Below are 113441 nucleotides of genomic sequence, written 5' to 3' on the forward strand. Positions count from 1 at the left end.
GATATCAAATATAAACGATGTGATTCTCAGCCTCGTTTTCTAGCGCGACCGGTAATCAGCTCTGCCTTTTTTCTTCTTTAAGCGGCAGAGAATCCTGATGCATCAACCTGGATCCCTCATTAAGAGAGTGTCTTTATCCTATCCGGAACACAGCTGGAATATAAAGAGACTTCAGAGAGGAATGAGCACTTCCTTCAATCTCAAACTGCCTGCTAAACCCTTCACATTGATCTGTTGAGCGTGGAGAGGCTAGATAGGCTTATCAAACAGGTCGCCGTAAAGGCAGTATGGGGGTGTCACAAAATCCCACCTGTCCAGGTGTAGTCAGATCTGTTATCTTCAAGATGCCTGATACAAAACTGCAGTTCTGCTAAGCCCATCAAAGCCTGCAGCTGTATTTATAAACCGATGGCAACAGACGCTGCAAGGGAAGAGGCACGGTGCCAACGAGGGCATTGGATTGGGCATCGCCAGGTGAGACGGGTTGAATGACAGATGGCATTTTGACCCACCACTAATGAGACACTTCACAGGCCGGCTGCAGTGTCACTACTGATGAGAGCCGTGTCAGGGTGATGTGGCGACGCCCCCAACAGGTGCTGCGCGTGCTCATTAACAGCTGCTCACATGCTCAATGTGGCGCTCATGCTCAGTGACTTTGAGAAAGAGACTTCGAAAGTAAGACAGAGAGGCATAATTAAGATACTGTACGGACACTGAGGCCAGGCTGCTTTTAAAAGGTCATAAAACAGAAAAAAATTATTGCACTTGCCGTTTTAAAAATAAGAGACATAAACAGTCCATCCAGGCTAATTATGGAAATTAAACTGGGAAAATGGGTAATAAAAATAATATTTTTCTAAAAGCTTTTTTAATATCATTATTTATTTGCAGTGATGGCATAGAAAAACTAATTTGGGTGCCCAAAAGATCCTTTTAGTGGATTCAAGGACCTTTCCCGATCCCACCCCCTGTCTCTCTCCCACTTTGCTTCCTGTCAGCTCTGATCTGTCCAATCATAATAATGAAAATAATGAAAATGCCAACCATAAGAATCATCCCATAAGACCCATTTGTTCAGGAATCAGTTAAATTGCACTGGTCATGCTGTTTGGGTTTGATTTACTAAACTAAACAGACTCACTACCTGACTCGTGTTATAAAGAACCAACTCGTTTTTAGCTCTTACAATTAAACAGCTGGTTTAATTAGAAAATGAAATGTTCATGCAATTTTAAAAGAACAAGAAACTGTGACTAATATTATAAGTGAACTTCAGTGTTGGAAAGAATTCTGAATGTAAAATATGAAACATTAAAAAGGATGTCATTAAATGAAGGTACAAAGATACCTGGACTATACAATAAAAATAATGCATCAGTGTGCCAGAGAGAATCAACGTCCAAATCTAGATGGAAATGAACTAGAGAGAAATAGAGAGACAGAAGAGAGGACAATGAGAGCGGCAATTTAAAAATTGTCACTGCAGACATTGCGTCTGTCATTGCTTTAGTGAAATGCTATGATTTTAAAGCCAATTTACCACCAAGATCACGCCACACACCACCAATACATGCTCAGTCTGTTTTGAAGACCACAACCATGAATTCAGTGTCTCATACGCAGTAGGACTATCAGTCTCATTCTAAAAGCTTCTAATCACACCAGTCGTGCCACAAGGAATCACTTCTATAAAAGTTCTGAAATTCAATTTAAAGCATAAGTCATAGCCATATTCCAATGGGGACTCCAGGGAATGTGATTTGAATAGTAATATTTTTGAAGTCAACCCTGCAAAATTCACCCACCGAATCACTTTGACAGTCTGCGCTGCTGAAGCACCGAGACAATTTAGCCACCGTCACATTTAATGTGGTCCAGGGCTTCCGAGCACATTGTTTAGGACAGTCAGAACCATGTGCTTCTGCAGAGGCGAGAAGAATCGCTAGAGATCTCACTGAAGAGTCTTATGGCTTACTGAAGAACTGCACCCATGGCATCTCTCAAGGGCGTATGGACCGTTTGGGAAGAATTTGCAAAACATGAGAGAGACCTCCATTAACCTTCAGAAAGTCTTGTAAAATATTAAAGTCTCCGAGGAAATCAGTCCTTATTATATTTCTGACTTCTATCATTTCTTTCCAGACGTTTGAGGGAAAATCCACCTGTGATAATTTATTCATCATTCACTGTTATTTTTTTATTGAGAACATTACTAAATGTGAAACTGACAAAAGAGTGAAGCACTTTATATTGATGTCATCTGATGCCAGCCTATTATCTTGTGATAATTTAAAAACTGCACTCACTATTACTAGCATCAGATGTTGAAAACTGCAACAACAACAAATTGTGAAATAGTATGGCCATTCAAAATAAATGTTTTCTATTGCTATATATTTTAAAATGTAATTGATTCCTGTGATCATTACTCCCGTCTTCAGTGTCACATGATCCTTCAGAATATTATTGTCAATGTGAGAAACAGTTGTGCTGCTTAATATTTTTGTGAGAAAAGTAATATGTTTTAGCATTCAGGAAGTTTAACAGAATATAACATACATACACTCACACACAGGTTATAAATATGCTTCATCATATTACCCATTCATAGAGGGAAACAAATAGATTTTAAGCTTCCTATTAAGTGGACATTTACAAAATAAAGATTTAACTCGGTTTAAAAAAAACGTTCCTTCCTTGCTGACTGAAGAAAAAGAAAACTATAACTAAAATGGATTTGAGACTTGACTTGGATTCAAGGCAGGTTTAAGCTGCGGTCACACAAGGCTTTGAGCATGCAGAATTACTTCAGACCACACAACACTGCAAAGCATGCAGCCTTCCGGTTCCCCGTGTCAACATGATGAGTAAGAACGAGTGTGAAGTGTGACCACAGCTTAAGACTTGGCCTCTCAGTCTCCACACCAGAAAACGGTCATGCATTAATCACTTCAATCACATCTATACCCAAAGTCTTTATCAGGTTGCTATTGGGTTTCAAAAAACCCTTCCAATTAACATCCATATTAAAAACGTGATCTCCCAAACTAACAGTGTTCATTTGCATATAACATTTATGAACGAGTAGTTAAGCAAACCCGTATCAGCGAAGCCTACCAGTTACGTGATACGCCAGCAGATCTTGTGCTGTTCTCTAATTAGGATTCAATGAGTGTTCCTTTAGAGGTGCTGCTGCAGATTTCATCTTTAACCTGGTGTTGAATTGCCAGAAACAGCCAGGGTCTGATGTTTATTTAGTTGTCCATGCGATTGTGCAGCAGTGTCTGTCATGTCTCAGGTTTATCCTATTTATTTTCATCTACTATGTTCAAATATTTTGACATGATAGCCTAGGAATGCATGGTTTGTTTATTTATTTATTCATGCAGTTTACCCCAAAATGGAAATGTACTGTTAATTTACTCACCCTGAGGCCATTCAAGATTACTTTTTTTCTTCAGAAGAACTGTAAAAAAGATTTTTAGCTGAAACCATGGTGTGTGGTTATTCATAAAATGCAAGTCAACAGCTACCAGCACTTGAGAATCAAAAAAAGCATAACGACAAAATTAATGTCTGCAGCTCCTGTCGATATATTGAGGTCTTATGAAGCAAAATGTTCAGTCTGTGCAAGAAACTGAACATTATTTGCACCATTTTTATCTGTAATCCGTGGCTTCAGGACATGGGAAAATCTGATTATTTTTCATAAAATGGTCCTTTCAGATACTTTTCTTATTATCAATGTGGAAAACAGTTGTTCTACTTAGTATTTTTTTGTGGAAAAAGTAATATTTTTTTTAGCATTTACAATGTGTTCCTTTAGCCGTGCTGCTGCAGATTTCATCTTTGCAGATTTTTAGTGTCCTGAAGCTATGGATTACAGATTGTTTTACAGTAAATAATGTTCAGTTTCTTGCACAGATAAATCTTTTTAGCATATTAAGGAGCCACGAGTATTAATTTTGTCTTGCCTGTATATACCTTTTTTGACTCTCAAGTGACGGTAGCCATTGTGTTGTATTTAATGAATCACTAAGGCCCACAGTTTAATCTAAAACAAAAAAAAATATTTTTTTGTACTTTTTAAAAGTCACCTACATCTGGCCTTAGGGTATGCAAATTTTCATTTTTGGTGAACTATCCCTTTAACTAGTGATCCATTTGCAAATATAAATACAGTGACATACCATACAATGAATATTTCATCACTTACAATGGCTGTCATTTCATGGCGTGAAAGGCCTTTGAATGGCAAATGTAATTCAATCTGTAAATAAATTCCTCTTCTGGGTTTATGTACTACACAATATTCCTGTCAATCAACGACTTGAAAATCAACGTTCAAAGTTGTTTATTCACCTCGAAGGCGTTTAATCCGAACTGTTATCTCCTCCTGAGCAAGCATATTTGTGCTTTTGTATTCTCTCGCATACCGCTGCCGCTTAGGCTGAATGAAATTGTGTCTCTCCCATATGCCGTTTACGAGGAGCTCCCTTGGTTGTAATTTCTGTGGGTGTGTTTGTTTGTTTGTGTGCTAGCTCTCCTGTCAGGCGGCTCTCTCAGGGGTTGAGTGGAAAATCCCTGCAACGGAGCTGCTGTCCCATTAACATTCTCCACCACAGTCAGCCTAAGCCTTCACACGCTGCCGCAGCAGAAGCATTTCTTTATCGCTATCGCTCTGCCTTTACCTCGCCACGTCTTTCTCTATCGCATTGTCCACCTTCTTATGCCTTTTCCCTCTCGCTCCATCTCTGTGACCCTCTCCTCCTGTCTGTATTTCTCAATCTTTGTTCATTGTCCTGTCGATTTACCTCAGAGAGGCGGCAGAAACTTGCAGTGCAGTGCCAGGCGCATTAAACAGTCCTCACCGTTTGACCGTTCTGCCAGGGGCAAGATTAAATCACCTCAATCTGACATCAAGAAAATGAGGTGTGATCCCTGCACCGCTACACATATGCACTAATAAAGTGGCTTAAAAGGTTACATCGAACAACTTTTTACTTTTTAAAGGGATGGTTCACCTAAAAACACTAAATTCGATAAGCCTCTTTTTCTATGGGACACAAATTTTACATTTTTGAAGGGTAAATACAGTTAAGGGAACTTTTTACAAATAAACAAAAAAAAACACATTTGGTCACAAAAACATGAGAGCCATGGCGTTTTTTTGTAGTCCATTCTTTGACCTTGTTGAACCAAAGTCATTGTTTTTTATGTATCTTGATTGATCACATCACCGCATTGAAACAAAATGCATTATCTTTATTCTTTCATTAAATTAATCTAACTAAAAACTGTAACAAAGGCCATGCAGGTGGAGAACAGTGTTATTTTAGTATTATTTATACACTTTTTATATACTATATTATAAGCCTACTAGTTTCTGAACAGATTTTTTATTTTTTCAAATTTCATTTTAATTTAGTTTAAGTTTTAATAATTCTATTACAGGCTTTTGTCATTTGGATTTTTTTTTTTTTTTTATATTTATATTTATTTTATTTCAGTTTTAGTAATTTTAATACTTCAACATTATTTCAACTCAAATTGTGAACACTAAAAATGTAAAAACTTAAATAAATAAAATAACTTAAACTTTGTTGAGATAACTTAAATAGCCATCTTAACTCAATTAAAGCTAACTAAACTTAATAGCACAGGCACAGATTTTTTTTTAAAGTTGATAACATATTATTACTTATTCTAATGTTAAATTTTAAGTTGTAATAACTAATTGCAGCAAATAATTTTTCCATCTAATATTTATATTTTATTTCAAATATATATTTCAATAATTTTAGTTAAAATAGTTTTAGTTAACAATAACCACACTGGTGGGAAATAATAATGTCACTGACAGTGATGAAAAATAATAACTGCCTGACACTGATGAATAAAATAAATATCCACTCAACATTATTCCATCTGAATACTGCATTTCACAAGAAAATATTACATTATGTTTGCAAAGTGTCAGTTGATTTCTACATAGTCAGCAGTACTGAAGTAAAAATGTGCAAAAAGTATTTTAATATCCAGCCTTATGCATAATATCCATCAATTATAAAAACCCACGCTAACACTTTAAACACATTAAACTACATCCTAAAGGAGTCTGCTTTGATCATTCTTCCGTTGGGAAATACACTTCGGCCTGCCACAGACTAACCTCAAGCGAAGCGAGGCCAAAGCAAACTATTTACCACAGGAACCTATCTAATAAATTCCTGTGATGGTAATTTTGATATATGTGGCTCTAGAGGACATATACGCTTTATCTGAAGAATCATAACTGAATCTGAAGTGCACCAAATCATCAAAAACTCCTCGTGTGTGATACTCAGCTATTAAACCACAGGCAAAAGCATGCTAAACACAAAATGTTTTAAAAAATATTTCAGGCTAGTTTTCTTCAACATCCTTGATAACACATATTATAAAACTGACAAAGATTCTTATATTTTGTATTCATACTAATATACATCTAAATGGTGCAAGGCTTAAAATAATGCATTTAAAATAGTTGTTACGGGATGTGTGGTTGTAGATCAACTAAATAATAGATAAGGAAATGACGAGGCATCAACGCACTATTCCATTTATTTTAACGTTCAGACAGGACATAAAACTCAGGGAACAGAAGGTATATAAAGCATACGGAAACTGAGGAGCAAACGAGATGATTAATTAAACACAGGTGAAGAGAATGATAAACTAACAAGGAACTGATGAGGAAAACCGGAACAAAACCAAATAAGGGCAAACAGGAAACTAAACAGAAACCAAACCATGACAATAGTCAAGTCACCTTTATTTATATAGTGCTTTTAACAATACAGATTGTGTCAAAACAATTTTCCAATATCAAAATAGGAAAATAGTGTCAATAATGTAAAATGACAAGATTAAACACTAAATTTTCAGTTAAAGGCATTTCATTATTGAATTCAATGATGTCATCATCCAGCTCAGTTCAGTTTAAATAGTATCTGTGAAATCAAGTTGACGATATCGCTGGAAATTAAGTGTCTCCAACTAAGCAAGCCAGAGGAGACAGCGGCAAGGAACCAAAACTCCATCAGTGACAGAATGGAGAAACCAGGCTCAGTCAGGGGGCCAGTTCTCCTCTGGCCAGACGAACCAGCAGTTTGTTCCAACTGCAGCAAAGTTAGATTGTGTAGAGGACTCATCTGGTTCCCGAGGTCTTGTACCGATGGCTGTCTATAGGTGACAAGGTCTTCAATGGGGATCTGTCTCTGGGGCTCATCTAGGTGTCCTGATCTCCGCTGACGTTCAGGGCTGTAGATGTCGTCTCTAGGTGCTGATCCACCATTTGATCTGGATACGGACAGGATCGGGTAGCTACGGCGATCTCGGAATAAGAAAAAAAACAGACTAATACTAGCGTAGATGCCATTCTTCTTACAATGTAACAAGTACATTGGGTGTTATGGAAGTGTCCCCGGTTCTGGTTGACCTAATTAATGCAGCCTAACAATCCTTTAACGGATTTGAATATTAGAAGCTTATTAGTGTATTATGTGTAAGCCAGGTTAAAGAGATGGGTCTTTAATCTAGATTTAAACTGAAAGAGTGTATCTACCTCCCGAACAGTGTTAGGTAGATTGTTCCAGAGTTTTGGCGCTAAATAGGAAAAGGATCTGCGTCCGCAGCTGATTTTGATATTCTAGGTATTATCAAATTGCCAGAGTTTTGAGAACGTAGTGGGCGTGGAGGACTATAATGCGATAAGAGCTCGTTCAAGTACTGAGGAGCTAAACCATTCAGGGCTTTATAAGTAATTAACAAGATTTTAAAATCTATACGATGTTTAATAGGGAGCCAGTGCAGTGTTGACAGAACCGGGCTTATGTGGTCATACTTCCTGGTACTAGTAAGAACTCTAGCTGCTGCATTTTGGACCATCTGGAGTTTGGTGTGTTTTGCCGGGCGGCGAAGAAATATAGAGCTGAGTGTCATCAGCATAACAGCGAAAGCTAACACTGTGTTTCCTGATGGTATTTCCTAAGGGTAACATGTAAAGCGTGAAAAGTAACGGCCCTGGAAGAACTGAACCTTGAGGTACTCCATACTGCACTTGTGATCGATATGATACCTCTTTATTCACTGCTACAAATTGATGGCGGTCAGATAAGTACGATTTGAACCATGCTAATGCACTTCCACTAATGCCAACAAAGTTTTCTAGTCTATTCAAAAGAATGCTGTGGTCGATAGTGTCGAAAGCAGTGCTAAGATCTAGTAGCACTAACAGAAAGATACAACCACAACCAGATGATAAGAGCAGGTCATTTGTAACTCAAATGAGAGCAGTCTCAGTACTATGAAACGTTCTAAATCCTGACTGGAAATCCTCACAGATACCATTTTTTTTTAAGAAGGAATATAATTGTGAGGATACTACCTGTTCTAGTATCTTTGACAGAAAAGGGATATTCGTGATCGGTCTGTAATTAACTACATCTTTGAGGTCAAGTTGTGGTTTTTTAATGAGAGTCTTAATAACAGCTAATTTGAAGGTTTTGGGAACATATCCTAATGACAATAACAAATTAATAATAGCCAAAAGAGGATCTATGACTTCTGGAAGCACCTCTTTTAGTAGTTTAGATGGGTTTAACATACATGTTGTTGGTTTAGATGATTTAACAAGTTTATACAATTCTTCCTCTAATATAGTAGAGAATGAGTGGAATTGTTCCTCAGGGGATCTATAGTGCACAATCTGATGCGATACTGTAGCTGACGGCTGCATGGATACAATTTTATCTCTAATATTATCGATCTTGAAAGTAAAATAGTTCATGAAGTCATTACTGCTGTGCTGTTGGGAAATGTCAACACCTGCTGATACTTTATTTTTTGTTAATTTAGCCACTGTATTGAATAAATACCTGGGGTTGTGTTTGTTTTCTTCTAAAAGAGTCGAAAAGTAATCAGATCTAGCAGTTTTTAATGCTTTTCTGTAGGATAGGGTACTTTCCCGCCAAGCAATACGAAATACATTTTCCGGGCTGCTCTCTTTAGTGAGCGAGTGTGCTCATTATACCACGGAGTTGGACTTTTTTCCTTAATCTCCCTTACGCATAAAGGAGCAACCGTATCTAAAGTGCTAGAAAAGAGAGAGTCCACAGTTTATGTTACATCAAGTTTTTTTTGTGCTGAGGAATTGAGATAGATCAGGAAGATTATTTACAAAGCAGTCTTTTGTGTAACAAGGAGTAGAATTTACAGTTTTAGTTTATATGGAGTTATCTACAAGACTAGATAATGATCTGAGATATCATCACTTTGCTGCAGAGTCCAAGTGACTCGTGAGTCCAAGCTATAAAGAGACCCGAGAAGTATCTGGGGTCTGCTTGTCATAAGCCTTACCCACCCGAAGGGAGAAAGTAGCCCTAAGCAGATAGCACCCGTGCTTGCAGGGCAGGGACTTCCAAACTATAGAATCTGATGAAGGTAGACGGCGACGACCAGCCGGCGGCCGCACAAATCTCCCCAATAGAGATTCCACTGGACCAGGCCCAGGAGTAAGCCATTCCTCTGGTGGAATGGGCCCTCACACCTATAGGGCATTGCACGCACGCTGAGGCCCTGTTAGGTCCCTGTTCACCATCCGCAACGGGGAGGGCTAGAAGGGAGATAACCTGGGCTCTAAACGGAGTTGAGAGCACCTTCGGTACATAGCCACTGCACGGCCGAAGAACGACTTACAGTCATTGGGTCCAAACTCAAGACAGGAAGCACTGACAGACAGGGCTTGCAAGTCACCTACTCGCTTGACGGACACTAGAGCTAAAAGCAGAGCAGTTCTGAGAGTCATGACCCTTAAGCCGGCTGTTGAAGCGGCACAAAGGGAGGGCCCTTGAGGGCCCCAAGGACTATGGACAAGTCCCAAATTGGCATAGTCTTAGGGCGAGGAGGATTCAACCGCCGAGCACATCTAAGGAACTTAGGCCTATAGTCCAGCCAGCCTCGAGAGAATGATTCGCCGCGATGGCTGCCACATAGACCTTGAGCGTGGAAGGGGTGCGCCCCTTATCCAGCAGCTCTTGCAGAAGGGTTAGCACGTGGGACACATCACATGAAACTGGATCCTGATTACGTGCTGAACACCAGTCACTGAAGACTGACCACTTGAGGGCGTAGAGGCGTCGTGTAGATGGAGCTCTAAAATCCTCTTAAATGGTATTAGCGACTCTCGCTGGAAGTTGACTAGACTCCATGTGGCCAGACATGAAGGCTCCACAGTTCCGGCTGGGGATGCCAAATCTTGCCCTGCGCTTGCGAGAGAAGATCTCTCCTCAGTGGCCTTGATCATGGTGCTGCAGATAGCAGCTGGATCATCTCTGGGAACCAGGCTTGGATCCTCCATTGGGGGGCCACGAGGAGGAGAGAGCATTTTGTTTCCCTGATTCACCTGATAACCTGGGGTAGCAGGGAGATCGGAGGGAAGGCATACAGATGGGTGTTGGGCCAATCGTGGGCCAGAGCATCTCTGCCTTGCCGAAAACTGACCAAATCATCCGAACCATCTGGGGATGTAGATTCCATTCCCCTGGAGCTACATTGTTCTTTGACAGCATATCCGCTCCTTGGTTCAGTCTGCCCAGCACATGAACCACTCGTAGTGAGAGGAGTTCTTTTTGTGCCCCAAGCAGGAGACGTCGAGTCATCCTATGAAGGGGACATGACCTGCTGACAGGAAGGTCTTTAGGGCCAGACAAACAGCCATCATTTCGAGGCAGTTGATATGCAGGCATCGCTTCTGGGTCGACCAGGAGCCATACACCGGGTTGCCCTCGTATCAGCCTGAGCTGGAGGCATCTGTCGTGATCACCTTCCTTCTGGAGGTCATCACCAACTGTACGCCTGATTGAAACAGGCGAGGAGTTGTCCAAGGGGCCACAGCTTTGAGGCAGCGATGGGTTAACTTGATATAAGCACGGCCCAGGCACCATGCGTGGGATGAAACGCAGGCTTTTAGCCAATATTGAAGGGGCCTCCTGTGTAGTAGGCCCAGGGGAATAACTGAGGAGGCTGCAGCCATGATTTCACAGTTGATATGCAAGCGTCGCTCGTGGGTCGACCAGGAGCCTTACACCGGGATGCCCTCATACAGAGCGCCCCAGCCTGAGCTGGAGGCAGCCATGAGGCCGAGCATCCTCTAAAATGCTTTGAGGGGACGCAAAGCCTCCAGCTTGAAAAACGCCGCCGCTCGTTGGATAGTCAGGGAGCATTCTGGTGTTATCCAAGCTCGCATTTCAACCCCAAACGCTCTAGGTGGTTGAGCAACAACGACCTGTGAGCGATCAATTGCTGTTCTGAGTCGGCTAGCATTAGCCAGTCGTCGAGGTAGTTCAGTATGCGGATTCCCATCCCCACTTCGTAAAAGTGCGTGGGCCAGAGACAGTCCAGTGGAAGGACCATGTATTGATAGGCCACTCCCTCGAAAGCGAATCTCAAAAACGGTCTGTGAAGGGGCATTGGCATTATTCAGATATGAAAGTAAGTGTCCTTCAGATCCACAGACAGAAACCAGTCCTCGGGCTGAATTTGTGCGAGGATCTGTTTCAAAGTTAACATTCTGAACGGCCATCACATGAGAGCCCGATTCAGACGTCTCAGATTGGGAACAAGGAAGTATCGGCTGTAAAAGTCTGACTCGCTGTTCACTAAGGGGACCGTTTCCACGGCACCTTTGCAAGCAATGTATGTACTCCGGACCACGCGAAGAACATGCATTGTCCGTTACCGAATTGTGAATAATACCTCTGAAGCAAAGTGACCTGCGAGCGAACTGGAGCGGGTAACCTCGTTCCATGGATTTTTTAGAATCCATCTAGACACGCCGGGGATGGCTTTCCAACTAATGGCAGTTCACGGCACGGAGCGGGGAACTGGCATTCACAGTGTGAGGAGAATTGCTCTAGTGGGTCCACTATCACAGTGGTAGTTTGCTTGAGCGCGCGCTGAATGAGAAGGACATACCCGGCTTGAATAGAATTTCCATCCACTCAGTGTTGAACGGAGGGATGGAGAGCGAGCGTGAACTTACTTCGATGAAGTTCCGGCCTCAGCGAGAACTTGTCCTTTCCTTTCCTCTCAAAAGTTTGCTTCGCTAAACTCAGTGCTCTCTCAGTGCGAGCAGCCAGCCCCCGTGTGCGCAGATGCATCTAATCTGAAGCCGTCAGTATTCTCTTTTAATCCAAAATATCAAACCGCTCTAAAATGAGATGTGTTGATGATCCTCACATGTAAACACACCGGCAGATCAAAGTGCTGTGCGCATCCGCCTTTAAGGATAAAACCACTTGTGCAACAAGGGGTTAATCCCCACGTGTAAAACACACTGGTGGATCAAAACGCCGAGGGGAGATTGGGTCACGCGGGAGCTATGCCGGCACGAGACGCACACTCTCATGATCTGTCTCAGTGAGTGCAGCCTCAGCGTGGGGGTTACCCAGGCGAGTGGCACACTCAAATCCAAGGCTGTCAGCGATGTGAAATCACTAGTGACAACCCTTACTTCGATCCGCCTAGAAGGACAGAGCTGCTCGATGAAGAGAGGGGCGCTGATCCTCACGTATAAAATACACTGGCAGATCAAAGTGTAAGAGTAAAACACGCAGGAACTGTGCTGACAAATCACTCATGCCTGATCTCCCAAAACTCACAAGTTTCGCCATTTTTTTCTCCAAGGTAGAGGAGACACGTGAGAGTTGCGGGGCCATCTTCATTGAAGAAGGGGATCCGTAAGCGATGCAGGGACAAACTTGTGCTTTTTCTGTGAAAGCGGCCTGTCTCAGTGAGCGCAGCCTCAGCGACGCACACACAAATGTCTGCGATCTGATATTGGTGACAGCATTCTTATTCTGATCCGTCTAGAGAGATTGAGCCGCACACCGGCGGATAAATGTGTCAGGGGAGAATAAGCACGTGGGCTCTTGCCGGCGTGGGATCATTCAAACCCGGTTGTTCAGGTCTGTGACTGCACCGTTCCTTTCTCCAAGCTCGCTGAGAGAGGAGAAACGGGAGAGCGGGTCTGTTTTTCTTTGTTTGTTTTTTTTATGTGATTCGCGAGCGGAGAAGAACGAGACTCATACCCTCTGTGAGAGCATTCCGTCTCAATGAGCATACAGTCTCTGCATGGGGGCTGTCCAGACAGGTGACGCAATCACTGCCCTTCTGCATCGTGCAGGATTCTCAAATCTCAAAACCAAAGAGATATTCTTTATCAAAGTTAAGACTCTGCCACGCCCCACTAAAACAGCTCATTCAAACAAGCCCCCACATGTCTACATCATGATGTGGAAATATTTGCGTAATGCCATCCAAATGTGCATGCAAAGAAAGAAGGCGTGGTTTCAGTAACCGCTGTAGTGTTGATGCAGACATGACAGGGAGACGCTGTGTGCTTCTGTGCGAAAGCAAAAGCACTTTATTTGACCTTCAGAAAGTAGATGCATTTAGTAATCATTAAGATTACTTACAACAGAACAGCACAACCCAGATGTTGTCACAACGCATTTTATAGACGACTGTTTCGTGAACCTAGGAGAGGAGGTAAATCTGACTTTGCTATGACAATCTGGAACTTCTGAATCAGCGACTGTTATTTTGTTATTAGTTTAAGTATTTGCTATTGACTGTTCAAATGCGGAGTTTTGTGCGTCGTGTGTGTGTGTGAGAGAGAGAGAGAGAGAGAGAGACAGGGTCACATCACAGTGGAGTCAGCTGTCTTAATCGCGGCTTGTGTGCACATACATATACGAGCATCATCACTGTGTCTTTCACGTGACTCTGTTCCCCTTTCGGGCTTGAACTGATGGTACAACTAAGGACATTATTAACTGTCTTAACTTTTATCAGAATCAGAATCAGAATGAGCTTTATTGGCCAAGTATGTTTACACATACAAGGAATTTGTTATAGTGACAGTAGCTCCACAGTGCAACAGAAAGACAGTAGCAGGACAGGACACAGGTAATAAAACAAAATAACAAGAAATAGCCAATAACCAATGTACAAAGCAGCAAAAAAATAAAAAATAAAAAATACACAATATATAATATATAATATAGGCGACTTTTGAAAGAATATAATTATTCTTAAAATATAATTAAAATATAATTATTTTGAAAGCTGAAGCTTGTGATTATGTTAAGGGCCGTTACATTTCCGACGAGTGCTTGCGGTGTTCGGCCAATGACAATGCACTGTGCCAGTTGAGTATCAAAGGCCAATCAGAGCAGACTGCGCTTGTCAGAAGGAGGGACTTTGTAGAAAATGACGCTTTTGAGAGAGGCGGGGCATAGAGGACTTACAATAATGTACAGTATTTGAATAATAATGTGTTTTTTGAACATTAAAGCATGTCAACATATTCTGTTACACCAAATACACAAAATAATGAGCTTTAAAAAAAAAAGCATCATGACCCCTTTAAGAACAACAGAAATCCAATCATTTAAAAACAAATACAAAATAACAAATATAATCTTCCTCTCTCTATAAAATAAATAAAAACTCAGGATGTCCTCTTTAAATAAATACATAATAAAGGTAAATAAATAAAATTATTTTTGATCTTTCCTGATGGTCTTTCCTTCATAATTTAACAGATTAATAATAATAAATAAACATAAAATAGATTTTGTTGTACAAAATGTGGTGAAACTCCCATTCTGTTGGAAAAACACAGGGAGATATACACAGAAAGAGAGAACTGTATTGTTTTTCTTGTTTGTTTCATTCCCATTATGTTTCTCTAGGAAAAAGCGGTTTGATTTTACAAGGCTGACCTTTATAGAGATGACAGTTTCCTGCATTGTGCACCGCAATTTATTTATGTTTATACAGCCGTAGGAGGAAGCCAAAGGGAATGTTACACAAAGAGAGAGACAGAAAGCACATTATAACATGCAATTCCTAAACACTGACAGATGCGCTTTGGAGGAGAATAGTAATGTGACCTGAACGCCACAGACAGGGATTTCCTCATGATGTGCTTCGCTTCCACATTTCAGTCAATAACATCCTCTGACAAAACCCATCACAACAGCCCCACCACCCGCTGCAACTTAGACAAGATGACATTTCAGATGTCATAACTCACGATTCACACCTAACTCTATCCTTGACACGACTAAATTCCGACCCTTTCTTTGACCCTGAACACCATCGACCAAAATCACTTCCTCACCGTGCCTCAAAAAAGGCTCATTACCTACATTGGGTTTACAACAGCGGCAGCATGACATCACACATAAGAGGTCATCAGCTTTAAGAACGCTCGAGAAGAGCCGGACGATAAATAAAGCTGCTCACAATGGACTTCATTACATTCCCGCTTGTGTGGGATGCATCGGGTCTCTTGCTGATGGATCATTGAGAGGTTAATGCAGTTCAGGCCCATTGTGTTCGAGAGGCAAGCAGGTAGATGTTTGGGCTTCAGATCACCCCCGTTACATTATGCAGATAGATATAATTTGTTATTAAGTGGCAATTAACCCCTCTTTGCAAATTCTGAACTACTACAAACACAGGTTTGGGTAAGTGTCCAATACGGCTTACATAATATACCATCACAACCATTATAGCCCACTTGGTTTTTTGGCTTCAGCAATGCAGGGTAATTATATACTTGGCAAATGTTGAAAACGGCAGTTATTTTGATTGCAGTTATGGAATTAATTGGCCTTTCTGTTCTGATGGATCAACGTTTAACTTTCAGCAATATCAGGCAATAACATTTTAAAACATTACTGCATTACACAATTAACAGGTAGTAAACATTCAGAGTATGATTGCTAGATTTTCAGATCCATATTTGGATTTACATAACCTACTGACCTGTCACAAAAAAAATCTAAATTAAATGGCATAGCAATGTCTAGCAGCCATTCAAAACACTCCAGCACTGATTTTTAAACGTACAAATCTTAACCAGTAATAATCACAGCCATTTAATTTTCATGATCCAGTCAGTGCATTCAGAAAGTATTCAGACCCCCTTCACTTTTTCTCAATTTTGTTATGTTGCAACCTGATACTACAACTGTTTAAATTCATTTTTTCTCATTAATCTACACTCTGTACCTCATAATGACAAAGTGAAAACAATCTGAGAAATGTCTGTAAATTTAATAAAAAGAAAAACTGAATACTTATGTAATATTTCAGTTTTTCTTTTTATTAAATTTACAGACATTTCTCAGATTGTTTTCGCTTTGTCATTATGAGGTACAGAGTGTAGATTAATGAGAAAAAATGATTTTAAACAGTTGTAGTATCAGGCTTTGCACACCTGGATTGGGGGATTTTCTGCCATTCTTTGCAAATCCTCTCAAACTCGGTCAGGTTGGATGGGGACCATCGGTGGACAGCCATTTTCAGGTCTCTTCAGTGATGCTCGACAGGGTTCAAGTCAGGGCTCTGGCTGGGCCACTCTAGGACATTCACAGAGTTGTCCCTAAGCCACTCCTGTGTTGCCTTGTCTGTGTGCTTGGGGACATTGTCATGTTGGAAGGTCAACCTTCAGCCCAGTCTGAGGTCCTGAGTGCTGGTTTCCTTCAAACATGATGCTTAGAACTGAGGTTCATCAGACCAGATAATCTTGTTTCTCAGAGTCTGAAGGTCCTTTAGGTGCCGTTTTGCAAATTCCAAGTGTGTTTTCATGTGTCTTCAGTGAGAAGAGGATTTAGTTTGGCCACACCGCCATAAAGCCCAGATCGGTGAAGTGTTGCAGTGATGTTTGTCCTTCTGTAGGTTTCTCCCATCTGCATACATGATCATGGAGCTCAACTAGAGTGACCATCAGGTTCTTGGCCACCAGTCTAGACAAGTCCCTTCTCCATCAATTGCTCCGTTTGGCTGGGTGACCAGCTCTTGGAAGAGTCCTGGTTGTGCCAAATGTCTTCCAATTGATAATTATGGAAGCCACTGTGCTCTTGGAAACCTTCAGTGCAGCAGAATTCCCCAAATCTGTTCCTCAATACAATCCTGTCTCTGAGCTCTGCATGCAGTTCTTTTAACCTCATGGCTTGGTTTTCACTCTGATATGCATTGTCAGCAGTGAGGTGTGTTTCTTTCCAAATCATGTCCAATCAATTTAATTTACCACAGGTGGACTCCAATCAAGGGTTAGAAACATCTCAGCAGCAATGACAAGAGAAATGGGAGGCACCTGAGCTAAATTTCAAGTGCTGAATACTTATGTAAATGTGATATTTCAGTTTTTTCTTTTTAATAAATTTACAGACATTTCTAAAATTGTTTTAACTTTGTCATTATGAGGTACGGAGTGTAGATTGAGAAAAAACTGTAGTATCAGGCTGCAACATAAGTGAAGGGGGTCTGAATACTTTCTGAACAGACGGTATGTTGCAAATTTTGTTTGTTTTTGCTCCGGGTGCATAAAAAGCTAGTAATATAAGTAATATGAAAATAAAATGTAATATATCTAACTAATAGTCAAAAGTTTTTAAAAAAATATATATACTCACTCTTTATTATTGAAGAATAATAGTCAAATTATCAACAAATAGTTAAAGGAAAGAATGGTAATTATGCAGTAAAAAATTTGAGTGATGATGCTGAAAATTTAGATTTGATCACAGGAATAAATTACATTTTAAAATATATTCAAATAGAAAGCAATTATTTTAAATAGTATAAATATTTCACAATATTATTGCTGCTGCATAAGAGAATTCTTTAAAAACATTAAAAATCTTACTTCACTGCGTCTAGCTGTGTCTGAGGCCTGTATTGGAATGAAAATGAAAAAGTGAATCAAGAAATAGAGTAAGTTTTGGTGAACTAGCAAAATAAGCCCTGGGTCCAGTTACAGTCATTGAAATGGCAGGGGAGGACCTCTCCACAAGCTCCCCAGAAACATTACAAGTAATATATTCCAATTAGTATGGGAGGATGTTCAACTAGGCTACATTTGCATTTGATTTCGCGCCTACATTTGTGGATAAGAGTATGTGTGTGTGTGGGTAAAGAGAGAGCTCACATAATAATTCTTCTTCAAACAAGAAAAGAAACCGAAACTGTGGATAAGAACATAAATTAGAGTGTAGCGCTTTGAATTACTCTTAAAATGTTTCATTGAAGAATATAATAAAGACACAACATATTTAAAAAAGAATGGTGTTTTTCCAAAACAAATATTAGATTTGGACAGCTGAATATACAAACTAATAATTCAAGAGAGTTCAGCTCTAGTGGTACTATGTTGCATAATTCACAATCACAGCGGTTTGATTGCAGGTTTAGAGCACAAACTCTATTGCTACATTCTGCAGCGGGTGATTAAGTGTCAACTGAATTACAGCCTTAATTGCAAACCACACTGAAGTTTTACCTGCCAGGCTAGAAGCTAGAGAGCATGAAATGCGTTTTTTCAGAGCCCACATCGTCCTTCTCTCACAAAGTTTAGCAAAACAATGCAAAACTTTTCTTTCATTTGAAAAGCAATGAAAGTAATTTCAATGGCCAAAGAGAATAAATCAGCAGAGTTTTCAACCTAATTCAGGCTGGTGCTTTGTTTGAAATTAACTTCATATTGTATTTTAGTTTAACACATTTTCCAAGAATATAAGTATGCTATATCTTAAACTAATTTGCTCAATTACTTTAAGAGCAAACACTGATAGACAGACCCCCTGTTGGGGACCCTTCACCACAATGTTCATGTTACTGTTCATTAAAATGAGTAAGGACTTAAGCTAGATGTCATGTTTTTAGTTGATATTTAGTCTGTTCAATGAGTTATACTGTTGTGTACTTTGGTGCTGATCATTTACATATATATATATATATATATATATATGTAACTATACATCGATTGAGAACATAAGGCATGACCAAAGAAATAAGAAAGTACAAACTATTGTACTTCTATGTCTCACACTATTATTTTCATGTGCACCAATTTAGATTTGCAATTTATTCTTCATAGATAGAATGATAGAAGGGTAGAAAGGTAGACAAATGGACGAAAAGACAATGGTAGACTGATGGACAGAAGGATTAATATAATGATCAATAGATAGAACAATAGAACGACAGATAGAAAGATACATAGAATGATAAAACAATAGTAAGATAGAACGAAAGAGATAGAACAAAATATAAATAGAACGAAAGATAGAAAGATGGAACAATACAACGATAGATAGATAGATAGATAGATAGATAGATAGATAGATAGATAGATAGATAGATAGATAGATAGATAGATAGATAGATAGATAGATAGATAGATAGATAGATAGATAGACAGACCTAGATATCCTACAATAACCATAGCTTTAGAGGATTCTCCAAAAATGAGGTCTGAGCAAAGTTTTGGTGGTGCGCTGGCAGAGAAACACTGCCTTACAAGAGCGTGTAAATCATGCCGGTTTGAAGCTCAGCCTGACTAGGCTTGCCACTGATAGGCCCTGATGAAATGCCGTTATAATTAAAACCACTCATGTGTTCAAAATAAATGTCGGCCCATGTCCCTCGCCAGGGCACCGACACCACTGGGAGACGCTGGCAATTACAGTCAATATTTCTCATTTCCACTAAGCTGTAGTGGAGGAATAGTCTTCTCTATGGCTCCCAATGGACTATTGGCAGAACGAAATTCATTTGTCAAGACAGTGGCATCACTGTTTTTAGCAATGCATCGACTGATATAAAGGATAAAAAGCATCACAGACTTCCAAGGAGTTCGATGCCAGCTGAGCAACCGCCAATGAGATTAATGGAAATGCTAATGAATAGCTTTCTTCAGGTAGACTTCTTTGGCCTATTACCAACTCAGCTAATTAATATTCATGAGCCAAACTTACGCATTGTACAATGCGTCCTGCCCACACAGCTAGAAAAGGCTGCATTGATGGGTTCATAAACATGCTTCTCTTTAAAATCCAGATAAACAAGAAGCAGAATCAGGGCAGACATAATAATCCCCCATGGCACACGTTGACTCTGTGATCGTCTAATTAGGCCTTAATACATGATGAGGAGAGGTACTAATAACAGCACACTTATGCATATTCTGCGCTTTGGCTCACCATCCTTAGCCTCGGGAGTCTCTGCAGAGGATGTTCTGTGAGGACAGAGGGAATGTAGGTGAATTATGAAATCCTTTGCCTTTCATGTGTTTATTTAATATTAATTGCGGAGGTTTTTATTCGTTTTCTCAATGGATACGGCACAGTTAATAAAACAAGAGTCCAGACAGACGCAGACACAATGAGGAAGAGAGAGAGAGCGAGACTCTATCTGATGATTCTCTGAGTCGTGAAACTCATGGCTCTTGTGCAGAATCCAGGTCAAAGCTGCAGAGTTCCCTGACTGGCACACGGAAAAGTGGGGCAAACTCAAACTTTTTTTTTCCAGTGAGTAAGCAGTATGATACACTCCCTCACAGAAAACATCACCAGTGATCATACCAAAACAAGACGGAGGGAAGGAAGAAAAGATTTAAGAGAGAAATAAACAGGAAAAAGACGCTAATGAGGGAAGGATGGAAAGCAGGGAAGGAAGGAATAAATGATGAAGCTGAGGAATGAAAGAATTGGAGAAACAGAAAAGAGAATACATGTAAATGTAGGAATATAATTTTTTTTTTTTTTTTTTTATCAGATTTAAGGCTATATAGGCCTTACAGAAACATACAGGTTGTTAAACATTTCTAGGGCAACGCTAGGTAGTAGCTGGGGTGTCCTGAGTGGTTGCTAGGCAGTTGTGAGGTTGTTCTACATGTTTATAGGGCACTGGTATGTGAGCCCTGTCTCGACTGGCAGAATAGATAAAAAAATAGACAGAATAATATTTAGAACAATACATAGATAGAATGATAGGGTGATAAAACAACAAAGAGAATAACAGAATGATAGAAGAATAGAATGTTAGAGCAAGAGACCATAGAACAATAGACAGAACGATAGACAGAATAATGGATGGATAGATAGATAGGAGACAGAACAAAAGATAGGTAGAAAGATTAATTAAAAAAAATGATACATATAAAGAACGACAGAAAGATATAATAGAATAACAGAAGCCTTGCAAAAGTTTTTTTTTTCACGTTTTATGTTGCAGCCTTATGTTAAACTGCTTTAAATTACTTTTTTTCCCAGATCAATCTACACTCCATACACCATAATGACATAACTTTACAAATTTATTAAAAACAAAACACTGAAATAAGTACATTGCATAAGCATTCAAACCCTTACCTCAGTACTAAGTTGAAGCCTTTTTGGGTATGATACGACAAGCTTTGCACATCTACATTTGGTAACTATCTGTAATTCTTCACCTCACCTGTTCACCTCTCAAGCTCTGTCAACTTAGAGGGGGGCTGGCAGACATTTTCAGGTTTTTCCAGAAATGTTTGATTGGGTCCAAGCCCAGGCTGTTGCTGGGCCTCTCAAGGACATTCACAGAGTTGTCTATAAGCCACTCTTGCTGTGTTCTTGGCGTCATTGTCCTGTTGGAAGGTGAACATTCTGCCCAGCCTGAGGTTCTGAATGCTCTGGACTGGGTTTTCATTAAGGCTATCTCTATATTTTGCTGTGTTGAGCTTTTCTTCTACTCAGTTCCTCAGTCCCTGCTGCTGAAAAACAGCCCCACAGCATGAGGCTGCTACCAGCACACTTTACTTTTGGCATGGTACTCTGCAGGTGATGAGCAGTGCCTGCTTTCCTCCAAACATGATGCCTGGATTTGAGCTTCATCAGACCAGATAATCTTGTTTCTTACAGTCTGAGGGTTCTTTAGGTGCTTTGTTGCAAATTCCAAGTGTGTTTTGATGTGTCTTCACTGAGGAGAGGATGGAGTTTGGCCACACCGCCATAAAGCCCAGATCGGTGAAGGGTTGCAGTGATGTTTGTCCTTCTGTAGATTTCTCCTGTCTCCATACATGATCATGGAGCTCAACTAGAGTGACCATCAAGTTTCTTGGTCACCACTCTAGCCAAGGCCCTTCATCAATTGCTCAGTTTGGCCAGGAGGCCAGCTCTAAGAAGAGTTCTAGTTGTTCCAAACATCTTCTATTATGGATATTGGAGGCTACATTCTTCTGTGAACCTTCAATGCTGCAGAATGTTTTTCTAAACTCTTCCCCAGTTGTGTGGCTTGATGCAGTCCTGTCTCTAAGCTCTACAGGCAGTTCTTTTGACATCAGGGCTTGGTTTTTGCTCTGCTATGCATTTTCAGCCTTTTTTCTCCTGAACTGAAACCTTATTCAATCACGCAGTGAAACTACACGACTATTGGTTCGTGCAGTGTGTAAAAAACGAACCAATTGGTTGGCAGCAGAGCTGCACGAGCCTATGCGACAAAGCCGTCTTGCTATACAAGCGCCCGTTTCTCCATAGGATCCTCAGATTTCTTCTCCTTCAGCGACGACGACTTCGTCGCCACTGATCCCAGAAGAGCAGTGAGCCAAGATGGAATGCTCGCTCAGAGTATGAGTCTCGCTCTTCCGCTCTCCCATATCTCCTCTCTCAGCAGAGCTCGGAGAAAGAAACATCAGAGCCACGGAGCTTCCCGCAGCGCTCTGATCCGCCAGTGTTCACACGTGAGAATCAGAGCTCCTCATTCATTGAGCGGCTCTATCCTCTTGGGCAGATCGGAGTGGAAAGCTATGCGTGTGCATCGCTGAAGCTGCACTCACACAGGCAGCCTGCTTTCACCGAAAACCGGACTCCGTCCTGATTCGCTCGCGGTCCTCTACGTAGCAGGCCGCTCCTACTCCGCTCTCATGTTTCTCTTCTCCCAGTCACCTCGGAGACAAGAACGGCGAGCTCGCGAGGCCGAGCGATCAGACTTGAGTGGTCTGCATGCCAGCATATCCCGCGTGCTCACTTTGATCTGCCAGCGCGTGTATTAACACGTGAGGATTAGCAACCCTCATTACATAGAGTGGCTCAGTCCTTCGGCGCGGATCGTAGAATGCTGCGCTGGGCGGCCTCGCCTCTCACGTTTCTCTTCTCCTAGTCACCTCGGAGAAAGAGATGTAAAATCGCAGGGCTGGGCGTTCAGGCTTGAGTGATTTTTCGCGCCGGCATAGCCCCTGGTGTTTCACTCTGCACACAGCGCTTTGATCGGCCAGTGTATTACACTAAGGATTAGCGCCTCTTGCAGCTCTTTGATCTGCCAGCGATGCTTTCATTATGAAAGCGTCAGTCTGTCCCTGCCGCGCTCACGGTCCCCCTTCTTCAATGAAGGTGGCCCCGCCTCCCCTGCTCTTGTGTTTCTCCCCTCCCAGTTTTCTCGGAGAAGAAACAGCAAGCTCGAGGTTTGAGCGATCAAGTTTGAGTGAATTTATGCCGGCGCAGCCCCGCGTTTCACTCTCCACTCAGCTCTTTGATCTACCGGCACGAGAGTTTGTGAACACTGGGCCTGTTCAAATAGCGCCCACACAACTGGCCCAGTCGGAGGTGGAGCTACTATCACACAGAACTCTCTTCCTCAGCCACCTAGAGCGCCTGGGACTCAGGGTCAATTTCGTCAAGAGCACGCTGTCCCCCATCCACCGAATATCGTTCCTGGGAACAGTTCTCGACTCAGCTCAGATGAGAGCAGTGGTCGCACCAGAATGCGCTCTGGCCATACAGAAACTCGTGGCCTCCTTCAAGAGCGGCACCACTCGCCCCATCAAAGCGTTTCAGAGGATGCTGGGCCTCATGGCCGTAGCATCGCCGGTGCTACAGCTGGGCCTGCTTCGCATGCGGCCCCTTCAACGCTGGTTGAAACCACGGGTTCCACCCCACGCATGGTGTCACGGACGCCTACATATATCAGGGTGAGCCAGGCCTGTGTAACAGCCTTGGCCCCCTGGAAGAACCCCCGCTGGATGGAGAAGGGCGTGGCCATGGGAATGGTCTGCAGCAGGAAGGTTGTCACAATAGATGCCTCCAACACAGGTTGGGGGGCATTGTGCGAAGGCAAACCGAATTTCAGCCATTGGTCGAAAGCGGAGAAAGGCTTCCACATCAACTGCTTGGAGATGCTAGCAGTATGTCGAGCCTGCCAGTTCTTCCTGCCAGACCTAATAGGACGCCATGTGCTGATCCGCTCAGACAACATATCCGTGGTGTCCTATATAAATCACCAAGGAGGTCTCTCCTTGAAGCGCCTCTTCATTCTGGTAGAGTGCCTTCTAGAGTGGGCTCAGCTCAACCTGCGCTAGCTGAGAGCAGCACACTTACCGGGCAAATTGAACCAGGAAGCGGATATGTTATCTCGGAGCAATGTCCCCTCAGAGGAGTGGATGCTCCATCCGCAGACAGTCCATATGATTTGGAAGATCTTTGGCAGGGCCGAAGTAGATCTCTTTGCCTCCAAAGACAGCTCTCACTGCCCAACATATTATTCGATCCACGATTGGCCCAACCTCCTCCTTTATGCATTCCCCCCCAATCGCCCTGATTCCACAGGTCATCAGGCGAATCAGGGAACAAGGACACAAGGTTCTCTTGGTGGCCCCCCTTTGGGAAAGCCAACCTTGGTTGTCAGAGCTCACTCAGATGCTGACAGCAGCCCCCTGGCCCTTGCCCCTGAGACGGGATCTCCTTTCTCAAGCGAACGGGACAATATAACAACTAGATGGGTGCACATATACTACGTTATAGGAACAATTCTGACGCGCTCAAGCTCTCTGGTTAGTTGTTTGCATACTTTCGGTCCAGGAAGTACAGAATATGTAAGAGTCACCCAGGCCGGGCGTAACCTCTATGAGTTTAGCCCGCTTTAGCCCTGGAGTATACTATTGTGCTTCCCTATGGGCAATTGAATGCTTATGGAGGCATATTATGCAGTCGTTCCTCTACCATAGCATGGCGTAATTGAATTGAGTTCCCATATGCGTCTTTATCAAGATGCAGTACTAGTGGAGTATCCACAGGGAACGTACTCGGTTACTATCGCAACCTCGGTTCCCTGAGATACGGAACAAGTACTGCGTACTTTGCCGTGCTAAGTAGCTGCAAGGCTCAGTCGTCGCTTCAGTCGAAGTAACCTGAGGATCCTATGGCGAAACGGCCACTTATATAGACAGAACAATGGATAGAACAAAATAATTATAGATAGAACAATGAATAGAGCCATAAATTGAGCAATATAATGCAAAGAACGGCAGATAGAACGACAGAACGATAGAACAATAGATTGATAGTCATAGTTCTATAGTACAAAAGAATAACAGTATAATAGTACGAAAGAACAATAGAATGATAGATTGAACGACAGAATAACAGAACAATAGAATTATAGACAGACAGACAGACAGACAGACAGACAGACAGACAGACAGACAGACAGACAGACAGACAGACAGACAGATAGATAGATAGATAGATAGATAGATAGATAGATAGATAGATAGATAGATAGATAGATAGATAGATACTGAATTAAGTGATCAGAGGTTTAATTGCAGCATGTACAATAACAGAATGTTGTATTTGTCAAGCCAAACATAATGACATGACTGCCAGAACACAGTCTGAAGGAAGTCAAGGAATCGTGCTCAACACAGACAGACAAAAGGAGGGTGGGAGAAGAGAGGGGGAACACAAGGGATGAAAGGTAGACAGTGTGACAGAAAAGCAAGTTAGCTGAGGATGAAAGGATGAGAAGAGGAGGACTGAGAGAGAGAGAGGGGGGGGGGGGCTTTTGAAGAAAACAAGGCCGACAAAAAAAGCAAGAGAGGCTCTCAGTGGTTTTTATATGTCGTTCGTTTCTCTAAAAATAGAGAGGTGAAAATACTGACAACCAGTGACACCGTGAGCACTGTTTCCTGCATTGATGAGACAAGTGCATATGTGGCAGGAAAACCACTGCGTTGAGGGGTTAAAAAGAGAGAAAGATACTTTTTTTAGGAAGAAGCAAAATGCTTCCGATTCTGATTACCCATCTTCTCTCTATGCTATTGATCACAGCTGTGATAGAGCATGCGTATGAGTTTTGAAAGTCAAAAGACCACAATAAACTGACAGAAAAATCACATACGAGTCTTTCGATGTCCTACTTTTTGCACAGAGCAACAACACTGCATCAATGTATATGAAAAATCATCTGATGTTAAAACCAGTTTTGTTTAGATCAGTGTTTCCCATTAAATATACCATACAAAACGCCAAATTAAAACAGTATAGACAGTAATATTGTGAATTATTATTAAAATTTCAAATAACTGTTTTCTATTGTAATATATTTTAAATTGTAATTTATTTCTGTGATGCAAAGCTGAATTTCCAGCATCATTACTCCAGTCTTCAGTGTCACATGATCCTTAAGAAATCATTCTAATAAGCTGATTTGCTGCTCAAGAAACATTTCTTCTTATTATCAATGTTGAAAACTGCTGCTGACAGACAGACTGAGCATCTGTCTTTAAATCAGCTCAATGGATACATATGACCTTTACAGTGACCCATGGCCCAGTGCAATAGTTTGCTCTGTTTCAGATTTGGATGGGTTATCCAGATCCTAAGGTATTACCGAGTGCACAGTCTACCACGGAGAAGGGTTCATGGTTAAATTGAATTACTGAAACTCATGTTAAAATGAGAACAGTGTAATAATGATGCAGACTTCTCTGTTCGTTTAGTGGCAGCAAATGGCAGAAAGGCTAATACATTTATCATAGACATGCTCACACACATAACTGAATGGTGGGTGTTTCACTAATACATTAATCAACACAGAGCAGGACCAGAGCAGTAAAAAACAAAAAACAAAAAAAAAACAGCTACAGAATTCCTAAATTAAATGTAGATAAATACTGTGCATATAAAAATAAAGCTGTGGCAGCTTGATATTAACCACCACTGACATAAAAAATGCAGTAAATGAAAGAAGCGTTTGAATGCTGGCTTAACATTGCACTGTCTGAAAGTTTAAAAAATACCATAAGTTACGGTTTGATATTACAGTGTTACATATACCAGAACAACAGATGGACTGATCAAAGAAGCATGGAAAGAGAGATCAAATAAATAACAGATGGGCAACTGAACAGAGACAGATCAATCAGATGGCAATATTACTTAAAGTCATATCAATAAAGCCGTTTGAATAGAAAACTGAATTTAATTGATCTGCCTGACCTCATAAGTATTAAAGTGAAGTGAAAAAAGTGAAGTGACATACAGCCAAGTATGGTGACCCATACTCGGAATTTGTGCTCTGCATTTAACCCATCCAACGTGCACACACACAGCAGTGAACACACACACACCGCGAACACACACCCGGAGCAGTGGGCAGCCATTTGTGCTGCGGCGCCCGGGGAGCAGTTGGGGGTTCGGTGCCTTGCTCAAGGGCACCTCAGTCGTGGTATTGAGGGTGGAGAGAGCGCTGGACATTCACTCCCCCCACCTACAATCCCTGCCGGCCCGAGACTCGAACCCGCAACCTTTGGATTACGAGTCCGACTCTAACCATTAGGCCACAACTTCCCCATAAATTATTCATAAGTAGTCAAGTGTGACATTACATTAAAGTTCATCAAATTATATAAAAATGATATTAAAATATAAGTATTAATACATCAACATCATATTTAGAAATATAAAAGATTTACACTTTATATAATAGATATATTCATAGCTAGATTTTATTTTACACATACTGAGTCAAATAATATAAAATTAAAGGACCAAATTAAATGAAACGACAGAATTGGTTGTTATTAACAATTATTGTTATTAATTTTAACATGTAAATTAATGATAACATTTTTGAAACAAGTGAAAAATGGCACCAGAAATTACAGATCAGACTAATCTGAATGCAAAAATCTATTAATTTCATAATTTTAGAACTCTGAATCTATAAGGATTGAAAAGAAGCACTATTCATATGCAAAACTCTTAGATTTTTTATTTAATTTTAATTTATCTTTTCAAAATGTAAAAAATTGCTTTTCTTGTTAAAAACTACAGTGACACGAAGTCCTTTGAATTTTAATTCATTAATTCTACTTTCTTATAGACCACTGGAACCTAGAAAGCATTTTCAAATCAATTCTGATTTGGCACATAACCGTTAGTCAAACCTGCTATGTCAGAACTGATCTTTTATCTACCAAAGATCCTGTAAACCCAACATGAACTTTTATTGGTTGCAATGCACACCAGTCAGACGGTCTTGTACTGTACAATGAACTACTGTATCGATCAGATGTCAGCAGTGTCACTGCTGATCAACTTCCTTGGTCTATAAAGATGATCATGATCATGAAAGGAAGTTAGGTAAAGATAAAAAGCAATTAAAATATGGTGAGATTGAGTCTATTGCATAAAGGGCAAGACTCAGTTAACCATTACTAGAATTAACTATTTAGAAAAAAATTATAGTGCATTAATGGACATGGAAATAACTGAGAAGATTTAAAATACTGAAATTCAGAAAAACTTCTCTGCTAATTGCAGTTTATATAAATAATTTCAAAACTCTGCAGGAGTCTTACTGTGCTAAATACTGAGCTGCATATTAAATCTCATTTGCCTCATGAAAATCTCATGAATTAATTTTCTCTGCTGATAAATTGACAGATCAACATAACTCCAATAAAACTGTTGGTTTTATTGGGGGTTTCTAATGCGCGACTGTTCAGATCTTAGGAAAAGAGTCAGCGTGGACCACGTCTGTTTTTGATTGATGGGCTGAAATGCAAAACGGCGGGCTAAAAATATACTGATTGGCCACCCTGCAGTGATTGGACAGCCTAATGAGCGCAGAGTGATTTTGCTCAGGTAATACTTCCCCTGGTCCACCACCCATCGGCGGACAAACACCGCACTAGATGAGCAAAATGTGAGATAATACAATGCCAGACAGGAACAAAGAGACAGTGAGTCAGAGCATGAATGATTTGATGCTGTCATGGTTTCAAAGACTCTCTAATTCATTCTCAAACTCGTTTAAACACACACAGTTAAATATGGCTGTCACTCGTCATCTGAGTGCTTAAAAAAACACCCGGACTCTGATTTAATCATTCTCTGGGATTTTAATAAAGCAAATCTCTCCCGTGAACTGGCAAAATACAGACAGCACATCACATGTCCCACCAGAGACAGTAATATACTGGATCACTGTTACACAACAAAGGACGCATATCACTCGGTTCCATGAGCAGCTTTAGGACTCTCTGATCAATGTTTGATTCATCTTATTTCGTCCTACAGGCAGAAACTTAAATCTGCAAAGCCTGTATTAAGAACTGTTAAAAAATGGACTAATGAAACTAAAGAGCGGGATCTACAAGCCTGTTTCTCTCTCACTGATTGGACTGTTTTTGAAGCCTCTTCCTCTTTGAAGCCTCTGCATTGAGCTCACAGAGACTGTAACTTCATATATCAGTTTCTGTGAGGATATGTGCATTCCTAACAGGACTCATCTAATCTACAACAATGACAAACCATGGTTCACCACAAAACTCAGACAGCTCCGTCAGGCCAAAGAAGATGCTTACAGAAAGGGGTATAAAGTCTTGTATAAACAGGCCAAATACACACTGGAAAAGGAGATCAGAGTGGCAAAGAGGAATTATTCTGACAAGCTGAGGAAAAAATGATCTTCCAGTGATCCTGCTTCAGTGTGGATAGGAATGATGGATATCACCAGTTACAAGACACCATCCCCCAGCATGCTGGAGAATCAACACCTGGCAGACGACTTGAACGAGTTTTATTGTCGTTTTGAAAAATCACCCCACACCCGCCCTGAACACCTCTCCACACAACCATTAACACCTCCAGCAACCCTCCTCTCCCCCACACCTACAATTCAAATCAGCGAAGATGATGTGTGCCAGGTCTTCAGGAAGAACAAACGAAGGAAAGCACCAGGCCCAGACGGTGTGTCACCAGCCTGCCTAAAAATCTGTGCTGACCAGCTGGCCACCATCTTCACACAGAACTTCAACAGATCACTGGAGCTGTGTGAAGACCCCTCTTGCTTCAAACGCTCCACCATCATCCCCATCCTAAAGAAACCCAAAATTACTGGACTTAATGACTACAGACCTGTGGCCCTAATGTCTGTAGCCATGAAATCATTTGAAAGACTGGTTTTGGCTAATCTGAAGGACATCACCAGACCCTTACTGGACCCCCTGCAGTTTTCCTACAGAGCAAACAGGTCTGTGGATGATGCAGTCAACATGGGACTGCACTTCATCCTGCAGCATCTGGACAGACCAGGGACTTATGTGAGGATCCTGTTTGTGGACTTCAGCTCCGCTTTTAACACCATCATCACGGAAACCCTTCAGAATAAACTAACCCAACTCTCCGTCCCCACCTCCGTCTGTCAGTGGATCACCAGCTTCCTGACAGACAGACAGCAGTTAGTAAAGCTTGGTAAATCCACATCCAGCACTCGTACCATCAGCACTGGAGCTCCTCAGGGCTGCGTACTGTCCCCACTGCTCTTCTCCCTCTACACCAACGACTGCACTTCTAAAAGACCCCTCTGTCAAGCTCCTGAAGTTTGCGGATGACACCACACTGATCGGCCTCATCCAGGACGGTGACGAGTCTGCTTACAGACAGGAGGTTAAGGAGCTGGCTCTCTGGTGCAGTCTTAACAACCTGGAGCTTAACACGCTCAAAACTGTGGCAATGATTGTAGACTTCAGGAGAAACCCCCCTGCTCTCCCCCCACTCACCATCATGACTGCAGTGGAGTCATTCAGATTCCTGGGCACCACCATCTCCCAGGACCTGAAGTGGGATATTCCCCCAAATAATACAATGACATGATGATATTATTGTTTTACATGCTTACCAAAACTGAGTTTTTAAGAAACATCACAATTTAAAACAATTTTCTATTTTAATATATTTTAAAATCTAATGTATTCCTGACAAAAAAAAGCTGAATTTTCAGCATCATTACTCCAGTCTTCAGCGTTACATGATCCTTTCGAAATCATTCAAATATGATAATTTGTTGCTCAATAATATTACATATTATTATTATTGAAAACAATTGTGCTGCTTAATATTTTTGTGGAAACTGTGATACTTTTTTTCAGAATTCTTTGATGAATAGAAAGTTCAGCATTTATTTTAAATAGAAATTTTGTAACATTATAAATGTCTGTACGGTCTCTTCTGATCAACTTAATGTGTCTTTGCTATGCTATTAATTAAAAAAATATTAATTTCTTTTTAAAAAATTAGACCCAAACTTTTAACAGTAGTGCATATAGTTATACGTATATGATTTCTTGCAATAATTATGTATTTAATAGCATTTTATGATACTATTAAATGATTATTTAATCAACTATAAACTATAAATGTAAAATACATGTAATACACAATAACACCAGCTACCATAAAGATGCACAACACAACAAATGATACAAGAAGGATAATCAGTTACAGCGTGTTTTATTGCGGTGTTTTTGATAAATACTTGACAAATAATTAATCCGTACTCCAAGTGGAATGAGGCACACCCATCATGATCACCACTCCACACACACAGAAACTTCTGCAAATAAATACAGTATATGAGTGTCACTCCTAAACCTTGCTAGTGTGTTTGCGACCAATGATCAAGTCTTAGCTGATCAGATACAGATCACATTCAGGTGTCTCATGACTTCACACTGAAGAAACAAGAGGACAGCCAATATAAGAAAAGACATCAGCTGACAACAGAATGTTAAAATATTGAAAATTAATGCACACGCAGAGGTGGTAATGTGTCCTTGATGTGAGTCACGTATCAAGAGTGCATTAATTTTCAATAATTCACAGGTCTGGATTCAGTAATTCTGCTTATATTACAGTTTCTGCATTCCACTGATGATATTATTAATTTCAAGAATTTTTCATTTCCCTAAAACCGCCTTCTTACACCACAGACAAAATGTACAGCTTAACTAGTTTTCTGAAATGTCAAGAAAAAAAATGTATAGATTTATAAATGTACATTTTTTAAAACTGAAAATATAAATAACTCCTAGATTGAGGAAATGCATCATGACAGTCTGTGAAATGGGTCCATTAGTAGTTTAAAAGCGTTGCTTGGATTTTAACGTTTAAGTATTGATCAACTCATTTCATTCCAAACTTGAATGACAAATAGAGTCCAAACAATACTGTATCCTCCCAATTTTTCAAAAATGTTTTTTGTTCCACAGAAAAAAGTAAACTATACAAGTTGAACAGTCATTTCCAAGTAAACAGTCATACTCTTTCCTAATTGAAGTCTTGTTAATTCACAAAGAATGCAGCAATGTGATACAGAACTATAATTTAGTCAGTAAATATAGCATTACAGAACATTTTCAGAGCACTAACCAAGACCCTGGAATGTCTGTCAGCCAATCAGAATCAAGCATTCAACCCTAGTTTGGTATAATGGTTCAATAAACCGAAAGCAAGCGAAAACAAAAGAGTTAAACTGATTATACACCCCCTGACATTTCAACATACTCCACATTCAAACATATTCTGTCGCATGGATATGATTTGCATAAATTTATGGAGTGTGTGAGTATACGCGCTCAGGCTTGATGCTCCCCATTGATCATCATCTCAAAGGCTGGTAGTGATTTTTTGCAGGCAGCCCTTTGAGATAACAGTTATGTCCTACTGTTATTTCCAATGACGCAAATACAAAACAAAGCAGGCGTTGCATGGATGTGAGGGCAAAGCATAATTACACACACACACACAGACACTCTTCCACTGCTTTCTTCCATCCTGTCAAGGGTATTTGTAAGTCACCTGAAGCATATTAAAACAATTTAAGCAGAGAAGCGAATCACTGAACTCAATGTCATTCATTAGCGTCTCAGGTAACATGGAGAACCAGCTCTGTGAAAAACAAGGGCTGACATTCAATCAGCAATCCAGTCAGCCTACAGTACCTCAATGACGAAGGGTGAAGTATATTTTATACAATGTTTTATGAAGATTAAAGGTGAAGGGTGTAATTTCTGCACTCCTAGCAGCACCAGAAAGAATTACTATAAAAGTGAAGTTGGAGTGCTGGCTTGACAAAGCCTTGGAAGTTTAAAATAGTTTCAAGAAAGATTTGAAGTTTCATGGTTATACAAGCCTTGAGAAATCTGAATACAGTAACTTGTGCCTTTCTATTCGGTTGCTAATAAGATGTGGTTAGTTAGCTGCTAACTGGTTACTAAAGCTGAAAGAACAAGTTCAAGTTAAGCTGAAACAACAGAATTTGTGGCATAATATTGATTATCACACAAAAAAAGTGAATTTCCACTCGTCTCTCTTTTTTTTTTTTTAAATGTGGGTTACAGTGAAATTCATAAATGTTAAAATAGGTAAAGCCACAAAATATATGTTTGGTAACATATGCGTGTTTACATTATTCAATATAAACAACTTTACAGCACAAATATTTCACAATTTTCAACAGAAGAATCGATGCAAGTGATTTTATAAAATTATAAGCAGTGTTGTCGTTTTAACAAACTGTTAAAACTAGTTTTCTGGTAACTGAAATATAGCTAGAATAAAAATACAAATATTTAATTATGACTTAATATATGAAAAAATATAATTCAAAACATTAATAAATACTATGGTAGTATTTAAATCATATTAAATTAAGACTGATAATGGCCTTTGCATTTATTGGCTCCATTTACCTCCATTCTAAGTGTCTCACTGGAAACCAGATTTTTCTGAGAAACCACACTATACGAAGTGAACCAATTTTTTTATGCCAATCAACATTACAGCACACATGCTGTTGATTTAGCTTAACTTGTATTAAACCAGGACTATCCCTTTAAGAATTAGTCAAAGAAGGTGGAAAATGCCAATAAAGCAACAGAAGATGAAGTTGGAAACAACAACACATTTCATCTTTAAAGCCAGGGTATCTTGAGATCAGAAACCAAGCTTGCCCTTAGAGAACAGTCTGGGCAATCAAATTGCATGTTGTGTAATCCAAGTAAACTACAATCAAAAACTATAATAAATTCCCAAGGCAAAAAGCCACCATTGATTATCACTGCCTCTGATTTTCTCACCATCAGTAAAGATATTCTTCTTTTCACCTTGGTACCACCTACAGATGCAGTTTTACCTTCCAGTGCCTCCATCTACCACCCCAAGGACTGATGGGACGCGACACGGTCACCTCCTAAGGAACATCCCTCTCTCGACCGCGACAGCCTGTCAATATGGCTCGAACCAGCTGTCAATCAAGCTGTCACTCGTCCAGACATACAGACATTGTATCGAGGAAGGCCAGAAACTGATGAGTGATGAGGAGTTTGTGTCTCAGGCCGTGATAATGAGGATTATGGGAAGTATGATACATGAAGCAAACAGCTTAGACTTTTAGTTACTGTCTTGATTGGTAACAAATAATACAAATACAGCAGTTAGGGAAAAAACTACAAGAGATAAAAATGCATAAACTGTGCGTATTTCCACAATATTTAGTGCTTTGAGTTTAATGAGCTATTAAACTAATGAATTAATCGTAATACTGAATTCTAATTTACTGACTAATCCTTCATGCTATAATTGAGATAGTTGCAGCTTTCATGTAACAAATACAAATTGTAAATTTTTAGGCTGATTATATTGATTTACCTTGTGTAACATACTCCCAGGAAGATGAAAATCCAACGGCCTGCTGTTTGATCTCCGCTCTCAATACATTTCTGTACTTTCAAACATCCACACACAAACACAACCACATAAGACACATACAAAAACATCCCAAAACACAGCGAAGCTTAACAGTTCTGGGAGTAAACATTTCATTCAGTTTCTCCATACAGAAATTGATCTAACACACATAAACCTTTCAAGATAGATGTACAATGTTAAGTGATGAAATATGCATTTGTAGAAGTCACTTCAGATTACAATATAATTTCTAAAACAGGAATTTCTGAAGTTATTAGCATATAAATGACAACATCCAGCAAACACCCACTCCCATGAACCTCAGCAAAACACTCAAATCTATCTTGGAAAATCTATTTTGAAATAAATACAATCACATCTTTCATAATACTTAATGCACTATGTTGTTCAATCCAAAAAGAAAAGCCTTTAAGTATGGTCCTTTTGTCTTTTTCTTAGATTTAGTTTGTGCCTCAATTTAAATTTATTTCAATTTTATACTGAATACGTGTTTCACAATCCCAATGGAGAAAATGAATGCGAAAAACATTTCTGGAACCAAGTCTGCTGATAATGTGAGCAGTCGCTGTAGCGTTTTATCCTGAACCATGCTTATGGTCATAATACAGGGGGGTTTTGCCCGTTTTATCGCCCGCCAGGTGAAAATAGTCCATCAGGGCCCGTATTCACAAAACATCTTAAGGCTAAAAGCAGCTCATAACTCGCTGATTTAGGAGAAAATCTTAAAAAATAATGGGCGTGTCAGTCCTAAATTTAGGACTCTATTGCCTGGTTTCACAGACAGGGCTTAGACTAAACCAGGATTAGATCATTGTTCAATTAGGACATTTAAGTAATTTTTATAAACATGCTTAGATAAAAAATATTACTGGTGTGCATCTTGAGACAAAACAAAGGCACCGATATATTTTAAGACCAGTCAGTGCAAGTTTATTTCAGTTCAAACAGCTCAGACTTACACTTTAGTCTAGGACTAGGCTTAAGCCTTGTCTGTGAAACCGGGGGTAAGAGTATTTCACAAAGCATTGTAGTGCTAAAACTTGCTCCCAAATCTGTGAAATGTTAGGAGTACTGAAGAGGGCTCCCGAGTCACTAAGACCAAACCACAAACTATTCCTAAAATGTCTGTTGCTAGCAATCTGCCTCTGAATGTAAACATTTTAGAAACATTTGATGATAATGACGTTTTAAAAAGGTATCACCTTTGGTTTTGGGGGTTATCCCAACTCCAAATGTTCCTTTGATTATATCCTTTTCATTAACCAGTTGGGCAAGACGTAACAGCTTCCATCCAGTTTTTTGTTTTGTTTACGTTTGCATGTATTACTATCAGCTATGATTATTCTACTCCATTAATTAAAAGGCTGTTTATATGCATATCCACTAATTGTTTTTGAGAAGCATACATGTCAGAGGCTGAAGATATACTTGTTTAATTAGTGACACTTATCCTGCATTTTAAACCTTTAGTTGAATACGGCAACATAATATTGCGCTCTACAATATTTCTATGAATAAATCTCTGACAGAGACTATCAGCCAATCACTGTGTGCATAATAAGCATGCTGACATCATCCATAGCAACGAGGTCAACCCCACCCTTATTCTGAGCTTAAGACTTCTCTCTATTCCTCAGTACAAGTTTGTCTCAGCAGCTTTGTGAATAGGTTTTAAGAGAACACTCTTAGCTTAAAAACTTTTACTGCTATTTAGGAGAACTCTTAGATAAAATGTTGTGAATACGGGCCCTGATCACTGAAAAATAGTCACGATTCGAGGTATCAATCATGCTTGTGGCACAGTCGGTGTGGGCTGGGTTGCACACTAAAATGCAATACTAGAGAGATGTCTCAAAGGGCTAGAAAGATGTTCAAAGCAAAGTGTGAACATCAGTAACTCATCCAAAAAAAGGACAGTCAAATTATATTTAAGATAATTTCCATTCATTTATTCCTCTGCACAAAAAACATTTTCAAAAATATATTCAAATTCTTTAACATTGTAAAAAATTCCAAACATTTCATGTAATAGTCTTCCAAACAGTGTGATCACAGAGGGGTTTCTTTCCCTAAAATACCGTGCTAAACTATCCTCTGAGAGGAAGTAAACTCTTTTATACTGTAACAATTAGGTTTAATACAACCTTTATGAACGACCAGACAGCTCCATATTGGACCCAAAAAACAGCACAAGGGTGCAATACCACTGCTTTAGCCAATTATTCTGACACATATTGATCGAGAAATACCAAGATATCTGCTGTGCAACTGGAGAGATGAATTTAGGATGCAGTGCAGAGATATATATATAGTCAGTGTGTGTACACTGCTTAACCGTAGTGTCTTCATAATGGGATTTTGACCTCCTGCAGACAAAAGGATATTGAGAAATAGCATGTAGTGCATCTCTGTATGTGAATGTGTTTATGTTAATGTATGTGTGGCGGTTTGAAAAGCTCCTTTCTCTCTGTAGTTCTGTTTACATGAGAGTTTGGTCCTCTTAGTGTAATGTAAACTTTAACCACATATATTCTTCATCACCAGAATGTGCTAGGATCATACAGGAATGGGTCACAGCCTGTCAGGAATGTGAAACAAACAACAAGACATTGTTCACACATTCAAACACTAGTCCAATGTGTCTGGATGGCTACAGCTCCTGGAAGGCGGCCACTCTGGATTTGGTGCTCTGTAGAGTGAGCTGTGGAGACAGATTGAAGATTGAGAGGTGTAAACAATTGTGCTCAGCTCCAAACTGATGATCTTCATGTATATCAAGTGACAATTACAGTAAATAAAATACACACATTGCTGTTTCAAATGTTTGGGGTCAGTAACTTTTTTTTTTAAATAAAGAAATCATTACTTTTATTCAGCAAGAATCAATTAAATTGACAAAGTGACAGCAAAGACATTTGTAATATAACTAACTTTCTATTTATCAAAGAATCCTAAAAGGAAATTTATTACGATTTCCCCTATATATATATTCTATATATTACCGTTTTAACTTTGCCACCTATAGTTTTTAATTATTTATGCTCATGCCATGAGAAGCACTGGACATGTATGATATGTGCAATACCTCGGAGTCATGAAGAATTCATAGCGAGAGAGTGAAATAGAGAGAGAGCAGAGGGAGCATGTGTGTCTCTGATCAGCTGTCACTAGTCTGTGTGAACTCACTGACAGTGATGTTAAAAGACACTTTAAGACAGAATCCCTCATGAAAAACTGGTGTAAACAAACAAGAAGAGACAGTGATGGGAAAATTATTAAATTAATGCTATAAGATGATGGTACATTTCTGCTTTATTAAGGAATCATTCTGCAGGGATTTAAGGCACGTGGACTCTCACCTTGAAATACCCTAAACTGCTCAGTGGTTATCAGACATGAGTTATAAATGTCACTATAAATATACTGTTCGAAATAAAGACATAAGTATTTGGAATCTGTGGTTTTAAAGCATTAGTGGATCAGGTTCATGGTTAATGTGATGAATACACCGGTGGGTCCTCTGCTAGGGCAACTGTGTGAACTTAAGGAGAACTGACTTCCAACATCCACCAAAAACACCAAGACCAGCTGGTTAGAAGTAATTGCAAAAATGGCTGAGAGAAGTGCAATAGGAGTGCAAACAGCGAAGCTCATGTAATCCACCACTGATAACAGCCGGAGTATGAACGTCTTCTGGCAATCGAAAGTACAGAAACATTACATTTATGCATTTAGCAGACGCTTTTATCCAAAGCGACTTACATTGCATTCAAGTTACAGTTTTTACATTTTATCAGCTCTTGCTTTCCCTGGGAATCGAACCCATGACCTTGGCGTTGCTAGCGCCATGCTCTACTATTTGAGCTACAGGAAAGCATGGTGGCCTACAGCAAGTTAATCACTGTTGGTATGAACGCTGTGAATTGCATTTCCTATTAATTTTTTAGGAGACACTTTTTATCCAAAGCAACTACCAACACACTATCTACAGGAGCAATCAATCGGCTTGGTCACTGTTGGAGAAACCAATTCATACAGCTTCCCTACCAGAGTTTGAATCTGAGATCTTTAGTTCATATCAGAATCAGAAAAGTGATGTAGAATCCTTTTTGGTTTTTGGAGGCCATTTGGTTTGACATTTTGCATAAAATCAAAAGCAATGACATTTATCCATATTTAGTTGTAGCTTAGTCCAATACGTTTTCAGAAATCTTTCTAATAGTGCTCAAGAAACATTTCTTATTATCAACATTGAAAACTGTGCTGCTTAACATTTTTGTGGAAACCATGATAATGCAAAGTTCAAAAGAACAGTATTTATTTTGTTATGAAATCTTTTGCAACATGTCTTTACTAAATATATATCAATTTTGATAAAGTTTTAATGCATCTTTGCTGAAAAGTATTAATGTATTTCTTTCAAAAAAAAAAATACAAAATTTTAAATGGTAGTTTAATGTGTGAAATTTTGTAACATTTAAAAGCTATTTGCATCACAATTTTGCACTCTCTTTTCAAAATCACTCTCCCAAATCAGTAAAAATGTTTTTAGAACCAGATGCTTCCTAAAAAAAATACTTTCAAGGAGAGAAAAATACATCAATATCAATGCTCGGGGTCTCTGCAGGTTAATCAAATTTTAACTTCTACTTATCCATAATTCAGTACAATTAACAATGGAACGGATGGACATTTACGTGCCGCCGCTCGCTGGGGATTTTGATAGATTACCGCATAAACAACTGAGGGAACAGGTGAGCCTGTCAGTGCATTAAGACACTCTCACTACATCGCTCTCCCTCAGGCTATAGAGCAGCGGGACGCACCGGGCTACGGAGAAAGCACAGCCACAGCCATTAATCATTCCACCGTTGTGACCTGGAAATTCAGCGACCCTTGTCACTTTGCTCCAAGGTCCAGTGCTCAAACTACCTGACCAATGGTGATTTACAACGAGTCGGACAGTGTCCCGATACAGGCTTCTAATGCAGGCTCAACATCGGCTAAGAAAACAACAGCTGTCAAAGGGTGTAAAACAGAGCTGGATTTTCTAGCTGCTGTAAGCGCGAGAGCTGTGAAGCAGTTCCCCCAAAGTGTCCGGCTCGATTTACTCAAGCTCCGCTTCAATTAGAAAATCACATCAAGGCAGACTGACTGAACACACGGAGGGCACTCCATCCATCCAAACGACCGATCACAACACAGGAATCAATTAGCGTAGCGCTAATGAGACAATTTCACACGCTGCAGGAAAAGATTCTATGGCTAAAATGGAGCTTTTAATCTACCGTTTCATAAGGCTTGATGAAAACGTAGCTGAACCTTTCAGAAAGATGAATAAATTCTTTTTGGACTACTGGTGCTCCGTAGCATGACTAACTGTATGATTAAGAGCATATTCATAGGAACTAGCCCTTCTTATAAATGGCGCTACAAAACAGAGTTTAGTGAACCTGTATGTCAATTTACAAAATCTCACACACAGACAAATACAAATGTTTCAGGACTATGAATATGGAATCATTCAAACACTGTAGAGCAACCTGCAGAAACAACGACACTCCTGTATGTTGTAAAAATCTGTGACTTAAAGGGGAGGTCTAATGCTATTGCATACATTCTGAGTTATTTACACTGTTAAAGAGTTGAATTGTCATGCTAAACATGGCCCAAGTTTCAAAAAACTATTTAGATGAATAATAAAAATATAAAATACGCTCCCTCCGGGTTAGTATACATTTCGGGAAGTTGTTTTTCGAGCATGGCTCTTCATGACGTCAACATCACATCTCTCGGAAGAGCAGGAGTGATAGCGGGCCGTAGTTTGGACACCCCTGAACTAGAGCTTCGTCTTCGGGATTTTTTAAAATGATACGAATCTGCAGAGGTGGGCAAACTACGGGTGTTTTCATCCAGTCTGTGAGGCAGTTGTTCCAAAATGCAATATCAGTAAAATCCAATAGATAGCCTGAAGTGCAGCATATAACCCCTGATTTACACCATCCCGCCGCGCCGACGCGGCCACTCCAGTCAATCTGCAGCACGTTTCAGAAGCAGCTCTCCGCGCAGCTTCACTAAAGATAGGTGCCTAGTCTATTTTTGACGGACGCCGCGTTCAAGCCGCACAGCGAATACAAAATAAAAAGTCAAAATAGCTATATACACTACAAAACTGGCACAATAGTAAATAAGTTACATGTTTTAAAAATGTGAAAGTGTTCACTTGTTTTGAAAAATGCCTTGTATTGGAATGTTTTAAAAATGATTAAAAGACTTTCCAGTATCAAAACAAATGCCAGTGTTATCCTCCTGCTCACGGGTGCTGTCATTTTGTGGGGAAAACATGGAAATTAGTCGTTTTATCTTGCAAAGATATGATTTCTTCTGTTTTCCAAACACATTTTTATGAAAATGGATATAGTAGCCTACTGTTTACATATTATAAATGTATTTATTTTTTCATCTGAAACGTGGTGTGATTTCCAAGGCGACTTATATAAAGCAATCAAGGTCAAGATTGTTAACAATTTTGTTCATTAAACAACAATTATAAAACAAAATTCAAAAACAAAACTCTTTGGAGATCTGAAGGATGCAATACTACTCTACAGGTACTAAAGATTAATATGAGATTGGATGAAATTGTGTGTCTCCTTTAAGTTCTGACTATATTTAAGTGTCGGACTACAATGTATTTAACTATCAAAACATGAAGGAGCAATAATACCGAGTGTCTTTGCTGATATATGATGATTTTAAGATATTTAATATTTAAGTGACTTTCTCCACAGCATGTGACAAACTCAAAATCTCCAGGCCCAGTTTTCTTTCCTGAGTTTAAAATGAGTGTATTTCAGTTAACAGCCCAGGGCCCAAACATTCATGAAATATTTTTAAGAATAAAACTCTTATTAACTGCTATTTTCTTCTTATTTTCTAACTTAAGAATAAAATTAAGAATACTTTGTATTTCCAAAACATTTAAGAATGTCCTTTTCTTAAGGTTGTTCTAAATACAATACTGAAGAATTCAATTCAAATTCCTGAAGATAGTTCATAATTATTGTGAATAGTCCTCTAAAGTTATATATTTTTGATCCTTTATATCTTTACTGCATATGAAGATTTTCATGAATCCAGCCACAGATGTGTAACTGCTACCCCATCATACATCGAAAACAAATATAAAAACTACGCAGTCTTAATACAGCTCAGTGACTTTGAAGCCAGCAACTGTTGTGGGCGAAGAAGGTTCTAACACAGCTTGCAACATTTCCTGATGCGATTTCCCACTACTTTCTTTTCATCTCTCAACTATTATTAAAAAAAATGCAAGAAAAAAGAAAAAATAAATAGAGCTCAATGGCATTTTTAGGTACAGTAGAGCTTTAGCATGAATTTTAATGGTCTAAAACCATGTACCACACTATGTCTGGATTTGTGTAAGATGCATTTAACCCACCTTTTTAAAGTTGCTCTGCTTGCTGGTGCCTTTCTCAGTGTTCTCATTATGTAGGATATCTAGAGGCGTTTCGCGCTCCTTTAGCTTTAATGACTCAATCTCGGTCTTCAGTTCATTTAGCTGCTCCTGAAGGTGTTTGCTCTTCTCCATATACTCAACCCTGCCACACAGGACAGACACATTATGTAACAGAGCTGCTCTCTTGGTCTCTATCTGTTTTAAGGCCTATTCACACCATTTTTGTCATTCTGTCACCTCCTTGTTTAGGTGTGAACAGGCATTTGTTGGAAACTAAAACTACTGTTCAAAAGCTGGGGGTTGGTAAGATAAATGTCAGTCTCTTGCTCATCAAAATTCAGTAAAAACTCCTATTATATTATAAAATATAATACTCTAGTTTAATATATTTTCAAATGTAATATATTCCTGGGATATTTCCTTAATATAATTTTAATTCCTGATTCCTGTGGCAAAGCTGAATTTTCCGCATCATTACAGTCTTTAGCGCCACATGACCCTTCAGAAATCATTTAAATATGCTGATTTGCTGCTCAAGAAACATTTCTTATTATTATCAATGTTGAAAACAGATGTGTTGTGTTTAATATTTCTGTGGAAACTGACATTCTTTGATGAACAGAAAGTTCAAAAGTAAATCAATGATTGAATTAGAAAGCTTTTGTAACATTGTGCATGTCATTACTGCCATTTTCAAGCAATTTAATGCAACCTTGCTTACTCCAATTTCCCCGAAGTTTTGAACAGTAATGCATTTTATAAACTGAAAATGGGCATAGATTTTTAGCAAAAAGAACTTTAGGATTATGATTAATTGGACAATCTATTATTTAATAACCACAGCATCTCATTAGTTTCATTTTATCATTGTGTTCTTTGTTTTTCACAATATTGTATTGTATTTGGCCAAGCTGAAAGTGGTCATTCCAGTGGAACTGTCTAAACAAACAAGGTGTCAGGGAGTTTTAGTACTTAAAAACAAATCCCGTTACTCAGTTGAGTATCAGCAGAGAGGACAAACTCCGGCTCAGTTGATGTAACTGGTTCAAAAGGTGTGGACAGACGTGACAGAGACTGTGATCAGGACGGACTGATGCCTGAAATGGGCTGAACTCACTTCTCCTTCTCGATCTCCATGGACAGACGTTTCATGTCTGTGTCTTTGAAGTCAAAACTCAGGTTCTCCATGCTGAAGTTGAAGTTCGTGCCATCAGGAGGAAGAGCATTGGCAGACAATGGCACAGGCTATGGCGTGAAAGAGAGAGAAGGAAAGAGGAAAAACAAGATGAAATGATCTGACTGAGCTAAATAAAGATCAATGTACAAAAATAGGCTAATTAAGCAATATCACAAAAGCAAGAGTGCTGTACCAAACATCCCAGTATTAAAATTAGTGCTGTCAAATTATTAATTGCATACAAAAAAAAGTGCATATTTATTATATTTATTTGTTTATTTGGATCCCCATTAGCCACTACCAAGGTAATGGCTATTCTTCCTGGGGTCCAACAAGTAAAAAACTAAATTACATTAATCCATAACAATAAAAAGCAATACAAATAAAACCTCCAAACCCAAAATTCATTCACAACATCAAGATCAATAATTTACTGAGTACTGTACCATTAAATATTTCTTAAACTATTTTTTAAACCTCATTTTACTTAAAAAACGTGTAATGTCTGATGGCAATTCATTCCATATTTTCATTCCTCTATACATTACAGTCCGTTGCTTTGCATTAGTTTTTGAAACAGGAAGCAAAAAAGAAGTCTAATTGCCTCTACCTGTTCAATAGGCACACTCTTTACAGACTAATTTAATTGTGGTTTAAGTTTAGAATTTGATCCAAACACAATTTTGTTTTTTGTCAAATTTAGAACTATATTATTCCGTACCCACTTTACCACTAGTTGTAACTCCTCATCTAAATCAGCAGCTAATTTTATAATTGATGTTGCAGGTAGATATAATGTTGTATCATCTGCATACATAACTGCCATTGCATGCTTTAAAACAAAAAGAAGATCATTGGTAAAAATAGAAAATAACAATGGTCCTAGACACCTTCCTTGAGGCACACCAGATTGCAACTCTTTCAGTTCCGAATAACCTCCATTATAAAATAGACATTGCCTCCTATTAGTCAGATAACTTTTAAACCAATGCACAGTTTGACAAGTAAATTTATAACATTTCAATTTTTCCAGCAATAATTTAATGATCCAGTACATCAACAGCAGAGCTAAAATTCAACAATACTGCTCCTACTAAATTATTATCATCAATCTGTACTAAACAATCATCTGTTATCTGTGTTAATGCTGTTCCTGTTGAATGTTCCTCGATATGTAAATATAAATACAGACACATGCATGTATACATTTAAGAAAAATACGTTATGTTTATATATTAAATTTATATATAAATTATATGAATATAAATATATGCATGTAAATGTTCAAAATCAAATTAGATCACCAGATCTGTTATATTGCAATAATGCTATTATTATGTTATGTTACTTAGACACTATTTCTTAGATTTCTAAAGGAAACAAAGTTACTTTAAAAAGGTACTGTATTTAACCACCTCTGAACAAAATGACTATACGTAGGACAAAACAAATTAATTTAAACTCAACATGACATTTTACTTCTGTAACATAGCAAATGTTCAAGCGAAACAGGCATTTTTTTAATTTGATTAAGATGTTCACTAACTAGAAGAATTAGACAAAGAACATGTATTAAGAAAGTAAAAGGTGACCCCAATTTTGATTTCATGTAAGCCTAACATGTTAAGTCACCTTTATTTCGATAGCAATTTATACAATAGAGATTGTTTCAAAGCAGCTTCACAGAATTAAACATTGTACTAAAAAAATGAATAATGCAAACTTCAAAAATGAGGCACAACCAAAACTCTGCTACAAAGCAGCTGTAAAAAGACATTTGACTGTAGCATTTGACCAGTCAACCTGACGATCAGTATAGCGACTAGGAATTCAAGCACCTAGCATAAGCTTCAGAAAAACTGGCTTAATTTGCCTCGGGCAGGATGACTTATCTAAACAAAGTCAAGCTCCGGTTTGCCTTAGCCACCCTTAGTTGGATTTTGTCAAAAGACCAAAAGGAAGCTTCAGGGTATATATATATATAAAAAAAAATTCTCTGTAAGACATCAATACCCGCAGACACAGACAATGCTTTGAAATGCCTTCAGGATTTTTAAGTGGTTGAACAGATCTAACATTAGCCACCTATCGAGAGAACTAATATCTGAAATGATACACTGACCCCCAATCACCCCTAACTTACCGTGCATGTAAAATGTGCGGATGAGCCGCCAGTTGGATTTTCAAGAGTATCCACAAAGCTTTAAAAGAGCTCAGCTCCCAAGTACTTAGGCTAATAATTAGGGAACTCATTGTAATGGCACTGAAATGTGGTTTCCAGGTAGAAAAATGTCCTCTCCGGGAACATTTATGTAAAAAAAAAAAAAGAATTTTCTGACCTCAATTATATCTATTATCCATATACAAGGCTTAGGACAATCCCTTAATAGTCGTCCATTTGAATCAGATATGAAGTGCACTCAGTCATCATGTGTATTCATAACCTGGCGGATATTCACAATGCATTTAACGGAGGTATCCAAGTTAACTGCGGTCTCTCGCTAGCAGTTTCTGAACCCATTTGTAATCCAATTCTGAAAAGCATTACAACCATGTCATGCAATTCCTGGGACCCTAGAGGGCTACCTAACCATTTTTTAAGTTGGACAGCTTAATATGAATATAAATATTCCTTCTAGATTGCATTAAGGTGGTTATTGCGAGGCTAAAACACTCTCGAAGGTTTCCCTGGACAACAGGGGAAAGTTTTCTTGCGAGTAATGGAATGGTTGTCTGATGCAACTTTTGTTTAAATAAATTATCTTGACATTGACAAATGGCCAAGAGGCTAAATCAGACTAGTGTAAAAACCCATAGTCATGCAGAGTTTAAAACCTTTTTCTCCAAGAGATAAAATTGGACTGGATTCGGACACCAGCCCGATTAAGAATGACAAGCGTTGATGTAACGTCATCTGTGGAGATATTCCAGAATGCCCCGTGGGGGAGCGTTTTTGTAAGGGGGTGATTACCGAGTACGCCGATTTGCTGGTGATCTCCAGTAGTTTGTTTTTGGCTTTGCGCTCCGATTCTCTTGCCTCCTGCAGGTTCTGTTTCAGCTGGTCGGCCTCTTTCGCCCTGAGGAGAATAGATACATGGGTTACTCACTCAAGGTTTGAACCCTTTGAAGTGGACACAGTGCTGGGATCTCCAAAGCACAAATTCAGCTGGAAATGGAAAAATGGATGCTCAGATCAGCAGAAAATTTCATAGGCACCAAATCAAACAGCTATCCCAGCATGCATGTCAACAGAGTGCCACATACTAAGTAAAGGCCCAGCAGATGGATTTGAGAAGGGCCACCAGCATATATCCAGCTGTGAGAGGAAAATCTGGGACGTCTTTTATGATGTGCGTTCACATACAGAGTTTTGAATAATACATCATAGATGTTGCTTGTTTTCATCCAATGCTTTTAATCCAAACTGCTTTTTAATAGACAAAAAAAACAAAAAATAAATAAAAAAGTATTTTAAAAAATCTAAATAAATAATATTAAGTGAGTAGTGATCAAAAGTCACTGCCATGCTGCTATGCTGTCATGTCATTGTTAAGGTCTTCTAGGTGGTCGCTTAGGTTAGGCCCGAGTATTAGTATAATTTCTATAATATTATAGTATTTATTAATATAAGTTTTCATTTTAATTATTTTTTCATTAAGTTTCATTTTATGTGCTTTTGTCATTTGTATTAGTTTTTAGCTTCAATTTACTTTTAGTAAGAGTTATTTTAGTGTTTCAACTTATATCAGTTACATTTCAAATTGTTATTTCAGGTTTTTTAATAATGTTTTTACATTTTTCATATATATAGAGAGAAACGTAAAAACATCAGCCTTATTTCAAATAATTAAACTGATTTTTAATACTTTTAAATGTGAAAAAGTTATAGTATAACTATGTATTTTTATACAGAATTTTATATTTTCAGAAAAGAATGAAATAGTACTCATTAGGCCATTCAAAAGACAACATAAGGGTTTCAAAAATATGACAATCAAAATAATAACTTTTCAAACAAGTTTTATCCATTAACCATCGATACAAAACTAAATATTATTTAAACACTAAATATGTTATTTAACATTATCACCATGTCAAGCAGCCATCTGATGAAAGTACATCCATATAAATAGGCAGAGTGTGTGTGTGTCAGAGATGTTACCTCCTTTCAGACTCTTCTGCCATCTTGAGTGCAAGCATCTCAGCCTCTAGCATCTTCTGTTCCATGAGTCTCTTCTCCTCCTCAGTGCGAATGGCTGTCACCTTTATAAAGAGTAATTCAGAGCATGATCAGTCCTCAAAGCTCCTAAAGGATCTTCTACAAGCAGCTGGTGTGGGCAAATGCCCACTAACCTTAATACGCTGTATCTCCTGTTCAGCCTCGGCCGCTTTCTGAGCCAACAGCTTGGCCTCCTCCTCAGCGATTTGTGCCTTCTCTGCCAAAAGATCTGCAGTCTCCTCCGAGCGTAACTGAGAACAGAGACCACACGCTTTGCACAGATTCACATCGGCCATTTGCTTCACTTGATGCCCTTGTTGATTAACAGCATTAGATGGCAAACGTTCAGAATACTACACCACTGCAGCATTATTAATAAAGTAATTGAATTATTCTATATAGATTTACTTTTTGCTGTTTTACTCGTTTCCACACCATTTGTGTAACACCTCACAAAAAACGTTACATAAAGCTCAGTCTAACATTTACGTCATTTGCATCACAGAAATCGTGTCACTAGATCAGTCTTTTCTTCCCAAATATATCTTTCAAAACAAATCTACTTTTGGGAAGGAAAGTGAAAAAACCTCAAATATTTGAGAGAGCGAGAGAAAGAGACATAAGACTGGCAAGGATATGAAACTCCCTGATTAAAAATAATAAGACCTCTGCTAGTCAGAGCTCTGCCAGAAGATTATTTGAATTAGCATTATCCTGAGCACAGAGGGTGAACTATAAGGAGAAATGCATTTATCAGTTGTACTCCCACTTATATCAGTTTAAAAGCCGAATTTCTTTTGTTTGCAAGAGCCAAAACACCCTCAGAATGTGCACTAAATACTAAGTATTTAAATAGCATGTGAAAGTGAAGAGATAAAACAGAAATAAAGCCTTAGAAATATTATTATATGCAATAATAAAGTACATTTAGTAATATTTAGGTCGATTAGGTCCCCCCCTCCCCCTAAAACTGCAATAAGTTTGACTTCGAACAAAGTGATTTCTTTTTTTTTTTATGCTGTGGCAGGTAAATTATGACTGGCTGATCAGTGATAATCAAAATATGTTACTAAGACGAGTATAGATTAGGGCTGGACCAGAATATTTGATTATTCGAATATTCGTTCAGTGGGTTGGCATTCGATTTTCAAATTTTTTAAATTTTTCGAACACCTGGCATCCCCCGCGAAACGGTTCTCATTCGCGCTTGAATATCACCCACGAGTGAACGTCATGATTCAGTTCATCTGGAAGAGAAGACAAATGCCAAAGACCTCAGCTGTGTGGGAGCTCTTTAAATTGAGTGAGGACAAGACAAAGGCAGTGTGCCAAATATGCGATTTGAAACTGGCCTACAACAACAGCACATCGAGTTTGAAAAATCACCTGAGTTCTGTAAGTAGTACGCCTATTTGTTGGTGTAAAAACGAGCTGCTTTTATCCTCCATGTTAATTAGAAATTTTACACATGATAAAAGCGTGCACTTAATTTGCTTGGAAAATACTTGCTAATATGGCAGTCATACAAATAATTTAAATTTTATTTAAACTGTTCATTAATTAAAATGTGTGTTGCTGTTATCACCCGCCACGCGTGAAGTCGATTGGATGAACGGTTCTCGACATAATAAAAACGCAGACTGACCGACAGAGATTCCTGCCTTTATTAGAGAGAAGATTATGTTCAGCCCCCTTCCCCCGAAGCTTTGAATATTCAGTGTTGATTACTAATGGTATTCGGACCAGCCCTATTATAGATACCCATGTGCTCTAGCAAGCACTAAAACGATTAGGGTAAATATATTTAGTGTGGGTGACGCTTTAGTTTCTCACCAGTGCTTCATTGGCCATGTGAGCTTCGTCCTGTAACTGAATCAGTCTCCTCTTCAGTTCATCACGAGCTCTTTCTGCTTCCTCACGCAACTGTCTCTCCCTCTCCAGCCTCTGCCGCTCCATCTACAGAGAGGTGCAAAAAGCTCATTCATATTTCACCAGGATTGCAGCGCTGCTAAATGGGTTTATTGGATCACAAATCCAGCACCTGGTTAAAGGTGCCTGGAGCTGCAACAGGAAAATCAATGCATATTGTGACCATGAAGTCTTAAAATTTAGTAGAGAGGGAGGGAGGATTTGCCTGACACTTCTCAAGCTCTCCAAAGCAACATGATAGTTTCCCAAAACTGCAATCAGTTTTTGGAATAGGTCTATACATAAACTACTGTTCAAAGGTTTAGGATCCATAAGAATTCATCACAGCTAATATGGATGCTTGTTTTTCAGCTATATTGAACATTGTGTGAACTGGCTACATAGCCAGAAAAAAAAAAAAAATCAGTGATTTATATATTTATAATTTTTTTTCTCTTCTTATCTTTATTGCTTTTATTTTTTAGATATTTCTCTACTTGCTTTTTTTATTCTTTTCTTTTGATCCTGTAAGGCAAGATCTAATTGAAAAACAGAGCCCAGAAACAGTTTGTTTTCATTTATTTGTTTAGCATAAACAATCTCTCTATGATGCTGTTAATCCGAAATCATTCCTGACCTGTTTGCGAGCTTTCTCTTCTCTAGCCTGCATCTTCATCTGCTGGACTTCCAGCGAATCAACTCTGCGTCTCCTCATGAACAGATCATGGTTCCCGATACACAGCTGAAGAATCTTCAAACACACGAAAATTGCTTCATCAAAAACTTATTTACCCTTCACAAAAAATGAAAATTCAGTCAATCATTCATCATGTCGTTCTATACCTATACGACTTTTTAATGACTGAAACTTCAGTCCGCGTCTCACAAATGCTATCAGAAGACATGGCATATAGGTTGAAGGGACCATTTTATGATGGGTTTATGGACTTATATGGCCATTATTTGGAAAAGAGCACTCTAGACAATCAGCTAAAGTAAATGAGGACAATTTTTAATTCTGGGTACCTTTAACTAACAAATGACAGCATCTCTCGATTAATAGCATAAAGATTTATTAAACCTACGATCTTCTGGGAAACAGCCCAAATCTTAAAGCACCATACCACACCACAGTGGAATTGTGAAGAACAGTTTGAAATTGATCACTGCATTACATCACAAAATACTCACAAGTTTATTGACTCTGAGTTTTGAGGAGTTGAATTTGAAGACATCTGCCCTCTTATCCAAGGGTTTAATGGCAAACTGAAGACACAATGGCAAAAATTAGTGCACCAGCAACATCACCACACTTAGTGTATAGCAGTTTGTGTACAAGTATGAAATGTTCATAAAATGAGTACCTCTTTATCACTGTACGAGATGTTTCTGATCTCATTCCAGGGAAAAGAGATTTTGGGATTCAGTTTGTTACTCGGGTCATAAATGTGGAGGCCCAAAGCGTCAACACCCAGCAGTAAGCTGGTTCCCTTTTTATTCTTGAAAAATAAAAAGATATTAAAAAGACCTTCAGTCTAATTTATTTTACTATCATGATCACACTATAATGGCTATTCAGAGTGAAACAGACATCACATGGCTGGCAAAAAGGAAGAAATAATTAAGTTTCAAGCAGGGTGGACAGTACTGAAGGAAGTGTGAGATGATTTAAGCTAAAGGTGACTAGGTAACCAATAATAAAAGGTTTGATTACATACAATAATAAAGGTACACAATAATAAAAGCATTTGGCTGTACGTAGTTCTAGCTCAGATTGTTACTGCTGTACAGCAGCGGAGGCATTTCTTACCCTAATGGAAAAGTAATTGACCCCATACATCTCCAGATCCTGAGCTATTTTTAAATACTCCATCTCAGCTTCATCTCTGCAGCACACAATAACAAACAAAAATGTGGGAGGGAGGAAAGGAGGGAGACAAAAAAATCTATTTCACCGCAGGGCTTTAATGAGACTCAACTAACTTGAAGTGCAGAATCTAAAGGTCATGCAGCATGTCTTACAGTAACACACACATACTGACCAATTAAAAATAATCATACTAAAAGCAACTAGATTAGTACCACCTTCATGTTCATAAAAATAGATTGTTTTAAATATAAAAAAAAATAATAATAATTTAAATGAATAAATTATGTAAAATAAACAAACAGATGAAATGTAAGAACATGTTCTGTGCGAAGGGTCCCATTAGACCACCTTGGACATAAAAGATTAAAAAAAGCATAAATAAATATAAAATAAAAACAGTAAAACAGATCAAATTAAATAAAATGACATTTTTTTTTTAAACTATTTATTTATAAAAAATGTAGAATGTATAGAAAAAAAGTCAATTCAATTTAAATGCATCAGTTGACACGTCCAATTTGCTAATTTTCTAAAAAGAATGAAAGAAGTCACTCATTTCACATGTGAAAAAATTTAGCCAATTATCAAAGTAGTAATTTACATAGTTTTATTACATTTACAAGTCCTAAAGATGGCCTGGAGGACTGAAAATGGCACATGAAACCATATTACAACTGCTTTAGTACAAAAACCTTGACAAACACTGGACTTCAAGGAAAAAAAAAAAGAATTGCTATAAAATGCTATGGTGTGATATCAAATTAAGCTGAGTGTATGTATGAAAGACAGAGCTAAAGATGTGCAGACTGTGTTTGTGAGTGTGTTTTATGAATACACACCGGAGTGCTGTCCCATGTAAGGAGAAAGTGTAGAATAAAAAAGCACCCTACATGCATCTAAATAGGCTCAGAAGTTACGCAGGAAGTCGCATTCATCTTCACAGTAGACAAATTTGGCCTTTTTTGAGCAGGGCTATGCCCGGTTCTGGATAAAGAAGCAGGCCAGTTTTTCCATTTTGTGAGTGTTTTGACTTTCCAAAGTGCACATAACACAGAGTGAAGCTGCACCTGTGCAACAGTGTGCGTTTATAGCATCACAGAGCCAGACTGTTGACAAAGTCTGCTCAATTTTGCAGCTGATTCTGACCGACATGCAAAGCATCCAGCACAGTTTACTTGCTGCACTTGATTTAGAAGGTGTGCAACATGATTTATGTGAAAAAAAACCATGGGCAAGCTGTCTTGAGAGTGAGACTAGAGGGTACAATACCTGGTTCTGCCCCTGTGCTCAGTGTAGCAGACCGTGATTCTCTCCTCCCACATCTCTGCAGTCATCTGGTACAGATTAATAACCTGCACAAGAGAAAGACACATGAAGATCAGTCATCAACTTGAATAAAGTCTTTAACTGTCTCATCTGGGCGTTTTCATAACGGAGCTCTTGGTGCGCACCAGACTCTGTTTGACATCAGTATTCATTTTGTTTGTTGGAAAGAAAGCTGCTTTCCATCTAAAAAAAAAAGACGTGAACAACTGTGGATGACATACACTACAATGTCAAAAGACTTTTTTGAAAGAAAATGAAACTTTTGTTCAGCAAAGATGCCTTAAGAAATAGCTCACATTCTTTGCATTATCTGTGGGCCAGATAGAGTTGAGTTGAGTTTTGGACTGGTGGTGAAAGTTTTTCTTCTCCCGAGACACTTTAGCTAAGGTGCTAAACGGCTGCTGCTAGTATTCATTTTGGTAAACATATTGATTTCACAAATATTTTGAGCAAAATCAAAATGTATAACAGGGATGGAAAGGAAATCAGTTTCAGCACAATCAACCAAACCAAGAGTTAACACAATGGTTAATGGCTCTGAAGGACATTTCCTAATTAAGTGGGACTATTTAAATTCTTCAGACGATACTGAATGCCAGTGGAGTAAACAAACGCTCTTTCTCAGTACTTACTGACATGCGAGTGAATGCTTCCAGCTGAGAGCTTTCACTACATCTAACGCCCTACGGGAAGCCCGCCGAAACCTTACAGGCTCGTTATAGAGCTCTGCGAACATAATCGGCATAATTAGCATGGAGCGACGCCCATCTCAACAAACACACTCACTCTCTTTGGTAGCAGCTCCTCTTGGGACAGGAAGCCCGGCTTGTGGACATTAGGGTCATAATCACCATACTGCAGAAACAAGATGAGAAATCAAAATGAGCTCAATTATGAATACTGAGAGAGGGGAAAAAAAAATAGACTCACACAGTCATAAAGAAACAGCCATTATATTCACCTGCTCTCACTTAAAGTGAATTGAGTAATACGCTGTAGCGTAAAACATAAAAGCCCTTTCAAATCAAAATAAGCTGAGTTTTTATGAGAGGCATTATGGGTAAGATAAGTAGAGAGTAATAAAGGTGCTGCTGAGAGAGAAAGATAATTGCAATCACATTTTACATAGATGTTGCAACAGCAAAATGGTTGGTTTGTACATTGACTATGGGACTTGAATGCTGCAGAATGCCTTATGAGAAATATATATATATAAACAAAAAAACAATTACACTACCATTCATATGTTTGGGGTCAATAAGATGTTTAATGTCTCTGAAAGAAGAGCATTATGCTCACCAAGGCTGCATATTTTTGATCAAAAATACAGTAAAAATAATAATATTGTGAAGTATTACCATTTAAAAATTTAAAACATTTTAAAATTTACATTTATAAAATTTATTAATGTATTAATTAAATAAATTGTAATTCTGTGATGGCAAAACTGAATATTCAACAGCCATTTCCCCAGTCCTCAGACTCGCATAATCCAACTGAAATTGTTCCAATATGCCGATTTGTTTATTTATCATCAATATTTTTGTGGAAACTGAAATTCAAAAGAAAAGTATTCTTTTGAAATAGAAATATTTTGTAATAATGTAAAAGTCTTTACTGCTGCTTTCGATCAATTTTATGCATGCTTGTGTAAAAAAGTATTAATTTCTTTAAAAAAAAAATATATCTTAGTAACCTCAAAATTTTGTGTTCATCCACGTCCCATTCTGGTACCAGCACAAATATACAGGTTTTCTATTTATTTTGTTTTTTTTGCTGGTCAGAGTTGAGAGAAAAAAATAACCCAGAGTTGTCAGAGATGAGAGAGTGGCTATAACACATAAAAATAGCTCAGAATACTCCTGTAAGACGAGGAATATGAATGTCACTATTCCAAAATAAACTTTATTACAGATTGCGGACTGCTTGCAGGAACTGAAGAACAAGCATATATGCAGAATCAGAAAGGCAAGACAGTAATACTCCATCAGTGTCACGCTGGCTTGTCATTTTGAGCTCTAAGGACAGATCCACGCTGCTCGGCTGTGATGAGACTGGCATGTGAAAGCATCCCCATTGGAAAGTGTGTGTGAATGGTTGCCGTCTAAAGCTTCGCTCCTGCATTAAGAACAGGTTTTCACAGTAAGGGAGAAACTGCTACCATCTCAGCCCATCCTCTCTTTTTTATTTCTTACTTGTGTATATCTGCCTCTGCCTCTTTTTTTATTCTTGCTCTCTTTACATCTCTTCGTACTCTTTTCTCATGCCTTCTTTAACTTCCTGTCTTGAATAACTCCAAACCTGCAGCTGGTGGTTTTAAATGGAGACAGAAATCTGTCATGCAACTATTCTCATTTGAAAATCATCAGATAAATGTTTGTGGATAAGCTGCATTCAAAGCCAAATAATTGTATATCTGTAACTGCACATCAATAGAAGTCATAGTAATGGGCCAAGTAGTGTTTGGCAGAATGAACAAAAATTACAATACAAGATATTTTATATAATGGTAACACAATGTAAATGTACTTGATTTTTGTAGAGTTTGCGGTCGCTAAGATTTAAAAAGATATTTTTAAAATAGTCTCTTATGCTCACTAAGGCTGCATTTATTAGTTTAAAATACAATAAAAACAGTAATATTGTGGAATATTATAACAATTACAAATAATTATCTCTCAGCTACGAGTGAAACACGAGACCGCGGTCTAAAGTTCGCAGTTCTCCGCGAACAGCAGCTCTTCACCGGCTCAGATTTCAGCGAAACACCGGCACGAGAATTAGCACTATTTCGGTAAAATGCAATTATAGAGAACGCTTTTTTATTTCTAAAATGCTTGTTAAATGAGTTTAAATGCATGTAATATTGTAAACTATGCTGTATCACCCAAATAAATTCAATTTGTCTTATATTTTGTCCATGGGTGTTCTTGCTTAATAATAAATGTTCATCTTTTGATGATTTCTGTTGCTTAGTAATTATGTGTGATTTTTAATTTCCAGCCCATTTTAAGCCAGCAATATAATACATTTTAAATAACATATTAAACAACCCAGCATGGTGGGTAAAAACATTGACCCTAACCAGCTGGGTCAAAATAACCCAGCATGTGTTCTGTCCAATATTTATCCAGCGCTGGGTTGCCAAATACCCCAAGTTGGGTTGTTTTTAACCCAGCATTTTTTTTGGGTGTATAAATGTTAATATTTTTTGTGGCAAAGAACAGCATTTAACTGAAATAGAAAACCTTTGTAACATTATAAATATCTGTCAAAGACTGGGAAACGAAAACAAAAACTTTAAATGATACAAAAAATCATTAGATCAATAATACCGGTACTATGTAATAATGACAAGTTTTTCTTTGTTTTGATATATCTTCAATATCAAAGCAAAAAAAAAAAAAAAAAGATCAGTTGTGCGCAAATCATATATATGACAACTTAGAAATCAAAATGGCAGGTCTCCCAAAGCTGCTGTAAAAAGCCTTGAGAAGCCATCAAAAGACCTAAGCAGACCAGCACAAGGCTCAAACACCAGCTAAACAAACAGCTTTGCCATGTGAAGCTTACAAATTGCTTTAACAAAGCAAACAAAAGCTTTAGCTGACTCCAATCCTGTTTTAGAGCCATCTAGTGTTGCTCCGTGTCTGACGTGAGTCAGAGAGAAACGGAGTGCGATTTCTAAATTGGCACAAGGTGAGCTGTGTGCAGTTAGCCAAGGCTTTTGGATAAATCGCATGTTCTTGTTGCCCCTGAGCTGTCAATCAAACTGACACCTGCTTAATAAAATGTGCTTCTTCCTGTGGGAAGAATGTAATGGGATAGATGCCGACCTTGAAGGACATCCATAGGAGGTTAAGGTTTTGCTCTGACACCTTTCTATGTGTCTATCAAAGAACGAAGGGTTTAAAAAACAGGTGTGTTAGAAAGAGCACTGACCTTAGCGTGGACGGCGTAAGAGGCTAAGAGCACCGAAGCCTCGGGTGGACAGTATATCTCCTCCTCCAAAATACTCTTCTTCACCTGCGGGATATCAGAAGAGAGGAGAGCAAGATTAACAGCATTTCATTATTATTATCGCTACATATTTAGGGGAATGTGTTTACCGAGAATTTTATGCAATGCCATCATGATAAATTACAGTGATATTTGCCTGGATTTACCTTGCTAAAGGGCAAAGTGGTGGTAGGGCACATTCCTTCACAGTGATTGTATCTGCATTCTTTCGCTTACTTGTCCAGATATTTAAGTACTATTAACTACTAGCAAAAGATAATAGTAGACAGCATGTTAAACCCTTTTTTTTTTTTTTATATAAATGTAATTTATTCCTATGATGGCAAAGCTGACTCACTCCAGTCTTCAGCGTCATATGAACCTTCAGAAATTATTCTAATAAGCTGATTTAATGCTTAAAAAACATTTCATTTTATTACCAATCTTGATCACAGTTGTGCTGCTTCATATTTTTGCGGAAACTATATTGTTTTTTTTCCCCAGGATTTTCTGATGAATACAAAGCTGAAAATAAAATAGTTTATTTTAAATCTATTGTAATCTATTTAAGTCTATTGTAAATGCATTTGTCATTTGTTATCAGTTTAATGCGTCCTTGAATGGAATTATTAATTTCTTTAAAAAATAAAAATAAATTAATAAATACAGCAAACCATAGGTTATTTTCAATTTAGGCATTCAAGCATAAAATTATGTAAAATAATACTAATAGGTCAATTTAGCTAGATGCTAACTGTTACATGGAAACAGAAAGAGCATAAAACCAAGTAGTCTTTGATATAAAAAAAATAAAAAATTACGTGCTACTGACTGTAGTTTTAGTATGCAAACCACAATGTCAGAAACAGATCTCTTACTAGTTAAACTTCTATAGTCTGAGTCTAAAGAACTTTAATGCTTCATAGCAGGGGTCGGCAAGTAAGTTTGGCATCGGGCCAAAAAAAATAAAAAAAATGCCACTAGATGGTGGGCCAGAAGAGTCAAAGGACAATTTAATAAATTAATTGATGAAAAATGCAACTAGAAGTGCCTGTGACATACTGTTACAGTGTCTTTTGTAACTGTGAGCTGTTACTCGGTGTTATTTTTTTTTTTTGATGAAAATATCAGTACGTTTTCGTCAGTTATTTTACCTACGGATCGATGCATTTCTTGCAGATTTCTGCGGATTCGAAATCGGATCCAGATGAAAGATTAAGTGTTGTAGGTAAGGGATAATCAACGGCTAGCCGTGCATTTAATGCACGACGTGCGGAGGGTGGTTGCCTCCGCGAAGTGTATTAAAATCCTTTAAAGCACAGCTAGCCGTTGATCATCCCGCTTATTCCATGGTCATTTGCCAAGTTATAGACAAGGTAAAACTTGTATTGCTCTTTGCAGCGCAATATTTGACCGAATGGGTAAAAATGACGGTTATTTTCGTCAGTTGAGGCTCGTTAGCGCAGCATTCTGCCTGCTTCAAATCAGACACAGAGATGAAATAGTGTAGTAAGATCACATTTATTTGAATGAATTACAGCATGTATTTCAATTAATTATCGATCGATTGAGAGAGAGAGAGAGAGAGAGATGACAGTTGTGTGTACCTGCTTGCTGCGGTCTAGTATCTATCTCTTATTTTAGCAATAAAAATCGCAGGGAAGCGCTGACAAGTTTGTGTACGTGTGCAGCACAATCTGCGATCTCCGACCTCTCTCTCTGTGTGTGTGTGTGCGCGAGCGAGTGATGCGTGTTGGTTAAGCAGCGCATTAATATGGAACGGTGATTAAACTGACCTGGAACTACCTGTGCATTAAACGAATTTGATCATCACCTGCCAGCCAATCAGAATAGAGTATTCAGACAGACCATGGAATAATAGTGGTTTAAATCTTTCAGCTCAAAATATTCAGTATATTTAACTATTATAACTTCCTGCTCATGCCCATTGCCGTCATTCACATGCTTTCTGATTTGAGTGATCCTTCTCTATCAAGCTAGCTAAATATTTTAAACTTGTGAATTCTTGCTAAATATGCAGTTACATTACAGCCGTGTTGTTGGCATGAATAGTACTTGTGATGGAGCGAGTGAAAACCACGGCGCTCCGACTTTTAAAAAATCCGCTCCTCGCTCTATTCAAAATCACACCGCTCCACTCGCGCTCCTCTCACATAGCCTACTGTGGTTGTGAGTAACTGTTGCTGTCATGACAGATCTATTTCAGAACCAACCGCTATCAAAATAGCTAGATATTATTGCTGGGGGGCCACTTTTGGCCCACGGGCCGCCTGTTGCCGACCACTGCTTTATAGAGAACTAGATATTTTACTGGGTCCTTTCTGAAAAAACAGAACAAACAACACCGTGTTTTTGTTTTTTTCTTATTATTTTTTAGCTATCCTAGTCACGACTATCCATTAGTAAGCCGGGAGAGGTTGTCTCCTTTCGGCTCGATGGACTGCAAAGCCCAGACGTCATTTATGGCTGCAAATACAAAGCAAAGGCAGAATATTTCAGGGTCAGTTTTAAGAACTCTAGAAGCAGCAGATGGCTCACAGGTTACACATTCACTGTTGCAGGGCGGTTGAAATGAATTCCAAGTGGGGCTGTAGGGAGAAAACAGGCGACCTGGCAAAGGACTGCTAGTGCAGACTCCTAAGCCTGGCAGAAATCACTGCATATCGGTTTGTAACAATGTAATTTGTGTCCATCATCTAGATTTTAATTGCATGCATGAATAAATAAATCTAGACTTGCATTTCCTGGATCTAGCAATGCCTGCAAACAAGCAAAATGTTAAAAGTTTTCAGTAGGTTTAAGATTTCAGCATCTGAGCTAAAATAAAATAGTGTTGTAAATAAGAAACACGTGGTTAAAAAAAGATTGCATGGACGCTAACCTGTTTATAAAATAAAAATATAAAATGTAGACATAAAAAAAGCCACATTCAAGGCTGTATTATCTACAACATGTTTGAATGGAGTCTGTATGTTAAACACTCAAGCTGAACTAATTCCAGAAACCTGTGGAAAAGAAAAGGAAAAAGAAAAAGAATTTCAATGCAGAGCTATCTTGCAAGCACTGTAACAACTAATTGATAGACTTATGAATGAATCAAAGAATCAAATTAATTCCTGACTTCATGCTTCATCAAAAGAGAAAATTAATAAAGGATGGAGGAATAGAACCCTGACCTTTATGAACAAAAGAAGTGGTTAACAAAACAAAAGGTTGTTTATGTACACAGCTTATAAATGCATAAATGTTTGTTCACACTGAAAGGTTAGTATTTAATAGTCAACAATGAACTAGTGCCAAATTACGACTAAAATATCGCTGCCTTACCAAATGAGCTGTTGCTAAATGCACAACCACATGGGAGACGTCTAGTCACTGTGCCGACCATTAGCTGCTTGGCAAAAAGAAAAATGATCTCTCTTAATGATAACGAGAATATGGAAGCCAAAAAAAAGTTTAATGACATGGCTACAATGAGCACAAGGTCAAACTTATTAAAAAACAATAACAAAACATCCAAATACTCATCGATACAGGAATAGTTTGCTCAAAAATTACATTTCAAGTCCGCATGACTCTCTTCAACCATTACAATAATAAACAGACTATAGTTTAAAATTTTGAGGTCATAAGACTTTTTTTAAAGAAATTCATACTATTATTCAGCAAGGATGCATTAAATTTATCAAAAGTGAGAGGAAAGACATTTATAATCTTACAAAATCAATTTCTAAAAAATAAATAAATAAATAAATTTTAAGAAATCTCAAAAACACAGCACAACTGTTTTCACCATAATAATAAATGTTTCTGGGCAGCAAATCGGCATATTAGAATGATTTTTTTATGGATCATGTGACACTGAAGACTAACATTATGGCTGCTGAAAATTTTATTTAAAATGTTAAAAAGACAAGTTATTTGTTACAATATAGTTACTTTAAATTGTGATAATATTTAACAGTATAACAGATTTTACTGTATTTTGACCAAATAAATGCAACCTTGAGCATCAGAGAATTCTTTAAAAAATATATATATATTTTACAAAAAATGTACTAAACCCTAAAATGGTATTAAACGGTAGTGTATCAGTATGATTGTGAATATAGTGCATGAGTCGCATATACTTCTACTGTAAAAGCATACATAATACACATAACCCTGCCATCATAATAAAGGCTTACATTCAATGCCATCTTATTCTATAATATTCTTTTCATTTTGTATTTTCACACTCCCCATTCACCATACTGAAAAGAGTGGCCAGGATATTCTTAAAAAAAAAATTGTGTTCCATGAATGCAAGAAAGTGGAACAACTTGTGTAGGCTAAAAAAAAGACAGGATTTATATTTCCAGGTAAGTTAAGGCTTGCTCCCCAGTCATCTCTTTCAAATATTAAAAAAAAAAAAAAAAAAAAAAAAAAAAAAAAAAATCACCATGCTTGCTCTTTTATCCATCACCCGACTATCAGCCTGAAAACAGTCACAAAAGTAGCATCCAATGTGTCAATAACTGGTCAAAAAGATTCTGGCTATTACGGTCGTCTTTTCAATCTGCTTTACAAATGTGACAGCACTTTAAGAGCGCAGTCTGGAAAGAGTGGCCATTCCTGATAAGAGCCCATCCAGGCGAGCGTTTTTAAACAGGATCTGCACATCCAAACACGCGGCTCTATCCCAAGCCAACATATGAGCAGAGGGCAGAGGCTATAAGAGAACAGACTCACCGTTCTCTCATCTCTTCCCAGAATTCATGATCATCTTTTGAGAATTCATTACATTCGTTTTCAGAGTGCATTGCCATTCTGAAGCGGCGCGGTTCTACCTCCCATTACGAGGTGGAGATAAGCTACTTACGTTCTCTAAGAATGTTCATATCTTCATCTTGTGCCCTTTACAATGCATTAAATCTACCAGATTGGTACAAGCACTGTAAAGTGAAGGGCAAATTGCCATAGCTTAACATTAGATAACAAATGTTGTCGCAACATTGCTGGAAAACTGTACTGAAAGCTAATGCATGCAAAACAGGTGCTTATTTACCTCCCATGCCGAGCAACCAGCTCGCTCAATGAAATGATTGATAATGTGCTCATAATCAAGGTGTTATTGCTTAATGGTTTCTGATCGCCCCGAACGAACCTTGGCAGGAAGCCGTATTACGGTGGGAGGTGTTCCCCAGGGCTTATAGAATCAGAGACAGGAGCCCTGATGTGAAGCACACCGATTCCACATGGCTGAACACAATCACACCAAACAATAAAAGAGAGCGCTGAACCCGCAGACAGCACAGCCCACAACCCTCTCACACAGAGAACTGTACCTAGAAACCAAATACAGGAGCTCAGTTCTGCTGCCGAGCCCATTGAAATGAAATGGCTTCCAAGTTTGGGTCAATGACACATCCTCACCTGCTGTTGTGTAAATACAATACTTACAGTCCAGACAGATTAATTATGCACAACACTATGCAGTTAAGGAAAACCAAAAACAAAAAAACTAAATGAAAACTTTGTTTCATTATAACTGGGAAAAACTAAACCTTAACTAAAACAGGTTCCAAAAGCAACTTAAAAATAAACTTTTAAAATAAAAATTGATACAATTAATTTTATTTTTCAATATATAGTGCATTATAAAACCTGAAACCTATAGAAACTTATACAACATATGTACACTGCCCTCAAAAAGTTTGGAAACGCCCTAGAAAATTGGGGTTTTGGACAATATTGGCATGAATCCTTTTTAATTTGTGACAATTTTGCACTGATAAGGGACAACACAAACTATGAAACATATTTTATTACATAAAAAGTTTATACATAGAAAAAACTTAAATTTTCGATTCATCAAAATATCCACCATTAGCCGCTATTACAGCTCTGCATAATCTGGGCATCCGAGCTGTCAGTTTATTCAAACATTGACTTTGAATTGGCAATCAATTGCTAAAGCTACAGTATTAAAGTGTGCTGACCCAAAAATCTTTTAAAAACCTGGGCCAAGTTCAAACCAGTAACCAGGCATCACAGCTGGCAAAGGGGCATGTCTGACTTTGACATGCATACATTGCCATTATTATGTTTTATGCTGGTCTTCAATGATAATGTCAAGTTTCTTTAATGTATTTGCACCAAGAAAATGATAAGGATTTATGCTAATATCATCCAAAACCACACTTTGCCAGGGGTTTCCAAACTTTTGGAGGGCAGTGTATATTACACATGAAAATGGCACTAAAACTCAATAGCATTGGACTGTGCTAAGAAATTTATCAAGAAATTCTTGGGGTGAAACTAAATAAATATTTTAACAAAAATAATATTAAATCAATAAATCAGTCAATACTAAAATTAAACTAAATGATAATGAGAAAAACTCAAATTTAACAAGACCAATTAAAAATAAAATGAACATAAAAACTAAATTCAACATTCAAAACTATGACAACCCAGTTGCCACATACACACAATTCAATAAAAATTGGCAACATGCCAAAAAAGTTCCATTTAATTTGAGCTGTAGTCCAGTTAAATGCACACGAGCCAATGACTCACCTGCAGGAAGAAGAGGTGCTGTGTTATGTCTTGCACCAGCTCTTCTTCAACATTCTCTGGGTAAAACTTGGCCAGGAAATGAAACACTATGGGCTCTTCTTTGGGCATATCATGATCCAAAACCTATTACAAAGATAAGTCATGACAAATGTTGTGCTGCGCCTTGTATACTTGATATACACTGACAATAAATTACTAAAAAATAAAATACCAAGACAATACCACATTTTTGGACTGGATAAAAATGGTAATACCATGACCTCTTTGGACACCAAAATAGTACTATAGCTCATTTGAAGTACCATGAAAAAAACATGAATCAAGCCTTCAATATCATCATAATTACCATGGTGATACCGCAGTACTTATTTGAGAGGGTAATGAGTTTGGTTTTCATGACAGTCTGTTTGTTTTTACACTACCTTTGAAAGGTTTGGTCTTATTAAGATTTTTTTATGTTTCTGAAATAAGTCTTTTATGCTCACCAAGAGTGCATTTATTTGATCAAAAATACAGTAAAATCAGTAATATTGTGAAATTATTACAATTTAAATGAACTGTTCTGATATAGTTGAAAATAGCTGTGCTGCTTAATATTTTTTTCCTGGAAAATTTTCTAAAATTCATGGCAAATACAAAGCTGAAAACAGCTTTTATTTGTAATAAAAAAAATGACCATTAAATATATTTCTATCAATTTAATACATCTGCTGAATAAAGCTATTGAAAAAAAATCATCTTACTGACCTCAGTTTTTTGAAAGGTAATGTATATCAATACAAAATATGATTTTATATGATCTGTAAAAAAAATGTAAAAGTCTAAATGAAGTATATTAGAATTTAGTGATATCCTAATCTATTATAAATGGTAGAGGAATAATGTTTCCAAATCATTTCCTCAAGCATTTATCAGACTGACACTATTTTGAAGAACAAGAAAGTTTAAGATGAACATTTTACCTTCTTGTCCATTTTCAGCCATGCCACAGTGTCTTTGACGTCATACCGCAGACCAAAAAACCAGGTCTCCCTGAGTCCCAGTGTCCGGCACACAAGTTCAAACAGATCCTTTCCTTTCCACTTCAGCTGCCCAAACAAGATTACAAAAAAAGGTTAGTGACATGAAGCTTTAAAGAACTGCTTTCTGAACCATAGGCTGAATTTTAAACTATTTTAAGATCCATTCCTGTCGGTGTCATAGTTCCTTTTGAAACAACAAGTTGATGCCAGGACAAAAAAAAAACAATTTTAATTTCAAGAAGCCCTTAAAGGAAACCACCCAAAAACTCTCTAGGGATTGCGGCAGACTAATCGAATTCAGACTGACCACAAATCTGAACAGCTCCAGTATAATGAACAGCGACAGTCCCTGAATAACCTCATTTCCACAGACCATGTGGACACAAGGCAGAGAAATGAATCTGAGCGTCATTACAAAGTCACTGCTGTCAGCAAACGCATTCACTCGTTTTCAGACATATCAGTTCATCTTTTATCAGGAGGACTACTGTCATATTCAATTGGAGAAGAACTGTGGACGCATATCAGTTGCGTATTTCTCATTAAAACCACTTTAATTGTCTTGTGCATACTGCGTACTTGAACAGAATCAATAAAGCAGCAACAAAACAGTATTACACCAAAAGCACCAGCATAAGGCATCTTTATCATTCATTTTATTGGTTGACGAATTCGCCAGAAAACAAGGTCAAACTATTTTCCAACATCGAGTAGATTACTTACAAATTGCAGTCCGTTACAGATTACAAATCACATGAGATTACACTTTAGGTAATGTATTCTTATTAAGAATATTATGCAGCACAACTACTTCCAACATTGACTATAAATCAGAATATTAGAATGATTAGAATGAAGGATCATGTGACACCGACGACTGGAGTAATGATGCTGAAAATTCAGCTTTGCTTCACAGAAATAAATTATATTTTAAAGTATACTAAAATAGACAACTTATTTTAAATTGAAATAGTATTTCACAATTTTGTTTTTCTGTATTTTTGATCAAATAAATACAGCCTTGATTTTTTATTTTCAACAACATTAAGTGCCCTAAATGTTTCTCATTCTGGGGTTTGTGAAAGAATTTGACTATGTAATCTATATTACATGTAATCAGTTACTACCCAGCACTGTCCATTTATTAACATCAAAAAACAGAATTTGCAATCTGCAGGAGTATAGAAGCAGAATAACAATTAGACTCATAAAAATGACTCACTAACTCATGTTGTGAGAATAATTCACTTGTGTAGACATCTGTGCCTGATTAGCCTTGTCATTAGTAGGATTCAAGTGTACTAGGCATCATCTGAACCCAGCTGAGCTAGATGCTACTGTCTTGTGAGCAATATACATGTCACATGTCACCTTGAATGATTAAATTTTATGACACAGAGGACAGAACCTTGCTGTTATAAGTACTGACAACTTCCAGAGAGTATTTCAAACATCATCAACACGGCAAACTGTATTAGCATAACAGGGACAGGTGCTTTTCAAGGTGTGGTTTCATCTTGCCTAATGTTTATGTATGAGAACATATGACAATATGCTGCCATCCAGAGTCCAACCAGTTAAATATGCTGATGCTTCCTCTCTAGAAAGCTGACGGCTGCCTTCAAGAACGACTGTCAGCTGGTGCAAACATTTACAGAGAAATTAAGTGTTCACTCACTGTCCGAAATAAATAGCGGTGAATTTATGTGGCTTTTTAGGAAGAAAAAAAAAATTAAGTACTGAAAACTTGACAGCATAACAGCACAAGAAAGAAAGAAAGAACAAAAGCAGAAACCTCAAAGTCAAATTCCTGTCTTTATCCACTATTGAAGCCCCGGCTTTTACCCCAAATCAGATTATATTGACTGAGCTACACCAAGACTGTCTTTCTTGTTACACAGCACAAGATTAGATGAGGTCAATACCACACACAATAACTTCAGGAAAAAAAAGATGGCTTAAACTAAATTTTAGCCTATAGCGCAAATAAAAATACAATTGTTTTGAATATTGAATAGAAAATATGCACTGTACTTCTAATAAATTGCACCTGCCAATGCTTAAACTGAAGCACAAGAAAATATATGAAACACTTTATTTTAAGTGACAATCTGTATGGAATCTGTGCATTCCAACAACCATCTTCTGAGGTCCATTTTCACTTTAATAGCATGCTAAGAAAATATTTAGGAGCTAAAATAAATAAAACTCTCTTTATGGTTTTTCCTCTAGTTTCAGAATCTTGGTGATGTTATTCATAACTGTTTAGGGACCATTTTCTGTCATTGTGAAATAATATCTATCACTATATACCCAAGGCTTCTGGAATATAATATGAATATTCAATGGTAGGCAATAAAATCATAATGACTGCAGAGGGAGAAATGGGTTTTGTTTTACAAATCCATGCTGCCACCAAGCGGTGGTGCTTGGGAAATACGAAGATGCACCAAAATATAATCAAAGTGATGCTGAAATAAAATGCAATGCTTTTAAATGGTCCAGATGCAAAGAGATATCTACGTTAAATATTACTGCGTAAACTCTGCATCTCTTACATGCTGTCAATTAGAACAAAAAAAACTGACCCCTTAGTTTATAAAATCTGTAATATAATGCACTCAAATAATATTTTTGTTAAAAAGAAAAAGTTTTAAAGTTAAAGCTGCATATTTCAGAAATATTGTTTATGGAAATCAACAGTATGTCACAGATGTTGATTACCATCAACATTTCAGAAAGAGCAAGAACCTGGAGCATTGCTTTAATATTTATTGGAGATCAATATCTCCAAAAAAAAAGTCTCAGGAAAATGCAACCAGAACAGCTATACCTTCCTCCCTCAATTCTAAATATCCAAAACCACATGAGACACCTTATTGGTACATTATATAACAACAGAATCATGATCCCTGAGAACCTGATTACTAGGAAATACTGTTAATGAGTGTGCAAGATCAAAGAGTGAGAGACAGGCAAACAGACAGGCAGGCACAGGGTCTTGTGGAGTGGACCACCGTGCCTCATGGGACATTAACTCATGGTCCCCGTCTGTCACGCCGTTCTCTTACCACCATCTGTTTTCCCTTCATTCAAAACACTCCCTGAGATGGTTTTTGTGTAAAAATAGGACATCTTCCTTCAAGAAACTCAGTGGATGTTATGTGCAAATGAAGTACCGCTCCACAGAGTCCTCTGTATGCCTGCAGAACTCCCACCGGATTCATAGTTTGTACAAAACACCTTTATACGTGGGAATGATGATTATTGCCATACAGGATGCTGCTTGCTTTGTAGATTTTTATGTTTTAGTTTTTCCCCACAAGCACTCATGAGCGTTTTTTGAAAACCTTTTGGGATTATTTTTAAGGAAAAATTATTTTCTCCAATATTCTAAACAAAAAGGAGATGTTAGGCAGAATGTCCAAGCTTCTGTTTTCCACACAAAAAAAGTGAATGGTGATTTATACTGCCAAATAAAAGTAGTCCATAACTATATTTCTAGCCTTCTGAAGTCATGTGATAGCTTTGTTTGAGGAATAGAACCAAATTAAGTTAGTGTTTATTGTTGATATTAACCTGAAAGAAATTCTTATTTTACCTATTTCCATTTTTTCTTTTTTAGGCAGATGCTTTTAATCAGTCTCGACTTGCACACTGCATTTAAGGAACACATTTTATCAGTTCATGCATTCTCTGAGAATCGAACTCGTGACTTTGGCGTTGCTAACAGTATGATCTACTGTTGACATTTTAATTTTAATAACATTTTAACCCTATAAAGCCTACTGTATCATCTTTCATATACATCTTTAAGGCCTCTAAATTGTCAACTATCAAAATTTGTTGAAAAAAATTACTTTTGTACACTGTCATACGCCGCCTTTTGTCTGATGGTTTATATGCTTTTATCAAGTAAAAGGCCTTTGAGTATAATTCTAAAAACATTGTTATTTACACATCTGTTGCAAAATCATTTTCATAAAGTAGATATTTGATATTTTTTTACTTAATTTTTTCTTATATGATACATCAGGCTTTTGAGGAATGTGTATTTGTTCATCTGCCAATCAGCATTGCATTGCACTGCAATATAATAAAAACTACAGAGCTTTGATGATCTTGCCAAGACATTTATTGGGAGATATTTACTCAAAACTGATATTTATAAGCATGTTATGCAAGTAGTCTCACTATGTCATACCATATGAGCCATAAATATGACACTCAAAAAACATATGATTACATATTTATGACTATCATTTCATATTTCAAGCTTTACGGGGTTAACTTATTGAAAATTAAATTTTATCTAATTGAAATATCGCTTTGTCAGAAGACGCGGACCACTTTTATAGGACTTTTCTAATAGCTTGGTAATATAAATCATCATCCACTTTCGCTGCATGCAAGCTGTAACTTGTACTCACTTTGTGTTTAACTGTGGAAAAAAATTAATACAGGATCGGAATGACATGAGGGGAATAAACAATTTCCATTTTCTGGAAGAGCTGTTCCTTAAGGCCACTGAACTGCCTCTGTTCAAACATTAAAGCAGCTCGAGGCGACAGGGATGTCTTGACGCAGCTCCCCTGGAGAAACAGGTCAGGCTGAGTGACTTGCTCAAGGGCACAACAACAGTGAGCGGGGACGTTAAAATGTCGACAGTCTGGTGCCTTCTCCAAGTTAAGCTTACATGCCCTCTGGTTACTAATGAGAAGCACTGATCACTGCCAGCGCAGGTTTGGTTGTAGGCTACAACAGGTTTACTCCCATAAAATAATGTAAAGGTGATATTATGTACGCATTCAGAGACAGTTTTAAAGGGGTCATCGAATGCCCATTTTACACAAGTTGATATGATTCTTTAGGGTCTAAATGAAAAGTCTATAACATACTTTGGTTAAAATTTCTCAATGGTAGTGTAAAAGACACCTTCTTTACCCTGTAAAATACAGAACTACATCATTCTGACAGGAACCTCACAACAGCCTGATTTGAGAAAGGGAATTTAAAAAAAACCCACTGGGTGGATTTTTATCATTATAGGTGTACACACTTCCAACACACATTTATGTTCAAACAACTTGTAAAGTGAATTTTGCATCCGATGACCCCTTCAAGTTAATTCACCTCATAAAAACAAAGCACTTGCTACTCACCTCGCAGCTGAACTTCAAGTATGCATCCATTGTAACAACTGTGACGTTGAAGGTTTTGGCTTGTTTCCTCCGAAGGGAGTTGAGACCCATTTTTGTTGCAAGGACACTTGCCATAATAGCTGCTAATGGGAAACCTTCCTCCTCTTTAGAAACAACATAAACCTGTCTACTAACTCTCTATCTGAAGCATAGCTTATCATGAAACACAACAGAGCTGAACTCTGGTTAAAAGCTACAATTTAGCATTACTGGCCAGTGTGACAAAAATGTGATTAAAGTGCACATCTAAAGGCAGGACGTTGTCAGACCACCTGCGTTAACTGGTAACTAGTAGTTGGACACATATTATCCCCATTTACTTCCTCTAAAGCTTCATTAAGCCTGTAAGAAGATAAAGGGAAAAGAGCACACGTTTATTAGCTGGTAATGTTAACTGAGTGCATGTACAATAACAACAGACAAAAGAAGTTGCTTTTAAACAAGTATAAGCGTAAATACCTATTAAGTGACAGATAACAAACATTAACCTATTACGTAACACTTAAGTATACATTCCTGTAACAAAATACGAACTTTTATACGACTTCATAACATTTTAGGTGCTCATATACGCTTGTTTAGGCTAATCTACGGTTTCATGCCTCATTGGTTTCTTTTGTTGTGAGGTTTGACGGACAGTTTGTAAACTGGTTGCTAACTCACCTGTCGAGCTGTAAAAACAGCTGAGTTCCCGCAGTGTGTGTGATTCACGCTCGCTTAAACACCTGACACACTAACACAGCTGCTGGTTTGACTCTTTCAGGCCCACAAACAAAACTGCAACTGAAACCTTGCGTGCGCGTGCACGAGGAGCCGGGAGGACATGCGCAATAGCACGCGTCATTCAGCTGGAGTTAAAAGCCCGTTTTTTCAGGGATAATACATTGCAAATAATTAAATAAATTAATAAATAAATACCTTCCAATGAACTATTTCCGAAAAAAAAAATATATATATATATATATATATATATATATAAGTTAAGTTAACAACTTTATTAATCCCACAAGGGGCAATTCAAGTAGGGTAGCAGAATCACACAGCAAACACAAGACATCACATAGAAGATACAAAAAAATAAATAGAAAGAAAATATATATATATAAATGTTCTTCTCAATATTTTCTACTCGTTTTAAATTTATTTTTAAAAAGTAAAATTTTATTTTCAAATATGTTTTAGATTGTAATCTATATTGAATATATACATTCTTTATAGTAAATGTTCAATATATTTATATAAATTGAATTATGTATATTCGCATCATTTCAAGCGCAAAGTACAGCCCTTTGCACCAGAGAGAGGGGCGTGTTTTCGCTGACAACTGGGCGGGGCTTAGATGATGTCATCGGAGTAAACAGAAAAGATGGCGACGCCATACACGGGAGAACGGGTTTTAGGGACAAACGCTGTTATTTCAGAGAGTTTCGCCAAACAGTTAACCGATTTACCAGCGGAATTATTAGAGCATATATTGTGCTTCCCCGTTTTAAACCATATCGACATTTGCAACGTTTCCTGCACGTGCAAGAGGCTGCATGACGTGTGCCATGGCAGGGGGAAGGTCTGGGCGCATCAGTACAAACTCAGGTGGCATAAATTAAAAACGTTTCTAAAGCTTGATACCTCCATCAAGCTCCATAAGAAATGTGTTTGATCCCTGATAGGTGGTTTAAGACGTGCATTCAGCGCGTGAGTTGAGAGCCGTCAGATCGTGTTCTCGTTCTGCTGATGCACCGAATTTGTTCTGTGTGCACGTGCAGAGAGATGCATGTGATGCTTCATTTTTATAGGCTCGCCTCCTATATGTTGGGGGAAAATGCACTTATAATTGTCGATAATGTTAAGTGACCTTGAACACAGAAATGCATGATATTCTGATCTGCTCATAATAAATCATAAATTAAAAACAAATTATCATGAGCTTCTTTAAATAGAAGTATTATTACATTTAGAGTTATTATAGTATCAATAACTACTCACTATTGTGTTTTAGCAGATACTTGTAAATATCAGCCTTTTAGGTAGATTTTGCATAAAGCTGAATTGACAAAATGTACCTTCTACTAAAAGTATTTATGTATTTTACTTCAGGAGATATATTAGCACAAATATAATTTTTAATAAGACACACAACATTACACGAGCCCCGTTTAAGGAATAGGTTTAATATATTTGCCATCCCCCTTTTTCAAGGTCAAACACTGTTGTGTCATTAATATTTTAGGTGGCCCAGGCTGCAGAGATTTTATCAGCAAAATGAGTCACACGATTGGCTGAAAGAATTCAAAACCCGGCACATGGTTGGTCGCCAGATAAGAAGAACAGTAGAGTCCATTTCCAAGAGGTTCTTCACAGAAGTTGTAAGTGGCTTTAAAAGAGACTAAATTACAAAGCAGTTTATCATTTTCTCAGAAATTGTTATCTTTTTGGTATGGTCATTACGCTACGGTTGGACAGATATATTTGTACGGTTACTTGGATTGAATAATTTGCTTTAGTCACTAACCCAGAGACCTGTAACTCAGCCTTGCGTTGGTCAGGTTCTTGGAGACAGCTTTTTAGAAATCGAGTCTCTTGGTGCTCCAGAACACTTCTGTGAGGATGAGCTGCTTGGCATTTTGAACTCGGACAAAAGGTTAGAAAGGAGCTCACAATTATGTTATTTTAATTTCTTCTTAACACTTAATGATACAATAAATGTATTTCCTTTTTTCCCAGGAAATGTTTGACGCTTAAGTACTATGCAAAGAAAATCCTGTACTTCCTCCGGCAGCAGAACATTCTGAGGAGTTTGAAGGTTTTCCTTGAGAGACCACCAGAACAACAATTCGCCCTTGAAGGTAAGCTGATGTCTCTCAAATGAAGTATTGTTTTATTTCTTATTAAAGGAATAATTCACCCAAAAATTTAGCAGATTTGGAGAAATGTAGCATTACATCACTTGCTCACCAGTGGATCCTCTGCAGTGAATGGGTGCCGTCAGAATGAGAGTCCAAACAGCTGATAAAAACATCACAATGATCCACAAGTAATCCAGTCCATCAATTAACATCTTGTGAAGTGAAAAGCTGCATGTTTGTAAGAAACAACTTTTGGGTGAACTATTCCTTTAATGGAAAAATATAAAATAATTACTTTATAATGCTTTATCTTACTAGCTACAGGGCAAAATGATAATATCTGTTGTGCTGTAACTGTTATCATATATAATAATCATAGTTCAAATACGTGCATGATGAACTTGAAATATGCATGGTGCATACTGAGCTGTGTAATATCAAACATTTTCTAGCGAAGACATACACATCACAATATTCGCAATGAAATTAGGCAGTGTGCACTGAAAAGGTCGACTCCTCACTATATTATTATGGATGATTGAGGTTCAACAATATTTTGATCAGTAATTTACATCAAATAACACACGTCCATTTGTTTGATCTCCAATTCCAGGCGCTGTTTTGGTCGATCAGTATTGCAACCCTCTGGCTGAAATCTCTCTTGAGAGCATATCTGCGCAGATAGAAGAAATCACTGACAAGGTGAAGAAGTGTCTGCGAGTAAAAAATGCCACGCATCCAAGTCTACGAGCCAGTCAAGGTCAGTCCGCAAGGAGATATCCGGAAAATTCTATTTACTATTCTCATGAGGTCTATTAGTCAGACCTGTGTAGCCAGGCTCATGTTCTCCCTGTTGTCTGATAAAAGCTTTCAGCTTAATGTCGATAAAAGAAATATCTTGGAGGTTCAACATTTTTTAATCTACTTTGGACTGCATTGGGCAACCACAATAGCATTGTTGTTCTTAAAGCTGTAGCGTCCAATATGTGTCTTTACTGGAGTGTTTTTCCAGGTGACTGCTTTGTTCTGGAAAACCTGGAGTGTCAAAGGCAAGTCATATGTGCTCTGAATGCTGTGCTGTATGACCAGCTACAGTACAAGGGCAATGAGCGAGACTACTACAATCCACTCAACTCATACATACATCAGGTATAATATCATATCATAGGTATCATAGGTTAGGCAGGTCTGGATAACAAGTGTTAGTGTAATTTAACATGTTAACACATATTTAAATGTGTCCATACAATTGTGCTAAAAAAAACAACCACCTTGTTTTGAATGTGTACATTTTAAGTTTTAAAATTAATAAGACAGAAATATACTTTATTTCTCACAATGTGCCCCCTTGTGGTCAGGTGCTGCTCCGTCGGACAGGCATTCCCATCAGCCTCTCTGTGCTTTACATGACTCTGGCCAGGAAATTAGGAGTTCCTCTGGAGCCTGTCAACTTCCCCAACCATTTTCTGCTCCGCTGGTGCCAAAATCAAAGGAGGTGGGCGTTTAACACATTCTATTGCAGACTGTCAGAATGAAATAACATAGCAAACACCAGTCAGTTTCAAGTCAAATTTATTGTTATAGCTCTGTTTACAATGCACATTGTTACAAAAATCATGATGTTATTGTTTATGATATCTTCACATCTCATTGCCACATTTAGAGCTGTGAGATAATACAGTTTACATTTTGTAATGATACAAGCAATCAAGCAGTTGAGATTTGCTTTATAGTAGCCTATATATTGCCCTGTGTGAGTATATGCAGATAAAGTTTGCATCCAAGATTTGCTACATAGTATACGTGAACATACTGTTAAGTAGGTAAAGTAGGATGTACTATATATCCAACTTATCGCTGAGCAATAATAGTTTACATTTTCCGACAATATAGCTGTAATCTCAATATGCGTTCAAAAAAATTGTGCTGTGCTTGCATTAAAAATACAGTGTAAGTACATGTAATTGGGTTGTTTTGCAGGAGTGATGACATCTACGACTATGTATACATTGACACATTTGGTAAAGGAAAGCAGCTGGCTGCTAAAGAGTGTGAGAATCTGATCCGACACCAGGTGGGAGCAGATTACTACAGCGCTATAAGCACCAGCGAGCTGCTGCTGCGGATGGTGGGAAACCTGCTTAACATCGGCAAAAGAGGGTGAGAATCACACATGGATTTAGATTACTTTAGATGAGTCAATGTGTTGTGAAATGTTGTTTATATTCATATTGTTGTGCTGTTGTCTAATGATCGTTTCCTTAAATCTCTGCACTTAAAGTTGTGGTGTTTAAAGGACTTGTTTTATGGTGCTTGTATGCTCATTAGTAAGCCACTCTGCAGTTATAGACAGTGTTTTATGTAAATTAAATCCATTTTCTTGGCTGTCAGCTGAATTTGTGAAGTTGTCAAACCCACGTTTGTTACAAAATGTACTTGCATTTGTGTTTTGTCTAGGGAAGGGAATGAGAAATCATATCAGCTCCTGCGGGACTCGCTGGATCTCTACCTCACTATCAACCCTGATAATGTGCAGTATCTTCTGCTTCAGGCCCGTCTCTACTTCCACCTGGGCATCTGGCCTGAGAAAGTGAGTTCAATCACACAGATGAGACTTGAATGTCAGTAACAGTCCATAAGTCTCCCATTTGTTTATTAAAAGAATAGTCAAAAAGATAGCATATCTCTGGCACAGTGGTTGGCACATATGCACTCTCATAAGGATGTTTTAGATTGAATTTGTCCAATGTTATTTTAGTATCATTGAGATACTATTGTAGTTTTTTAAAATATTTTGAATGATTTTAGTCATTTTTAGTAGTTTGTTTTTTATTTCAGCTTTAGTTATTTTAATAATCAAGCTAAACTAGCTCCAATCAATTTTTTATATTTTATTTTATTTCAATTAATTAATAATTTAAGTTAGTAATGAGTGGTTCTAATTCAATTTTAGTTTTAGAAAATCCCTAATCCCATTCCTGCTTTCTGTTCCAGTACTTTCCCATCACTCTCCGTTCCGTGCTATTCCATAAAAAAGGCCTTTAAATATAAAGGTGGTGACTTCTTACACTAGTAACACAAGTATAAAATAATATAATTGCTATTTTGAAGGTAGATACTGTTTGCTCCATGTATAACTGGTACTAAATAGCACCCTGGTACTATTCACAAAGAGTGCAAACAAAAGTAATATGCTATTTTTGCTATATTACTCCGCCCTGTATCATATTTGCTGAATGACATCCGATACTTGTTTTTTACTAACTTTGGGATGCTGATTGCAAAAATAGTGCCTGTTTAGCTCTGGCATGTCACTTTATTTCACAAAATGACTAGAATTGACTATGCAAACAAAATAAAAAGGGAAGGCGAATATTGAACATGGGGTCTCTATATGGGTTTTAAACTTTTTGTCACATAGAACACTTTCACACCTAACAGCAACGGACTCATAAGGGAGTGTATATGTTGCATTTGCATTGAAAACCTGGTGAATATTGCAGTTAAACCACAAAATACGAAGTGTATAATCAAGACTAATAAGTGAATTTATCATCATGTCTATGTAAATATTTTCATGGGAGAAAAGTATAACCACTGTGTTTGTTTGATTTCTCTCTCTCTCTCTATCTCAGGTGTTGGATATTCTACAGCATATCCAGGCTCTGGACCCGTCTCAGCATGGAGCGGTCGGGTATCTGGTGCAGCATACGCTCGAGCACATCCAGCATAAGAGGCATCCGGTAGAGCCGGAGGTGAAGAGACGCAGCGCACCTGAGCACAGAGATGTACAGTACTCTGTAGGCCTCATCATGAAACATAAGAGGTGGGTTTCTGCTTGTGCGAGCAGTAACTTTATGAACTACGTGGAATATGAAACATCGTTTAATCTGAAATTTGAGAATAGCAAGGGAAACATGAACTTCTATCTATAAAAAGAAGTTATGCTAATTTGTAACTCGTTAATAAACACCTGTCGTTACTACATTTCTCCAGGTGGACCTCATATTGATGATGTAAACATACTACAGTTCTGGGCCAAAAATACAATGTAAAATGAGACTTTTATTGGCACAGGTTGGCAATGCAATCTTGATTTCAAACCAAAAAGGCTTAATATTTTGCATAACTTTAGGTAGACTGTAGATGAAACGTGTTTATATTTAATATTTGTGACCCTGGACCACTCAATTTTTAAATTGAGATTTTTACATAATCTGAAAGCTGGATACATAAACTTTCCAATGATGTATGGTTTGTTAGGATAGGACAATATTTGGTACAGTATTTGAAAATCTGAAATCTGAGGGTGCAAAAAAAATCTAAATATTGAGAAAATCGCCTTTAAAGTTGTCCAAATTAAGTTCTTGGCAATGAATATTACTAATCAACAATTAAGTTTTGATATTTACGGTAGGAAATTTACAAAATATCTTCATGGAACATGATCTTAATATCCTAATGATTTTTGGCGCAAAAGAAAAATCGATAATTTTGACCCATACAATGTATTGTTGGCTATTGCTATAAATATACCCGTGCTACTTATGACTGGTTTTGTGCTCCAGGATCACATTTAAAATTCACAAGCCGATGTCTCTCATAGGTCAGGCTACAACTGCGTTATCTACGGTTGGGACCCTAAATGCACCATGAGTCAGGAGTGGATTAACACTATGAGGGTCCATCAGCTGTCTAAGGGGGCTGATCAGCCATTCTACAACGTCCTAGTGCAGGATGGGACATGTAGATATGCTGCGCAAGGTGAGTTTTTCCATTGATCCAAGATTTAAGCAACATGGTTTTAGGTTGGGCACATACTTTTGGAGACTCGTTTATTATCTCGTTCTGGCATCTGAAAACTAGGTCTTTGTCCTAATTGCTCTCAATTTCATCAGCATCAGTGAATCATTTCTTTTGGGGCAAATGGGTGAGGTCGTAATTGATTTGAGACAATTGCAGTCTTAAAATAAAAAAAGAAACCCTCACTTTCTCTTTTCGTTTGTAGAGAATCTGGAGCCTCACTCCGACCCGCTGGAGATTGCTCACCCTGAAGTCGGCCGCTACTTCACCGAGTTCTCTGACACGCACTACATTGCTAACGAAGAGCTCCAGGCGCGTTACCCAGAGGACATGTGCAAGACCCACAGGACTGTAGAGGAGCTCTACCACGGTCTCAATCCCAACTCAGGGCTGACGCCGGAGCCCATCGCCAACTTCCAGGACCACGATTTGTTAGATCCGTAGACAGGAATGCCACCTCCTTCCCCTCTATAGATGTGTAACGCCATTCACTTTCTCCTGAACTGTTACAACTGTTAAGGGACTGAATTTGAAGTTTGAAGAACTAGTTAAAGGAACAGTTCACCCAAAAATGAAAATTTGCTAAACATTTACTCAATCTCAGGCCTTCCAACGTGTAGATGAGTTTGTTTCTTCATCAGAACAGATTTGGAGAAATGTAGCATTACATCTCTTGCTCACCAGTGGATCCTCTGCAGTGAATGGGTGCCGTCAGAATGAGAGTCCAAACAGCTGATAAAAACATCACAATGAAATGAAAAGCTGCAAGTTTGTAAGAAACAAATGCATCATTAAGGCTTTTAAACCATCACTTCTAGGCAAATTACAAATCCATAATCCAAAATCATGCATTGTCCAGTGGAAAAAGTCCATCCTTGTTTTGAACTGTTTTCCCTGGAAAACGGTGCTTGATCTGTGCATATTTCTCTCCAGATTTCATTGGAGACAGCAATGTTATAGATAAAAAAAACATCTTGATGCATTTGTTTCTTACAAACATGCAGCTTTTCACTTCACATGGCATTAATTGACAGACTGGAGATGTGTGGATTGCTTGTGGATTACTGTAATGTTTTTATCAGCTGTTTAGACTCTCATTCTGACGGCACCCATTCACTGCAGAGGATCCATTGCTGAGCAAGAGATACTTAATTTCTCCAAATCTGTTCTGATGAAGAAACAAACATTGGATGGCCTGATAATGAGTACATTTTCATTTTTGTGTGAACAATTCCTTTAAGGCAAAACCAGTCTAAGATCAGTAGTTTTTCTCTAATTCATTTCAACTGTACAACATCCTGGTCCTAGATTAGTTTTAAACGCAACTTTGACCCAGAGCTGCAAATGTAGTCTAAGCTGAAAGAAACTACATGTGTTGTATTTGAGTGGTTGAGTATAAATTATGTGGTTGAGTTAAAGTATTTGTGCAGATACAAAATATACTCTTGATAGTATGTATAGACTATGTGAACTTACACTACAGAGGGTCTGAATATCTGTATATGTGTTGATGATCAGCTTCAAGCCCGTTCCTTATGCCATCAGTCATAACACATCTCACTGAACTAATGCACTAATGTCACATATGTTAATATGTTCACTAACATGCACTTGACATGAGGTCAAATGTCTAATGCTGTCACCTTAAAATATTTTGTAATGTTTATTTCAAAGTTATAAAAAAAGAAAGAAAAAACCTAGAGAACAAGGGTTCAAGGAATTCTTGGCTCATAGTGGTTGTAAATACAAAAGTATTGAGAATATAAGAGAATGAATCACAATAAAAGAATAAGCTCTACTTTGCTTGTCTGGTTATTTATTGATTATTAATTTTTTTTATGACGTATCTGCTTGTTTTGTAAGTGTAGAGAAGTTATAACTAAATATTTAAATGTGTTCATCTAACTATGATTCCCTTCCAGTGTAAATTTGAGAATATCAATATTTTTTAATTATGCTGCATATTATGTTGATTAGAAAAGAAGGCTAAATTTAAGCATTTTCACTAGTCGCCTCTGATTATTGTTTGCTTGTTATGTTTTATCATGCACTGAACACCTTAAAGTGAAAGTTTGATCATGAATGGCAAACATGTCAGGGTGGTGTCCGTCTTGTATCCAAAGCAGAGTGTGTTTGCATTAACTTAATACTCATCCAAAGTCACACAACATCAAATATTTATAATGCAAATATAAGCATCTACTGTACCACACTATACCTTAAGCCTTTCTCTAGCTGCAGAAGACACAAAAACATTATTTGAACTGTGATAATTTCATGAATATTAAGAACAAACTATTTTAAGGTACTTTAATCATACAAATTAATATTTTTGTTGATTTATTTGAATAATCATAAAATAATTTTATTTTAGTTTAAATATTATTTTAATTTATTAATGTACATTATATATTTATATAAGTATTATTCCATTTATTTACGAATTATCTTTTTGACAGCGACCCCAAACATCTGCTATGACAAAAAAGCGAAGATTTGTTCTTTTAGAAAGCATGGAGATTATACCCAAATGTCAATTTCTGGGTCTCAAAAGAATATTCATATCCCGCGCTCATGAGACTCAGGTGTGTCACTGATTTGCATATTTCATAAGTGGGCGGAGCTTTGCTATCGAAGTCTGAGGGCACGTTGTGAAAGTTCTGACCATTCTTCACACGACTTTCTTTCTGATCTCTTTAACATGGGAGCTTCTCAGTCTGGACGAGTGCATATGTTCCATGATCTGGCTGATAAAACCGGCTGTGAGTATCCATAAAACTTTTCAATATGTAGACAGCGACATTTTCTCAGGACTTCCAGACAAAGTAACATGATGATATCAGAAGGTTGTATCATGGTAGTACTTCACAGAATGCCATAGTACCAAAAAAACATGTAGCTTAATACCAAGGTGCGTTTTTCTGACAATTTCAAGTTGTCCAAAAGTTGCTGTATACAGCATACAGTTTACAGAAATGAATGTGTTTTGCGTTCATTTTATGAGGTAATGACATTTTTAAAAAATCTCATAAAACATGACTCATTATACAACAGAATATTTAGTTGTTTGAATTCATTTTGATTAAAGTAAAACACAAATTTGTATAGGCTATACATTGATTTAATATATAACTAAATGTCCATTAACTACTCAAGTGACGTGTTAAGCATTATGTTTATAACATAAAAGCTATTATTAAGTTCCAACTGTAATGAACAAATATATATTAAAAATGTGTCTAAAGTTTGCATTTCATATATTATACAGTGTGCTGTACATAGGCTCAAAAGTGACACACACAACAACAGCCTAAATCTAATGAACCCAAAGTGTTACCAGTATAACTCTATTGTGTTCAGATGGCTGTAGGATAGTATACATGTACAATACAGACAGCTTTCACTGCTATGTTCAACATGAGTTTTTATGTCTTTTTCCTTTCACGCGCGCGCGCGCGTGTGTGTGTGTTGTGTGTTGTGTGTGTGTGTGTAGTAACCTATAATTTACTCCTTTCCACATTCTCAGAAAAAAGTACAAATCTGTCACTGGTCCGGCATCCTTTCAAAATATGTACTTTTAAAGAACTAATATGTACCTTTAACATAGCTAATATGTCAAATTTAGGGGTAAATAAGGTACAAATGTTCCTTTTAGTTTTTGTACCTTAGGATAATGGCCCAGCGATCCAGTCTCGTTACCGGAAGAAAACACTGGTCTATAAGTATGGTAGGGGGTCGTAAAGGAAACTCTATGGGGGGTTGTAATAAATGAAATAATACACATTTTTAAATAATTAATTTTAAAATAAAGAGTCAGTGAAATTACACTATAAAACCTACTGGAAAAAAAAAACGCTTACTAAAAAAATATGTATATATATATGTATATGTCACCTTTAACCAAACAGAAGAGAATTGTGAATATGTGCATGTGTTGCTAAATTATTGAAATATTAATTAGAAATTTCAGTGGGTATTTGAAATAGATCTTTTAGGTCAAAGGGGATCATCTGAGAAAGAAAGAAAGATAAAAATTATTTATAAAATGATTTATAAAATATTTTTAAAAGTTATATAAAATAAATAGATTATATATATATATATATATAAATCTGATTTACACTAAAAACAAAAAAAAAAACAGGTGTAGGATGTACTTTTAAACAATTTTCACACGAATGTGAAATTCTGAAGTAGAAAGTTTGGCACAGTATTTTCTTCTAAAACATACTCCATTATTTGTATTTACTTTTAAAGTACGCCGTTTGCACATACTGAACACGAGCGATGCTAGTATAGTGACAGATAGCAGAGTGTTCTGGTTTGGTGACAGCTGTCATCTATTTTGGTCGACTATAAATACAGTTTGTATTGTTGTGAGTGTATCTGTGCACCTCCTCTCCTCATGTTGTGTAATCTGAGGCATTGGAGTTTCTGATGGTTACCCCCACTAAACATGCATTCCTTGCACGAGAATTTATTCATTATCAGCTCGTCTTGCGCTTCACACACACACACACACATATTCTGTCTCCATCACTCCTTCAGAACAACTGTGACGGTCACCACAGCAACCTTCTTCATCTGTGAAGTTCTCTGAATTTGCTGTCTTTTTCTCACTTTAGTTTCCATAGAGCAGATAAATAACCTCCATAACAGATTTATGTACCTGACTCAAGATGAAGACACTTTAAGGTAGCGTACAAATGACTTACTCTGCAGTCACCTGCCACACTCATTTTCCATCTGTCTTTATTTTTATGCTTGTTTTATTATTTTAAATCAAGTTCTGCGTTACAGAATAGGACACATGTATTATTGAATTGTGTGTTTTGAAAAGGATGTCAGCTGAGATTCATTTTCTTCTGCACAGCATAAACATTTCTTCTCATTTCAGACGTGAACACCTTGAGAATATTACCAACTTGGCCCTCAACCCAATCCGAAGACAGATCATTGAGGCTTTCTTTGATAAAAGGTGTGCTCAGAAAAATAAAAAATAAAAAAACTCTTATATCTCAGTTTTGAGAGGAACGTCCAATGCTTTTCCCATTTTTTTGTTTTGTTTTATAGTTCTTTTTTCGCCATTTTGCTGAATAGCAAATAAGTGTCATATAATAAATTTTAAATATAGACCCATTGAGGAGGATGGCATATTAAATTATTTTTTTATAAAAAAATTTTTTTTTATTATTATTTAAATACATTTAAATTACTACATTTATTTAAAATTATTTAGAAATGTATTTTGTTTAGCAAATAAGTGTCATATAATACATTTTAAATATAGACCCATTGAGGAGGATGGCATATTAAATTATTTTTTTATAAAAAAAAAGTTTTTATTATTATTTAAATACATTTAAATTACTACATTTATTTAAAATTATTTAGAAATGTATTTTGTTTAGCAAATAAGTGTCATATAATACATTTTAAATATAGACCCATTGAGGAGGATGGCATATTAAATTATTTTTTTATAAAAAAAAAGTTTTTATTATTATTTAAATACATTTAAATTACTACATTTATTTTAAATTATTTAGAAATTTATTTTGTTTTTATATTTCACAATAAGGTATTCTTCTCAAAAATGTTGTTTTAGCTGAAAAGCTATTGTGTCCTATAATACATTTTAAAAACAGATGTGTTGAGGAAGATGGCATATTTATGACAACATATTTAAAATAAATGTATAATAAATTATTATACATATTTTAAATTTACTTAGTATCCTGTGTTTTATTTCACAAGAATGTCTTCTTCTCAAAACCATAAGTTCCAGCTGTCAAAATGTACCCCTTATGCCTTTAATGAATGTCCCTCATGAATAATAATGCATTTATTTAGCCGAAAGGTATAGTTATTATTGAACAAACATGAATTAACATGAACTAGAAACATTTCTTGCAGTCTTTGCGCAAAAAGCTGAGACACTAGAAAGTGTTTCGCACACAAGTGCTTATACAGAAACTGACTTTCAGAAATAAACCTACCTTAGTGAGTAGTTTACTGCAGTATTTCCCAACTCAGTTTCTGGCACATTTTGTCTGTCAAACAGCTGATTCAAATCGCCCTCTTGTTAGTAGAGACACATTCAAAATGTTTACAGGAATACCTGACGAATTCAAATCAAGTCAAATTTAGTTGTATAGCACCTTTTACAATACACAATGTTTCAAAGCAGCTTGACAGAAAAGCATGATGTTACTGTTTATAATATTTTTTATATATTCATGCCCTATAGCAGGGGTGTCAATCTCAGTTCCTGGAGGGCTTAGATGCAACCCTAATTAAACACACCTGATCCAGCTAATCAAGTCCTTCAGGCTTATTTGAAAACTAGATGGTTTGTGTGTTGGAGCAGGGTTGGAACAAAACTCTGCAGGGCTGCGGCCCTCCAGGAACCGAGTTTGACACCCTTGTCTTATCGTCACATGTAGCAGAGCTGGGTGATAATCTAGTTTACATTTTGCGATGTTACAAGCAATCAAGCGGCTGAGATACACTATGTAGTATATGCGAGTATACTGTATGCAGATAAAGTTGGACTTCAATGAACCATTAACATCCATGGAACCTTTCTATTCCACAAAATGTCCTTTATAGAGGAAAAAAGATCTTTAAATTAAAATGTTTTTCACACTAAGAAACAAAAATGGCTATAAGAGTTGACTGAAAGGTTCTGTGGGGAACCTTTTATGGCATTGCAGTGAAAACCCCTTTTTCAGATCTTTATTTTGAAGAGTGTATCCAACTTTAAAATCATTCTGGCTTGCTTCTAAACATGCTGAATGATAATGTCTGTGTGCTTTCATCAAGGAACTTGGGTGAAAAAGAGAAGGGCTGTCTACAGGAGATCGGTTTTGAGGAATTTGTTACTGTCCTGTCCTTCTTCAGACCACCCAAACCCCGCACTGCTGACGAAGAGGTGAAAAACGTCAAGAAGGAGAAACTACGCTGTGAGAATACAGATGTTTTTTCTACTGCGGCTCTTCTTTTTTCAGATATCAGTGTTATTTAAATATCATTGATGTACTATTATAATTATTATTTTTTTGTGTTTGTTTTTTAATACAGTATATAGCTACACAGTTTTTATTCAAATATATGTGTAAATACTATATCTATCTATATATATATATATATATATATATAGTTTATTTTTAGTTATTGTAGTATTTATCTAAGTTTATTTATCTAATAGTGTTATAGCTATTTGCCAAGGCAACATTTTTCATTTCTGTTTAGTTTAAGTACTAGTGTTGTCAAATCAATTAATCGCATCCAAAATAAACATTTGTGTTTATATAATATGTGTGTATATTTATATGTATATATATATAAATACGTACACATACATGTATAAGAAACTTAAGAAATATTTGCATGTATATATTTATATATGTGACCCTGGACCACAAAACCAGTGTTAAGTGTTAATTTTTCGAAATTGAGATTTATACACCATCTGCAAGCTGAATAAATAAGCTTTCCATTGATGTATGGTTTGTTAGGATCGGACAGTTTTTGGCCGAGATACAACTATTTGAAAATCTGGAATCTGAGGGTGCAAAAAAAATCTAAATATTGAGAAAATCTCCTTTAAAGTTGTCCAAATGAAGTTCTTAGCAATCCATATTACTAATCAAAAATGAAGTTTTTATACATTTACGGTAAGAAATTTACAAAATATCTTCATGGAACATGATCTTTACTTAATATCCTAAAGATTTTTGCCATAAAAGAAAAATCAATAATTTTGACCCATACAATGCGTTTTTGGCTATTGCTACAAATATACCCCAGCGACTTAAGACTGGTTTTGTGCTCCAGGGTCCTATATATATATATATATATATATATATATATATATATTTGTCATCAAAAATATCGGCACCCTTGGTAAATATGATCAAAGGCGGCTCAGTGAAAATTAATCTGCATTGTTAATCCTTTTGATCTTTTATTTAAAAAATTCACAAAATTTAGCCTTTCATTGGATAATAAGAATTTAAAATGGGAGGAAATATCATTATGAAATAAATGTTTTTCTCTAATACGCCACAATTAACGGCACCGTTTTATTCAATACTCTTTGAAACTTCCATTTGTCAGTTTAACAGCTCTAAATTTTCTCCTATAATGCCTGATGAGGTTAGAGAACACCTGACAAGAGATCAGAGACCATTCCTTCATCCAGAATCTCTCCAGATCCTTCAGATTCCCAGCTCCATGCTGGTGCTTCTTCTCTTCAGTTCACCTCACTCATTTTCTATAGGGTTCAGGTCAGAGGACTGGAATGGTCATAGCAGAAGCTTGGTTTTGTGCCCAGTGACCTATTTTTGTGTTGTTTTTGAGGTTTGTATTTGGATTATTGTCCGGTTGGAAGATCCAAACATGGCCCATTATAAGATTTCTAACAGAGTCAGTCACTTATTGATTTTTTATCTGTTGGTGTTTGATAGAATCCATGATGCCATGTGTCTAAACAAGATGTCCAGGACCTCCAGCAGAAATATAGGCCCACAACATCACAAATACAGCAGTATATTTCATTGTACACATGGGGTACTCTTTATCCCTGTGTTCACCAAACCCATCTTGAGTGTTTGAATTGTTCTTGAAACCCTCCCAAACAACATGTGGTGATGTAGGGGCTGTTTGACAATTATTTTTAAGGTTTTCTGACTCCGAGACTCAACTATTTTCTGCAATTCTCCAGCTGTGGTCCTTGGAAAGTCTTTGGCCACTCAAACTCTCCTTCTCACCGTGCATTAGGACGATATAGACACACGTCCTCTTCCGGGCAGTTTCGTAACATTTTATGTTGATTGGAAATTCTTAATTATTGCCCTGATGGTGGAAATGGGAATTTTCACTGCTCTAGCTGTTTTCTTAAAGCCACTTCACTAATTTGTGAAGCTCAATTATCTTTTGCTGCACATCAGAAATATATTCTTTGTTTTTTCTCATTGTGATGGATGATTAAGGGAATTTGGGCTTTGTTTTCCCTCCTATTTATATTTCTGTGAAACAGGAAGCCATGGCTGGATAATTTCATGTTCATAATCACCCTGGAGTGCTCAAAAATGTGAATATGAATGGGAATATACTTCAGAGACATTTTACTCATAAGAATTTCTAGGAGTGCCAATAATTGTGTCCAACGTGTATTTGAGAAAAACATTTATTTCATAATGATATTTAAATTCTTATTAACCAATGAAAGGGTTTTTTACCAAGGGTGCCGATATTTTTGGCCATGACTGTATATATTATATAAAATAGCAATAGCCAATGATGTTCATTTTCAATTCAATTTCATGTTCCATGAAGATATTTTGTAAATGTCCTACCCTACATAGATCAAAACTTAATTTTTGTTTAGTAATATGCATGGATTAAACCTCACGGTGTGCCTTTTAACATTTATACTTTTGAAAGCTTATTTTTGGCAACTTTCAGCATCAATATAGTTTTGAGGTTTACATTTTGATTTTGATAAACTTCTTGGTAAAAGCATATCTTCTTCTCTGTAGTTCTATTCAACATGCATGACACTGACAATGATGGCGTCATCACGCTGGACGAATACAGACGTGTAAGATTCATTTCTTAATTTATATAAAACTATAAGCACATGTATGGCTTGTTTGACCTTAGTGTGATTGATTGTAGGTGGTGGAGGAGCTGCTGTCCAGCTATGAAACCATAGGAGCAGAAACCGCCAAAGCCATTTCAGATGCTGCAATGCTGGAGGTGGCGAGTGTCACAGTGGGTGAGATGGTACGCTGGCAATCCATGATGGGCTTTAAAGTTCTAATGTGATTTTCTAATTAAAACCTGTTGATCTGGTACTTTTTGCGTTTCAGAGTCCTGATGAATTTTACGAGGGAATCACCTTTGAACAGTTCATTCAGGTTTGCACTTTTATAATATGAATTATAATGAAATATAATGGTAAAACATGCACGCTGCTCATACCTCGCACTTGAACGTCTCTCCCACAGATACTGAAAAATTTAGAGATCGAGACCAAGATGAATATTCACTTCTGGAACTTGGACACCAGGACGATGCCATGTGGGAAATGAGTCATTTCCGCTTCACAGCAGCACTTTTTAGTCTTTATTTTAGACTTAAACATGTCAAATATGTCTCATAGAGTCAACTCTTAGTATCGAGTTGACTTTCTCTGAAATATCTTAAATGCTTTAGATATGGAGGAAGTGAACATGAACATGACTATATTTCAGAGTCAGGAGCAAACCAAAAGGGCAAAGTATTTATATATATTTGGAAGACATTTATAAACCCCATGAAGCCCGGCTATTTTTGTGACTTCGTACATTGACGTATGTACAATGCAAGGCATTTTGATTGATACATACTTTCAGATGCTATGTATACTGGATTTTTAACAGTGGAATTGAGCCGTGTGATTATAAACTTCTCTTCTGAGCAAAGTGCTCATTTTATAATGGAGGAAGTCTTTACAAAATCAACAATCAAACCAATGCTGAAACACTCCACACCCAAAGTTAATGAATCCACAAATCTTATCATTCAGTGATTGTTGTTTTGCCCTTGTGCATTTGTTCTCTTATTACAATAATATGTAATCCATCTGGCTTCCTTCCACCAAAGTTATATATTAATATTTATTACAGGGGTGTGTATAGTTCTTACAGCAACAGCATTTACTGTAGGATATTGAAGTATGATCATTTTGTATATTATTGTTAATTGAAAATCTTAGCACAAACACTAATATGTTTCTTTATACTGAAATGAATAAAAATAGTTTTAAAAGCATTTTTTCCTTTTGTGCATTTTGTGAAAGCGCTCTGTCGGAAATCATGAATCTATGCACGGTTATAAAACGCATTCCATACCATATTTAGTCAAAGGTTGTGGGTTCAGTCGAACTGTGGTATTTTGGTGCAAATTCATCTTTTATACTTGGTTGATGCCAAATTAGGTCAATGCAATACAAGGGGAAAAAGGAACAAGACCAGATTAAATACAGTTTCACTTGCAACAGTAAACATGGTATGTGTTGACTACAATGTACACTATTGTTCAAAAGTGTTTTTATTTTTTAAGAAAATACTTTTTTTCAGCAAGGAAGCAATAAATTGATTTAAAAAGTGACATTAATAACATTTATCATGTTCTAAAAATGTTAAAATTTCCAATAAATGCTGTTCTTTTGAACTTCCTATTTACCAAAGCATTATGAATAAAATATATAATCACTGCTTCACCAAAAAATATTAAGCTGCGCAACTGTTTTCATCATAGATAATAATAAGTAATGTTTCTTGAGCAGAAAATTAGCATATTCTAATGATTTCTGAAGGATCATGTGAAGACTGGAGTAATGATGCTGAAAATTCAGCTTTGCATGATATGAATAAATTGTATTATACGATAAAAAAAAGCATTGAAATAAAATATTGTGCTATAGATCATATAAATAAATAAATCAAGCTACCTTTGTGTGAATTACTGACCGCAGAGAGTATGAAACCACCAAAACTTCATTTTGTATCATTTGGATTTCATCTTCTCAGATGGTGATTTAATATTATATTGCATACTAAATAATATGATAACAACACATGAAAAAACAAAGATCTACAACCAATAAGCAAAAATGTATACGATTCTAGTCCATATAATCCATACATCTTAATGGGTCATCCAAAGCACAGTTTTGAAATTACACAATTTATGATTGAATTATTGATTAGTTTTAAGGAATATGACCCCAGATCAACTTAAAATAGCAAATTCAATGCCAATCTTTCCAGTGCAACTGCTCCTAAAAGAACAGAGTATCTAATGCCAATCTAAGGGTCATTCAGTATGTCATACCGCATCACCAAGCCAATGTTATAGTTGTATCCAGAGGACTCTGTGTAGTTGGACCTGCAGATGGGCAGAACGTGATCCGGGGTAGATGAGTCCACTGAGAAGTCATAGTGACAGATCAGCCCACTGTATCTAAAGAAATAATAAAAGTACAGAATAAGCAGGTGGAAACATAGTAGCGACGACAGCACAGCATAATGTAATATATGTTTTTACCTGCGGTGAGGTCATCGTCTGTGATACAAGCCCCGCGAGGGCTCTTCTCATCAGGGACGTTGGCCGTCACCTGGGTGCTGGTGTTGAATTGTATGTGGCGAACCGGGTGTCTGTTCACACACACAGAATGAGTATGTGTCGTCAAGATGCTCTTAACCCCATGAAGCCTGAAATGCCTTATCTTTTTGATGACAGAACTGTCACTCATTCAATAGTTAAAAACGTTACTAAAATGAACGTTCTAACCTGTTTCCATTTCCCAGAGTTTGGCTCCTATCCTCATCTCCCACACACTGACCAATCCCTCGCCACCGCCGCTCACGATCTTCCAATCATCTGCCTGGACGGTGGTCATGCCCATGTGATATAAAGAGACCACCGACGAGCCCGTACGCAAGTCAAACACTCTCACTCTGAAATAGAGAAGCAACTCAGTGTCATTATCACTACACCTATGATCCACTGAAAGTGACAGCAGTTCAAGCACAGACCGTCTAATTGGGCTGCATGATTAATCTAATAATATCACAATATGGCTTAGTGCAATAATCAAATTGCAAGGGCTGTGTTTAAATAAACGTCAAAATAAAAGTTTGATGGTTTAACATTTGAAAATGAAGAAAATAAGAATAGAAATAGGAATATAATAGAAATGTTATTTGACAGTAGTAATGTAAAATAATATATTTTTTTCTAAAATGCTTAATTTTTCATATTTTATGGTGAAATATTAAATTTTTTTAAATAATTTTTTTATTTTTTTAATGTAGTATTTTTTTAAATATTTGTATTTACTACAAAAACGACTAATTATTATTATTATTTTATAGCCATATTGATATATAATCACAAAATTGTACAGCTACAAAGCACAGCAAACCTGGAACTTGTTCAATCACATTTTAAATATATTAATACACAAAGTATTGCAATTATGATTGTTATTATAGTTAACTAAACTAAAACCATAAAATACATTTTCATTACTGGAAATAAAAATATTTTACCTGAAATATATTAAAATATAAAACGTTAAACTTATTTTATTTCAGGTAGTTGCCAAGGTAAAATGTCTCATTTTCATTTAGTTTAATGTGATGTACTAAAACTGAATTTAAAAATTAATAGAAACCATACAGACATATTGAAAAATAAAAACGACAAACACAAATTGATAAATCATGAAATATAAAAACTATTTCCAAATATTAATACAAAATAGTATTAGTAAACTAGTAATAGTGTCTCAATGATTCTAAAATAACACTAAGTGTAATAACCAATTTCAAATATATTGACCCCAAAACTGTGGTTGGTCAGTCTCTAAATGGTCAAATCTTGGGCAGAATAAAGTGTAAAATGGACCATACTTTAGTCAAAAGTCAGACTACACAAGACTAATGTGTTATAGGAACTGCAGTATACAGAGCAGCACTGTGGGATGACATTAGTAGCTGGTATAAAGAAATTAATTTTACAGGCCCAAAGGAGCTCAATTCCATCTGTCCACTTTAATCGTACTGGAGGCAGCCAAAGGATGACTCTATGCTGGTGCTTTCCAAAAGATAATCGACAAAATTAAATTTAGCTTGGACCAAAATAAAACCAACACTTGGAGGACAAAAGATATTAGTCAGAATGAATGGTTAATGCATAGGCAAGCAGGATTTAATGCTGCGAGTAATTATGTGGATGTGCCTATCTATTGTCCTGTTTTAATTTCATCGAAGCATTTGTTCTTGTAAGAGGCTGTAATATATTTACTGGCAGTGGTCATAAATCTAATGCTAAAACAAGATCTAGTTTCACTGAGCTGTCAGCAGACAGGCTTCCTTCGATTAATCAAGAATATTGTTCACAGGCTCTTCCAGTGCCACCAACCGTGAGCAAAAACACCACAGGAAACACGGGCATGAAAAGCACATGTACACGGATAGCACACATGGACCCATCATCAAATAAATTTTGTTTTTTAAAACCTTTATTAAACTCAAATAACAGGCATTATCATTGTTAAAAACACCCACAATAAATCCCCCATGCATTAAGATCCAGGGGGTGAAAACTTTTTGAATTTGAAGATCAGGGTAAATTTAACTTATTTTGTCTTCTGACAAACACGTTACTATCTTCTGTAGCCTCTGAAAGGCAGTACTAAATGGAAAAAAAAATATTATACTTAGGCAAAATAAAAATGTACATACTGTCATGGCCAAAAATATTGGCACTCTTGGTAAATATGATCAAAGGTGGCTGTGAAAATTAATCTGCATTGTTAATCCTTTTGATCTTTTATTTAAAAAATTCACAAAAATCTAACCTTTCATTGGATAATAAAAATGTAAAATGGGGGGGAAATATCATTATGAAATAAATGTTTTTCTCTAATACACGTTGGACACAATTATTGGCACCCCTTAGAAATTCTTATGAGTAAAATATCTCTGAAGTATATTCCCATTCATATTCACAATTTTGAGCACTCCAGGGTGATTATGAATATGAAATTATCCCGCCATGTCTTCCTGTTTCACAGAAATATAAATAGGAGGGAAAACAAAGCAAAACAAAAAACCTTATTCAGTTGGAAGATATCTCCAGTACTGCCCGGCGAGCGCGAGGTCTCTCTCCCGGCGCAGTGTCGCCTCTCTCGGCGTCTGTTCTGAGCAGCGAGCGGCAGAGAAGCACGCTTTCAGTTTGCCTTAAAGCAGCAGACTCATCAATAAATAATTTACAAAACAGCGTTTACAAGCACTTGTCGCTTACTGACTGTTTGGACTTTTAAATATGAACATAATTTGTCTGTTAATATGCGCAGTTTATTACTCAGACGCAAAACAATGCTTCGCTCGTTTGCAAGCCATGATGTCTCTAGAGGAAAAAAAACATATTGCGCTCGCCTCGCACGGTCGTAGCTCATTTTCTCATGGGCGGGCAAAGCAGAGAAAAGGGAGGTAACCTTTCCCCGTATGACGACATAAGGGGAAGATTCCAGATCGGGCCATCTGAGGCGAAACAGGATACCCAGGGCTCGGTTTACACCTATCGCCATTTCTAGCCACTGGGGGACCATAGGCAGGCTAGGGGAACTCATATTAATGTTAAAAAACCTCATAAAGTGAAATTTTCATGCCATGGGACCTTTAAGAATTTCCAATCAACAGAAAATGTTACGAAACTGCCTGGAAGAGGACGTGTGTCTATATCGTCCTAATGCACGGTGAGAAGGAGAGTTTGAGTGGCCATAGACTCTCTAAGGACCACAGCTGGAGAATTGCAGAAAATAGTTGAGTCTCGGGGTCAGAAAACCTTAAACAAAAATTGTCAAACAGCCCCTACATCACCACATGTTGTTTGGGAGGATTTCAAGAACAATTCTCCTCACTCATCCAAAAACAAACTCCAGCATATTCAGTTATCAGACACGACTGGAACTTCAAATGGGGCTTCTATGGTCAGATGAAACTAAAAAATTAGCTTTTTAGCAGCAAACACTCAAGATGGGTTTGGTGAACACAGGGATAAAAAGTACCCCATGTGTACAATGAAATATACTGCTGTATTTTTAATGTTGTGGGCCTATATTTCTGCTGGAGGTCCTGGACATCTTGTTCAGACACATGGCATCATGGATCTATCAAATACCAACAGATAAAAAATCAATAAGTGACTGACTCTGTTAGAAATCTTATAATGGACCATGTTTGGATCTTCCAACCGGACAATAATCCAAACACAAACCTCAAAAACAACACAAAAATGGGTCACTGAGCACAAAACCAAGTTTCTGCTATGGCCATCCCAGTCCTCTGACCTGAACCCTGTAGAAAATGAGTGAGGTGAACTGAAGAGAAGAAGCACCATCATGGAGCTGTGAATCTGAAGGATCTGGAGAGATTCTGGATGAATTTCATAATGATATTTCCCCCCGTTTTAAATTCTTATTATCCAATGAAAGGTTAGATTTTTGTTAATTTTTAAAATAAAAGATCAAAAGGATTAACAATGCAGATTAATTTTCACAGAGCTGCCTTTGATCATATTTACCAAGGGTGCCGATATTTTTGGCAATGACTGTATCTCCATTCTGTTCAAAAGTTTTCAAACAAGGGACCCATGAACAACTATCACGAAACAACAAACAAAAAAAAAAACACAGCTGTGGATATTAAGGATCAAGGGGATGCAACATTTTGAACGGGGTCATTTTTTATAAATTCAATTATTATTTTTTCTCTTGTGGGCTATATGTAAAAACTTTTAAGTGAAATATCTTATTCAGGTCAGTACAAAATAACATGCATTTTGTATGATCCCTCTTATTTTGGTAAAACAATGAACAATTTGCAGATTTTGAAATGGGGATGTAAACTTTTGACCTCAACTGTATATACAAATTATACATAAATTAAACTTTACGTTAATCAGTATATAATAAAAGCAATAAAGAGAGTTTTAAGGCGTTCCTTTTTTTAACTGTTTTAACAATTGAAATAAAATTTGTAGCAATTTAAACAAATGCTATTTTCTTGTTTTATAAAGCAGCTCTGCAGAAAAAAAGATCTGGTCAAAGTTGGTTTCCAGGCTGGTTTTAGAGGGGGTTTGACCACTTCTTTAACAGGCCAAGATAGGAACTAGCTAACAAACCGCTCAAATCAGCTGAACAGCAGCTTGGCCAGACTGGGAGACCAGCTACTTCCATCTTAGCCTGGTGTAAGCTGTTTTTAGCCGGGAGGGTTCTTAAATGACTAATAAAATCAGAAGCAATGTTAGTGACAATCATCATAAATGCCTCAGTTTCTAAAGAAGCAACAGCAATCCTCGTTCTGTTCTCAATTTTCATCCCTGGAGCTGAACATACCAATCATTTATGGCTCCTTCTCACTTCCTGCCAGATCCAATCAGGCACAACAACACAAACACAGATTCCTTTCTCTCCACAGCAAACGAGGCTGAACAAATTAGAGAGCAGAAGCGATGCATTAGGTCCTGGCCTTTGGCCACGCTAATAAAGGGCAGGACCTGGGCCCTCATTTCCTCTGGGCTGCTTGGTGTTTTGCCCGCAGATTAATCAGATGGGGTCAAATCATTACAGCCAAAATGACACTCCAAGGAGTGTTTCGCTTCGTTCATTCATCAAAGACGAACAAAAGGTGAGAGCATTTGCTTTGTCGGAACCGTGGAAAGACGGACAAAGAAAGAGGGATGTTTTAAAAGAGAGCGCAGCTGGCCAGAGAGACATCATGTCCTCCCTCTTGGCACTATATATAGTGTCTGAGCGAAGATGCAGTTGGAATTTATTTACAAAGACCTGCCAAGCATCTCTCCACCTGCCAAAATAGCGCTCCCGCTGTCACAAGTGTCAATGAAATGGCTCTTTATTCGGTGAAGACTAATTGAGACGCAAGCATCAGATGTGGACCGTGCTCAGGATTCTGTATCGAGTCCGCTGGGCAGATGTACCGCATCTCTCCTCGTCTCCAACATCTCTTTGTCCACTAAATCAATAGCCCTCAGTGATGCACCGCTGACAATAACACCATCCTTTCAAACCGAGAGCTTTCATTATTCCCATTCCCACTTCTATAAGTGCCTGAGCTTTTCAGATGCTTTCCGTAAAATGATTTTCAAGGTAAGCCAAAAATATTCAAGAGCAAGCCCGAGTGCTTGTCACGCTTTGAAAGGACGACAGCTGTGGTGGGGGGGGGGGGAGAGTTTTTCCGCTTTGGACATGATTAGGTGTATTTTATTCTAAGTGCTTTAATCTTGGATATCTAATGCAAATCTTTTAAACTCTGTCCAAAAGCGATGTATGTAGCCAGTAGACAATGAACAGCCAATTTATCAAAAACTTGTGTTCTCAGAGCTATGGTTTAGCAGTTAACGCACAACCTTCAGATATTGAGCAGTGGTGCACATGTGGAAGGTTCAAATTTGGCTCGTGTCCTGATGAATCTCTGGATGAACCTCAATTAACCTCAATTAAAACATGCCCAGGTCACATTTCCTAACAAAATTCAAAGAGAAAAATAAACAAAATTACATTATGCACGAACAAAATGGAGACTGTGTTTAGGACCATTCAATTTTTTGCAGGTGGATGCTGCACACTGGTGGTGGACGAGGAGATACCCCCCTTACTATGTAAAGCACTTTGAGTGCCTAGAAAAGCGCTATATAAATGTAACGAATTATTATTATTATTATAGTCCAAATCACTGAAATCAAAGTTCAGCATTATAGTGTGAGTATGACACCATATCCACGTGTTCTAGTCTACTAATAATACAATTATAATCAAAAAACACTTTTTAAAGGAGTATTTACCAGAAATATTATTTACCAGAATTTATTTAGGTGAAAAATGTAAATGTGCAGTATTTATGAAAAAATCTTTTGAATTTATGAAAAAATTTTGAAATTTATTTTTTTAATATAAAATCAATTAATTGGAGATGCTTTTTATTATTAAAATTTAATGGAACAATTAAAATGGAATCCAGAAAATAATGGAAAACAGAATTTGGTACAGATAAAACTGTAAAACTGTAAAATTAATTAGACAGGCTTTTTGATTAATAAAATTTTAAAAACTGAATTTGGAAATAAAACGGCCCTATAATTATCATTTTTTTTTGTGTGTGGTAATAAAAATGGATTTAAGTGAACAATAGCTTTTAAAATGACTTAAAGTACATATATAATAGCAATGATGTAATAATAATTAGTTCAAATAAAGTATTAAAAGCAAGAAATCATATGGTTTTATTGAACAAAATCATATATGTATCATAATTATTTAAAATACATAATGTATTATAAACAATAGAGCTAATATAGATTACGCATAACAACCTGCAGGGGCGCCGACGGCCTGATTACTGTTTAATATTGATTGACCAAGCACCATTTAGTTCAAACGTATAAACTTAATTTTTAATATTTGGCTATTTCTTTAGGACAGAAATGCTATAGCTGCTGTAATTAAATGAATATGTGGACATCAAACCGTGTAAACTCAGAGTGAGGGTTTGAGCTTTTATTTTGAAATCGCGATGTATTCTCCTGTTTGTGTAGATTTATAAATGATTTACCTTACAAATCTGATGAAATGGCGCGCGTTGCGTTCCCAGATGAACGTTATAATAAACACAAACTCACAACAACATGCAGAGATGGAGTACGAGTCGCTCCACATGTAAATGACAACCGTTTCTGTGGAGCTACTGTGAACGGAGCCGCTGTGAGACGCACCAACTTAACCTACACGCATGTAAATAATTAAAGAGCATATACTGTGTGAACTGCATCGCATATCATTATTTAATTAAAACATAGCGTTTGTGAATTCACAATTATGCTTAATTATTAATTACATTTTTAAATGGGTTTAATATATCATGCAGCCTTGGAAAATAGTCTAAAAATGTGTTTTATCGATTCTCGTCCGTGAAATGCGTCACTTCCGGTATTTTGCCGATTAGTCGACGCGAGCAAGATGAAGTCGACGATTTTTAAAAATAGACTAGTCGACGAATCGCAACAGCCTTGATTGATATTACTATAAAGCAGCCTTTTTAAGTGAGATTTCCAGAGAAAGCTACAGGGGTATGGAGAATGGTGATAAATTCACCAAGAAAAACTCATTTTGTAATATTTAATATTTAAAGAGAACTAAAACGACTACTACTAAAAGGCAAAACAAATCTCACAATTACCTATTACATTATATGGGAAAAAGAAAAGAATAAGCCAATAAATCTGGAATTTTTTTTATTATTTTTTTTGGACAACTGCAGTGTATATATGCAATTTAAAAAGAACCATCTGTACAATCCCACATTTAAATGTGGCTCTCGTAATTGTATTAAATGTGTTTATTCTCTCTTTAGTCTTTTGTCAGAGACCAGCTATCTAACATTTAAAAAATATATACTGTACAGCAACAAAATCTCATTTATGGAAGAATATTCAGGACAATTTTCAAAGAAATTGCAATTAGTTTTTTCAATTGCGTTTTCCAAATGTGGATGCATAAATTGTGACATAATCCAAATGCAATTCTTGCATTAGCGTTTGCGTTTTCACTTTTAATCCGTAATAGAGAGAGTGTCGCGCCTGCCAGATCTTTTACTGGAATAAAGTTGGCTTGATGTTGAATGTTTGATATTCACAAATTTAGGGACCGTCTCTAAAGTTACATAATACATACGACCAGCGGCGTAATTTTGCTTTGAAAAGTGGTGGGGACACCGCACAACTCGTTTAGCTATTTGTTTATTTAATAATCGAATTTACTTGGGGACTGAGTTCAGAGTTGGAAATGCACTTAATTTTCACTTTGTTGTACACATGCATCACATTCACAAATATGTCTATAAACGTCCGAATAAGCAAAACGTAACATTCACGTGAATGTTACGTTTAGCTTATCACAACACATCCAGGGTAGCTAATATCAATCAAAATACGCAAGATAAATATGGTGAGCTTACCATTTCATGGTCAGCTCAGCTGCAGCATATTCATTAATTGCACAATTGTGTGTGTGTGTGTGTGTGTGTGTGTGTGTGTGTATTACGATTCATTCTACTTTGAATTACTTGCATATTTTCTAATCAACATTACGTCAAGGGTCAAGACAAGCCCACAAAATGTTTCCTCATCCAATCAAATAATTTAACCAATCCTGAACTACGCAAAACCTTGTGTAAAACATGAATGAGAGTTAATTTGTTTAAAATGGTTAAACTACCTTTATTAATTAAATAATTATATAAATGAAATTGTTTTAACGAATCTTTTTTTATGACGTTTTTATAAAAGCTCTATTTTTTCCTCCCCCACCCCACATGTAAAGGCTAATTAACGGTAAATGTTGCTACCTATAGCATAAATGTTAAAACATCAACAAAATGTCCAAAAGAAAGTGTGGAAGTGATATAAGAAGCTTTTTAGTGAAGCAGCCACGCACAGTAAGTTACTTTGCTTAACACGAAAACATATTATATTTAACTTACGTGAATATAGACATACTGTCGCTAATCATGTTTTCTGGCGGCCACTGGAGCGCGCTGTGATTTAATACAAAACTGAATTAAAGGACTATGAACTAAAGACTTGTATACTTTTTGTTTTAATTGTGAAAATCCCAGTCATAACATAGAATCTTCTCAAAACTCTCAAATAAAATATTTAAACCTTGAAACAGTATCCAAACAATACGAACATCGTAAAAAGAAAGGTACAGGATCTGCAGACTAATTATAGGGAAAGGAAACTACATATCCCATGACGCATATCGCGTATCTCGCGATAGTTTCACAACGAGACTTAATATTCATCTTTGAGGACGTTGAAAAGCTTCTGATCGGCGGAAAAATGTGTTAAATGAATGAATTAGATTATGAAGAGTGTCGATTTGTTGATGGTGCTTTTCCTTTAATATATACCTTACGCAATCTATTTTTCAGTTACTTTTTAAAAGTGGTGGGGACAATATCGAGCCTGGTAAAAAGTGGTGGGGACATGTCCCACCCGTCCCACCCGTAAATTACGCCTATGCATACGACACTGGAATACACTTTTCTAACTTCAATAGCATTTGAAGAGAATGTATATAAAATGAAAATTATGTCACAATTCAAATGGTCAAAAATAGGCATCATTTTATTTATGCAAACATGCTTTGTGAGTTTCATCCACAGAAAGATAAGAGTAGAGAATGAGTTGAGGATACAAGGCTGTGTGCGTCTCCAGGCTTCATGAGATATACTCATTCAAAACATTCCCACTAATCCGACAAAATAAAACTAGCTGCTCAAGGGAAATGTAAAGCATCCTAAAATAAGAGAATTCACACCACCTGCAGGTGTAAATGAGAGCGCTACTATTCCATCGGAACTCATCAAACTCTCCATGTTTAAGAAACTCAATTCACAGAAGGCTTTAAGTTGCCAGACAGAAGACAGTGTGTGTGTGTGTGAACGTAACAGTGATAGATGAGGTACACATGTTTGCGAGCGTGTCATACCGCCTGTCTTTGTTCCCACACACCAGCAGGTGAGAGTGGCTGTCTCTCAGGTTGACGCAGGTGAAGTCTCCCGCCGAGTTCCCCACGGTCAGCTCGCACTGGCAGGTCTCCAGGCTGTACACCTGAATCTGAGGATTGCTCCTGGTGAGATGGAAGATAGATTGTAAAATTGGCAGGATTGTGCCATAACACCTGCTAAGGTTCAAATGTCAGGCTCACAGCTTGCATCCACAGATGCCAGAAAACACATTTCACAAGTCTTGCACGCCTTCTTATGAACTTCTAACACACTTTTAACATTTCAGGTACACAGTCAGATCAAAACATCAGAAGCAACCTGTTTAACTGGCATTTTAGCATGTAAAAGCTGCTCATTATGCAGATGCTTTTATCTAAAGGGATTTGAAGTTCTCAGTTAAAGGGACCACTGAATTGATAAGTGCACAGATAATTAATAGGTTTGGGGTCAGTAAGATTTGTTTTCTAAATAAATTAATACTTTTATTCAACAAAGATGTATTAAACTCATTAAAAGTGACAGTAAATATTTTTTCATTTCTATTTTTAAAAAAAATGCTGTTCTTTTTACACTTTTAATCATCAAAGAGCCCTGAAAAAAAATTATTATGGTTTCCACAGCTATTTTCATAATGGATAATAATAATAAGAAATGTTTCTTGAGCAGAAAATCAGCTAATTAAAATAATTTCCGGAGGACCATGTGACACTTAAAACTAGAGTAAAATTCAGCTTTGCATCACAGGAATAAATTACAGTTTAAACGCTATTACAGTTTAAAACAGCTCTTTTAACTTGTAATAATATTTCAAAATATTACTGTTTTTACTATATTTTTCATCAAATAACTGCAGCCTTGGAGAGCATAATAGACTTTGTTTGAAAATATTAAAAACTTTTGAACAGTAGTGTACTTCTACTTTAGCCAAAGATGTCATTTACATCAACACTTGGCCAATCAAGTTAATCGTTAGTTCACTGATCAAGTCAAAATAAACAAAATACACCATGCTATTGAAACTGCATTCAGATTTGCCTTGGAAATTAGCAAATACTTGATTACAGGGCTGCAATAAGCTCCCTATTTATCAAAACAGGAAAAGATCATGTAAAATTATTTTTAAATAATCTAATTAATATGCATGAGCATATGGACGCAAAAATATAAATACGATATAAAACATTAAAAGCAAAGTGAAAATATAGTACTTCATATAGCATCTTTCAATTAAATTTTGTTCTTAATTGACGTTTTTCCAAATGTCACAACAGGCACCAATTGGCTCGATTTTATGTTCGTTTAACAAGTTTTTTTATAAACTTATTTAATTATTTTTTCTTTAATTAAATTTCTTTATTAAATTTTATTTTAGTCTATGTCACTAAAACGTCAATGTTTATAACATATTATATAATATATATTATCAAAATTATAATTCTTACAATATTGCATTGATATTTTAGAGCAGTAGCCTACCTTCTAATAACTTTTGTGTGCATTCATATAATTTCCTACAGTTCATTAAGAAGCAGGTCTTCTGACACGCACGTCCACCTCACTTTATCAATCAAACCTTTCTGAAGACACAAAGTATTCAATAATTGATTATGAGCCCATTGTACCCACAATCCAGATGCTTTAAAACATCTGAAGCTCTTGATCAATCCGCTCACATTAAACGCCATCTAAAACAGTGAGCAAAGGAAAGACAACGACACGGGCCAAATTGGACGCTATTTATTGAGGCAACAGATAGAGATGTTAAACAAAAGAGAGAGAAGAGAGAAGAACTGCATGATGTCAGATTTGAGCTCATGCCAGCTGTTTAGTGCCTGCAGTTTGGGCCAGACACACTTAATTGTGAGCCACCGTGCCGCCAGCCAAAATCTTTGAGAGGACCCAAAAATTACAGCCAACCGGAGTTTGTCATCAAGTCACGAGAAAAGCTTCCAATATGTAAAGCTACAATATGTAAAGACTTGAGGAGGAAAGCTGATTAGAATGAAGCGGCGATGAGTGCATATGTCACTGGCGAGAAGACAGACTACTGGGATTATGTTTGGGATTTATTCATCATTACAGGATTCAGGAGGTTATGGAGGCATTTACACAAGTAAACAATGATTTAGCTGCTGTGCTGAGGTTGAGCATATTTCACAAATAGCATTTTCATACACACATCACCGCCTTTGCTTGTATCAAGATGAAACTTTTCCAAGTGAAAATACTTTCAGTTTGTTAAAATGTACATTTCTCAAAACATTTGGGGCCAGGTTTTATTTTTGGAAAGAAATTAATACTTTTCAGCAACGACATATTATATTGATCAAAGGTGAAAGTAAAGACATTTAAAATGTTACAAAAAGATGTTTTCCAATAAATGCTGATCTTTTGAATTTTCTATTAAGTCCTTCTATCAAATAAACCGGAACGTGTCAGATCCGCGTCACGTTCAGCAGTGGCAGCTCTTAAAGAAATAACATCCAAATTAACATGTCTGTTCATAAAGAGTAAAAGAAAAAAGAGGAAATCAATCACTTTTATATAGCTGTAAGTATTTATCGGTATTTAGTTTAGAATTTAGTGTTTGATAACTTTATTCAATTTCTGTACATTTCTGCTAAGGGGCACAGGTAGCCTAGCTAAATATAACATTTATTATAATGGGTTTATGTGAAGATTGTTTTAAGTGCACTTAAATTAGAAGTTATTTTTAAAGTCTAATAAATGTAAAAATTGATAGCTCTTAATTACAATGTAATGTTTAATGGTTCAATGGCTAAATATTAGGGGATTTTGTTTTATAGGGAAATCATTATTACTTGGTATCAGTGATACTGGCCTTCAGTCATAAAAAAGATGCCATTAAACAAATATTAAAAATATGTTGTTTGCATGTTAATTTGAAGATTGAATGTGAAATTATTGCAATATAAAAGTATATTTTAAAACTTTAAATGTTAGGTGGGATTAATCGCGATTTCAGAAAAATGTGCGATTAATTAGTTAATTTTTTGTAATCGACTCACAGCACTAATATACAGTGGGTACGGAAAGTATTCAGACCCCCTTAAATTTTTCACTCTTTGTTAAATTGCACCCATTTGCTAAAATCATTTAAGTTCTTTTTTTTTTTTTCTCAATGTACACACAGCACCCCATATTGACAGAAAAACTTGTTGACATTTTTGGAGATTTATTAAAAAATAAATACTGAAATATCACATGGTCCTAAGTATTCAGACCCTTTGCTCAGTATTTAGTAGAAGCACCCTTTTGATCTAATACAGCCATGAGTCTTTTTGGGAAAGATGCAACAAGTTTTTCACACCTGGATTTGGGGATCCTCTGCCATTCCTCCTTGCAGATCCTCTCCAGTTCGGACAGGTTGGATGGTAAACGTTGGTGGACAGCCATTTTTAGGTCTCTCCAGAGATGCTCAATTGGGTTTAAGTCAGGGCTCTGGCTGGGCCATTCAAGAACAGTCACGGAGTTGTTGTGAAGCCACTCCATTATTTTAGCTGTGTGCTTAGGGTCATTGTCTTGTTGGAAGGTAAACCTTCGGCCCAGTCTGAGGTCCTGAGCACTCTGGAGAAGGTTTTCGTCCAGGGTATCCCTGTACTTGGCCGCATTCATCTTTCCCTCGATTGCAACTAGTCGTCCTGTCCCTGCAGCTGAAAAACACCCCCACAGCATGATGCTGTCACCACCATGCTTCACTGTTGGGACTGTATTGGACAGGTGATGAGCAGTGCCTGGTTTTCTCCACACATACCGCTTAGAATTAAGGCCAAAAAGTTCTATCTTGGTCTCATCAGACCAGAGAATCTTATTTCTCACCATCTTGTGGTCCTTCAGGTGTTTTTTTTGTGTCTTGCACTGAGGAGAGGCTTCCGTCGGGCCACTCTGCCATAAAGCCCCGACTGGTGGAGGGCTGCAGTGATGGTTGACTTTCTACAACTTTCTCCCATCTCCCGACTGCATCTCTGGAGCTCAGCCACAGTGATCTTTGGGTTCTTCTTTACCTCTCTCACCAAGGCTCTTCTCCCCCGATAGCTCAGTTTGGCCAGACGGCCAACTCTAAGAAGGGTTCTGGTCATCCCAAACGTCATCCATTTAAGGATTATGGATGCCACTGTGCTCTTAGGAACCTTAAGTACAGCAGAATTTGTTTTGTAACCTTGGCCAGATCTGTGCCTTGCCACAATTCAGTCTCTGAGCTCTTCAGGCAGTTCCTTTGACCTCATGATTCTCATTTGCTCTGACATGCACTGTGAGCTGTAAGGTCTTATATAGACAGGTGTGTGGCTTTCCTAATCAAATCCAGTCAGTATAATCAAACACAGCTGGACTCAAATGAAGGTGTAGAACCATCTCAAGGATGATCCGAAGAAATGGACAGCACCTGAGTTAAATATATGAGTGTCACAGCAAAGGGTCTGAATACTTAGGACCATGTGATATTTCAGTTTTTCTTTTTTAATAAATCTTCAAAAATGTCAACAATTCTGTGTTTTTCTGTCAATATGGGGTGCTGTGTGTACATTAATGAGGAAAAATGAACTTAAATGATTTTAGCAAATGGCTGCAATATAATGAGGAAAAATGAACTTAAATGATTTTAGCAAATGGCTGCAATATAACAAAGAGTGAACAATTTAAGGGGGTCTGAATACTTTCCGTACCCACTGTGTGTATATATATATATTTTTTTTTTTCTTTCTTTTTTTTTGACCAATAACTTTGTGGTTGGAAATCATCACAGATCTCTGTAAACAGGTTAAAAATGTAATTAATAAAAACCTTTGACAAATAAAAACAAAATCTTGAAAAAAAATCTAAAAATTGTAAATAAATAAATGTAAAAAATGAAATAATAATGATCCCCTAACTAATGTCAAAATCTAAAATAAAATGTTGGTCCCTATGAAGACGCATTTGTCATATGAGCAAAACACTAATTCAAACAAATTTGAGAAATGATAACCGATGCACTTTGTTTACTGGATAAAAGTGATTAATTAAAATAGTGGGCTGTTCAAAAATAGTTGGATATTTTCTGAAATGTTTTTCAGAAAGTTTACTCCGCAGAAACCAAAACTCTCAAATACAACTAAAATCATAATTTACACCTGTAGTGTGTCCCTTTTTATTCTGTATAATTGTAGATTTCCAAGCCCTTATTTCTTGTTAAACAGATTCATCCTGATCTCACGAGACACTACTCTACATCTCTGAATTTCAGCACCTGGAGGTGCAACAGTGTGCCACATTTTCACCAGCCTATCTGGCTGTTAAACATGAAAGTGGTGCCTCAGGCTTTGCCAGCATGATCTGCGCAGTATGTGTGTGTCTGGGTCAGCGCTTCAAACACACACTGTGATGCACATACACAACAGATGCCCAGAGCTTCCAGTCCTCCAACTTAAAAACAAAGACGATGACAACAGAAAGCTGAAATAACACAAATAACTCCCACATACACTAAATAAAGCAGCTAGAGAAAAACAAACCAGATTAAAAGCGTCTAGACACTAGCCATCTTGTTAAAAACTGCTGAGATCCCAATCTCATCCTAATTATTGGATGTAACCACAGATGTGCATTGGTAATAACAGTAATTCCAAGTCCGAATGGTGCTCAAGTTCAAAAATAAACCCCAAAACATGCTATGACTCACTCTGTTACCTCACAGACAGTGAACTCTGTTTTTGACTAGTTTTAATGAGGCATGTGTCTTCTCATTTAATAACCACACAAACACCTTGGATTCACCAGCGTCGGTTCTGGCACGTCTGACTTCCCTCTCGCAGTTTGAAAATCCTGTCAAGATGCACCGTGGCTGACAGACATGACATCACACGGACGAGAAAGGTGCTAATCATGAATTGGTAGAATGGAGACTTGTAGAGTAACTCGCAGCGGAGTGACACAACATGAAAAAAAGAGTATGATTCCTGCAAAATGTGCTGCAAGATACAGTGCCGAGATCCTAGAAAGACTAAAGACAGATGCATCAAATCAAAGTGAGGTTAACAGTTTCACTTTTCAAAGTAAAATGATGATTTTAAAATGCAATGTGATGCAAAGCTGAATATTCAGTAGGCATTACTCCATGATCCTTTACAAATCATTCTGCGTAATATTTTGTATAATTCTGAGTAATATTTCCATATTCTGATTTGCTGCTTAAGAAACACTTATTATTATTACAAATGTTGAAAACAGTTGTGCTGCTTCATATTTTTGTGATTTTATGATTCTTTGTTGAACAGAAAATTCAAAGCAAGAGCATTTATTTGCATAGTGGTCAAGCGGGTCTGTTGGCTGGTTTTACAGACGTTTTGGAGGACACTTTTCAGCTGGCTAGACCAGCTTAAACCAGCAAAGACCAGCAAACCAGTTTAGGCAGGTGCAAACAGTTTTCTCAGCAGGGAGTAACATCCATATACTAAAACATTTATGGTATGGTCTTCTTTCTTTCTACGATTTCATTTTTATTCTTAAAGGGGTCATCGGATGCAAAATTCACTTTTCAAGTTGTTTCAACATAAATTGCTTTCCAAGTGGATGCTGCACACTGGTGGTGGTTTGAGGAGACGTAGTTCTATACAGACCGCTCCCACGATAGATGATTGACAAGGCCGTATTACTTTAGACCGGCCCTGAGTGAGCTGAAAGCTGTAACATTGTGTAACAATAAGCAACAAGAGATATTCTTGAAACAAGACAGTCCAGCAGAACCTGACTTTGACAAACTGTCCAGTCGTTCAAACTCTCAGCAAGTTTCTAAACAGCCGCTCCGGTGCCCGTTTGGTTAACGAGAGTGTTTAAATGAGGGTGATGTCAGTGGAGAAGGAGAGCCAAAGCATTGTGTGATACAACAGGACACCATCTGCATCCATCTATCAAGCACTCATCATTACTGTCAACATCTACGCCTGTCGCTTCACTGAAAAGCTACCAGCCTCCCCTGAGTAAACCCATCCCTCCCCCTCGAACGCTGATCTGCCCCCAGACACGAGCGCAGACTATTTAACCGCTTGCATAAATACGCTGGGGACTTACCGTGAAGGCTAGTGTGATTTGGAGAGGTTTATTTTAAGGTCTATTTCACATGATAGTTGAGCTTTTAATCAGGAGAGTATGAGTACAAGATTGCACCGGCTCAAACTCAAAGCTCTGGAGGAACTTTGCACTAGGGTCGCTATTGTTAAGCAAAACTAAAAACATGTTAATTACCTAATTATTTGTATTAACTCTTATTTATGAATAATTATCATTTATAATCATAATTCTAATCATTAATAACTTGCTATTTATTAGTATTATTTTATTTCAGCCAGTGTTATTTTAGTAACATTGAGATATTACAGTTTGTTAATATTTTGAATTGGATTTTTGTATTTCATGTTTTCGTATTATTTTAGTTATGGTTTTAGTAATTTTCTTGTGCGTTTTTGTCATGTTATAGTTGTTTTTTTGTTATAAGTCTATTTTTTTTTATTGATTTTAAACTTGTTTTACTTATTTTACATTAGACTATACTAAATGAAAATGAGATGTTGCCTTGGAAACTAGCTGAAATAAAATACGTTTATTTTTTTCTATTTAATTTCAGTTATTTATTTTATTTCAAGTAATTAAATTTGTTATGGTTTTAGTTCACTATAATAATAACCCTAATCCCAGCTAGCTGCCAATGAAACATTTCTCATGTGCGTTAAAATTAATAAAATGTAGATATATTTTAATTACAATTTATACATATTTTAATAACAAATCAAATTTAAAACAGAAAATATAAAAATTACATTTAATTCAAAGTATGAACAAAAACTATAATTGTACATACTAAAATAATGCTGATTCGCCCCATCTATGGCCTCTAAATTAATCTCTGAGCGTCGCATGCCAGACTTAGAAACAAACTAGGGACTCTTAGGAGCACTGGGACCCCAGGTTGGGTTAATTAAGTAACAGGTCTATTCCTAAAATAACACCAACTTTTTATCTATGGTGACTTTGGGAATAAAGTAACACTGAACTTCACTGGTGGGCTCAAATTATGTAAACATCAGCGATCGGCCACATGAGATCACCAGACCGCACGTGTTGACATCATGTGGTAGTGTGGCTTTAGTGGTTAAAGATCTCAGCCGATAAGCCAAAAAAAACTGTAGCGACAAAACTCATGAGGGACGAGCCATAAACTGTCACCTCTGTGCCCTTGAGCAACGCTCAAAACCTCAGCTTACTCCCCAGTGACCCTGTAATGATGTACTGTCACGTTAGATAACATCATCTGCAAATACATTATGCAATATAGTTTTGCACAATTAAAAGATGAGATGTGTTATTTCTGTGCCACCAAAAATGGAATTGTGATCTGTTTGTTTGAGCATCCTGACTAGGTTGAATATTACTCAATGGATGGAGTTTAGGAGGTACCTTGTCTAACCAACGGAAAAATGTTTGCAACTTCACAGAAATTTGAAATTAGTCATGATTTCTACTATTCTGTCAGCTTGAAGGTCAAGTACAATCAAAAACAAGTCAACAAAGTGCATATTTCACCGCTATCATTTGCTGAAATGCACCATCACATCTGAAAAGCCTGAAAAGGTAAGCCTCAAAAATGTATTTTATATAAATTTAACAAAATAATAAACTAATTCAATGTTGTTTCAGAGATTAATCTAGTAAGAGACTGCTTTAAATAATCAAATCTTGAAAACCCTAATGTCTATTCTGATGCATAAACTGACCAATCAGATTGGATATGCAAATGATGCAACACAAAAGGCAGCTGAAAACGGGAAATGGAGAAAGAAATGTAATTTGCCTCCTCCTGTATAAATAGCCAATCATTTATCAGAAGTAGTCTCTCTAATCTGTATATGGCACTGCAAGATTTCCTGTATTGAGTAAGATATTCAACAGGAAAAATGCATGGTGGGGCTTGATTTAATTTATTAGATATTCACTGGATTATGAAAAGTGGGCATTGCATACCCGAATGGTTTTGAAAAATATGAGTGCTTGGTGACGTCGGACAACATAATAAAGTCTTTTTGAAATGATGCACAGTTGAGAACAATAAGACAGGAAACATGTATTTAGAAAGTAAATATGGTCAGGTTTCATCTCTGATGAAATGTGTGGGGTGCAGGTAAGATTTGTCCCAGTGGAGCGTGTCCCGCACATCACCAGAGGTGTAGCTGTATAGAACAGATGCACACAATGATTATGTGATACATAGTGTTTGGATAATTGAAAAAATACACCTTTTTAATTATATGTGCCTTAGTAACACATACCCAGCAATTACAAGACCAGCACAGGAACCGACGTCACACAAGACCTTTCCTAACTCATACTGCAGGTGGCGAATGGACCCAACACGATTCTGTTAATTAAAAAGGTGTAAAAATATTATTTTAAGCAAGTAAGTACATTTTATTTATAGAGCACATTTCAAAAATGTGCTCTATAATTAATTCTAAAATACAATAAAATATCAAATCAAATAAAAATAAATCAAAAATCAAAATAACAGTAATAATAAAGTTAATAGTCAGGAAAGGCTATAGAAGGAGCACTCTTAATGTCAGATGGCAATTGATTCCATAACCGTGGATCTGAGCAGAAACTGCAAAGGCTCTGTCACCTTTTAATTTATGATGTGATTGTGGGACATGTAAAAAGCTTTACTGGCAGACCTGAGGGACTTTGGAGCTGAATTCAGATGAATAAAACAAGAAATGTAAGATTTGGCCTGTCCATTAAGACAGATTTTCCCTTCAGTTTTCTCATGGTTAAGTTGGAGAAAATTATTTGCCATCCAGCTTTTAACATCCTCAAGACAGTCCACAAGAGGCTGCAGAGAATCTCTAGATTTGAATGGAAGGTACAGCTGAGAATCATCAGCATAGAAATTAAATGTTGTATTTCCGAATGATATTACGGAGCAGAAGCATGTACAGATTAAAGAGTAACGGCCCCAAAATAGACCCTTGAGGAACCCCACAAGAGAGGGAGAAAGAAGATGGGACTACATTTTTAGATGAGAAATTATTTAATACAAATTAAATTACTTTTGCATCTCAGATTTTTATATTTTGTTATTTTTATTTGTCTTAATTGTATACTTTGTAATTCATAATAAATTAATCGAACATAAAATAAATATTAGTCCTATTGTGATTAATTTAGGAATGATCAAGATTCAAAATAAACATGCTTTTTTTTGGGAGGCGGGGGGTAAAGGCATGGTGCTTACCTTCCAGTTTGACTTCACCACACTCTCAGTGTTGCGGCAGTCTCTGAGTGTGCTCTTCCAGCAGAGGGAGTCAGAGATACTTGCCCTCCAGGCACAATCTATGCCACAGGACCTCATCTTCAGCCAGCACCTTCCAGGATTTAGACACCTGGAAGAAGAAAAAAAGAGACGAGAATATAAATCATTGTACTTCAAGCACTATAAAATAAAAATAGCACCTGGAAATCGCTGTAGAATAGAATAGAATATGCAATTATGCACGCATACATATATACCTGAGCGCATCGTCCTAGATCCGTTCTGCCCAGGAAGTGGAAAATCTTGAGCGCCAGTTCATAAGGCAGCTCCACATCAAAGAATGGGATGTCATTCACCTCATTCTAAACGCATTATATCCGGATTTATTATGAAGACAAGCACAGTTGCACAGAACAGAACAGCTATATAACAGAAGAGTTACCAGATCCTGAAGGAACTGCTCAAGCAGTTTCTGACACTTGTTGACTTTTTTGGGGGGCGCGTCTGTGATGAGCGCGTTTCCTGCGAGAGGACTGCTTCTTCCGTCCAACAAACCCCCGGCGATCGACACGTACTGCGGCAGGTCCTTTGGTGTGGGCTGAGTCTGCTGTGACGAACTGCTCTGTTTCTCCCAAAAGCTCGTGCTTTGATGAAGAGATAAGCTGTCTTTACTGGGATGCCCAAAATATCCCTCTTTGTCTTTATTTGATGTCTCGGTATTTTTCGTTAACTCCTGTTTTCATCGCTCTCGGAAGGCCGACAGCTCGTCTTCTTCCATCCCCATTTAATCACGTTGCGTTTTCATTCATATTTACAGACGTTTTATTCAAACGCAAGTCTTGAGGAACCCCGCTGTTGCCATCAAAACAAACAGCGATCCGACCGCGAAACGGCCTCGGCTGGAACACCGTGTTCCGCGGAAGCGTTCCGCATGTCGCCTGTTCCTCACCCTCCAAACGAACAATTATTAACAACACAAGACAAAGGCTGTGTCTCAGACACTAGTGAGATGTCTACGTAGCATTATGAGATGTATAAATGGTGTACATTTAATATTATTTTAACAATTCACATTTTATTATATAGTGTGTGTATATATTTATATATATTAACTTGTGACATACAGAACACAACTGGTTTCATTACTAGCTACTTATATCGAACTGTCACTACAGTTAAGCAAACACAAATCTAGCTTGTTGACAAAATCTAGGTGAAATTGGGTCAATTAATGTAAAAAGTATCCTTACAGTTTCTGAGAACAAAACTGACATGATTGTGACAGAACATCTAAGCAGAATTACAAAAAAAGAAGTTGCAACAGGTGAAATGCAAAACTAAATTTAAATGTACTTAATATCTAATTATTTTAATTTAAAATATATAAAATATTTTTTAATATTTTAAAAAAAATGCTATATATAAAAAAGTCAATCGTACTGATATTCTAATGCGAGAACCGTAGAATAGAATACATAAAGAATTTGCGTTTATGCAGTTTTTATGCACATTATGCATGTGCTTATATGATGTCTAAAACGTTACATGTATAATAATTCAAATATAATATAAATAATATTAAATGCATGCTATAAAATGTATGAGAAAAAAATATTCAGATTTCAATGTGCACCATAAATGTTGCCTAGTTATGCAGCTCTGCACGGTTTAAGACGCAGCCAGTGTTTTTAACGTTTCCAAATCTCATGAATAGAGTATCTGCTCACATCGGAATGAGCATTACCAACGCAATTCATCTCAGGAATGTCTCGTAAACTGCGCGACCCTTGTTGCATGAAAGACAAAGCGCGTGATGCGAGAGAACAGGACAGTGAAGAGTTAACCATTACCGCTGTCTTTGGGGAGATGGTGATGTAAACCCTAAACCATGTGACACTTTAATAAATCATAGCGCCGACAGAAACAAACACACACTGTTTCATCGACAGCCGAACAAAGCGGCATTCTCCGCATCTAAACGAAGATTGCAGAGGGAAAAGAGTCCAGCTAGAGCGCGCCGAGGAGAGGAGAGGATGTGCTGTCTGCCGGTGGAGCAGACTTCAGGCGCGCTCGGAGATTCCGTTTGCGCGCACGGATGCGCTCCGCTGTCTTTTGCGCACCGACTGCGCTGGATCGGAGACCAGCTGGAGAAGAGATGGGCTGCAAACGACAAAAGCTCCGACGGTGGACGACGAAGCAGCGGGCAAAGCATCTTCAAAAGCTTCCACATAGTGTGCACAGTCATTCAAGTAACGCTTCTGGTGTTTTTAGTCAAAAAGCGACACCTGTAGGTGAGACGAGGCTCTGCTGATCTACAGCAACAGGTACGAATGAGCTCAAGCACAGAAGATAACGGGACTTTTATATTGATATATGCACGGAAATACTTTGTTTATGCGAAATACTTATTACCTTGGAGTAAAACTGATTAAATGTATTAATAGCGATAATAATGTGTATTTTGTAAGTTATCAAACTACATGTAAATTTCATTTTCAGAAATGTACATATTGCATCAGTGATACAGACTCCTTTTGACAGACGTAAACTCATGCAAATGTAAATAAATTAAACAAGAAGTATTTATAAAGATGTTATTTGGCATATTTTATTTTTTATATACTGTGGAAAGCAAAATCTCTCAATCCTTAATAAATCAATTATTTATTAAAACATACACATTAAGTGGAAGGTACTAGAAGTTAAAACTTTGCCTGAGTTTCAATTCAAATGCAACTTTGGAATAACTAAAATGTGTATTTTTAAATAATAATGCCAATGTTATATCTACACAATTGTGTCCATTCCATTATTTTTTTATAATTAATTAATTTTGGTTGATAATAGCATATTCATTAACAAAATACTTTTTGTTATTTAACATAAAATAAAACAGTAAAAAATATATTATTAAATATAAATATTAACAATATATATTATTAAATATTTCTATTACGTTTGCCCATTTTGGTGCATAATGTAATCCCTGATACCCATTTTTTCTCTATTAGATGAATCTTCAGATTCTCCTGGGATGATCTGCTCCAGATTTACCAGAGAGGAGAAGGTGCCGGTCACGTCTGCACTCTGTAGAAACTTGCCATGCAAACAGTGGGTCGATGTTCTCTCATCCGTGTACTGTATATCACAACATTTGCAGTAGTGTTGTAACAGAAACACGCAAACACCAGACGCATCCGTGCTGTACATTACAAGCATGCTGATCACTTTTCATAACGACCAATGCTTCATCCCGAAGTCTGCTCGATTACCGAAGCGCCGATGTCACTAGGTACACGTTTGTTTGGTTAGAAGTTTTAAGGTCAGTGCAGTCAAACCCAACAGTGTGTCTCCTGGGAAACCTTTCAAAATAAAAGGCTGATGTCATTGTCCCTTGGCATTTGCAAGGAAATTTTTCTACCACTATGGCAATAGGAGCCTTGTCTCAACTTTAATGAGCTTACAGTTGAGTTTTTGTCATTATTGGTAAAAGTTGAGAGGGTGCTTTGGATATGCAAAAGCTGTAAATCATTAAAACACGATCAATCAAGACCAGTCTTCAGAGGAGAGCTACCAAAAACACTGCTACCAAAACCTCTCCTCTGCATAATGCACTGTAACATTTAGTTATAAGCTACTGTAAGTGACTATGCCATTCAATATCTGAGCTGTGATTTTGCTTCTTTGTTGTTTTTATGAGATATTTATTACTTCTTTTGTTCTTAACACTGTACTCTTCTCAATGGAAAGCATATTTATACTGTAGAATGATTTGAAGTGTATTTGATGTTTACAAATGAAGACAAATCTTTTTTAGACTTTTTATAAAGGGCTTCTGGCTTGATTGTGTC

The 113441-nt window shown here is 37.1% G+C and overlaps 3 protein-coding genes and 1 pseudogene across 7 annotated transcripts; 2 read left to right on the top strand and 2 right to left on the bottom strand.

Annotated features, from left to right (window-relative positions):
- Window positions 1-36639: 36639 nt before the first annotated feature.
- Window positions 36640-70296, bottom strand: LOC306869774 (merlin-like). Its single transcript, XM_079416678.1, has 18 exons — window positions 70157-70296; window positions 69455-69835; window positions 64233-64358; window positions 63271-63393; window positions 56632-56715; window positions 53476-53544; window positions 52633-52715; window positions 51304-51379; window positions 50858-50992; window positions 50685-50759; window positions 50131-50244; window positions 49419-49541; window positions 47720-47836; window positions 47529-47629; window positions 46338-46443; window positions 43307-43434; window positions 42172-42331; window positions 36640-37410 (listed from the first exon to the last, which is right to left on the bottom strand). Exons 2-18 carry the CDS (start codon window positions 69566-69568, stop codon window positions 37360-37362), a joined length of 1785 nt encoding a protein of 594 aa, XP_079272804.1. The 5' UTR covers window positions 69569-69835; window positions 70157-70296; the 3' UTR covers window positions 36640-37359.
- A 527-nt stretch (window positions 70297-70823) lies between these two features.
- Window positions 70824-78817, top strand: LOC306869553 (F-box only protein 21-like). 4 transcript variants are annotated; one of them, XR_013784176.1, is made up of 13 exons: window positions 70824-71083; window positions 71721-71856; window positions 72037-72131; window positions 72215-72336; window positions 72950-73096; window positions 73349-73485; window positions 73695-73831; window positions 74317-74496; window positions 74794-74926; window positions 75972-76162; window positions 76943-77100; window positions 77345-77763; window positions 78317-78817. XR_013784176.1 is itself a non-coding variant. In XM_079416308.1 (13 exons), exons 1-13 carry the CDS (start codon window positions 70860-70862, stop codon window positions 78377-78379), a joined length of 2028 nt encoding a protein of 675 aa, XP_079272434.1. In that variant the 5' UTR covers window positions 70832-70859; the 3' UTR covers window positions 78380-78817. The 4 variants fall into 4 exon arrangements, 2 of the variants coding, with proteins under 2 accessions (XP_079272434.1, XP_079272435.1); XM_079416308.1 differs by having other exon boundaries at window positions 70832-71083; window positions 72022-72131; window positions 77345-77579; window positions 78262-78817; XR_013784177.1 differs by having other exon boundaries at window positions 70844-71083; window positions 72022-72131.
- Window positions 78818-79760: 943 nt separating this feature from the next.
- LOC306870593 (calcineurin B homologous protein 3-like) lies at window positions 79761-87953 on the top strand. Its single transcript, XM_079417964.1, has 8 exons — window positions 79761-79901; window positions 81765-81834; window positions 82037-82117; window positions 83965-84104; window positions 86685-86746; window positions 86824-86931; window positions 87018-87065; window positions 87156-87953. The coding sequence occupies exons 1-8, from the start codon at window positions 79841-79843 to the stop codon at window positions 87237-87239; spliced, it is 654 nt and encodes a 217-aa protein (XP_079274090.1). The 5' UTR covers window positions 79761-79840; the 3' UTR covers window positions 87240-87953.
- A 271-nt stretch (window positions 87954-88224) lies between these two features.
- On the bottom strand, window positions 88225-110368 carry LOC306870505 (F-box/WD repeat-containing protein 8-like; annotated as a pseudogene). Its single transcript has 9 exons — window positions 110033-110368; window positions 109848-109952; window positions 109573-109720; window positions 108611-108699; window positions 108431-108511; window positions 99272-99463; window positions 89485-89651; window positions 89239-89348; window positions 88225-89154 (listed from the first exon to the last, which is right to left on the bottom strand). The product of its transcript is annotated as an F-box/WD repeat-containing protein 8-like (transcript).
- Between the last annotated feature and the right edge of the window lie 3073 nt (window positions 110369-113441).

Source organism: Barbus barbus (genome assembly GCF_936440315.1).
Source record: "Barbus barbus genome assembly, chromosome: 5".
Classification (NCBI taxonomy): domain Eukaryota; kingdom Metazoa; phylum Chordata; class Actinopteri; order Cypriniformes; family Cyprinidae; genus Barbus; species Barbus barbus.

Bases quoted from the DNA above. Each gene is read 5' to 3' on its own strand.
- LOC306869774 (XM_079416678.1), bottom strand. From the start codon at position 69,568: ATGGCAAGTGTCCTTGCAACAAAAATGGGTCTCAACTCCCTTCGGAGG. The intron at 63,394-64,232 runs GTAAAATGTTCA...TCTTTGTAATAG, and splicing joins GGCTGAAAATGGACAAGAAG to GTTTTGGATCATGATATGCC. The intron at 43,435-46,337 runs GTAATCACCCCC...TTCACGCCATAG, and splicing joins CCAGCAAATCGGCGTACTCG to CCTGTGCCATTGTCTGCCAA.
- LOC306870593 (XM_079417964.1), top strand. From the start codon at position 79,841: ATGGGAGCTTCTCAGTCTGGACGAGTGCATATGTTCCATGATCTGGCT. The intron at 81,835-82,036 runs GTAGCGTACAAA...TTCTCATTTCAG, and splicing joins CAAGATGAAGACACTTTAAG to ACGTGAACACCTTGAGAATA. The intron at 84,105-86,684 runs GTGAGAATACAG...TCTTCTCTGTAG, and splicing joins CAAGAAGGAGAAACTACGCT to TTCTATTCAACATGCATGAC.
- LOC306869553 (XM_079416308.1), top strand. From the start codon at position 70,860: ATGGCGACGCCATACACGGGAGAACGGGTTTTAGGGACAAACGCTGTT. The intron at 71,857-72,021 runs GTAAGTGGCTTT...CCTGTAACTCAG, and splicing joins AGAGGTTCTTCACAGAAGTT to CCTTGCGTTGGTCAGGTTCT. The intron at 73,832-74,316 runs GTGGGCGTTTAA...GTTGTTTTGCAG, and splicing joins TGGTGCCAAAATCAAAGGAG to GAGTGATGACATCTACGACT.